The 137,917-nt window shown below is 62.5% G+C and overlaps 3 protein-coding genes across 4 annotated transcripts; 2 read left to right on the forward strand and 1 right to left on the reverse strand.

Moving 5' to 3' along the window:
- Positions 1–4,358: 4,358 nt before the first annotated feature.
- Positions 4,359–62,172, forward strand: DNAH17 (dynein axonemal heavy chain 17). Of its 2 annotated transcripts, none has more exons than XM_040989842.1 (80): positions 4,359–4,888; positions 5,933–6,126; positions 6,465–6,657; positions 6,903–7,002; positions 7,086–7,171; positions 7,288–7,413; positions 8,029–8,181; positions 8,392–8,478; positions 9,634–9,801; positions 9,955–10,071; positions 12,632–12,897; positions 13,230–13,425; positions 14,581–14,727; positions 15,922–16,030; positions 16,730–16,833; positions 17,501–17,641; positions 19,902–20,045; positions 20,952–21,134; positions 22,712–22,966; positions 23,319–23,488; positions 23,602–23,824; positions 24,871–24,987; positions 25,121–25,207; positions 25,789–25,941; positions 27,993–28,241; positions 29,149–29,271; positions 30,451–30,798; positions 30,910–31,001; positions 31,451–31,577; positions 32,323–32,475; positions 32,992–33,117; positions 33,349–33,456; positions 33,656–33,787; positions 34,015–34,175; positions 34,690–34,846; positions 35,129–35,233; positions 35,756–35,913; positions 36,165–36,303; positions 36,404–36,631; positions 36,715–36,852; positions 37,375–37,507; positions 37,631–37,758; positions 38,229–38,377; positions 38,740–39,022; positions 39,111–39,284; positions 39,387–39,594; positions 39,782–39,947; positions 40,441–40,543; positions 40,993–41,140; positions 41,235–41,326; positions 41,856–42,017; positions 42,222–42,386; positions 42,710–42,901; positions 43,277–43,543; positions 44,997–45,158; positions 45,782–46,015; positions 46,179–46,343; positions 47,081–47,176; positions 47,265–47,482; positions 47,743–47,950; positions 48,094–48,209; positions 48,509–48,701; positions 48,790–49,025; positions 49,406–49,528; positions 50,314–50,518; positions 51,139–51,303; positions 51,390–51,530; positions 51,624–51,794; positions 52,331–52,453; positions 52,574–52,767; positions 55,322–55,470; positions 55,791–55,918; positions 56,017–56,244; positions 57,230–57,421; positions 58,940–59,119; positions 59,202–59,384; positions 60,081–60,263; positions 60,615–60,758; positions 61,199–61,424; positions 61,885–62,172. In XM_040989842.1, exons 1-80 carry the CDS (start codon positions 4,544–4,546, stop codon positions 62,130–62,132), a joined length of 13,389 nt encoding a protein of 4,462 aa, XP_040845776.1. In that variant the 5' UTR covers positions 4,359–4,543; the 3' UTR covers positions 62,133–62,172. The 2 variants fall into 2 exon arrangements, with proteins under 2 accessions (XP_040845776.1, XP_040845777.1); XM_040989843.1 differs by having other exon boundaries at positions 25,798–25,941; positions 33,370–33,456; positions 33,656–33,781; positions 55,791–55,925; positions 56,003–56,244.
- On the reverse strand, positions 61,429–100,223 carry PGS1 (phosphatidylglycerophosphate synthase 1). Its single transcript, XM_040989844.1, has 10 exons — positions 100,073–100,223; positions 89,876–90,065; positions 83,635–83,712; positions 81,664–81,763; positions 80,676–80,865; positions 80,154–80,332; positions 77,191–77,712; positions 69,353–69,501; positions 66,059–66,179; positions 61,429–61,977 (listed from the first exon to the last, which is right to left on the reverse strand). Exons 1-9 carry the CDS (start codon positions 100,204–100,206, stop codon positions 66,060–66,062), a joined length of 1,662 nt encoding a protein of 553 aa, XP_040845778.1. The 5' UTR covers positions 100,207–100,223; the 3' UTR covers positions 61,429–61,977; position 66,059.
- Positions 100,224–112,716: 12,493 nt separating this feature from the next.
- On the forward strand, positions 112,717–115,269 carry SOCS3 (suppressor of cytokine signaling 3). The gene is made up of 2 exons (XM_040989846.1): positions 112,717–112,791; positions 113,256–115,269. Exon 2 carries the CDS (start codon positions 113,344–113,346, stop codon positions 114,031–114,033), a length of 690 nt encoding a protein of 229 aa, XP_040845780.1. The 5' UTR covers positions 112,717–112,791; positions 113,256–113,343; the 3' UTR covers positions 114,034–115,269.
- The last annotated feature ends 22,648 nt before the right edge of the window (positions 115,270–137,917 follow it).

Genomic DNA, 137,917 nt, shown 5'->3' on the forward strand with positions numbered 1-137,917 from the left:
AGGTGCAGGGTCCCGTGGCTTTGGGTTGTCCTTGACTGCTTTCCGAGGCCACAGGCAAGGAGCTGGATGGGAAGTGGAACAGCCGGGGGTATGAACAGCACCCATACGGAATCCCGGCGTGAGGACTTTGGCTGCTAGACTACTGCGCCGGATCTTAAATCTTTTTAAAAAAAAAAAAAATCTAATAACAAGAAAGCAAATAGCCCAGTTTTACAAATGAGTACGAGAGAGAGAGAGAGAGAACAGCCAAATACCAAAGAAGAGACACAGATGGCAAAGCCATGAAAACAAGTGCAACGTGGCCAGTCATTAGGGAAATGCAAATTAAACTCACGTTGGGGCAGCTGCTGGAATGGTGCAAGTTAAAACGTGCCAAAGGTGAGGCCTGCACGCCCAGCACTGCCAGGCTGCCTCGGCATCCGCTCCTCCTTTGCCTGGGTGCTTGGTCAAGACCAGGGAAAGTGTGTTTGCACCAAGATCCCTGGCAAAAGTTTCATAAAAGCTTCATCCAGAACAACTCAACATGAGAAACAGCATAGATGTCTGTCAGCTGACAGTTGGGGTGCAACTGTTCTTCGTGGTGACAACAGACTGCCTGGGCAGACCCAGAGGCAGAGAGCTGGCCCTTAAGGAGTGCTCACCGGGCTGGGAGGGCCAGGCCTGGAGGCAGGGAGCCGTCCAGGAGAGGCCGGGAGCCATCCGGGCTGGGAGGGCCGGGCCTGGAGGCAGGGAGCCGTCCAGGGGAGGCCAGGAGCCATCCGGGCTGGGAGGGCCGGGCACGGAGGCCACCTCCCGTGTGATTTCATGTGAGAGCTTTTTGCTCATGAGAAAGTGATCAGACAGGAGGCCAAGGGGGCAGGGAGAGCGGGGGTCTGGGGTGATGAAGGTGCTTTGAGCCCGGACATCCCATCACACACAGCGACACCGGCTCCGTGCACCTCGCGGTGCACATGTGACAGGCAGCATTACACCTGCTGCCTGGTGGGTGAACGCAGTTTTCCAAACTCACCAAAGGGGGCAAGCCTTACTTCTGGGAATTCACCCCAAACCGCAGCCTTGATGGGGTCTCAGGGGAACTAGCCTTCCAGATCTCAGAGTGTCTCACCAACATCTCTTTCATATATATATAGCCAATTTTGAAAATACATTTAAGGTGTCCTGTACTCCTACAAGTTAGACTCTTTTTGAAAACTTGGTTAGGGCCCAGCACCGTACCCTAGCAGCTAAAATCCTTGCCTTGCATGGTCCAGGATCCCATATGGGCACCAGCTCTAATCCTGGCGGCCCTGCTTCCCATCCAGCTCCCTGCTTGCGGCCTGGGAGAACAGTTGAGGACGGCCCAAAGCCTGGGGATCCTGCACCTGCGTGGGAGACCCAGAAGACCTCCTGGCTCCTGGCTTCAGACCAGCAAAGCTCCAGCCATTGTGACCACTTGGGGAGTGAATCATCAGACAGAAGATCTTTCCCTCTGTCTCTCCTACGCTTTGTATATCTGACTTTCCAATAAAATGAATCTTAAAAATAAAATAAAAACTTGTTTATTTGGAAGGTAGAGTAACAGAGGAAGATCTTCTGTCTGCTGGCTCACTCCCCAGATGGCCGTGACAGCTGGAGTTGGGCCAGGCTGGAGACTGGGACCAATAAAGTAGGTATGGCCCACTGCCAGCTTTTATAAATAAAGTTTTATTGAAGCGCAGCCATGCCCATTGGTGTGATGCCTGTTAGTGTGTTGGTCAGTTGCCATGGAGACCATCAGGCCAGCAGAGCCCTTCGTAGGAAGTGTTCTGACCTCCACCACCTGGGAGTTGGTGTGAACCTCGGGGAAGAAGTGTTTCTAAAACAAACAAACAAAAAGCAAACAATGCCCCGGGAAGAGGCCCCGCCCAGCCCTGCTTGCTGGAAGCCACCCCCACCTAAGTCAGGGGGACTGGCCAGGTTACAGTCATGAAAATGCCAAGTGCTGGGAAGACCTCTATCCTAGGCAGGCGGGTGGCCCTGAGCTCGGGCTGCAAGGGCACGCAGGCTCAGCTGCAGCCCGGGAGGCTGCCTGCCTCCCTCCCGGCTGCAGGAGGCCAGCCCTGCCCAGGGGGGACCGTGGGATGGCACCACAGGGTTGAACGTCCCCTGACACCGTGGGGTGGGGGTGTGCCTCAGCCACTACTTCGCTTCAACCATAGTTTGAAGCCCTGGATTTTCTTTTTTTTAAGATTTATTTATTTTATGTTGAAAGTCAGAGTTATATAGAGAGAGATAGAGAGATATTCCATTCACTTCCCAAATGGTCACAATGGCCAGAGCTGGGACACTCTGAAACCAGGAGCCTCTTCCGGGTCTCCCACGTGGGTGCAGGGTCCCAAGGCTTTGGGCTGTCCTCCATTGCTTTCCCAGGCCAGAGGCAGGGAGCTGGAGGGGAAGTGGAGCTGTTGGGTCTCAAACTGGTGCCCATATGGGATGCCAGTATCACCCTACGAGTCTTTACCCTGCTCTTACGGGCGCCCCCGTACATGCATCTTACAAACACCGTGTCCTTGTTGTCAGCTGACATCTATCACTGCGCCATCCAGGTGCCCTAGCAGGTACAAGTTGGCAAGTGTTCCCTGCTGTTCTGTGCACGCCGTCTTTCCTCGGAAGCAGGCTCGAGGTCAAACGCGGCGTGGTCACTTGGCTGCGGGGTCCCACGTGCGTGACCACTGCCTTCTCCGGGGTGTGCTCTCCCCGCAGCTTCCCTTCATCAATTCTGCGTTGTTTGTGGCTGGAAGGAGGTCCTGATGCCAGTGTAGGAAGGACTCAGCTTCCCCTGGCAGCCCTGGCTAAAATTGGGTGCTGTGGGCACTGCAGCCCGTCCTGGAGTGCCTGGGATTCCTGGAGATGGCTTGGGTGCCTGGACTCCTGCCAGCCGCCTGGGAGCCCTGGTGGCCAGGCCCGGGAGAAGGACCGAGAGTGGCCGAGCCTCCTCCCCTGCCCTCATCGCAATCCCTCTTTAACAGTCCTAACTGAAGCAACGGCAGACTGGTGTGTGGTCACTCCGAGCTGCCCAGCCCTGGGTGCTGTCCCCTTGGTGTGTCCTGTCCCCTTGGTGTGTCCTGTCCCCTTGGCGTGTCCTGTCCCCATGGCGTGTCCTGTCCCCTGCTGCCCACTGCTTGGTCCTCACTTTGGGCAGGACAGCAGCAGGGACTGAGTCCATAGCTGGGCAAGCCAGCAGGTGCCCAGAGGCAGAGCCCAGGCCCCACCAGCTCGCTCACACCAGCCAGCTCATGACCCAAGGATGCACTGGCTGCCCGGCAGAGGCAGGGTGTGTAAAGGGGAATCAAAAGGCACTGCCATCCCACAGCCCTGCAGGCATCGCCGTGGCTGGCCGGTTCCTCACTGGCTGCAGCTCCCACCCCTGGGGACCGGAGCCCGGGGAGAAGATTCCGGCCGTCCCAGAGGCCCCAAGGAGCCTCCTGGGGTTCTGTGGCAGTTGGAGCCCCCACTAGGAAGGGAGCCATTTCCCCTCCTGCTCTAGGTCGGGCTGCCTTTCTTCTGGCCTACAGGGACACGAGTGGACATTTGCCTAAAACCGGTGAGCAGCTGGACCTGTGCCAGGCAGTGCAGGGGCTGAGCGGGGACCCACCCAGGGAAGGAGCAAGCCCACCTCGCAAATGCCTCTGCCCATTGCATGCAGCCCACTGGGGCTCTAGGGCCCACCCCAGGGCCGTCCTCCGAAGCAAAGCCACAACACCGGTGAACCTGAGGCTGTTCACTTATATGCCTATGGTGGCAGCTGCAGCCGCTGGGCAAGACAGATGGGCGGGGCTTTCCTCTCTTCAGGGTCCATGGTGGTCCCGGGCCCAGCTATGAATGAGGCTGTGATGCTTGTCTAAGGGAGCCCAGGCAAGGTGCGTCCGTTGGCCCCGGGTGCCTGCGTGTGTCCCCTCACGCAGCGGCGCTTGGCTGCGTTTGCGGTGCGCTCATGGGTCGGGGAGGGGTTAGGGGCTGCTGAACCGGCCACTAACAGCTCGCGGGACGCCTGTCAGTTTCTCAGAGGTTTCGACTACAAGCGGGCCCCAGACTGCCTGAGTGACACACAGGGTGCAGCTGCCCCCCAAAGGGCTGTCCTGTCCGCAGCGGCCTTGGTGAAACACGAAGACCTGCGGACCTGTGAGTGCCCCATCCCCGAGAAACACACAGCCACGCGGCTCGCAGCTCGGGGTTAAGAGCCGGGGTCAGCCCGGTCTACTCCTGGACAGGTGCGGGATAGTTCATAGCCTCCTGGGCCCTCTGTCCATCTTGTGCTATCACCATCCGAGGACCTGTTGAGCCTCCTCCCCTCTTGCTCACGCTCCACAGGCACACGCCTCCGTTCTCTCGGCGGCACCCCCACAGCTGACCCGGGTCTGGTATTCATCCAGAACATGTGAAAGTGACCTTGGCCCCCAACACACCCTGCACTCGCCCATCGCACGAGGCCAGCTGCTCTCCGGGGCCTTCCTTAGGCTGGGGAGCCATCTGGCACCTGGGTCTCCGTCCATCTCAGCAGGTGGCTGCGGTGTGATTGGTCAGGATGACAGTGGCGCCGGACGTCAGGATGGAGTACCTGGAGGAGGTGGCCAGCATGGTGCTGAGGTTTAAGCCGGACAAGTGGAGCAAGCTGGTGGGCGCGGAGGAGAACATGGCCCTGTTCACAGAGTTCCTGGAGAAGGCCGACGTGCGGGTCCTTGTGCTCACCCTCAACCCGGCCGGCTTCATTGTGCCCTGTCTGGGCTTCCCCGAATCCCTCAAGTCCAAGGGCGTCTACTTCATCAAGACAGAGCCCGAGAGCGTCACCAAGACCAACTACAAGACGCACCTGCTGTACGGGGACCTCAGCCCCACGCCCGTGGAGCAGCTGATGGCCATCGTGGAGGAGGTGGGCAGGGCGGCAGCCCCCGAGGGGTGCTTGGAACCCAGAGGCTGGCAGGCCCTGGCCCGGCCTTGCACCCATGTAGACAGTCCCTGCCCGTGCCCCCGGACGGTGTGGACCACCTTGGGACCAGCGATAAGCTTCCCCAACTAGGAGGAAAGAGTGGGCGCCCCAGCCCCAGACCCCCTCAGTGGCATGGGACCATCCTGGGCACAGCAGAGGGTCCTCAGCCTTTGTCGTCATGCTGCTTGTCTGAGACGGGTCCTGGTCCCCGTGCATGTACCACAGGAAGCACGTGGCCCGAGGTCCACTCTTAGGGACACAGGTGGCTTGCGGAGAGGAGGGCGCCTGCTGTGGCAGAGGCGCGGCTCTGGCTGCCTCAGCCCTGGTGGCCTGCAGATCGTGTCCCCCTGGGGTGTCCTCTGTGTGTGGAGCCCAGGTCCTAGCTTTCCTACAAGGAATCCGTGCAGCAGGACCTCAGGTTTTTAAAAATGTCATTCACTTATTTAAAAGGCAAAGAGACAAAAATCTTGCATCTGCTGGCTCACTTGCCTGAGTCTGTGCGAAGGTGGGAGAGCCAGGAGCTTCTTCCAGATGCGGACTGTCCTCTGCTGCCTTCCCGGGGCATTAATAGTGAGCTGGACTGGAAGCAGAGCAGCCGGGACTTGAACCAGCACCCGTATGGGATGCCGGCACTGCAGCTGGTGGTCTCACCTGCTACGAGGGCCTCACTTGAATGTGCTTATCTCCTTGGTCCTGTTCCCAAAGACAGTGCATTCTGTGGGAGGGGGAGGCAGGCTAAGGCCTCCTCATGGAGGTCTGGGAGGGACACCTGTCAGCCGGCCGTTGCCATTCTCCCGCATGGTGCCCGGCATCTGCTCACAGCAAGGACTGTGGCGGGCTGGCCCCAGGTGGGGCCTCCCTCAGTGCAGGGGGCAGTGCCACCACAAGGAAAGGACTGGGCTCAGCACCCTGCGGGCTTCCTGCTTCTGGGTGGGGTAATGAGCGCTTGGAGGTGACACAGGCCAAGCTCGGGCCTTCCCCTTCCAGGTCCTCTACTCCCTGCTGAACCAGCGTGAGAACATGGACGGGTGGCCCCAGGTGGTCACGGAGGACATAGTGAAACAAGCACACAAGCTCAAGAATGAGATGTTTGTAATGGGGGGCAAGATCAAAGGCAGGACACTGCTGCCCATCCCGGAGCACCTGGGCAGCCTGGACGGCACGCTGGAGTCCATGGAGAGGTGGGCGGCCCCGCCTCCTGCCCACCCCATCCCAGCCACCTGCGGGGTGGAACAGAGCCCTCAGCGGATGGCACAGGGCTGGAAGAGGAGGCTGCCGAGCCGAAGGCTTCCAGGCCGTAGCTGGGCTCCAGGCTCTCCTCACGCACACCCTGGGTTAGAAGTGCAGTGCAGCGGGAAGGGTCTGCACAGAGGCTGTGGCATCCCAGAGCTGTCCTGTGGCGCCTGCAGCTGCCCTGCTGTGTGAGCCGGGGAAGGGTTATTCCTGCGGCTCATACTGGAGGGGGCCTGCTCCCGGGGTGCCCCGCCGGGCAAGGCTCAGGATTCCCTTGGTCCAGCAGGATCCCTGCCTCTCTGGACAACTCACTGTTACACGCCATTGAGACCATCATCATCGACTGGTCCCACCAGATCCGGGACGTGTTGAGCAAAGACTCAGCCCAAGCCCTGCTGGACGGGCTGCACCCACTACCCCGGGTGGAGTTCGAGTTCTGGGAGGCCCGGCTGATGAACCTCAAATGCATCGATGAGCAGGTGAGCCTGCCCTGCCCCGGTCAGCGGCCTCGAGTCCTGCGAATGAGCCTGCCCAGCACCAGTCCGCGGCCTCAGGTCCCTCCACGTCGGGCTCCAGGGGAGACCACCCTGCCCCGGTCGGCGGCCACAGGTCCCTCCATGTGTGAGCCTGTCTGACCCATGTCAATGGCCTCAGATCCCTCCACGTGGGGCTCAAGGCAAGGCCACCGTCTCCTACCCGCCCCCCCTTCCCCTCTCCTCCTCAGCTGAACCGGCCCAAAGTGAACAAGATGGTTGAGGTTCTGGAGAAAGCCAAGAGCTGCTACTGGCCAGCCCTGCAGAATGTCTACAGGAACGTGAGCGAGGGTGAGCGCCTTGGGAAGGGGGCAGCGGGCCGCAGGGACCCCACAGCCGCACCCTCGGGACTGAACAGGGCCCGTCCTCCCCAGGCCTGAAGGAAGCCGATGACATAGTCCTGCACCTGCGGCCCCTGCAGATCCTGCTGGAGGAGATGGAACAGGCTGACTTCACGGCTGTACGGCGTGGGGCGCGCCGGGGACATGCAGCGCCAGGGAGACTCTCTCCTGGCTGGGCCTGGGGGTGTTGGGGTGCCACAGCCTGGTTACACCCCCTCCCATCCCCACCTGCCAGCTGCCAACCTTCATCGCCAAGGTGCTGGACACAATCGCCTTCGTCTGGGCTACGTCCAAGCACTACAACACGCCCTCTCGAATCATCGTCATCCTGCAGGAGTTCAGTAACCAGCTCATCGAGATGGTAACTCCACCTGTGCCCCTGGCCCTGGCAGGCCAAGACTTGGTGGTGACCATTTGGCAGCACCCTTGTCTTCTGCCAGGGGCCCGGGCAGTGCCCTGTCCAGCTGGTTCCCCAGCAGGAGGGAGGAGAACAGGAAGACAGAAGGAGGGACTTGGCAACCAGGCCTCGGCCCGATGCTTTCGGGGGTCATGGGCCCCTTCTGGCTCCCTGGACGGAGCCCTCCTTCTCTCCCTCCTTCCTCACCTGAGGTCATTTGGCTATCCAGCGGCCCACCTGCAATTGTGCAAACAGTGCCAGCAGCCCTGATGTGGGACAGGAGGGGACCGTGCATCCTGTACCCTGGAGGGCCCACATCACCATACACAAAATCCAGCCTGGGGTGAGGGCCGAGCAAGGGGGACCCTGGCGTCCCCATCCCCTAACAGCACAGCTGCTGATGGGCAGGTGGGACACTGGCCTGAGTGATCAAGAAAGCCAGGGGACAGCGTGCCTGGAGGCCAGGGACAGCGCCTGGAAGCCAGGGGACAGCGCGCCTGGAGGCCAGGGACAGCGCCTGGTGGGGCCTCGGGCGGCTGGATGGGCTTCAGCTCTGACCGCCCTCTCTCCCTGGCTCAGACGCGGAGCTACCTGGGCCCGGAGGAGGTGCTGAAGGGCTTGCAGGGGGAAATCGAAGAGGTATTGAACGGCATCTCGCTGTCGGTGAATGTGCTGCGGGAGCTGTACCGCGCCTACGACTTCTGCTGCAACAACATGCAGCGTTTCTTCAAGGTGCGCGGGCCGCGGTCCCCTGCGCGGAGTGGCCAGGAGGCAGGGGGCGTCCCGCGGTCCCCTGCGCGGAGTGGCCGGGAGGCAGGGGGCGTCCCGCGGTCCCCTGCGCGGAGTGGCCGGGAGGCAGGGGGCGTCCCGCGGTCCCCTGCGCGGAGTGGCCGGGAGGCAGGGGGCGTCCACCGCACACGCGCCCGCCTCCCCCTCCTCCAGGACAGGCAGCCTGTGCTCTGGGAGTTCCCCTCCTCTCTGGCGTTTTCCAGGATGAACGCCTTCTTCCGCCGCATCCAGACCATTGAGGTGAGGACGGGACCTCGGGCCATGTACCCTCCACAGCGTGGCCTGCCCCTGGCCTTGTGTGGGGCCTGTGGCACAGTGGGGCACAGTGTCCTCCAAGCCTGGTACTGTCAACTGAGAGTGCAGACGAACCTCCACCCCTCACCCCCCCACCCCCGGCTGGGTGTGCAAGCAGGTTGCCGCTGGAAGCTGGGCGCCTAAGCCGAGGGAGCTAGTGGGGCCACACTGTCCCCAGTGAGCACCTGGCCCCAGGGTGGCCGCTCGGAGGGACAGGGAGCAGATGAAAGCCAAGAAGGCTCAAGGTGGCCCTCACTGGAGGGAAGAGGCGAGGGGAGGCAGCGAGAGGTGGCCACAAAGCTGGGGTTTTTTGTTTCGAAGGAGTTAACAGAGGAGAGAGGAGGGGGGCCTTCCGTCCACTGCTGGACTCCCCACATGGCACAGTTGGGCAGCGCTGGGCCAGGCAAAGTCCAGCAGCTTCGTTGGGGTCACCCATGGGTGGCAGTGGCCCAAGCACTCAGGCATCTCCCACTGCTTCAGCGGGCACAGGGTCGGAAGCAGAGCCGCTGGGACACAAATCGGTGCCCGCCTGGGACGCAGTGTCACAGGCAATGCCTTGACCCGCTGAGTTGTAACACAGACTCTGAAACGCCATGTAGAAAAAGGCAAGGGGTCACCGTGAGCGTCAGTAGGGCGCGTTCTGGGAGAGGCCCCACGGGCCCGCACCGCATCCTCTAAGGACAGGGAGGCCCTCGGGGGGCCTCTGCAGGACGCTGTGTTTGTCCTGTAGCAGTCCCCGGGGGGAAGAGCAGGTCTTGGAGGTGAGGACGTGGTGCTGGCTGCACGCCTGCTACGCATCATGGCTTGCTGAGGTGGTCCCAGTCGCAACCTGGGCCCGGAATGTGTGCTGGTGGGGACAGGAGGGGGTGTGGGGGTTCACTGGGGGAAATGAGCCCCCTACACTCACACATAGGAGCTGCTCACGGAGCAGGGGGTGGCAGAAGTGGCTGCAGGAAGGGAAGGCAGCAGGAGAAGCCGCTGAGCCGCTTTCCTTGGGCCCAGAGCCCTTCCAGCCCCGTGCCCTCTGCCTCCGGCACGCTGGCCACCTGAAGGAGCCCGGGCTGAGTGGGACCTGTGGGCTTTCCTCCCATCTGGCACCAGGACCTTTACAAGACGGCCATCGAGTTCCTCAAGCTGGAGAAGATCGAGCTGGGAGGCGTGCGGGGCAACACCCTGGGGAACCTGGTGGCCCAGATCTATGAGGAGGTGTTTGAGTTGGTGCGGGTGTTTGCTGACTGCAAGTACGATCCGCTGGACCCGGGGGACGCGGTGAGTGCCGGGGCCACACGCAGGGGCCCGGGGGATTGTGGGCGAGGGACACCCACGCTGTGCGCTCAGTGGGCACTGCCGTGGGCCAGGAGGCGGGTGGCGCCACCCCACCGCACACACAGGTTCCAACGTCGTGGGTCCACACCCTCCTAGAGTTTTGACAACGATTACGCCGACTTTGAGACCAAGATTCAGGATCTGGACCGCAGACTGGCGACCATCTTCTGCCAGGCGCTGGGCGACTGCAATTGCATGGAGACCTCCGCAAAGGCAAGCGCCAGGCAGGAGCTCACGGCTGCTGGGTAGGCCGGCTGCCACCTAGGCGTCCCCCGGGGCCCCTGGGGCAGTGCCTGGTGCTGCTTCTGGGCCTGCAGGCGGGGAGGAGGGGGCCAGGCACGAGGCGGCAGGCACTGAGCCACAACACACCTGTCCTGTGATACGGTTTTGCTGACTTCTTGAAGGGGGTGGGCTCTCCCGGAGTGGTCTGGCTGCTGGGAAAGCTACTGCCCGGGCCCGGCGTGTGCTGGTGGGCTCGAGGCAAATGTTTCATTTCTCACCGTTCCTCTTCTCTTTGATGAAGATTTCCCACACAAGTGGTGGGGGTCCGGGCAGTCGGGGCCGTCCTTGGCTGCCTTCCCACATGTGTTAGCAGGGAACTGGACTGGAAGTAGAGCAGCCGGGACTCAAACGCAGGCGCTCTGGATGGAGTAGCCCACTTGAACACGCACCAGTGGGCTCTCTGAGCCTGCAGCCTGCTCTGGTCCTCTGTGTGAGCTGGGGTCTTGGGGTCTGGGTGACTCAGGACGTAGAGGCAGGCGCTGGGTCTAGACTCACCCCGAACAGCCTAGCTCGTGGCAGCCGAGAGATTTGGGGACCCGCTCGGCTGTGGGGGTACCACATCAGAGGCCCGTGCTGGAATGCCAGCATCAACACTGTCACATCTCTAGACTGGCAGGGGACGAGGAAATGGGAGACCTGGCTCCCCAGCCCTGTCTGTGTGTACGCAGCTCTCAGCTCCCACACATGACAACCCTGTTCCCTGCCCCACAATGAGGACATGCCCCTGGGCTCCCCACGCCCGGGCCCCTCCTGTGCCCAGGCTGCCAGGCGCCAGCCCACACAGCCGGCAGTTTACACGCAGCCAAGGAAGTGCTAGGGCGGCTTTCCACACGACTGCCTCCTGGCAGAAGGCAAAGTGTGCGAATATCAGAAGTAGGGCAGGGGGCGTCGGCAAGGTCATAAGCTTGTAGCAAGAGGATTTTCTTGCCTTTCCAGTGCCCGCCCTGCTGCCCTGCAGGTGGTGGGACAGAGGTGTGTCCAGCCGGGGTGTCCTCACCGCTCTCCTCTGAGCCACAGGCTGTCCCCTTCTGGGGACATGGAAAGCACTGTGTGATTCTGTACAGTCATGCTGTGGTCTCCTCTGAAGACCATTTCCTGGGTCAAGGGTCGCAGTGTTCATACCCGAATCTCGAGCAGATGCAGCTGGGCCAGGCACTGGTGGGCTCCCCACCAGCCCAGTGAGTTCAGACACTGGGGGGTCCCAAGTGTGTCCCTGAGGGGGCTGGTGCTTGACCTACAGGGAGTAATTACTGCCGAAACAATCGTTCTTTATTCAGGGCAGTGTTGTGGCGCGAAGGTCAAGACCCGTATCCAAGCACTTGCCGGTTTGCATCCCAGCTGACCCGCCTCCGGCCCAGTTCCTGGATGGCCTGGGAAGCAGCAGAGAATGGTCCTGGTGCTTGGGCCCTGCGCCCACGTAGGAGACTTGGGTGAAATTTTTGTCTTCAGCCTGGCTCAGCCTGGGCTATCGCAGCCGGCTGGGAAATCAACCAACGAGCTGTGTGTGTGTAATTCTGAGATATAGCCTCACCTCTGAGACCACTGCACCCGTCTCGGAGCACCCGGGTCCCCCTCTGCAGGTCCCACAGATGCAGACCTGGGAGGCAGCACGCTGGTGGCTCAAGTGAGTTGGGTCCCTGCCGCCCGGCCGTGAGGTGTGGACTGGCTTTCCTCCCCTGCCTGGGCACATAGAGCCTGAAGCAGCAGCTAGGGGAGCTTTCCAACTGTTTCGAAGTTCTCCGTCTGGCCTCTGGGCCACGGCACTGGCAGGGCTGCCCCGGCAGCGAGAGGCCGGCCCTGTGCCGTGACAGTTTGGGCCCTCTGCCTGTTTTCTACAGAGCTGCTCGCTCAGCCCCAGGTCCCACTGGCCACTGCTAAGGCAGCCAAGTGCTCCGGGAATCACACAGCCCAGTGCTACTCAGGACAAAGGTTCTAATGAGATTTGCAAAATGTTTATTTTCATCTACTGAAGAGAGAGGGAGAGAGCACACTTTATCTTGTGATTCACTCCCTAAATGCCTGTGACGGCCAGGGCTGGCGCCCAGCACCCCTGCACATTTCCCCATGTGAGGCACCCAGCACCCCTGCGTGTCTCCCCCATGAGGCACCCAGCACCCCTGCGCGTCTCCCCGTGTGAGGCACCCAGCACCCCTGCGCGTCTCCCCATGTGAGGCAGAGGCCTAAGCACTCAACCTGTCATCCACTGCCTCCCAGGTGTGCACACGTCGGCAGCCAGATCGGACTCTGAGGAGCCAGGACTCCAGCCAGGCACCCCTGGGGTACAGCACCGCAGGCAGCCAGGACTCCAGCCAGGCACCCCTGGGGTACAGCGCCGCAGGCAGCAGCTTGACCTGCTGGCCACAACCCTGCAGCCTGGCATGCACCGTGTTTCTGTCTTGATGTTCCACCCATCTTGTCCACAGCTGCTGTCCGGGATTCCCAATGATCCCTGTCCGTGACGCCTCCTCCCCGTGTCCCCTCGCCCACACAGCTCCTGTACATGTGCGGGAGCCTCCTGGAGCGGCCGCTGATCCTGGCCCAAGTGGTGCCTCGATACTCGGTGATGCTACAGCTGCTGGACACCGAGCTGGACAATGCCAAGCTCCTGTACGACGCCCAGATGGCGGCCTCCGCAGACGGCAGCATCCCCCCGATCCACAAGAACCTGCCGCCCGTGGCTGGACAGCTCAAGTGGAGCCTGGAGCTGCAGGAGCGGCTGGAGGCATCCATGAAATACATCAAGCACATTGAGCACCCGTGAGTCCCTTAGCCTGAAGGAGCTGCACCTCCCTGCCCTGCCCAGCTCCTCCCTGCCCTGCCCCGCCCCTGCCCTGGGGAGACCGAGGAGTGTCCATCTGCCCTTCTCGGGGTCCTAAGCAGGAAGGGAAGGAAGAATGGAGCCTCAGCTGGGCCAGGCCAGGCGCCTGGGCTCCCAGGCCAGCTGCTGCCAGCGGTGGTCAGGGTTTGGTTTTGACGTAGGGTATCTGCCCGTTGCCTCCAAGGAGAGTACTAAAGCCATTAGGGGTGCAGGGAGCAGGGTGGGGTACTGCCTGCGATGTGAGTGAGGAGCCGGGGGATTCTGGCTCCAGGGTCACGTCCAGCGAAGAGGCCCAGCTCACCTACCGCAAGTACGACGAGATGGTGGAGTTGCTCAGGGGCTGCCGACACAAGGTCTACCAGCAGTGGGTGGGCACCGTGGACCAGGACTGCCACTTCAACCTGCGGCAGCCGCTGATCCAGCGCGACCCTGACACCGGCCTCATCCAGGTCAACTTCAGCAAAGCGGTGAGTGCTGGGCCGGTGGGCCGGGGACACCGAGCACCAGAGCCGGGCCGGTGGGCCAGGGACACCAAGCACCAGAGCCGGGCTGGTGGGCCAGGCCTCTGCGAGCACCAGAGCCGGGCCGGTGGGCCAGGGGCACCAAGCACCAGAGCCGGGCTGGTGGGCCAGGCCTCTGCGAGCACCAGAGCCGGGCTGGTGGGCCAGGGGCACCGAGCACCAGAGCCGGGCCGGTGGGCCGGGGACACCAAGCACCAGAGCCGGGCCGGTGGGCCGGGGACACCAAGCACCAGAGCCGGGCTGGTGGGCCAGGCCTCCGCGGGCACCAGAGCCTGGCTGGTGGGCCAGGGACACTGACCACCAGAGCCGGGCCGGTGGGCCAGGGACACCAAGCACCAGAGCCGGGCTGGTGGGCCAGGCCTCCACGGGCACCAGAGCCGGGCTGGTGGACCAGGCCTCTGCAGAGGGAGGCTGAGCTCCCTGGGCTGCACCCTTCTGTGCCCACGCATGCTATTGCCTGTCAGGAGCTGGGCAGCCCGGGAGAGAGAGGGCAGCTAGTAAGCCATGCAGCCAGAGCCCAGGTGCAGGGGGCCGGTGGGCGGGATGACTGGGAGAAGGAGCAGGGAGGGAAGGTGGTCCAGAGGGCTTGGGCATCACGGTGTGCAGGTATGGTTAACTCTGGCAGGGTTCTGGCCAGAGGGACGCCTTGGGGTGGTGTGTCTGAAGGCCCTGTGCTGAGATCCAGGCCGTGGGTCCAGCAGCCGCCCCCCGCCCCGTGGAGGAGGCTCCAATGCCGGCCCCTTGGGGCGTGGGGGTCATGCCCCATCCGAACCAAGTGGTCCTGGAGGAGCACCTGGCTCTGCCCAGGAGTGCTGGACTGACCATGTGAGAGGGCCAGTGTGGTGTCCCAGCAGCCCTGCGAGTGCCAGTGGCTGGCTGCTGGGAGGGGACCGTCCGCCTGGCCCGGTTGGACACCCAGAGGAGACCCAGCCACCTGGAGGGTGGTGGGAGAGGGAGGGGCCAGACATGAGACGAGATGACGTCACCCAGTGCAGTGCTGTCAGTGGGGCAGATAGGATGGGGTCACCTGCCTACAATGAGGCGGGCACCCCACGCACCTGGTGCCAAGGTGTGCCCTACCTGACCTTGGTTCCCGCCCAGCTGGTGGCCGTCCTGAGAGAGGTGAAGTATCTAAACTTCCAGCAGCAGAAGGCAATTCCAAGCAACGCCGAGAGCCTCTTCTCCGAAAACGAGACCTTCCGCAAGTTTGTGGGCAACCTGGAGCTCATCGTGGGCTGGTACAACGAGGTGGGCGGCACCTGCTCTGCCAGGCTTCCAGCTTTGTGCCAGGGCGCGGGGTGTGGGCAGGTTCCCGCATCCATGGCGACTCTGGCCTCTCCTGGCAGTTACTGCCCTAGAAGACACTGGGCACTCCAGAGCTGGCAACCCTCCAATGCACGGGGGCACACGCCCTGCAGCTCCTCCCTACCAGTGGGGATGGGGGACCTTACAGGGGGACAGACGGGCTCCTTGTCCGTGGGGAAGCCTAGAGTGAGGTATCTGTAGGCGTGGGGGTGAGGGCCGCGGGTCGGTTCCTTGGCCCCTAACCCCACAGCCATTGATGTTCTGACTCCTGACGCCCGCAAACCAGAGGCCTAGGGGAGGGTGGGCCAGCCTTGGGGACGGTCCCTGTCGGCTCAGAGCTAGTTGGCTCGGCCCGCGAGGCAGGGCTGCGAGAGAAGGGGGTTGGGGATGGCACACTGAAGCAAGTCCTCCATCTACTGGCTAACTCTCCAGCTAGCCACAATGACCAGGGCTAGGCCAGGCTGAAGGCAGGAGCCAGGAGTGTCAACCACACGTATAGGCCAACCCATAGCTTTTACAGGCCACCAGCAGCAGGGAGCAGCCAGATGACAAACTGGCAGCCTGTTGGCAGCAGCCTCACAGAGGCTTCACCCACTCACCATGCCACAACACCAGCCCTTTTACATAGATTCTTCGTGATAAAAGTCTTGGAAGTTTGGGTCTGGTGCTGTGCATAGTGGCTAAGCTTGTCACACTGGCACACCACATGAGCACTGGTTCAAGTCCCGGCTGCTGTGGTTCCAATCCAGCTCCCTGCTGATGTGCCCGGGAAAGCACATCAGAGGATGGCCCAGGTCCCTTGGCTCCCACACTCAGTGTGGCAGACGTGGAGGAAGTTCCTGGCTTCATGTTGACCCAGCTGTGGTCATGGCAGCCGTCTGGGGAGTGAGCCAGCGGAAGGAAGATCCCTGTGTCTCCTCGCCTTCTGTTCCCCTCTGTTCCTCTGCCACTCAAATCAAATCTTAAAAAAAGGAAAAAAAAAAAAAAACACCTCCAAAGTAAGACTTACACATAATTCTGGCACTAACAAGTGGCACTGGTTTGCTTGGCATGGAGTGGTTAAAGATCTTCAGACAGAACACCTTGCGACCCGGTGGGATCTGGGAAGGCGGGGACATGGCAGCCCGTGTTTCGTAGATCAAGACGACCATGATGGAGGTGGAGTTTCCACTGATAAAGGCAGAGCTGGAAGCGATAGATGTGAAGTTGCTGAGTGCTGAGACAACGCTGTTTTGGAATAGCACAGGTACCAGGCCCCCGTCGCCACCGCCTGGGGTGCACGCCGCGTCCGGTCCCGAGCGGTCACCGTCCCCAGCTGGCAGTGGGATCGTGCTGAAGGCCCCGGGGGGATTCCACCTGCTGACCCCACCCCAGAGGAGCCCTCGTGTGTCCCTTACCAGTGGCTTCCTTGGGGGGGACCAAGGGAGACCCCAGAGTATCCAAACTGGGCTTGCTGGGGACCTGGCATTCAGGGCATGAGAGCCAGCACCCAACTCTACTGACCCAGGCCAGCAGGCGTGGGGCACGTGGCCAGGAGCCCCAGCTCTCCTCCTGGCCCCACCCTGCTGCCCTGCACCCCCCCAGTCAGTGGGAGGGGGACTGCATGTCACCGTGCATGTCCCTGAAGCTGCGGTCTGCCCTGAGAGGGTCCTCCTGTCTCTGCATCTGTCTCTCTTGCAGCTGCCCCTCCCCGCTGTGTTGTAGGCTGTACCGTGCTCCTGGGGGGCTGGGCCCTGCAGCTCCTCAGGGGAACAAGGGGGCCACGCACTTGGGAGCCTGTCTCTGGCCCAAGGGACATCACCCTTTGGTGTTGCAGCCTCCCCTTCCCCCGCAGCCGCTGGGAAACTCAGGTGGAATTCTCCAATTCCTCACCTTAGCGGGTAAGGCCCACGCAAGAAGTGTCTTCCCGGGCAGGTGCGGTCCCTCAGCCACCTGCTCTTTGCAGACGTATTCCAGTATATTCAGGAGATGCGGGAAATCCTGTGCAACCTGCAGAACCGCATCCAGAAAGCCAAGCAGAACGTGGAGGGCATCAGCCAGGTCATGAAGGTATGCGGGTCGGGGGGCCGGGGGGCCAGGGGGCCGGGGGGCCGGGGAGACCAAGGGACAGGGCTGGGAGGCTGGGAGGCTGGGGGGCTGGAGGGCTGGGGCTGGGAAGATCAAAGGACAGGGCTGGGAGGCTGGGAGGCTGGGGAGACCAAGGGACAGGGCTGGGGAGCTGGGGGGCTGGGGAGACCAAGGGACAGGGCTGGGGGGCTGGGTAGCTGGGGAGACCAAGGAACAGGGCTGGGGGGCTAGGGGGCTAGGAGGCTGGGGAGACCAAAGGACAGGGCTGAGGGGCTGGAGCTGGGGGGCTGGGGTTGGGGGGCTGGGGTTGGGGGGCTGGGGAGACCAAAGGACAGGGCTGGGAGGCTGGGGGGCTGGAGTTGGGGGGCTGGGGAGACCAAGGGACAGGACTGGGGGGCTGGGAGGCTGGGGCTGGGGGGCTGGGGGCTAGGGGGCTGGGGAGACCAAGGGACAGGACTGGGGGGCTGGGAGGCTGGGGCTGGGGGGCTGGGGGCTAGGGGGCTGGGGAGACCAAGGGACAGGGCTGGGGGGCTGGGTGCCAGGGACAGGGAGCTTGCCATTGGCTTACAGTCACTTGGACACAGGAGACCCTGGCCAGGGAGGGCTCCTGGCAATGTGCTCCCCACTTACCCCAGCATTTTCCGTCCAGGACTGGTCGTCCAACCCCCTATTTGAGAGAAAGGATGGCAAGAAGGAGGCCCTGCTGGACCTGGATGGGAGGATGGCCGACCTCAACAAGCGCTACACGGCCGTCAAGGAGGCCGGCGTCAAGGTCCAGGGCATGCTGGCGGTAAGGGCAGAGGAAGGGGGAGGTGGGCCGGCCAGGATGCCAGTCCCAGCATCCCTCCCTCCGAAGGCTCCAGAAGAGGCGTGTCTCAGAGCGGCAGCCAGCCTCACTGCTGCCTCCGAGCCCGGGTCTCTCCTGCCTAGAATGGTCCAGCCAGTTGGCAGTCATACGTGCGCCCAAGCCGAGCAGTGGCACCAGCCTGTGCAGGCCACCATCATGGGTGCCCCACTTCACGGGTGCCCATCAGCAGCCCAGGGCAGGTGTGCAGGTGGCACATCCTTGCCTGCCTGCAGGTGCCTATGCTGGGGTGAGGCTGCCCCCAGGGTAGGTGCTCACCTTTGTTGGGGGGGTCGCCATGGGACCCCTAGGCTCTGGGGGAAGATGTGGGCATCCTTGGGGGTCCGACCCCAACGCCTGATCCTGTAGGGGCTTCCGACCCGCCTCCCCTGGAGCTTCCTCATATGGCTTGTGTTCCAGTTTATTCTGAGCAGAATATAAGCAACAGAACCGGGCAGGAATTCTTCCTTGGTCTTGGGACGTCCTGCAGGGGGACTTGGCTGGGGTTTCCCCAGGCAGGTGCAGAGGGAGGGTGGGGAACTAAGGCCAGATCTCAGCCCTGGTCGGGGAGGTGGGAGATCTGTGGTCAACTGGCCTGCGGTGGCGTCATCGCTTTGGTGGCGTCACCCTAAGGGGCGAGTGGCGGCCGCACGGCATGTCTGCCTCCTCTGCCACGGGCCCCGCAGGCCCCGCAAGATACAACACTGAGGTGCAGACACGTGGGTGCACTGACCTGTCCACTTGTGAGCGTGACAGGCAGCACAGGCCTGGCTCACAGTCAGGAAAGCTTCCGGGCACTCAGGCCCAGCGAGGGGGCCGGGGAGGAGCCGCAATGAGCAGGACCCCCCAGAGGGAGGAGAGCAGCATCCTGCAACAGCCAGGCCAGGACCAGGCTAAAGCACCACCCACCCCAGCACTGCTTTCTTATCCTCATTTAAAAATATATATATATATATGTTGAAAAAAGTGACAGAGGAAGAGGCGGAGAGAGGGCAGTGTTCCGGGTGTGGCCGCAGCAGCCCCAGGGCTCAGTCCATCTGAAACCAGGAGCCAGGAGCTTCTTCCAGGTCTCCTCTGTGAGTGCAGGAGCCCAAGCATTTGGGCCATCCTCCATTGCCTGCCCCAATGCATCAGCAAGGAGCAGGATGGGAAGTGGAGCAGCCAGGACTTGAATCAGTGCCCGTAAGGGATGGTGGTGTCTCCAAGAGTGGCCCTGCCAGCATGGTTGGCTGTGCAGGGTTCTGTTACCACGCACACCTGCTCTCCCTGCCATCCCGGGAACCTCCTCATTCTGTCTACAGCCGGCGGCTCCTCGTCTCTGTTAGCACAGGACTGCCTACAGGCACAGTGGGTCGCAATCACCCTGGAGTGCTATGTAATGTCTTGTTGACTCACTCACTCACCCATCGGCACACCCAGCCACCCTCTGCTCGTCCTCCCACCCCTCCCTCCCTCCATCCAGGTCTGTGCATCCGTCTGACCTCCCCGCTATCCGCCTGCTCATCATCTGGACCAGGCGTGGGCTGCGGCTTCCTTGGTGCAGGGCAAGGGCTCCGGGCCCGGAGGGGGATACAGACTGTTGAGTCACTCAGCGGGTACCTGTCACCAACGGGGACCCACCCTGGGATGACAGAGCCTGGGGCTTTGGAGAAGCCACCCCGGGCAGGAGTGGGAGGCAACAGGCTGAGCAGACACCAGAGCCGGGCACACTCGGGACACAGAGGCAGGCCTGCATTTCTGGAGCCACCTCGGGGCCACCACGGGGCCACCATGGGGCCACCATAGGGCCACCACCAGGCCACCACGGGGCCACCATGGAGCTACCACAGGGCCACCACAGGTTGGTGGAATAAATAGTGAACACGTGGAGGCCAGTGTCATGGGAGCTTAGTGTCACTGCCATCTGTGACACCGACATTCCGTGCGTGTCCTGCTGCCTGTCTCAGCGGCTCCACTTCCCATCCAGCTCCCTGCTAATATGCCTGGGCAAGCAGCCAGGATGGCCCAAGGGCTCAGGCCTCTGCACCCACGTGGGAAACCTGGATGAGGCTCCAGCTTCCGCCCAGTCCTGGCTGCCGCAGGGAGCCAGTGCTGAAGGGAGCCAGTGGAGGGAGGAGCCGTCTCTCGCTCTGTGGGTCTAAGTGGAGAACAGCACACAGCAGAGCCAGTGAGCGGGCAGCGGCCAAGGCTGGGCTTGTGCCGGCAGGAGAACGCGGAGCTGTTCAAGGCGGACGTGACCAGCCTGCCCTGGAAGGATTACATCAGCTACGTCGACAACCTGGTATTGGACGAGTTCAAAACCTTCATCCGCAAGTCCCTGACCTACCTGACAGACAACATGGTGATGGACGTGAGTCAGACAGCAGGGTGCTCGTGGCGCCACAGCCCAGGCTGGCACCTCACAGATGTGCCCTCGGGCCAGGCCAGCTGGTCGCTGCAAACCTGCTGAGATTGCCGGGAGTGGGGGGCAGGCACCGCCGACCCCTGTTCAGGCTTAGTGGGGGGGCTGGGAGGTGCCGTCCTGTCGGCAACAACACCCTGAGACCACGGGACCCTCCGTGACCGGGCCTCCAGGGGCTTGCCTTGTTCTCGGGGAGTGACCCTCGCCACCTGATGCTTTGTTTGGGCAAGGCTTCCCAGGAAGGCGGGCAGAGGTGAGCCTCATCCAAGCCGTGTGATGGCTGGCTGGGTGGGTTAGTGCGGCCAGCACAGAATGCCGCGGGTGGCCAGCAGGGGCAGCTTCTTGGCCCTAGACAGCTGCTTCCGGAGACGCGCAGACAGCTCCCCTGGCGCTCACGGGCTCCGGGGGCAGTTGAAGTTGGGGTAGCAATGAGGCCCATGCCGTGGACCCCACGCTGAGAGCCTCCCATGTGATGGGAAGGGCTCCAGGGTGGCCTCAATCCCAGAGCCTCACGTGGGGCCAGCGTGGGCCACCTCACAGCCCCATGCAGGCTGCGGTCACGCGTGTGCTGGTCCTTGTCTGCAATGCTCTGATGGTTCACCACAGCCCAGAGACCACGAGTGTTCATCCCTCAGTGAAGCTTTTGGGGGACACGGGGGGCACAGGATTCGCCCAAGACTGGTGGGTGGCAGCTTCAAGCTTCGAGGCCCAGGCAGCAGGTCCCACGACCTGTGTACCTGCCTTGGCCCACTTCTACATGGCCAGCCTGGGGGAGGGCCAGGGAAGGCCAAAGTCCCTCAGAAGCCACAGGGCCAGCGGGAGCCAGCGGCCTTGACCACGTGCTGCCCTGTGCAGGAGAACGTGGCGCCCCTGCTGGAGATCCGCATGGAGCTGGAGGACGCAGGGCTGACCTTCAACCCGTCCCTGGAGATGGGCGCCGAGCACGGCTTCCTGGCACTCATTGAAGGGCTCGTCAATGACATCTACAACGTGGCCAGGCTCATCCCCCGGCTGGCCAAGGGCAAACTCAACTACAAGGTCAGTCACTCGTCCCCGCCTGCTGCTGGACACAGCCAGTGACTGTTCCCGGGGAGCTGTCGGCTGTCGCTTGGCTGCGGGGCCACCACATCCTGTTCCCTGCCTCCTTGTCCCTTCCGGGCCCCAGAGTGGCTGCTCCTTGTCGGCCTGTCTGGACTGACCTCCCCAGTGTCCTTCAGTCCCCACCACCTGCCCGGGACCCCGTGTGGCCCGGTCTGAGGGCCGACTGCGCTCCGTGATTGTACCACGACCATCTCTGTGCATTGACACATGCCGAGCCGGGTCACAGATTGGGTTAAGCGGCAGAACGGGGGGTGGGTGTGTGTGGAGCGTGGAGGCAGGGAAAGGGCAGCAGGCTCTTTGTCTCCAATGTTTGTGAGTCATCGCGATCTCGTCAAAGGGCAGCTGTGATTGGGGGGTAAATGTGGGGCAGACTGTGTGCACGTGTGGGTCTACACGTAGGTGTGTGGGTTTCTGTCCAGGTGTGCACGTTTGAATTTGTGTGAACATGTGCATTGGGGCATGTGAGCATGCGTGCAGGTCTGCCCGTGTGTGTGTCTGCCGGGGGAGGTGGAGGGTGGGTTAGCAGGGGAGCAGCTCCCTGCCTGGAACGGTCAAGGCTGGCCTCTGAGCGGAGCCGACATGGGCGCTGCTGACCCACACAGGACAGCGGAGTGTTCAGGCTGTGAGGGGCAGAAGCAGTGACTCGGAGCCACCTGAAGCCGATAGGCTGGGCCGGCACCCACAGCCGCGCGCGGCGAGGGCCCCTGTGGTGCAGACTGCCAGCTAGGCTCCTGCCCACGGCCTCCACCCCCGCCACGTCCCCACAGCAGGCTGAGCTCAGGCACTAACAGGCACCTGATCTGGCTCTCCCAGCACACACTGGCTGGGGACCCTCATGGTGGAAGCTCTGCAGCCTGTCCGAGCCCACAGTAGGCAGAGGGCTGGGCAGGCCCATGGAGGGTACCGCGAAGGAGGAGGCTCAGTGGCAAGCCCTGCCTACCTCACATGGGGTCGGGCCCAAGCCAGGGACTCCATTTAGGGTCCCCATGTGGGTGGCAGGGACCAAATGGCTTGAACCATCCCCACTGCCCTGTGCCCAGGGGTCTGCCTTTGAGGGAGCTGGGTACTCAGTCCAAGGGCTATGGCACAGGCTGGGGCCGTCCTGGGCGGCAGCCGATGCTGAGCCCGACACCCACACCACACCAGGCACCTGCCTAAGCCATGATGGAGCTTCAGACTTCCCGCCCAGGCAGCTGCACTGGGCAAGGTCTGGGTGACACGCAGGATGGGAGCTGTCCCCACCCGCTTCCAGTCCCAGCCCCGTCTGTCACCTTCCAGGTGATCCCAGCCCTGGGGTCTGCTCACCTGGAATGTAAGCCCTGTGCGGCCCTGTGGTGTCTGCCCACCACGGCAGGCGAGTCCAGAGAGGACAGCTCAACCTTGAGTCTAGAGCCACACTCGGCGTGGGAGCCAGCGCGTCCCCAGCTCCCCGCTGCGGCGGCTCTGCCTGGCGGGGCTGGGCTTGGAGAGCAGCCAGCGCCTCCTCAGCCTGCCCGTGCCCGCTCCCCTTGCAGACAGACCTGGAGGATATCACGGACCTCATCGAGATGAGGGAGGAGCTGTCCACGTTGGTCATCAACGCCATGAAGGAGGCCGAGGAGTACCAGGAGTCCATCGAAAGGTTCTCCTACCTCTGGACCGACGACCCCCAGGAGTTCATGCGCAACTTCCTCTTCTTCGGCCACGTGCCCACCCAGGAGGAGCTGGACACGCGCACGGACGACATGGTGCCCAAGGCCCAGCCCACCCTCGCTCAGTTCCAGCAGCAGGTGCGTCCGGCCCTGCGTCCCTCGGGACAGAGCCCGTCTGCCCGTTGTTGCTGTTACAGCTCCCCAGTGGATGGGCTAGAGATGTGCCCAGCACGCAGGGGGCAGTGGGCTTAGAACCCCAAGGAGCCAGCAGGGTCTGCTACCCAGGGCTGGGAGTGAGCAGACTGGAGGGTCTGACCCCCGGGGAGATTACAGCAGCCGGGGTGAGTGGGCGATGGCCAGAGGGAAGCCGCCGGTGGGTGGTGAAGGGGTATTCCCCTATTCCCTGTCGGGACCCCAGTACCGGGAACCTGGGGTGTCAGCCAGCGGGTGGGGACGGGCGGTGACAGCAGCTGGCGGCCGCGCCTCCCAGATCGACTCCTATGAGAAGCTCTACGAGGAGGTGGCCAAGTGCGAGAACAGCAGGGTGTTCCACGGCTGGCTGCAGTGCGACTGCCGGCCCTTCAAGCAGGCCCTGCTCAACACCATCAAGCGCTGGAGCCTCATGTTCAAGAGGCACCTGAGCAACCATGTGGTCAACAGGTGGGCGCTGGGCCAGCCCGCAGCCCGCCCGGGGCGGAGCCACCAGCAGCCTGGCGGCCTTTGGCGGGGGAGAGAGCAGACAGGCCCCTCACGGTGGCACCCTTGTCCCGCAGCCTCGCCGACCTGGAGGCCTTCATGAAGGTGGCCAGGACGGGCTTGACGAAGCCGCTCAAGGAGGGAGACTACGACGGGCTCGTGGAGGTGATGGGTCACTTGATGAAGGTCAAGGAGAGGCAGGTGGCCACCGACAACCTGTTTGAGCCCCTGAAGCAGACGATCGAGCTGCTCAAGAGCTACGGGGAGGAGCTGCCGGAGGAGATCCACCTCAAGCTGCAGGTGCCGGGGGCGGGCTGCGGTGTGGCGGGGCGGTGTGGCGGGGCGGTGTGGCGGGACGGGCTGGGGCGGAGCACCTTGTGGGAGGAGCAGGAGGGTGCGGGGTGCTGGAGGGCGCTTGAGTGACTCAGCCCTTCTCCCTAGCCCCTCCCCTCCCCCATAGTCCTTCCCCTCCCTGCAGCCCTTCCCCTCCCCTGCAGCCCCTCCCCTCTCCTGCAGCTCCTCCCCTCCCTGCAGCCCCTCCCCTCCCTGCAGCCCCTCTGCTGCAGCCCCTCCCCTCCCTGCAGCCCTTCCCCTCTCCTGCAGCCCCTCCCCTCCCCTGCAGCCCTTCCCCTCTCCTGCAGCCCCTCCCCTCCCTGCAGCCCCTCTCCTGCAGCCCCTCCCCTCCCTGCAGCCCCTCCCCTCTCCTGCAGCCCCTCCCCTCCCCTGCAGCCCCTCCCCTCCCTGCAGCCCCTCCCCTCCCTGCAGCCCCTCTGCTGCAGCCCCTCCCCTCCCTGCAGCTCCTCTTCGCACTCCCTTCTGCTTCTGCTCTGTGGGTCCAGTCACCCCAGAACCCAGCCCACTGCCCATACATGCAGGTCTCAGGCCTCAGCCAGGCCAGGGGAGCTTGCAGGCCCCCAGCCCCCCAGTGGGGGTGCCATGCTGCACAGGGCCATGCCTGCCCTGCGCCAAGCTCACAGTGGCAGCTGGTGGCACTGCTGGCATAAATCACTGCCTGGACTGAAAGTGCATGGAGTTGTGGACACACGCACCTGCTCACACAGGGCACTGAAGTCCGCACACCCCACTTGTCCCCAACTTGGCTCACTGTGCACTATGCGTGTAGTTGACAGGGGACCCCATTGCCTTCCTGGTTCCTCGTTGAGAAGAGAGGCTGGGGGTGGCACTACGGTTCTGCTGATTTCCCTGGTGCCTTAGCAGGGAGCTGGAGGGGAAGCAGAGTAGCCGGAACCCTGCTGTGCACTGTTGGCCTTGCCTCGGGGTCAGCCAGCTGCAAGGTTATTCCAAAGAGAAGTCCAGGAGCCCCAACTGGCTTCCGTCTCCCGCAGGAGCTGCCCGAGCAGTGGACCAACACCAAGAAGCTGGCCATACAGGTGAAGCAGAACGTGGCACCCTTGCAGGCCAACGAGGTCAGCATCCTGCGACGCAGGTGCCAGCAATTCGAGGTATGGAGAAGGACCCCCCCAAGTGGGGTGGTGACAGGAGGTGGGGACGGAGCTGCAGAGCCGGGCTGGGTGGCCTCCTTGGGCCACCTCCGCAGCTGACCAGCCCACGGGGCTCTGCCACTGCCCCTCGCAGCTCAAGCAGCACGAGTTCAGGGAGAAGTTCCGGCGAGAGGCCCCATTCTCCTTCAGCGACCCTGAGCCCTACAAGTCCCTGAATAAGGTAGGTTTGCATGAGGGTGAGTGCTGCTGGGACCCTGCACACCCCCGTAGCGGCCATGGCCTGGCTCAACACACCCAGTGTGGAAGTGTGAGTGTCTACACGAGTGTCTCATGAACGTGCCAGCTCTGCTCCAGACCCACCTGGGCATCTGGTGACGGACAGACCTGCCCTGCCCCTCACCCCTGGCTCCACCCTATTTGTCTCCAGTTTGGCTCACAGTCCCCAATTCCTGCCCCGGGATATTAACCCTCAGCCACCCTCTCTGAGTCCTTCCTCTCCCCACGCACCATATCTGACTGACAGCCAAGCTTGCTGTAGATCACCACTCTGTCCCCACTGCCCGAATCATGTCCAGCATCCACTGAGCAGCCCCACCAGCCCTGGGCCTGTGGGTCCACACTGCAGCCTGCGCCCCAGGGACTCTCGTAGGCTGGGAACAGGGCAGTGATGAGGCAGCCAGGAGCCGGGGGCGTGGGAGGCGTAAGGGTGGCTGCAGGGCTCCGGGGCTGAGTGCCAGCCAAGCTGTGAGTGGTTGAGGAGGTGCATCCCACTGACATTCCCGGTGTCCCCGTCACCCACAGCAACAGAAGAGCATCGCGGCCATGGAGGCCCTCATGGAGTCACTGTGCAAGTCGGGCAGCCTGTTTGAGGTGACCGTCCCCGATTACAAGCAACTCAAGGCGTGCCACCGGGAGGTGCGGCTGCTAAAGGAACTCTGGGACATGATCTTCACGGTGAGGACACTGGGGGCGGGTGCCAGGGCCCCTGCATGGCTGGCCAGCCTTGGGAGGCGGCTCTGCACGCAGCTGTCCCCCACCTGTCACAAGCCCTGCTCTAGCTCCTCCTGCCCCCTCCTCTCCCACATCTCACTGCTCAGGCATTGGTTTAAAGCCGGGAATGTGGCTTGTCTTGGTTGAGTGGGGCGTCACTTGCTGAGTGCTTGGAGGACAAGAGTCATTTCCTTCCCTGGTTTCTGGACCGCCAGGCCAAGGCTGAGGCCAACTGGGAGGTCATGACTGTCACTTGCCGACACCCCCCTGCTAGATGCGCTCATGCGGTGACGACGGGTCTTCCAGGCTCTCTTTGAAAAGGGCGCTACCCCACTCAAGATAGCCCTGTCCCTGCTCCCTGGCTGAAGACCCCTGGTCCCTACACCAGGGCTCCTTGGGGATACGCTCCTGCTCGCCCCCGGCCACACTAGGAGGCACACCCAACTTTAGCAGGTGCAGAGCTCAGCTGCACACGTGGGTCTCACTGGCCGTGGTGTGGCTTAGCCTCCACACTCGCTTCTTACCCGGCGGGGTGGGGCCATGCAGGGAGTCACTGTCCCTCCCTGACCAGCTCCCCTGCCCCGTGTGGCTACACGCAGCACACCTCTGGCTTCCCTGGGTTGCTCTAAGTGCGAAGTAGAGCAGCTGAGTCTTGAACCAGTGCCCTTATGGGATGGTACTCCCTGATTCCCACAGTGACTAGCCTTTGGGGTCACAGTCGTTCTTCACGCTGGGTTGTTTGTACGATTTGTTTCCTGTTAACATGAAGGGGCTTTTTCAGTCATCATGAGCAGGGTTACAGCTCAGCAGCAAAAGCCCAGCTCAGCTCTGAGTGGGAAACTCCCCGGTGTTCACACAAGGCCATGCGCAGGCCTGCCCCACGCTGCAGCTATGTGGGTGGCTGTCCACCAGGGGGCACATCCAGGCCGCTGTACCAACAGCTGTCCACCAGGGGGCGTGTCCAGGCCGCTGTACCAACAGCTGTCCACCAGGGGGCGTGTCCTGGACGCTGTACCAACAACTGTCCACCAGGGGGCTTGTCCAGGGCGCTGTACAGATAGCTGTCCACCAGAGGGCGTGTCCAGGCCGCTGTATGGACAGCTGTCCACCAGGGGGCACATGCAGGCCGCTGTACCAACAGCTGTCCACCAGAGGGCGTGTCCTGGACGCTGTACCAACAGCTGTCCACCAGGGGGCTTGTCCAGGGCGCTGTACAGACAGCTGTCCACCAGGGGGCTTGTCCAAGGCACTGTACAGACAGCTGTCCACCAGGGGGCTCGTCCAGGGCGCTGTACTGACAGCTGTTCACCAGGGGGCGTGTCCTCACTGCTGTACCAACAGCTGTCCACCAGGGGGCTCGTCCAGGGCGCTGTACAGACAGCTGTCCACCAGGGAGCGTGTCCTAGACGCTGTACCAACAGCTGGCCAGCAGGGGGGCGTGTCGAGGCTGCTGTACCAACAGCTGTCCACCAGGGGGCGTGTCCTGGACGCTGTACAGACAGCTGGCCAGCAGGGGGGCGTGTCCTGCATGCTGTACAGACAGCTGTCCACCAGGGGGCGTGTCCTGGACACCAAGGCCAGGTCAACAGTCATGTCAGAAAGTAAGAACTGGACCCTGCTTTGACTCAAAATATCTTTTTAAAACTTATTGATTTATTTGAAAGTCCAAGGGCCTTCTGTCTGTTGGTTGACCTGTCCTTCCCAGGCTCCCACATGGTCCAGGGGCCCAAGCACTGGGTCATCTTCTGCTGCGTTCTCAGGTGCTTCAGCAGGGAGCTGGGTGGGAAGTGCAGCAGCTGGTACATAAACGTGGTGCCCACAGGGGATGTCTACATCTCAGGCAGAGGATTAGCTCGCTGTGCCACTCATTTCCGCCTTCCTCAAGCTTTCTGACTGACTTTGATCCTTGTGCAACAGCTGGCTTTCCTGGAATTAGAGCACTGTAGGGACCTCGAGGGATTCTGGGGTGGGGGTCCCCATGGCAAGGGGTGCTGAGTGGGACTGTGCGGCCTCAGGTGAACACCAGCATCGACGACTGGAAGACCACCAAATGGAAGGACATCAACGTGGAGCAGATGGACATCGACTGCAAGAAGTTCGCCAAGGACGTGCGGTCCCTGGACAAGGAGATGAAGACCTGGGACGCCTTCGTGGGGCTGGACAACACGGTCAAGAACACCATCACCTCGCTGCGAGCCGTGAGCGAACTCCAGAACCCCGCCATCCGCGACCGCCACTGGCAGCAGCTCATGCAGGCCACGCAGGTGCCCGGGAAGCACCGCGGGCGGTGGGGCTCCAAGCTCAGCGTGCCCAGGCTGTCACCCCACTGTCACCATCACGAAACCCGGCAGTTTCCGAGCAGGGCTGAGGAGGGGAGGGTCGCGGGCTGCGGTTCTGCACTGGGCGCTGCCAGGGCGAGCACCAGCCCTGCGGTCGACCACTCGCTGGGCTCGACACCCCACCGTCTGGCCAAGGTGGCCGCGCCCGCACACCCGGGGTGTCCTCAAGGGCTCGGCACTGTCTCTGTGCTCCCGGGCCCAGCAGCTTTTCAGCTGAGGCCCCACGTGGAAGCCAGGCTGCACAGAGGCAGCGGCTCCCAAGCTCGTGGCTCCCAATTTCATGAGGAATTTAAATACTCGAAGAAGCCATGTTTGTGTGAGCCACGCACGGCCTTCTCTTCCTCCAGAGAACATGGTCTCCGTGCAGACACCCCACAATTTCATCCAGGGGCCCTGCAGATCCCAGGGGACAAAATGCACATGGTGGCATGGGGGAGCAGACAGGGGTCTTGCCACCTACTCCCCCCCAGGGCTCCTGCAGCTCAGGCTGACCCGAGTCAGGGTACAGGGTGTCAGGGTCACAGGGTACAGGGTCACAGGGTCATAGGGTACAGGGTCACAGGGTCACAGATTGGGGCCTAGAACCGACAGGGATGCTTAGAGCTCAGGCTTGTGTCTCTCCCATGCCGCCCCCATCCCGAGGGAGGAGACAGCCGCTGTGCCTGTAGGGTGGCAGGTACGGGAAAGTGAGTGGATGGCAGAGGCAGGCAAGCCTCAGCCAGGTGTGTGCCAGGCCCAGGAGAGCAGAGGTGAACTCCCACCTGTGCCCGCTTCTCGGGGATGTGCCTGGCAGTGCCCAGCGAGCTCAGAGACTGCCCGTGTCCCTCCCCAGGTGAAGTTTGAAATGTCGGACAAGACCACGCTGGCCGACCTGCTGCAGCTGAACCTGCACAAATACGAGGACGAGGTTCGCAACATCGTGGACAAGGCCGTGAAGGAGTCGGGGACGGAGAAGGTGTGCCCGCCGGCCCAGCGCACAGGCTCCCGACCCGCTCGGGCTCTGGGTCACCTCTCGCCGGGCGGCTGCGACAGCTGTATTTAATAGTAACCTGAGCTCTGGCCTCCTGGCTGGCCAGCCCGTGCCTGGGGCTGCGGGGCGCGGGCGGGGAGGGGCACTGGGCCAGGCCCCCTCTCTGCTCAGGCTCCCGCCTCGCCTGCTTTGACACTTGGGTCCCACGTTGGCCTCTGTTGTTGTTGAGATGCGTTTACTTAGTTGAAAGGTGGAGTTACACAGACATCTGGTTCACTCCCCAAACAGCCTCAATGCCAGAGCTGGGCCAGTCCAGAGCCAGGAGCCAGGAGCCTCCTCCAGGTCTCCCACACGGGCGCGGGGGCCCAAGGACTTGGGCCGTCCTCCACTGGTTTCCCAGGCCACAGGCAGGGAGCTGGATGGGAAGTGGAGCCACCGGGATTAGAACCGGCGCCCATGTGGGATCCTGTCATGACTGCCGTGCCACAGCGCCAGTCCCGGCCATCCTTTCAATTTAGTCTTGTTTTGGGACGATCTCCCTGAGATCCAGCTCACACACTGCACCATTCAGCCTTTCTAACATACACGATCGGTGGCATCTGGTGTGCCCTTGTAATCATGGTATTTAGGGTTACTCCATGCTGCAGCTGTGCCCGCCCCTGGCCTCTCCAACCCCCTCCCTGGCTCGAAGCAGCGCTCACCAGCCGGCTGTCCCCATCAGCCGGCTGTCCCTGGGGTGTGTTTTCTCTGCTGGTTTGAGAATCGAGCAGACGGGCAGCTCGGCAGGGAGGCAGCGTGCCAAGTGTGCAAGTGGTGAGGAGAAGCCTCTGGGTCCAGGCCCCTCATCCCCGCTGCCCACCGGGGCTTCAGGTGCTGTAGTCTCCGCCCCTTCGCACACAGCACCTAGCATCCGAGCAGCCCCTCTCACGGGTGCCAGAGTGGGATCACGGCCTCCTTGCTGTGTGTGGCTTGTCCAGGGTGTCGGTCCTGCCTCCACACCCCCACCAGGCATGGGTGGACATCCCCGCGCCTCTGCCTTGGGCAGCGTGCGTAGTGCAGGTGTGAACACCCCGGCTGTGTGCCGGCCTTTTCCTGGTGCCCCCCTGTGCCCCACATGCCAGACCCGTGATGGCCTGGTTCCCAGGGGTCCCCCCGCCCCGGCAGGTCCTGAAGACCCTGGACAGCACCTGGACCACCATGGAGTTCGAGCACGAACCGCACCCCCGCACGGGCACCGTGATGCTCAAGGCGGACGAGGCGCTGGTGGAGACGCTGGAGGACAACCAGGTGCAGCTGCAGAACCTCATGATGTCCAAGTACCTGTCACACTTCCTGAAGGAGGTGACGAGCTGGCAGCAGAAGCTCTCCACGGCCGACTCGGTCATCTCCATCTGGTTCGAGGTCCAGAGGACCTGGAGCCACCTGGAGAGCATCTTCATCGGCTCCGAGGACATCCGCAAGCAGCTGCCCGAGGACTCGCGGCGTTTTGACGACATTGACCTCGAGTTCAAGGTGTGCCCACGGCTCCCGCGCTGGCGGGCCGGCAGATGGGTGGGTGTCCCACTGGCCTCCCCGGGGAGCACCCCGCACCCCGGCGTCCTGGCAGCCCGTTCCCCACCTCAGGCGCTGATGGCAGACGCCGTGAAAACGCCCAACGTGGTGGAAGCCACCAACAAGCCAGGCCTCTACGACAAACTCGAGGTCCTGAAGAAGAGGTGGGTGCCACGCCCATCCGTGTGTGCCCGTTGGCCGGAGGCTGTCACACACGGGCCGCAGGGGCCTTCGCCCCGCCCTGCAGGGTCAGAGTGCCGGGTTCAAGCCCCAGCTCCACTCACGACTCCAGCTCTGGCAAGAGCACCTCCCGGGAGGCAGCAGTGACTGGTCCCTTGGGTCCCTGCCCGCCAGGGGGAGCCCCGGGTGGAGGTCGTGCGGCCACGCCGGTGTGGTCCAGCCTGGGCTGTTAAAATTGGGAAGTGAACAGGTGGGTGGGGGCACGTCTCCCCCCTCTCACTCCCCCTTCCAAATAAAAAGAAATGTTCCTCAAATAAAGAACAGGTGGGCCAGTGGACACGGACTGGCCACTTCCAGGCCGGCGGTCCAGCAGGCTGGGAGGGTGGCAGGGGGCCCGTGGGGGCACCACGCTCACAGTCCCCCACCCCCTCAGCCTGGCCATGTGCGAGAAGGCGCTGGCGGAATACCTGGAGACGAAAAGGCTGGCCTTCCCAAGATTCTATTTCGTGTCCTCGGCCGACCTGCTGGACATCCTGTCCAATGGCAATGACCCCGTGGAGGTAGGGGGTCCCTGGCGTCCCGAAGGACGGGCTGACCCTGCACCCCACACTCGGGGCTCACACCCCACGTGACTGGACAGCCCCGGGCGGGGAAGCCGTGTCGGCCGCTGTCCTGGCGTCACCTCCAGCAGGTCCCTCGGGCCAGCAACCGCCCAGGGGTCACGGGCCACAGTGACACCCCCCTCCCCTCCCCAGCAAGTCCCAGGCCCCACGCTGCACGCACTCAGCTTCCCTTGCTGGGCCTCCTCCTGGCCTGCTCGGTGAGTCACCCTGACTAAAGGCACGGCTGCCCGCTGTCCTCTTCTTGTCCTCGTCGGTCACGGGGCCCCGGCACAGGGACAGGCACCGCGGCTGCCTGAGAGTGGACATCAGCGAGGGGGCCGCGTGATCGGATGGCAACTGTGAAGTCCCAGGGCCATGCAGGGTGACGGGGGCATGGCATAGTGGGTGAAGCCACCACCTGCAGTGCCGGCATCTCATGTGGCGCTGGTTTGAGTCCTGGTGGCTCCACTTCCAGTCCCGCTCCCTGCTAACAGCCTGGGATTTCAGCGGAGGACGCCTAGGCGCTCAGGATTCCAAAGTCACACGGAAGAACCGGGAGATGCTGCTGACCTCAGCCTAACTCAGCCCTGGTCACCGCGGCCATCCGGGGCGTGAACCGGGCGGGGGGGGAAGACCTCTCCCTCGCGCTGCTTCTGCTCCTCATGACCGTTTCCTTCAAGCCCACCCGTCTGTACCCCTGCAGGTGAGCCGCCACCTGTCCAAGCTCTTTGATAGCCTGTGCAAGCTCAAGTTCCAGCTGGACGCCAACGAGAAGCCGCTCAAGGTCGGCCTGGGCATGTACAGCAAGGAGGACGAGTACGTGGACTTCGACCAGGACTGCGACCTCTCGGGGCAGGTGAGCCCGGCATGGCTGCCCGCTGGGCCGCGCTCAGCCCCCGGCACGGCTGCCCGCTGGGCCGCGCCTGGCTGTCCTGGCTGCTGAGCCGGGCCCTGTCCCTCACGGAAGCCAGCCATGGGGGTCGCGGGGCTGGCCTCTGCTGCACCTGCCCTTCTGGAGTCTTCTCTGGCCCCCTTCCTGTCTCTGACGTGGAATCTTGGCGGGTGTCCCTCTGTGCCTAGCGGGTGTGGGAACATTTATCCTGCCAGAGGTTGGTGACGATCCACTTCAACATGAGCCCGCGTGGACGTTGTCCACCGTGGCAGGCCCAGGCCTTGCGGGCTGTGCGCTACAGGCTGCGTGTTCCCCAGCCCTGAGGCACTGGCGTTGCCCAGGTGGGGCGGCTGTGGTCTTCAGGCAGGTCCTTCTCTGGCCCTACAACACCTGGACACTCCTGCCGCGGGCCCAGGAAGGCGAGTCCTGCACGGGCAGACACGCCGAGGCCCCACGAGGTCAGAGCGGCTCCGTCCCCAGGTGGAAGTCTGGCTGAACCGCGTGCTGGACCGCATGTGCGCCACGCTGCGCCACGAGATCCCGGAGGCCGTGGTGACCTACGAGGAGAAGCCCAGGGAACAGTGGATCTTCGATTACCCAGCGCAGGTGTGGGGTCACACGTGGCCGCGGGAGGGGGCGCGGCTCCTGGCTCCTGCTCCTGGCTCCTGGCTGCCCGGCTCCGGGTGCCCCCTGCTGCTGTGGGGCTGCCTGGCTCCGGGCGCCCCCTGCTGCTGTGGGGCTGCCTGGCTCCGGGCGCCCCCTGCTGCTGTGGGGCTGCCTGGCTCGGGTGCCCCCCTGCTGGTGTGGACAGCAGCCGACCCGGTCCCCCGTTGGCAGGTGGCACTGACATGCACTCAGATCTGGTGGACCACCGAGGTGGGCATGGCGTTCGCGCGGCTGGAGGAAGGTTACGAGAACGCCATCAAGGACTACAACAAGAAGCAGGTGTGTGGATGACGCATGGGCGGGGCGCCTTCCCGGCTCCTCGGCTCGAGCTCGGTCGCTGCCATCAGCCGTGTCTCTCCGTCTCCATGGGCTAGAGGGGCTGCAGCGCGGCGCAGTCCACCCGAGCGGGGGCTCCCCGGAAGACCCCCGCAGCCCAGGCTCCCGTGGCGGGCCTCAGCGCAGGCGCCTGTCCCCACAGATCAGTCAGCTGAACGCGCTCATCACGCTGCTCATCGGGAACCTCAGCCCTGGCGACCGGATGAAGATCATGACCATCTGCACCATCGACGTGCACGCCCGGGACGTGGTGGCCAAGATGATAACCGCCAAGGCATGTCGGGGTGCACGGCGGTGGGGGGCCGGGGGAGCAGCTCCAGCCCTTCCAGCCACCCCCACTGCCCACCCCCAGACCCTCACAGACGCCCACCCGGGGAAACAGCGGCCGAAAGGAGCTGCTGCCGATTCCCGAGTGGTAGATGTGGAAGCCGGAGCCGGAGGCCAGGGCTGGGCGGGCCAGCTGGTCTCCCCGGGCCGCACGCTCAGGCTCTGGCTGTGCAGGTGGAGAGCTCTCAGGCCTTCACCTGGCAGTCCCAGCTGCGGCACCGCTGGGACGACGAGAAGCAGCACTGCTTTGCCAACATCTGCGACGCCCAAATCCAGTACTCGTATGAGTACCTGGGCAACACTCCGCGGCTGGTCATCACCCCACTCACGGACAGGTGGGAGCTGCGGCAGGCCTGGGGGCTCCCCTCACACACACACACCAGCCACAGGCCCTGGGGGACCCCCCTCAAACACACACACACACACACACACACACACACACACACACACACACACACACACACACACACACACACACACACACACACACACACACACACTCACACACACCCACACACACACACACACACCCACACCCACACACACACACACACACACACACACCAGCCATAGGCCCCACACACAAACACATGTACTGTGGGATGCCCCCCCAACACACACACACTTAACCGCGGGCCCTCAGGGGATCCCCCAACACACACACACCTCCCACTTGGGACCCGGCCCACAGCGGCCGAGGAACTAAAGAACTCAGCACGGGGTGAGTCGGGACCACATCCACGTGCAGCGAGCTGGCCTGGGGCCTCCCTGGAGCCCCTCCTCCGAGGCCCAGCAGGTGTGGTCGGCACACAGCTGCCCAGCCCCGCCGTGACCCAAGTCCCCTTGCAGGTGCTACATCACGCTGACCCAGTCCCTCCACCTGATCATGGGGGGCGCTCCTGCGGGCCCCGCGGGCACGGGCAAGACGGAGACAACCAAGGACCTGGGCCGGGCACTGGGCACCATGGTGTATGTCTTCAACTGCTCAGAGCAAATGGACTACAAGGTGGGCACTAAGGCCTGGACACGGACAGCCGTCCCGTCCCCTGCACCTGCTGACAGGACACGGGGGGCGGAGTCCCTGCCCAGCCCTTTGGGGCCTCGGAGGCAATGGAGGGACCACGGGGTGAGTCGGGACCCTGGCCCGCGCGCGTGGGTCTCTCCCTCCTGTCGCAGAACCCCACTCTGCCCTGAGGCGAGGACCGGCCACCTGGGGTCCCCTCTGCCTGGCCTGCCCGTCGCCCACTCCTCCCTCTGACACGCTCCCCTCGGCTCCCACCCGTCCTAGTCCTGCGGGAACATCTACAAGGGCTTGGCCCAGACCGGCGCCTGGGGCTGCTTCGACGAGTTCAACCGCATCTCTGTGGAAGTCCTGTCTGTGATCGCTGTACAGGTGTGTCATGCTGTCGGCCCCACCCATCCCTGTGTGGCCCCATGAAGTGCAGGGCACATCAGCAGAGTTCCCTCCACACCCCAGAGTCAAAGGAAGAGCCACAGGTGAACCCCAAGATCCCATCCGTGGTCTTGGGCGCCCTCCGGAGGTGATCCGGAGATTTGCAGTGCCTTGTGCAGGTCAGACAAGGTCCTTGGAGGTGGCAGGCGGCCTCAGGGACCATGGGCCTTTGAGCCAGGACAGGCACCCACACCCTCCAGGACCACTGTGTGAGGACGCTCGGGGGCATGGGGGAGAGATACACACACCACACCCCCCCCCAAGCGGGGCAGCACGTCCCTGGGGTGCGGGAGAGGCTGGACGGAGCCAACGCCAGGTGCCATCAAGTCACGCTGTGGTCATACGCGGTGTTGTGGGAAGGCGGGCTGGAGGTCACACGGGATCCATCCTGGGTGGGAGTTCTGGGCCACGCGCCTGGGCACGGACGTCGCTGGCGCTGATGTCTGTGCGACGGCCGCTCAGGTGAAGTGCGTGCAGGACGCCATCCGGGCCAGGAAGAAGACGTTCAACTTCCTGGGGGAGGTGATCAGCCTCATCCCCACCGTCGGCATCTTCATCACCATGAACCCCGGCTACGCCGGCCGCACCGAGCTGCCCGAGAACTTGAAGGCCTTGTTCAGGTGCGTGGCCCGGGCCCAGGAGTGGGGAGAGGCCCCTGCTGACCGGGTTCCCGAGATGTGCGGGTGGCGGGCGGGCGGGCAGGCGAGTGCCTCTCCCCAAAGCTCCCAGGAGGCAGGAGGCCCGTCTGCCCAGTGCATGCACCCCAAGTGGAGGCGGGGAGGCTGGGGCAGGACCCCGGCTCCCTAGCCCTGGGGTAGCAGGTGCGGTGGCGAGGGGCAGCGGGAGGAGGCTGAGGCTGCCCTCCGCCCAGGCCCTGCGCCATGGTCGTTCCTGACTTCGAGCTGATTTGTGAAATCATGCTGGTGGCCGAGGGCTTCCTGGAAGCTCGGCTGCTGGCCCGGAAGTTCATCACGCTCTACACCCTGTGCAAGGAGCTGCTCTCGAAGCAGGTGCGTCTGGCAGGGAGGGGCGGGCAGGGGCAGGAAGGGGCGGCCGATCTCGGGGAGGAGGCACCCTGACCCCGCACCCGTGCCCCTGCCCTGGCCCCAGGACCACTACGACTGGGGCCTGCGCGCCATCAAGTCGGTGCTGGTGGTCGCCGGCTCCCTGAAGAGAGGCGACCCAACCCGCGCCGAGGACCAGGTGCTCATGCGGGCACTGAGAGACTTCAACATCCCCAAGATTGTGACCGACGACCTGCCCGTGTTCATGGGGCTCATCGGGGACCTCTTCCCGGCCCTAGACGTGCCCCGGAAGCGGGACCCCAACTTTGAGAAGGTAGCGCTGGCCCTCCCGCCCAGGGCTCCTCCTCGAGGCCCCCAGCCCCGGGGTCACGGCAGGCCGCGTGTGCGCCCGGCCAGGTCATCAAGCAGAGCATCCTGGAGCTGCGGCTGCAGGCCGAGGACAGCTTCGTGCTCAAGGTGGTGCAGCTGGAGGAACTGCTGCAGGTGCGACATTCCGTATTTGTCATCGGCAACGCGGGCAGTGGCAAGTCCCAGGTAGGCGGGCTCGGGCTGGGGAGGGGGCGTGAAGGGTCACCCAGCCCCTGCAGGTCCCGGTCCTCGCCCTTTTCCACCTGCCAGCCCCTGTGCCTCGCCCTGCTCTCGCCAGAGGCCAGTTCCCGGGTCTAGGACATCAGGTGCCCCCAGCAAGCTGTCCTCTCAGACAGACAGTCCAGGGTGCTAGCAGCGAGCACACGTGAGGTTCTCAGAGAGTTCCAGGGAAGGTGGGATGAAAGATAAGTTCGTCTCACAGAGCCCACGAGGGTGTGTCTTCCGTGGACACACGCTGAGGCCCCCCAGGGTCCTCATCCTGGCCCTTCCCCGGGAGGGCGCCAGGACTCGGGGTACCACCCTGCCTGCCCTCCCCTGCTCTCCTAGGAGCTAGGTGACCTGCCGAGTGAGGGAGCACCGAGGGTCAGCGGGGCCCTCCTGACCTTGGCCTGGCCCTGGCGGGTGGCCCAGGGCGTGGGCGCAGGGCCAGGGGAGGGGGAGCCACACCGGTGCCCACTCCCATGCCAGGTCCTCAGGTCCCTCAACAAGACCTACCAGAACCTGAAGCGGAAGCCAGTGGCCATAGACCTGGACCCCAAGGCCGTCACCTGTGACGAGCTCTTCGGGATCATCAACCCGGCCACCCGGGAGTGGAAGGACGGTAAAAACCGGGGCTCCGCGCTGGCGGTGGGGTCACAGCGTCACACCTGCCAGGCACCGGCTCTGTGTGTGGGCATGGTGGACACTGGGCCGGGGCCGGAGGTGACGCACCTGCCCCTTCCAGGCCTGTTCTCCACCATCATGCGAGACCTGGCCAATATCACACACGACGGCCCCAAGTGGATCGTGCTGGACGGAGACATAGACCCCATGTGGATCGAGTCGCTCAATACCGTCATGGACGACAACAAGGTTTGAGGGCGCCCCCTGGAGGGCTCTTCCTGAAAGGGCAGGGGGAAGGAGAGCCGCTTATTTCCCGCCCGGACAGACCCGCTGCGGCCAGGGCCAAGCCAGGGCCAAGCCAGGGCCAAGCCAGGAACAAGCCAGGGCCAAGCCAAGGCCAAGCCAGGGCCAAGCCAGGAACAAGCCAGGGCCAAGCCAGGGCCAAGCCAGGGCCAAGCCAGGAGCTCCTCTGGATCTCCCACGTGGGCAGTGGGGTCCCAAGCACTCGAGCCCTCACCTGCCACTGCCCAGGGAGCTGGGAAGCGGGGAAGCCAGGACCCCACCCGCTGTGGGATGCTGGTGTCCCCGGAGCATCAGCTATCTTAGAGGCAGCACCAGAAGCCTGCCCCTTCCAAGGTCCTGGTGAGGGGCAGCCACCTTCTCCAGGGCCTCTGGGAGTTCCCGTGGCCGACAGTCACCACTCTGCCCGCGCCCGCCAGGTCCTCACCCTGGCCAGCAACGAGCGAATCCCCTTGAACCGCACGATGAGGCTGGTGTTTGAGATCAGTCACCTGAGGACCGCCACCCCGGCCACCGTGTCCAGGGCCGGCATCCTCTACATCAACCCAGCCGACCTGGGCTGGAACCCGTGCGTCCTGGGGCCGGGGCCCTGGGTGGCACAGGAGGCTCATCCATCCCCGTGGTGCACCTAGAGAGGCCTGGGCACCAGGACCGTGTGCTGTGGGCGTGGGGAGGGGGAGCTGAGGGCAGGCTGCACAGGCCAGGGCCAGCATCTACAGCGGGCACGGATGGACCCCATTCTCTTCCCCGCCCGTCCCGGGGTCTCTGGGACGCTGTGAGAGCGTCTCCCCTTGTGCAGCACTGGCTTCGTTTGGGGCGGTTGCCTCCCACCTCACAGCGAGGGGCGGCTCCCGGCTCCCCCTCGGAGGCAGGGCACAGCTCCTATAGACCCGGGCCCACGCGCAGTGCCCCCTCCTGCCCCGCTGCCAGGGTGGTGAGCAGCTGGATCGAACGGCGCAAGGTGCAGTCGGAAAAGGCCAACCTCATGATCCTCTTCGACAAGTACCTGCCCACGTGCCTGGACAAGCTGCGTTTCGGCTTCAAGAGGATCACGCCGGTGCCCGAGGTCACCATCATCCAGACCATCCTGTACCTGCTGGAGTGCCTGCTGACCGAGCGCACGGCGCCGCCCGACTCCCCCAAGGAGCTCTATGAACTGTACTTCGTGTTCGCCTGCCTCTGGGCCTTCGGCGGCGCCATGTTCCAGGACCAGGCAAGGAGCGCCAGGGCACGGCCGGGGCACCCCCGCACGCCACACGCAGCAAAGCCCCCAGTGCGCCCTTGACTCATGTCCCCCACAGCTGGTGGACTACCGCGTGGAGTTCAGCAGGTGGTGGGTCAATGAGTTCAAGACCATCAAGTTCCCCTCCCAGGGCACCATCTTCGACTACTACATCGACCCCGACACCAAGAAGTTCCTGCCCTGGACGGACAAAGTGCCCGCCTTCGAGCTGGACCCCGACGTGCCCCTGCAGGTGCACCCCCTGCCCCCACCCCATGGCGTGGCCGCAGCCGAGGTGGGGAGGGGAGGAGAGGAGGGGTGGACGCTGACCCGTCGTCTCGCTCCACCCCTGCAGGCCTCGCTGGTGCACACCATGGAGACGGCACGCATCCGCTACTTCATGGACCTGCTCATGGAGAAGTCGTGGCCCGTGATGCTGGTGGGCAACGCGGGCACAGGCAAGTCGGTGCTGATGAGCGACAAGCTGGACAGCCTGAGCACTGATGACTACCTGGTCCAAGCCGTGCCCTTCAACTTCTATACCACCTCGGCCATGCTGCAGGGTGCGCTGGTGGGCCCTTCCCACCGAGGGGGGCACCTGGGTGGTGGCCAGGACCCACCCCAGCACCCCCCCAGAGCCTGCCTCCCCAGCTAGGCAGGTGCCCTTGGTGCACCTGGACCTGTCCTGGGACAGCGGCGGGGCCCAGCTCACACACAGGAGCAGGCGGACTGTAACCCCGCCCTCCGCAGCGGTGCTGGAGAAGCCGCTGGAGAAGAAATCGGGGCGGAACTACGGGCCCCCAGGCACCAAGAAGCTCATCTACTTCATCGACGACATGAACATGCCCGAAGTGGACAAGTACGGCACGGTGGCCCCGCACACCCTCATCCGGCAGCACATGGACCATGGGCACTGGTGAGGCATGCTGTGGGGCGGAGCCTTGTGTGCAGGGGTGGGGCTTGTGAGTGCAGGGGAGGAGCCTGTGGGTGCAGGGGTAGGGCTCGTGGGTGTGGTGGGCAGAGCCTGTGGTGGCAGGGGCGGGGCCTGCGGGCTGTGGGGCGGAGCCTGTGGTGGCAGGGGCGGGGCCTGCGGGCTGTGGGGCGGAGCCTGTGGTGGCAGGGGCGGGGCCTGCAGCCTCCAGGGCGGAGCCTGTGGTGGCAGGGGCGGGGCCTGCAGGGTGCAGGGCGGGGCCTGTGGTGGCAGGGGCGGGGCCTGCAGGCTGTGGGGCAGAGCCTGTGGTGGCAGGGGCGGGGCCTGCAGGCTGTGGGGCGGAGCCTGTGGTGGCAGGGGCGGGGCCTGCAGGCTGTGGGCGGGGCCTGGGGCAGCACAGGTCATCAGCTGTGGCCGCCAGCTGGGGTTGTGTCAAGGGGTGCCACCTCAGCCCTGCTCCTGCCCCGCCCGCACACAGGTACGACAGGCAGAAGCTGACGCTGAAGGACGTTCACAACTGTCAGTACGTGGCCTGCATGAACCCCACCTCGGGGTCGTTCACCATCGACCCCAGGCTGCAGGTGAGCCGGACGCGCCCACACCCCACACCCCACAACCCTCCCAGCTGTTCAGACTCCTGTCCCCGCCCACCCGGCCTGCTTCCTGAACCCGTGCTAGCTTCTGTTGAGTTTTTTTTCTTGAAAGCTTGAAGTAAATGTGGCAGTTATCAGCACACAGGGGCTTCAGAAGGTTCTAGAAGGTGGAAATAAAATACTGGGGTGGTGGGGTGGGGAGCGTTGTGGCACTGTGGGCTAAGCTGTGGGAGTGCGGAATGCAAGGCCCGGGTAGTCGACACGTCCCGTTCAGCTCCCTGCTGTGCGCCCTTGGTTCATGTTATGCCTTTGTGTCGTCAGCATTCAATGCAGTTAGCTCTGTGAGTGCCTTGGCATTAACCACGCTCAAAGCACAGGGACCCCCTGGAGGCGGCGGCCGCTCCCCTGCAGCTGACCCGGCCGGGCTTGCCCCACAGCGACACTTCTGCGTGTTCGCTGTGAGCTTCCCCGGCCAGGAGGCCCTGACGGCCATCTACAGCACCATCCTGGCACAGCACCTCGCCTTCCGCTCCGTCCCCCTGGTGGTCCAGAGGATGGGCAACCAGCTAGTGGCAGCAGCGCTGGGTAAGCTCCTGGGACGCCCTGCGGTGAGCCCTTCCCTGGCTCGGCCTCCAGGGCACGGGCGCGTCATTGGCGGCGTGTCCGTCCGCTCTGATAGCCCTGCACCAGAAGGTCACGGCCACGTTCCTTCCCACCGCCATCAAGTTCCACTACGTCTTCAACCTCCGGGACCTCTCCAACATCTTCCAGGTGCAGCTCCTGGTGGGAGGGGGGGAGGGAGCCACGCGGCTGCGGCTGGAGGCGTGAATGTGCCGTTGGCCGGGGGTCGGGGGAGGGTGGTGATGGTACTAATCTTTCTCGCCGTCTGTGTTCCACCTAATCAGAGTGGGGTGTTGGGTCCGGCCGCTTACACTGCCATTTGTTGCTACAACACCCAAGCCTGGTGCCGTGGCTGGCCTGTCCTTCCCACGGGGGCCCTCGCAGGCCCAAGGTCAGAGCTCCGTTTATGTCACTGACAGTACATGGCCCGTGGTGGCCTGACCATGTCAGTCTGCTGGCCTGGTAGTGTCTTCCCACCAGTCTGTCTGTCTCCCGGAACGGGGCCAGGCCAACGGACCACAGCTTGCACCTGCTGAGCTGAGCCCGGCTCGTGCAGGCAGCCGGTGACCCAGTAGGCCCGCCACGGCACCCACGCTGGTGGTCTGCCCGCTGCCCACTCCCCACTGTCCAGCCCCGAGCCCCGTGCGGTGCAGTGATCGCCCCATCCTGGGCGGGGCAGGGCCTGCTGTTCTCCACAGCGGAAGTCCTCAAGATGCCGCTGGACCTCGTCCGCCTGTGGCTGCACGAGGCGGAGCGCGTCTATGGCGACAAGATGGTGGACGAGAAAGACCAGGACACGCTGCGCAGGGTCACCATGGCTTCCACGAAGAAGTTCTTTGATGTGAGCGGCTCTGCGGTGCTGTCCCCCGCCCCTCACCACCCCGCAGAGCCCAGGGAGGCTCCCGGAGGCCAGTGCGGACCCCAGCGGGAGCAGGCAGAGCCACATGGGCCTTATCCGTGGCTCGCGTGTGGAGCAGTGGCCCCAGGCCAGCCCCGTGCGGGCAGGGAGCGGGGGGATGACGGCTGTCTCTCGCCTTCCCTCCAGGAGCTGGGCGATGAACACCTCTTTGCCAAGCCCAACATTTTCTGCCACTTCGCCCAAGGGATCGGCGAGTCCAAGTACTTGCCCGTGACAGACGTGGTGTACCTGAACAAGCTGCTGGCGGACGTCCTGGACAGCTACAACGAGGTCAACGCCGTCATGAACCTGGTGAGGGGCAGCGGGGGCTGGGGGTCCGGCCCACAGGCACCGTGCGCCCCGAGACCCGAGTGGGGCCGAGGCCTGTATCTGTTACGTCATCTGCCACCCCCGAGGCAAAGCTGAACTCACCAATTAGGCACAGTGAGAATTAAAAAAGGAAAGAAAGAAAAAGAGGGAGGGAGGCGGGAAAGAAAAAGAAAGAGAGAAAGCTGTTTGTTTCTGGAAGGTTCCAAGGAGTGTTTTCAGACCCGGGTGGACCGTGGGGCGAGGGGGCGTCTCCCGCAGAGACCTCGGCAGGGCCGAGCTGCGCCAAGGCCCCGCTGCGCCCCCAGGTGCTGTTTGAGGACGCAGTGGCTCACATCTGCCGGATCAACCGCATCCTGGAGTCGCCCCGCGGGAACGCCCTGCTGGTGGGCGTGGGGGGCAGCGGCAAGCAGAGCCTGTCGCGCCTGGCGGCCTTCATCAGCGCCCTGGATGTATTCCAGATCACGCTCAAGAAGGGCTATGGGATCCCCGACCTCAAGGTGAGCCAGCTCTCCTCTTGCCCCCGGGGGCTGCGTCTGAGTGCAACCCACAGCCCCTGCCAGCTGCGGCCACGTGTGGCCTGCGGTAAAGCTGCTCACTCCCAGCCTTACGTCCAGGAGGTCCCGAGTTCGAGCAGCTGGGACTCTGGCCCCGGCCCGTGGACACCGAAAGGCTCGAAGCCCCGACCCAGCCCCCGGGGTTCCGGCGCCACCCCTGAACTGAGCAAAGGACCAGCAGGGAGGACAGGTCCCTGCCTCCTCCATCTGCCGTCTGGGCCAGACCAGAAAATCACAGCCCAGGAAGGGAGAGCTGCTGGCTCTGGCCACGCAGCACCGCTCAGTCCCTGCTGCTGAGCCGCACGCCCACGCACGCAGGTGGACCTGGCGGCCCAGTACATCAAGTCGGCCGTGAAAAACGTGCCCTCCGTGTTCCTGATGACCGACTCGCAGGTGTCGGAGGAGCAGTTCCTGGTGCTGATCAACGATCTGCTGGCCTCGGGCGAGATCCCGGGGCTCTTCACGGACGACGAGGTGGAGACCGTCATCTCCTCCATGCGGCCGCAGGTGAAGGCCCTGGGCATGGCCGACACCCGGGAGGCCTGCTGGAAGTTCTTCATCGAGAAAGTGCGCAGGCAGCTCAAGGTGGGCACACACACGCACACACACACACACACACACACACGCCACCCCAACACACACCTCAACCCACATACACACCTCACCCCACATACACACTACCCCACACGCCACCCCAACACACACACACCACCCAACACACACCGCCCCAACATACACCACCCCAACACACACCGCCCCAACACACACCTCACCCCACATACACACTACCCCACACGCCACGCCAACACACACACACACCACCCCAACACACACCGCCCCAACATACACCACCCAACACACACACACACCACCCCAACATACACACTACCCCCCACATACCACAACACACACACACACACCACCCCAACACACACCACCCCAGCACACACCTCACCCCACATACACACCTCACCCCACATACACACTACCCCACACGCCACCCTAACACACACCACCCCAACACACACCGCCCCAACACACACCTCACCCCACATACACACTACCCCACATGCCACCCCAACACACACACACACCACCCAACACACACCACCCCAACACACACCGCCCCAACACACACCGCCCCAACACACACCTCACCCCACATACACACTACCCCACACACCACCCCAACACACACACACACACCGCCCCAACACACACCTCACCCCACATACACACTACCCCACACACCACCCCAACACACACACACCACCCCAACATACACACTACCCCCCCACACCACAACACACACACACACCACCCCAACACACACCGCCCCAACACATACCCCACCCCACATGCATACTACCCCACACACCACCCCAACACACACCGCCCCAACACATACCACCTCAATAATACCACCCCAACACATACCACCCCAACATATGTGCCACCTTAACACACACACACTCTCACACACCCCACCTCCACGCACACACACCACCCCTACATGCATATACCACCCCTGTGGCCACTGCCACCAGCTCCCATCCCAGCACCAGACCAGGGTGCAAGTTGGCTGCGATCCCCTAGCACCACATGCAGACCTGTCGGGGTGAGGGCCCCAGGAAGCCTCTTTAGACACAGCCCCTCCCCATCATGAGCAGGGTGAGGTGAGCTGACAGACGCTGCTCATTGCCCAGGGACTGAGAGCAACCCTCCGGGTCCCGTCCAGCACCGGCACCCTCCTGAGCGTGTCCAGGGAATCTCTGCCCTGTCCTGGGCCTCAGCCGGCATCAGTCAGGGCCCCTGAAGGCTCTGTGCCTCCTGCTGGACTGGGAAGGGACGCTAGTCCTGCCCGCCTCCAGCCTCGGCTACCCGGCTCCTCCCTCTGCCCAGCCTCGTCTCTCAGAGGTGGGGGCTGGAGTAGGCCCCGCGTGGGTGTCGTTGGTGAGTGTTTTCCCACTGTGGCAAGGGGCAGGTTCCCCTCCGCATGTCACCCACATGCTGAGTGGTGACCCGTGGCCCCACCCAGGTGATCCTCTGCTTCTCCCCCGTGGGCTCTGTCCTGCGTGTGCGAGCAAGGAAGTTCCCCGCCGTGGTCAACTGCACAGCCATCGACTGGTTCCACGAGTGGCCCGAAGACGCCCTGGTGTCTGTCAGCGCCCGCTTCCTGGAGGAGACCCAGGGGATCCAGGTGGGCACCCAAGGGACAGACAGAACCCTTCTACCCGCTGGTTCATTCTCCAAGTGCCTGCACCAGCCAGGGCTGAGTCGGGCCGAAGCTAGGAGCCAGGAGCTCCCTCTGGGTCCTCCATAGGGGGCCTGAGCACTTGAGCTGTCCGCTGCTGCAACCCAGGGAGTGTCACCAGGAAGCTTGATCCCAAGTGGAACAGCCAGGGTTGGATGTCAGACATGAGCACCCCAAGTGGTAGCTTAATGTGCTGTGCCACAACACCCGCCCCCAGAACTAACACTGTGGGCTGTGTCACAACACCCGCCCCCAGAACTAACACTGTGGGCTGTGCCACAACACCTGCCCCCAGAACTAACACCACAGGCTGGGCCACGACACCTGCCCCCAGAACTAACACCGCGGGACTCGCTGGGCCACGACACCTGCCCCCAGAACTAACACCGCGGGACTCACCAAGAACCAGATGTAGAAAGTGCTGGCCAGGACAGCTGTTGCTCGAGGTCCCTGTCCCCATCCCGTGCACTGAAAGGAGCCTGTCACCCAGATCCACCTCATGCCCGCCCCAGAGCCCATCACCCTCGGAGTGTGAGGCCAGCAGTGACCAGCCCGGTCTGGCCTCGCAGCCCGAAGTGAAGGCGTCCATCAGCCAGTTCATGTCCTACGTGCACACCACGGTCAACGAGATGTCCAAGGTCTATCTGGCCACCGAGAGGCGCTACAACTACACCACCCCCAAGACCTTCCTGGAGCAGATCAAGCTGTACCAGAGCCTGCTGGCCAGGAAGAGGCGGGAGCTTGTGGCCAAGATCGAGCGGCTGGAGAACGGCCTCATGAAGCTGCAGAGCACCGCCTCACAGGTGCAGGGGCGGCCGGGGGAGCAGCCCCAGGGAAACTGAGCCCTGTGACCCTGTGTATGCAGCAGGGGCTCCATACGTGCTCGGTTCCTTCAGGACGAGCCCCGTCCCGGGCCAGGCGGCCGCTGCCCGAGCCCACCCTGCCCCTGCCCACACCCACCCGCAGGTGGACGACCTGAAGGCCAAGCTGGCCGTGCAGGAGACGGAGCTGAAGCAGAAGAACGAGAATGCCGACAAGCTGATCCAGGTGGTGGGCGTGGAGACGGAGAAGGTCAGCAAGGAGAAGGCCGTGGCCGACGAGGAGGAGGTCAAGGTCGAGGTCATCAACAAGGTCAGCGCCTCTGGAGACGGGGAGCAGCCTCGCTCAGGGGAGCAGCCTCGCTCAGGGGAGCAGCCTCGCTCAGGGGAGCAGCCCCACTCCAGGGGAGCAGCCCCACTCCAGGGGAGCAGCCCCACTCCAGGGACCCCCAGAGGAAGGAGGTCAGAGCCCACTCTTCGAAGAGGCCCTTGAGAAGAGCACCATAACTAAACTGGCTAGTCCTCTACCTGTAAGCCCTGGGATCCCATGTGGGCGCCGGTTCTAATCCCGGCAGCTCCACTTCCCTTCCAGCTCCCTGCCTGTGGCCTGGGAAAGCAGTCGAGGACGGCCCAAAGCTTTGGGACCCTGCACCCGCGTGGGAGACCTGGAAGAGGCTCCTGGCTTCGGATCTCCACTCCAGCTGTTGTGGCCACTTGGGGAGTGAATCAATGGATGGAAGATCTTTCTCTCTGTCCTTTTCTCCATAAATCTTCTTAAAATAAATAAATATTTTTTTAAAAAAAGAGCCCTCCCTCCCGAAACCACCCACCCACAGCCAAGCGCCTCTCCAACCCACACAAGGTCTGCTGAATAGCACCTGCATTTGAGGGGCTTTGGGGAAAGGGGACAGCCCTGGCTGAGAGTGTCCAGGCGAGCAGGGGAGAGAAAGCAGCTGTAAAGGTGGCTCGAAGCTGCCCGGGCCGCAGGCATGAGGCCGTGTGAGCAGGAGAGGGCCCCGCACCCACCGTGGCCACCTCGTTTTCCCCCAGAATGTCGCCGAGAAGCAGAAGGCCTGTGAGACGGACCTGGCCAAGGCCGAGCCGGCCCTGCTGGCAGCGCAGGAGGCCCTGGACACCCTGAACAAGGTGAGGGAGGGGGCGCAGCCCGCCAGCAGGTGGTCTGAGCGTGGGGGCCCGGCGAGACACGCCCCACAACTTCACCCGCCGCCTGCAGAACAACCTGACGGAGCTCAAGTCCTTTGGGTCCCCGCCTGACGCCGTGGTCAACGTCACGGCTGCCGTGATGATCCTGACGGCGCCCGGAGGCAAAATCCCCAAGGACAAGAGCTGGAAGGCGGCCAAGGTCATGATGGGCAAGGTGGACAGCTTCCTGGACTCGCTCAAGAAGTTCGACAAAGAACATATCCCGGAGGCCTGCCTCAAGGCCTTCAAGTGAGAGCGTGCCCACTGGAGCGGCCTGTGCCCACTGGAGCGGCCTGTGCCCACTGGAGCGGCAGCCCACACACGTGCATTTAGGAAAGACCCATGTGTGTGCTTGGGGGGTGGGGTCCTGCCTCGCCACGTCCCTCCACGCCCCCTCCAGTTCTGCTCCAGAGGCTGGGGTGCTCTGCCTCTCCCTCCCCCAGCAACCACCACGGGGTCCCAGCATCCTTTGCCCTGCAGGCTGAGCCCCGCCCTCCCGCCCCCGCCAGGCCCTACCAAGGCAACCCGACCTTCGACCCCGAGTTCATCCGCTCCAAGTCGACGGCCGCCGCAGGGCTGTGCTCCTGGTGCATCAACATCGTGCGCTTCTATGAGGTTTACTGCGACGTGGCCCCCAAGAGGCAGGCGCTGGGGGAGGCCAACGCGGAGCTGGCCGAGGCCCAGGAGAAGCTGTCACGCATCAAAAACAAGATTGCGGTGGGCGCTCGGCCTCAGGGCCCCCCACGTCACTCCACGCCCCGTGCTGCCGCCCTGGGGGACGCGGGCACACGAGGGCTTCTCCGCGCCAGCCCACGGCATCCGGCATCCTCATCCCCGCCCCCCCCCACTTGTCTTGCCAGGAACTCAACGCCAATCTCAACAACCTGACGTCGGCGTTTGAGAAAGCCACCGCCGAGAAGATCAAGTGCCAGCAGGAGGCAGACGCCACCAACAGGGTGATCTCGCTGGCCAACAGGTAGCCAGCTCTTCCCGGGGCCACCTCCCACGAGGGGACGTGGTGTCCACACAGCCCTGCAGCGGGGGCGGGCTGAGCCGGGCTGGGATGGCGATCCACTGGGCTGCTGGCCGGACACAATGAGCGTCATAAAGTGTTCTTCACATTCTACCACCACTGCTCAAGACCTGCACCCCAGGGTCCCTGTCCTGTAGGCTGCTGGGAGCTGGCGCCAAGCCCAGCACACACCTACAGCTCACTCACTCGCCTCCCAGCCCCGCTTTCCCGGCATGCCCATGCCCCTTGCCCTCCCGCTGCAGGCTGGTCGGGGGGCTGGCCTCAGAAAACGTGCGCTGGGCCGAGTCGGTGGAGAACTACAAGGGCCAGGGGGTGACCCTGTGCGGCGACGTCCTGCTCATCTCGGCCTTCGTCTCCTACGTGGGCTACTTCACCAAGAAGTACCGCAACGAGCTGATGGACAAGTTCTGGGTCCCTTACATCAACAGCCTAAAGGCAAGACGCACGGCTCGGGACGCCAGCTTGCCCGCTTGGCCGCCCGCACGGGTCCCCTGGGCAACGGGTCACCTTTGTCCCCGGGCAGGTCCCCATCCCCATCACCAAAGGCCTGGACCCCTTGAGCCTGCTGACCGACGATGCGGACGTGGCCACCTGGAACAACCAGGGCCTCCCGAGCGACCGCATGTCCACGGAGAACGCCACCATCCTGTGCAACACGGAGCGCTGGCCGCTCATCGTGGACGCCCAGCTCCAGGGCATCAAGTGGATCAAAAACAAGTACGGCAGCGAGCTGAAGGCCATCCGCCTGGGCCAGAAGAGGTGCGGCCGGCCCCGGGCCGGGGCAGGGCGGGCTGGCTGCAGACACGCTGTCCGCACAGCAGCAAAGCTGGCTGCCGTCCTCACTGGTTCCAGAAACAGGGCAGGCAGAAAGAGCTGAGCCCAGGGCTCCCCATCCCCCACTGCACCTGCTCTCCCTTGGGGACTGCTGAGGGTTGGGAGACCTCAGGCCAGGGCTGGTCACGCTGTCTTCCCACCTGAGAAACACTGCCACTGGGACAGGTGGAAGACAGCGTGCCTGCCTACCTGTTCCTGACACGGGACGGGGGGCTGGGCTGGGCACGTGTGGGCCCCCGCCGCTGGCTCGGCCAGCCCCGCCTGGCTGTGCTGTAATGCCAACAGCCCCCACGCCACGCCCGCAGCTACCTGGACATCATTGAGCAAGCCGTCTCGGAGGGTGACATCTTGCTCATCGAGAACATCGGCGAGACCGTGGACCCCGTACTGGACCCTCTGCTGGGCAGGAACACCATCAAGAAGGGGAAGTGAGTCTGCAGCTGCTGCCGTGGCTTCACCGCGGGGTGGGAGGGACGGCCATGTCCAGCCCGGCAGGCCAGGAAGCAGCCGCAGCAGCTTGGAGGGAGGGGCAGTTCTTACGTACAAACTTTGGGAGACTGGATTATTTTTTTAATGTGGGAACGAGGCTGTGAGCCAGCAGCGGCAGGGCCCCATGGTCAGCCATTCCACAGCCCTGCGACGCCCTCAGAGCACAGGCTATGGGCACCTGCCCCGGACCCCAACCACGCCTCACCTACTTCCCGTCTGCCCCCCCCACACACACGCACAGTGTCTGGCCGCCAAGCACCATCAGTGACCCCAGTCTTCCCCAAGACCAGATAGCACTGGCATGAACCCACCACATTTTGCCTGTCTGCTCCTACCTCGGGCTCACCTCTTTATGAACAGCGAGGTCGACTGGGCCGGTGGGCGTCCCTGCTTGCTGCAGGGGTGCAGCTGAGGTCAGGACAGAGGGGCCAGGCCTTGCAGAAGTAGCCACACCCAAGGAGTACAGCCGGGCAGGCAGTGAGCTCAGGAGGGGTCGCAGGCCCCCCGGCACCCCAGGGAGCCCCCAGAATGCCCTGCTAGCGAGATCTGGGGAGAGGCAAGGTGGGCTGGAGGGGCCTGCGGTGTGGGCAGACCAGACCCCAGGGGAGTCTTGCCGGGGGGCCCAACGCAGGCCAGGGGAGCCACGGGGCCTTGGGCAGCCATAGGGGCGGGAGCGGACTTGGGGACCAGCCCGGCCTGGGACCCTTCCTTGCGCTCACACCAGGTTCATCAAGATCGGCGACAAGGAAGTGGAGTATCACCCCAAGTTCCGCCTGATCCTGCACACCAAGTACTTCAACCCCCACTACAAGCCCGAGATGCAGGCCCAGTGCACGCTCATCAACTTCCTGGTCACCAGAGACGGCCTTGAGGACCAGCTCCTGGCTGCCGTGGTGGCCAAGGAGCGCCCGGACCTGGAGCAGCTCAAGGTAACAGGTCCTGGTGCTGTCACTGCCTGGCAGCTCCAGGCGGAAGGGGGTGGGCGGGGTGGGCATGGACACCGCACACAGCAAGTACGCTGTCAGCCAGGACACCTGAGTTCCATCTCCAAGTGCCTGGTTCTGCTCCGGATCCCTGCTGATGCACACGCATGCCCAGGGATGGCTCGAGTGCTGGGTTCCTGCGACCCAGGGGGGCTGAGGGGGAGACAAGGTTCCCAGCTCCTGCTAGCAGCCCAGCCCAGCCCAGCCCAGCCCTGGGAAGTGAACCGGAGGACAGAAGGCTGTGTCCCCCTGACAGAGTGGAGCCCTGCATCCTCCCCAGGCAAAACCAGCCACTCCTGCCAATGGCCTGCACCCCAGACCCCAAACTTGACAGTGGAGGGATGGCTTCATGTAGGGCAGGTGACAGCATGGACCCCAGCTGGCTCTGTGGCCACTTGCCTCGTCTGTCCGAGACAGGCACCTGGCCTCCCCCTGCCATGGGCTGCACCGACTGCTCATGTCCCCCAAGTCCCGCCCTGGCCCAGGGTGCTGCTTCGGAGGGTGGTGGAGGTGAGGCTGGGCCATGACTGACACGGCCTCCGGGGCCCTGCCCACCGCTCCTGCAGGCCAACCTCACCAAGTCTCAGAATGAGTTCAAGATTGTCCTCAAAGAGCTGGAGGACTCGCTCCTGGCACGGCTGTCTGCTGCGTCCGGGAACTTCCTGGGGGACACGGCCTTGGTGGAGAACTTGGAGACCACCAAGCACACGGCCAGCGAGATCGAGGAGAAGGTGCACGGCCCGCCCCGCCCCCTATCTGCCGTGAGGTCCCTGGGGGCACAAGGAGTGGCCCTAGCCTGTGGGTTTCACGTGTTAAGGTGCAAGAGGCTAAAATCACGGAAACCAAGATCAACGAGGCCAGAGAGAACTACAGGCCGGCGGCAGAGCGGGCTTCCCTGCTCTACTTCATCCTCAACGACCTCAACAAGATCAACCCCATATACCAGTTCTCGCTCAAGGTGGGCGGGGCCGGGGCTTTGCACCTGCTCCCCAGGCCGTGGGGCGCAGCCGCCGAGCCCAGCCCCAGCCCGGCTCTCTCGCGGCTGCCCCAGGCCTTCAACGTGGTGTTTGAGAAGGCCATCCAGAAGACGGCGCCGGCCGACGAGGTGCGCCAGCGGGTCAGCAACCTGACGGATGAGATCACGTACTCGGTGTTCATGTACACGGCCCGCGGCCTCTTCGAGCGGGACAAGCTCATCTTCCTGGCACAGGTCACGTTCCAGGTGCGGCCCCTGGGGAGGCCTTGGAAATGCAGCTTCTGAGGCCACCCCGCGCCCCCACGCCCAGACCTAGTGACTCCCGGGGTGCGGTCAGGGGTGGCAGTTTGTCACTTGCTGCAGTGCAGCACAACTGGGCCCAGCAGTGGGGCAGGCAGCAGGCGAGGGGCTCTGGCAGAGAAGGGACATTTGTGGTAGCTAAGTGGGAGGTCCCCGCGCCTGTCCCTGGGCAGGGTGAGGCCGGACAAGGGCCTGAGTGAGAATCGGCAGTCAGGTGTCAAGGGCCACGTGGAAACCTTGAGTTGCCCGAACCCTGCAGGAAGGGATCCAGGGGCAGGACACCCTCAGGAAAGTGGGGGGACATAGAGGCCTGCTCATGGTCAGTGACTGGGCTTCCTCTAGGGACAGAGAGAATGTTCTAGAACTAGGGTGCTAGTTGCCCATCCTCACACGTGCACTCAACACCACTGATTGCTGGAATAGGGCTCACGAGGTGAGAGGCCGCCAGGTGAGGGCAGTGTGGTGTCGTCCCGCCCCCGCAGGTCCTGTCCATGAAGAAGGAGCTGAACCCCATGGAGCTGGACTTCCTGCTCCGCTTCCCGTTCAAGGCCGGCGTCACCTCACCTGTGGACTTCCTGCAGCACCAGGGCTGGGGCGGGATCAAGGTGGGTGTCCTCCAGCACCGACACTGGGGCGTCACTGGATGGGACACAGCAGGGAGCTGCTGGGCCCGCCCGGCGGCCGTGGCACTGCTTGGGTCCTTGGGCCCCGTGTGTCCGCCCTAGGCCCTGGCGGAAATGGATGAGTTCAAGAACCTGGACAACGACATCGAGGGCTCCGCCAAGCGCTGGAAGAAGCTGGTGGAGTCAGAGGCCCCGGAGAAGGAGATCTTCCCCAAGGAGTGGAAGAACAAGACGGCACTGCAGAAGCTGTGCATGGTGCGCTGCATGCGGCCAGACCGCATGACCTACGCCGTCAAGTGAGCGCTGGCCTGTGCCCCCACTGCCCACCCGACCTGCCCACCCGACCTGCCCACCCCAACCTGCCCACCCCAACCTGCCCGCTCCAACCCTGACCTGCCCGCCCCGACCTGCCCACCCCGACCTGCCCACCCGGACCTGCCCACCCTGACCTGCCCGCTCCGACCCTGACCTGCCCACCCCGACCTGCCCACCCCAACCTGCCCGCTCCGACCCTGACCTGCCCACCCCGACCTGCCCACCCTGACCTGCCCGCCCCGACCCTGACCTGCCCACCCCGACCTGCCCACCCTGACCTGCCCGCCCCGACCCTGACCTGCCCACCCCAACCTGCCCGCTCCGACCCTGACCTGCCCACCCCGACCTGCCCGCTCCGACCCTGACCTGCCCACCCCGACCTGCCCGCTCCGACCTGCCCACTCCGACCCTGACCTGCCCACCCCGACCTGCCCACCCCAACCTGCCCGCCCCGACCTGCCCGCTCCGACCTGCCCACTCCGACCCTGACCTGCCCACCCCGACCTGCCCACCCCAACCTGCCCACTCCGACCTGGCCACTCCGACCCCAACCTGCCCACCCCGACCTGCCCACCCCGACCTGCCCACTCTGACCCTGACATGCCCACCCCCACCCTGACCTGCCCACCTCCCCCCAACCCAGCCTGCTGCCCATCAACCCTCGGGGTGTAATTAGTACAACCCCTTATCCTGACCTGTGGGCCCCGTGGGACATCTAGTCTTCCAGGGTGTCACTGCAGTGAGCTCAAAGGCATGTCCAAAATAATCCATTTGGGGACAGGGCCAGGCTCCGAGGGCAGGGGTGGGGTCCCCTGGAGGGAGTCAGGTGCCTCTCACCACCACCCCCCGTTCTCCCCCAGTTGCCCACACGCCCAACAAAGCAGGGGCATCGCAGTCACGTGCAAGCTCTTGCACTCTGGGGAAGAATTGGGAGTGATGGAGAGGGTGGGTTGGGGCGATCCTGTGGACTCGGGGCCACAGGCCGCCTGTGCCCCGGCTAACTCCCAGCCTCAGCACAACTCCATGCTGGCAAACTGGCTCTGAAGGCATGCTGATTCACAGCTGCCAGCCTCCAGGATGCCAACATTCCCACCTGGCCATGCCTCGCCCCCCAGGACACAAGGCAGGGGCATGAGGCCTGACTAGGACCAAGTCCTGGTTATTCGCTTTAGAAAGATCTGTATGCTTGAAAGAGTAAGAGCAAGAATCCCTAAGTGTATTCTGCAGGTGCTGGCAACAACCAGGGCTGGGCCACGCAGGACTCCCCATGGGTGCAGGGGCCTGGGCACCTGGTCTGCCCAGGACTCCCCGTGGGTGCAGGGACCCGGACACCGGGGCTGTGCAGGGCTCCCCCAGGGGCAGCAGGGCCCGGGCACCTGGTCTGCCCAGGACTCCCCCAGGCGCAGCAGGGGCCCAGGTGCCTGGGCTATCCTCCACTGCCTTCCCAGCACAGTAGCAGGAAGCCAGATGGGAAGCAGAGCAGCTGAGACCTTTAACCCATGTCCATGTGGAATGCCAGGGATTGCAGGTTGCAGCTTTACAAGCTATGTCACAGCATTGTCCCGTCCAGCAGGACAGTCAACAGGGGTCACAACCAACCTAGGAGAGATTGGGGGACAAGAGACACGAAGAATGGACAGCAAGACAGGATGTCTGATCAAGCTGTCAGTTTATTGATTTCTGAGGGTTTTTATATTGTTCAGTAACTAAGGCTCAGGGAGGAAAGGAGAAACTGGGACACAAGCCATGGTCTCCAGACCGACTGTTCTTGAGCAGCCACCATATCCACAATAGTAACCAGCATATCAGCAATAGTATAGGTAATCAATAACAAGATGTAGGCAGGTGCAGCATAAATCACATTCTAAAACAGTTGCTACAAACAATTGAAGCTAAGCATGTGATTAGTTTCATAACTTCTTTCCCAAGCATCTAGCCAGCCGAGGGTTTTCCACTGGCCCACAGTTCTATATTCAAAATGGCTTCATTGTGGCTACAGGACACAGCTCCTGGCAGCATCAGCCCTTACCTAATTCATTCACCCCAGAGAACACCGGGGTGTTCTGGCCCGATAAGGAACCCGTGGCTTAGTGCCAGCACTGCCCAGCACCTGGGTGGGCATCGGCTCTCAAGACAGCTGAGCAGAACCAGGCTAAGGGAGAGGCGGGAGTCCTTCCCATCCTGGCTTTACCCAGTGCTGCATCAGGAACCACAGAGGCTGGCGGGGACCAGGCCAGGATGCTCAAAGCAGTGGAGGCCGCTTGGGGAAAGCCCCGAAGGGCAGGGAGGCAGCCGCCTGCTGACCCCTCCCCAGGTCACAGGAAGGTCTTGGAGTGAGGCGGCAGCCCCCCAGGAGACCCAAGGCTGACTGGAGGGGGAACACTGAAGGTGGTGAGCTCTCAGCCAGGGACACAGGCCGGGACGTGGACCCTTCGAGTCCAGCTCACGTGCTGCCTGGGGCCAGGACTGGCAGCTAAGATCCTGGAGCAGGTAGGTCCACCCCAGCAAGGGGCTGACCGAGCACGTGGTGCCCAGGAACTTCGTGGAGGAGAAAATGGGCAGCAAGTTCGTCGAGGGCCGAAGCGTGGAGTTCTCCAAGTCCTATGAGGAGAGCAGCCCTTCCACCCCCATCTTCTTCATCCTCTCCCCGGGCGTCGACCCCCTCAAAGACGTGGAGGCCCTGGGTGAGTGCAGTGGTCACGCAGGGGACGCCACTCAGGACACGTGGGAGGACAGCCAGGAGGGGCGCCACGCAGACCACACAGACCACTGTGGTCATCACAGCTGCCCTGGGGCCTGTGACCTCGGGGACGCCCCTCTCGGAGGGACAGACACAGACGCAAGGATAGAGGCGGTTGGGGGTGACCGACTCAGGTAAGGGGTGGGGGGCACGGAGAACATTCTGGAACAGGGAGATGGCAGCAGCAAGCGGGGCGACAGGCTTTGCACTGGGGCCAGCGTGTGCAGCCACTGCAGTCCCCACTCTGTGCTCACGTCCCTTTAGGGAAGAAGCTGGGGTTTACCATCGACAACGGGAAGCTGCACAATGTGTCCCTGGGCCAGGGGCAGGAGGTGGTGGCCGAGAACGCCCTGGACGTGGCAGCTGAGAGTGGACACTGGGTCATCCTGCAGGTGCCTGGGCGGGGAGGGGCGCTCGGCAGGGAGGGCAAAGCCCTGCGGCCCCTCGGGGCTCTGCCGGGTCACAGGGCTGAGCCCGCTCCCGGCCGCAGAACATCCACCTGGTGGCCCGCTGGCTCAGCACGCTGGACAAGAAGGTGGAGCGTTACAGCACGGGCAGCCACGAGGACTACCGCGTGTTCATCAGCGCCGAGCCCGCGCCCAGCCCCGAGTCGCACATCATCCCCCAGGGCATCCTGGAGAACGCCATCAAGATCACCAACGAGCCGCCCACGGGCATGTACGCCAACCTGCACAAGGCCCTGGACCTCTTCACTCAGGTGGGCAGGCGGTACGCCCCAGGGGAGGCGCCCAGAGCACACCCTGCTCTCCCCGGGGTCTCCATTCCCAGTGACGGCAGGGAGGTGGGACAGCGGGCAGCTGGCAAAGGTCAGCAGGGTCTGGGCCAGGCGAGGGCCTGGTGCAGTGAAGCCAGCTCAGGCTGGTAGGGGCAGGGGGCACGCAGGCTTCTCCAAGTCTCAGCGGTGGCACAGTCACCACCCTGTGGTCAGTGGTTATCTCTGGGCAGAGGCCAAGGCTGGGGGACATGGGTGCTGGCAGGTCCTGGCTGCCAGTCACTTGTGGAGTGGGAGGCCGTGTGGAGAGCAGTGCCGCCACAAGTTCAGAGCAGTGGCCCTTCCGGGGCCTTGTATCCTGGGACTCATCTACGACCACACTGCCCAAGACCGCCCTTGTCCCCGGGGCCTCAGCCACACCGACCCTCCCAGCCCTGTCTCTGCCACTGGACACGGAGGGGCCCATGGGCTGGCCACCACCACCCCTCCTCCCTCTCTTCCTTGTCCATGACCTCAGGATGGGGGCGTCCACTCCGGCATTGACACGTCCATGCTCAGGGCCCCAGTGGAGTGCCTGGTCCCAGATGCCCAGCCTCAGGCCCCAGGGAGAGGGGTCCATGGGCGAGCCCAGCTGCTCCAGGAGCTACTCCCTTCGCGACTCGTGGGTCTGCTTCTCCGGGTGGCAGAAGGGCTTGCCTGGCTCCTCCCCTTCTGGACACCTGTGTGCTGCGTGCACAAAGCAGGGACACAGCTGGCACAGAGCGAGCCCTGGGAACAAACACTGGACTTGAGGTGTCGGGGGAGCACGGGCATTCCTCCTGCCTCCTGCCCCATGAGGTGCAAAGGGACGGGGCACTGCTGGTCCCGCGGCTGGCGAGCCGGGGCTCCACACGCCGTCCCCGTATGAGAGCTCCCACCACGCCCCAGCTCCCGGCGGTCCTGGCCCTGACAGAACCTGCGCCCCCTGCAGGACACCCTGGAGATGTGCACCAAGGAGATCGAGTTCAAGTGCATCCTCTTTGCGCTCTGTTACTTCCACGCCGTGGTGGCCGAGAGGCGCAAGTTTGGCGCCCAGGGGTGGAACCGCTCATACCCCTTCAATAACGGGGACCTCACCATCTCCATCAACGTACTCTACAACTACCTGGAGGCCAACGCCAAGGTGAGGTGTGCCTCGGTGTGCCACCCTGCCCGGGGCTGCTCCTGATCGCGTCTCAGAAAGCAGGCCTGGCACCGTGCCCAGCCCTCCACCCCAGCCCGTCGCAGTCCAGGGCCAGTTCATCCTGGAGTCTGACTCCCCCAGTAATGCCACCGGGTTGTGGGTGCCAGGGCGTCAGCACCTCCGACTGGGCCAGGCCTAAGGAGGGGGCCCCAAACAGCTCCTGGAAAGAAGGGGGTGCTGCTTTCCACAACACCAACTGCTAGGAGGAAGGAGGGGGACAGGTCACACACACACGTGGCTTGGGGCGACAGGCAAGCCCAGGGCAGGGACACAGGCGGCCCGGAGCCAGGTAGGCACAGGGCAGGGGACACGGGCGGCCCGGAGCCAGGTAGGCACAGGGCAGGGGACACGGGCGGCCCGGAGCCAGGTAGGCACGGGGCAGGGGACACGGGCGGCCCGGAGCCAGGTAGGCACGGGGCAGGGGACACGGGCAGCCCAGAGCCAGGTAGGCACGGGGCAGGGACACAGGCGGCCCGGAGCCAGGTAGGCACAGGGCAGGAACACAGGCGGCCCGGAGCCAGGTAGGCACGGGGCAGGGGACACGGGCGGCCCGGAGCCAGGTAGGCACAGGGCAGGAACACGGGCGGCCCGGAGCCAGGTAGGCACAGGGCAGGAACACGGGCGGCCCGGAGCCAGGTAGGCACAGGGCAGGAACACAGGCGGCCCAGAGCCAGGTAGGCACAGGGCAGGGGACACGGGCGGCCCGGAGCCAGGTAGGCACAGGGCAGGGGACACGGGCGGCCCGGAGCCAGGTAGGCACAGGGCAGGAACACGGGCGGCCCGGAGCCAGGTAGGCACAGGGCAGGAACACAGGCGGCCCAGAGCCAGGTAGGCACGGGGCAGGGGACACAGGCGGCCCGGAGCCAGGTAGGCACGGGGCAGGAACACAGGCGGCCCGGAGCCAGGTAGGCACGGGGCAGGAACACAGGCGGCCCGGAGCCAGGTAGGCACGGGGCAGGACACGGGCGGCCCGGAGCCAGGTAGGCATGGGGCAGGACACGGGCGGCCTAGAACATGAGGCTTACCCACTCACGGGGAACCTGCCAAGACAGCTAGTGTTTTGTGGAAGGTGACCCTGCAGCTGCTCAGCTTCAGCCCCGGGCTCAGCTGCTGCACATCTCACGGAGCTGCCGGAAGAGCCTCCACAGGAGCGCACATGTGGCCCTGCCCTCCCTGGGCTCTCCTGGGGCTGGCGTTGCCATGGCCTCTGAGCCAGGCTCTGAAGGATGAGGGGCTGGCACAGGGGTCTGGCCGACAGGCTCCAGACGCCAGGTGCGGTGGGGCACAGCCGAGTTGGGTCACAGGTGGCGGCCTCCACATGTTAGCGGGCCCTCGGGACCCGGAGCCCAGCTTGTCAGCAGGTACCCACGAGACCTCACGGCCAAGAGCCCGTGCAGCCTGGCAGAAGCAGCAGTGTGGGGGCCGTGAGGCCCGCTGTGACCGGCCCGGCTGCCCCAGGTGCCGTGGGATGACCTCCGCTACCTGTTCGGCGAGATCATGTACGGCGGCCACATCACGGACGACTGGGACCGCCGGCTGTGCAGGACCTACCTGGCGGAGTACATCCGGGCCGAGATGCTGGAGGGCGAGGTCCTGCTGGCCCCCGGCTTCCAGATCCCCCCCAACCTGGACTACAAGGTGAGGGCGGTGGAGGCGAGGAGGGCAGGCTCCCGCGGGCAGTCGGGGACAAGCCGACCCTGAGCCGTGGGCCTCTCGGCAGGGCTACCACGAGTACATTGACGAGAACCTGCCCCCCGAGAGCCCCTACCTGTACGGCCTGCACCCCAACGCCGAGATCGGCTTCCTGACCGTCACCTCGGAGAAGCTGTTCCGAACCGTCCTGGAGATGCAGCCCAAAGAGAGTGACTCGGGAGCGGGCACGGGCGTGTCCCGCGAGGAAAAGGCAGGCGCCCTTCCCCCGTCCCCGGGCCGGAGGGCGTGCACGTGTGTGAGAGGGCACAGGGGTGTGTGACAGCGTGTGCACATGGGGGCGGGGGCAGGGCGGGGCCTGGTGTGTATGCGCAAGGCAGAGGACCCCTTGAGCTGGCACAGTGGCACACTCGCTTCCGGCACTGCTGGCAAGCCCCTGCCCTCTCCAGCCATTCGTAGCGCTGCAGCGCAGGTTGCAAAGGCAAAGGCAGAAAGGCCATTTCCATCTGCTTCACGCCCCAAACGCCAAAAGTAGACAGACGGGCCGGGCCAGGCCGGAGCCAGGAGCCTGGGACTCTCTCGGTCTCCTGCTGTTTTCCCAGGCGTGTGAGCAGGGAGCTGGGTCCCGAGAAACTGGGACTTGAGCTAACCCTGGAGCATGCACTGCAGGGGTGTGGTCGTGGCACCAGAGTTGGCTCAGCAACTTTTGTCACACACCAGCCGAGGACAGGGCTGCATGGGAGCAGACCAGAGATCTGATTCAAAGTGCCTGACGGACACAGGCCCCGTGGTCACTCCTCGCGGGGCGTGACCAGCGTGACCCCTGCACACAGCACCCAGGGGCAATGCCCCCCGAGCACCCATGGCTGGTGGAGGGAGGGAAGCCGGCGCGTGGGCTTGTCGGCTGGCAGCACCAGGCCCAGCTGTGCTCAGGTGTTTGGGCCCGCAGGTGAAGGCCGTGTTGGACGACATCCTAGAGAAGATTCCGGAGACATTCAACATGGCCGAGATCATGGCCAAGGCCGCCGAGAAGACCCCCTACGTGGTGGTGGCCTTCCAGGAGTGTGAGAGGATGAATATCCTGACCAATGAGATGCGGCGCTCACTCAAGGAGCTCAACCTGGGGCTGAAGGTAGCACCCCCACGGACCGTGCCCCTCCCCACGCGGCAGGCCAGGCCCCATGCCACGTCACCCCCAATGACTGTGGCATTGCCCAAGTCAGCAGCCCAGGCCCCACGCTGTGCTGATGGCTCACACCAGGCCCTGCGAGGACAGTGCCACTGGCCAAGCCAAAAGCCCAGGTCCCATGCCACGTCACCCCCACTGATGGTGCCACTGCCCACACAGGCAGGCAGGCCAGACTCCCATGCCACATTACCCCCAATGACTGTGGCACCGCCCAAGCCAGCAGCCCAGGCCCCATGCCAGCCCCATTCATTGATGGCTCACACCAGGCCTCCTGCACCTGGCTGTGTCCTCCAGGGAGAGCTGACCATCACGACTGACATGGAAGACCTGTCCACTGCACTGTTTTATGACACTGTACCTGACACCTGGGTGGCCCGCGCCTACCCCTCCATGATGGGCCTGGCGGCCTGGTATGCCGACCTGCTACTGCGCATCAGGGTAAGCGGCATCTTCAGGGCCTGAGTACCTTCCCGGACCCCCATGTGACCCCAGAAGCTTCTGGAAGCTTCCAGAAGTTGTTGCAGCTCTCAGAGCAAATAGCTCTTGATTCACAGCACAAGGACCAGGGCTGTTTGGGGCCCGAAAGACCCTAGAAGTCAGCCCCCGACCCGTCTCCCCCCTGCTGCACAGCCGGCTAGGCCGCCCCTTGGGGTGCCCATATCCTCCGCCTGAGTGCCTAGCTTCCGCTCCAGCTCCCTAAGTCAGGGAGACCCCAATGGGTGAGCCAGCAACTTCCCTGTCTCACTGCCTTTCAAACAAATCCTGTTCATTTAACAAAGTGGAGCTCAACACAGCAAGGTGCCATCCAGAAGGTGGTGGCTTTGCTGATGGCCACACGCCAGCTCGCAAGGCCCTCAGCAACCACCACTCCCGCCCAGGAGCTCGAGGCCTGGACCACAGACTTCGCACTGCCCACCACTGTGTGGCTGGCCGGCTTCTTCAACCCACAGTCCTTCCTCACGGCCATCATGCAGTCCATGGCCAGGAAGAACGAGTGGCCTCTGGACAAGATGTGTCTGTCGGTGGAAGTGACCAAGAAGACTCGCGAGGACATGACCGCGCCACCCCGCGAAGGCGCCTACGTGTACGGGCTCTTCATGGAAGGTGAGCCCCCAGACCACAGGGGGCCGAACTCTGCCCCCGCTCCGGGTAGCTGACCTGGGGCCAGCCCCCACCGGGTCATCCGTCCTCCTGCCCGCCTGACCAGGGAACAAGCCTGGCAGTAGCCATTCTCTGCGTTTATTTTGGAATTCCAGACAGGAAATGCAAACATCATTAAATAGGGTAGAAAGAGCAGTGGGGGCAGGGTGGCCCAGGCGCAGGGCTGCTCCCCGTCGGGCAAGACAGGGCGACACGAGGGCCCTGCGTGCTGCTGGCCTGGAGTGCTGGGGCTTGCTGGCAGGCAGGCCCGGGCTATCCCCGGTGTCGGGCAGGCCGCTGTGTCCTCGCCCAGCGCCAAGGAAGCAGTTCCTGTGCCCACGCAGCGCGCAGCCCTCATGGCCAGTGCTCCCCGGGCTGGTGGCCACCCAGGGCCGCCTGAGCCCCCACTGGGCTGTGTTCACAGGAGCTCGCTGGGACGTCCAGACGGGAGTGATTGCGGAAGCGCGACTGAAGGAGCTGACACCAGCCATGCCCGTCATCTTCATCAAGGCCATCCCTGTGGACCGCATGGAGACCAAGAACATGTACGAGTGCCCCGTGTACAAGACGCGCGTCCGCGGCCCCACCTACGTCTGGACCTTCAACCTCAAGACCAAGGAGAAGGCGGCCAAGTGGATCCTGGCGGCCGTGGCGCTGCTGCTGCAGGTGTAGTGGGACCCGCTCCTGGGTGCAGATTAAACAGCTGTGGTCCACCCTGTGCCCCTGCGCTTCTTGCCAGGCTCCCCTCAGGACCCAGACCTGACGGCGGGGCAGGCTGACACCCCCACTCCCCTGGCAGCGGGGACAGCAGCTGCTTGCCAGGCTGGCTCCCGTCCCCACCTCTGCATGCCCCAGCACACAGGGTCCTGATGGCCGCCTGGCAGCCACCCCAAGCATCCGTACCCAGGCCTGGGGTACTCCCATCTTCTCCCCTGCCCCCCACCCCACCATCCTCAGCTGGCAGGGCTGCCCCAGGGCCGAGGCCGCGCTCACTTCAAATGCTCTTGGAGGTGGATCTGTGCACGGAAACCCTAATCCATGTCGGTTTCCCCCGATGCACGCTTGCCACAAGCTTCCTAAAGAGTCCTCAACCAGGACTTTCCCGAGAGGTCCCAAGCGTGCACTCTGTGAGACGGGGTCCCGGGACCCGCAGCCGGGGCTGCTCTGTGTGGGGTTGGGGCCACTGAATGCCAAGCCTCCAGGCCTCTAGTGGCCACACTGTCCCTTGCGGGGTCAGGACAAAGGGTGGGCAGAGTCTACCACGCCCAAGTAAGACAGCTCTCAGTGGGAACCGTGACACTGTCCCCGTGTTTCAGGCTAAACAAGTCATGGCTGTGCTCTGGGCACAAAGCTCGACTGCTCCTGGGGTGGCCAAGGCTGCCAACAGGCCTGGGCCACGGGCCCCTCAGCACCAGGAATGCCCTCCCAGCCCCACTGCTGGCCAGGAGAGGGCGCTGCTGCCAAGCCAGCCACGGTCACCAGCTCTCTCAATCCTTGGTGATAATCGTTAATGTGTTCAGTTTGGGCTGCAGGAGCTGCAAGCCTGCCCCCCGTGTCCCAAAGGTGAGGGCCTGGGGAAGCTGCCCCAGACAGCCCTGAAGGCCACCAGACGCCACAGCGTCCTGCCCACATCACACACACAGGACAGCCTGACACCTGTTCTGAAGGCTCCCACCTCCAACCACCAGCCCCCTGGGCCCAGCCAGGCAGCAGGAGGCAGGCACGTACAGTGGAGCTGGCGTGGTCCTTTCAGGCGCAGGACTGCTGGGGGCTTTCTCAGGGGACACGACAGGTGTGGACAGGTGTGGACAGCGGTCTGGAAATGAGCTCCTGGCCAGGACTGTCTTAGGACTCCTGCCCACGTGGGCGCAGAGCAGGACATGGACCATCCTCTGCTGCTTTCCTGTCACATCAGCAGGGCGCTGGGTCAAAAATGAAATGACAGAGACTCAACCGGGGCCCAGGTGGGATGCTGGCACCACAGGCTTAAACTTGCATGTGGAGGCAAGCTGCCCAGCAGAAAGAACTGCCCAAGTTTTCAGAGAGCCTAGAAAGTAAGGTTCACTCTTGAAAAAGCAGATGGCGGGGCCCGGCGCGGTGGCGCAAGTGGTTAAGGTCCTCGCCTTGCACGCCCGGGATCCCATATGGGCGCCGGTTCTATCCCGGCAGCCCCGCTTCCCATCCAGCTCCCTGCCTGTGGCCCAGGAAAGCAGTCGAGGACGGGCCAAAGCTTTGGGACCCTGCACCCGCGAGGGAGACCCAGAAGAGGCTCCTGGCTTCGGATCGGCATAGCATCGGCCGTTGCGCTCACTTGGGGAGTGAATCATTGGATGGAAGATCTTCCTCTCTGTCTCTCCTCTCTGTATATCCGCCTTTCCAATAAAAATAATAAAATCTTGGAAGGAAGGAAGAAAGGAAGGAAAGGAAGGAAAGAAAGGAAGGGAAGGAAGGAAGGAAGGAAGGAAGGAAGGAAGAGAAAAAGCAGATGGCAAGGCACAGAAGCCGATGAAGCTTCCAGCCGGCCCGGGGGCAGCAGCTGCGGGCTCATCCTCGGGTCCCTGCTGGCCTGGGGGCGGCAGGCCTGGGCCGCCTCCCGTAAAACAGCTGAAGGAAGATCTCTGCCCTTCCAACTAAAGGTAAGACTCTACAGATGTGTGGATAAAACACGGACTGATATGGCAGTCACTGGGGCCGGCACTGGTGCGGCGGTCAGCTGGCCGCAGTCCGTGACACCTTCACCCCAGCTGAGCCCAGCCGTGCCCAGGCTGCTCCACTTCGGATCCAGCTCCCGCCAACGCCAGCTGGGAAAGCAGCCAGACACAGCCCACGTGCTAGGTTCCCGTCACCCAGAGGGAGACGCGGATGGAGCCCCTGGCTCCTCGCTTTGGCCTGACTTAGGACTGGTCGTACAGGAACCAGAGGACGGAAGCTCTCTCCACTCTACCTTCCGAATAAATACTTTGAAAATGTAAAGAATATTTTAAATGAGGCCAACGCTTTACCCACTGTGGCAAAGTGTGTGCAGCTTCACCTGCTGCACTGGCATCCCATACGGTGCTGGCGTCACTTCCAATCCAGCTCCCTACTACTGTGCGAGGCAAGCGGTGCAAGCTGATCCAAGGCCTCGGGCCCTCCACCCACGTGGGAGACCATAAGAAGCTCCTGGCTTCAGACCGGCCCAGCTGAGGCTTTCTGGAGAGTGAACCAGCAGACCAAAGATCTCTCTCTCTTTGAAATAAATAAATCTTAGGAAAAAGGGGAAAAAAAAAAAAAGACTGCCTTCTCGGTCTCGCCCACAGCAAGGAATCCCCAGCAATGTTTTCATCTGGCGTGGTGGGTCACGGCGTGGTCGTGGGTGTGGTAGGGGATAGCGTGGGTGGTAGTTGTCGGTGGGGCACAGCGTGGTGGGGGACAGCGTGGTGGGGGACAGCGGGTGGGGGACAGCGTGGTGGGGGACGGCGTGGTGGGGGACAGCGGGTGGGGGACGGCGGGTGGGGGACGGCGGGTGGGGGACGGCGGGGTGGGGGACGGCGTGGTGGGGGACGGCGTGGTGGAGGACAGCGTGGTGGGGGACAGCTTGGTGGGGGACAGTGTGGTAGTTGGTGTGGTGGGGGACAGCAGGTGGGGGACGGCGTGGTGGGGGACGGCGTGGTGGGGGACAGCGGGTGGGGGACAGCGTGGTGGGGGACAGTGTGGTAGTTGGTGTGGTGGGGGACAGCAGGTGGGGGATGGCGTGGTGGGGGACGGTGTGGTGACTCTATCATATGGACCTCCTGGTCTGACTCACCTTCTAACCTCCCAACCTCCTGAAACTCCACTAACATCTATTAAAATGACAGAAAGCTATGCAACAAAAATAGACTTTTCCCAAAGTGCTAGGATGAGAAAGCAGCAGGCAGAAGCAAGAGCCCTCACACTCTGGGCCAACTTGAAGTATGCACCAGTCAGATCCGTCCCTCCCCTCCAACATCCCAAAGAGCTGCTCAGTGGCCTCCAAGCCCGGGGGCTGTGCTGGAGAGACCACCGCAACATCCGTCCCGCCTGCCCCATCTAGGCATCTGTGTGGCCGAGGGGCTCCATGCAGAGTGATGGGGTGCAGGCACAGAGCACACGTCTCGCCGCTCTGGCAGCACCTCCAGCTCAGGAGCTGCAGCCAACCAGGGCAGGGAGGGCCAGGCCAGTGACAGGGAGGGCCAGGCCAGTGACAGGGCAGCGAGAGGCAGGCCAGTGGCAGGGAGGGCCAGGCCAGTGACAGGGAGGGCCAGGCCAGTGGCAGGGAGGGGAGCTAGGGCAGGGAGGGCCAAGCCAGCGCTCTGAGCAAGCAGCACTCCCCTCCACGGCTGCACATCCAGCGCCTGGTTTGGCTGCCGCACCGCAGTGCAGAACTTGCCTCTCTGCCCCTCAGCCCTAGAGAAACCTTCAGAAAGGGGAAAGTATAAAGGGACCACCACATTAGGGGGCCCTGAGATCACATCCTGCCAAGCCCACTGGGGGGCCCGGGACCACGTCCTGCCAAGCCCACCAGGCAGCCTACATTAGCATCTAGCCACCCATGCCCACCGCACAATGCATGCAAGCACTGTCCCTGCCCGTCCAACCTCAGAAGAAGTTCTTGATAAACGGCGTCACCATCTTCACCCAGAGCTTCACCTGCCGGCTGGGCTGCTGGAAGGTGGCTGCAGAGACCACACCCGACCTCAGGTAGAGCCGCTCCTGCTCCTGAGGGGAGAACACCCGGCCGTCAGACGGGCACACACCGGACCACGGCACGGCAGCCAGAGTGGAAGACATGCCTCAGGTGGGGGAGCGCTCACCACTCGTGGTGGACAGTTATAAATTACAGATAAATTTAAACCTCCTATAATTCTTTAAAGAAGTTATTTTTAGGCACTATTTTGTAATCCCTCCACTTTATAAAAGAGTTATTTATTTTTATAGGAAAGGCAGATTTACAGAGAAGGAGAGACAGATCTTCCGTCTGCTGCCTCAGTCCCCAAGTGGACACAGCAGCCGGAACTGAGTTGATCCAAAGCCAGGAACCAAGAGCCTCGTCCAGGTTTCCCACATGGGTGCAGAGTCCCACCGCTTTTCCAGGCATGTCAGCAGGCAGCTGGATGAGAAGCAGAGCAGCTGGGACGAGAACTAGTGCCCATACGGGATGCTGGCACCACAGGCAGGAGCAAGCCCCTGCCCTTCCCCAAGCCCACTTCTGACACAACTTTCTGTAACTGCGTGATCTGAAGGCAGCAGGGACAGCTCGAGCACTGAGCCCCGACACCCACGGGGAGCCCGACACCCACGGGGAGCCCCGACACCCAGGGGAGCCCGACACCCACGGGGAGCCCGACACCCAGGGGAGCCCCGACACCCACGGGGAGCCCGACACCCACGGGGAGCTCGAGGCTTCTGCCTGGCCCAGCTGTGAGCACTGTGGGCGTGTGGAGAGAGAGCCAACGGAGGCGAGATGTCTGCGTCTCCTTGTCCCGCCCTCCCGTGCAGCTGCGCACTCTCCCTCACATGCAGGCTCGTTCCACACACGTTTTCTAAGCTGGAGGTACAGAACACGGGTTAGGTCACCCACTGGGCACGTGGGGCGCCCACATCCCACTCTCCCTGAGGTCAGGCTCCTGGCTTCTGCAGACCTTGGCACACAGCAGGCACAGACCTGGATTCCTGCCCCCGCAGGGCAGATCCCTGGCATCCGGGGCAGTGCTCTGGCCTTGGTGGGCACCTGGCAAAGCAAACTGCATCTCCAGAGCTGGCACAATGGCACAGCAGGCTGTGGCATCCCATATGGGCACCAGTTCAGTCCTAGCTGCTCTGCCTCCCGTCCAGCTCGCTGCTCACAGTCTGGGAAAGCAGCAGTCTGGGGCCCCTCAGCCACACGGGAGACTCGGAGGAAGCACCTGGCTGCTGGCTTCAGCCTGGCGCAGACCTGGCCATCGCAGCACCTGGGGAGTGAACTAACGGGGAAGAGCTCGCTCCCTGCGTAACTCTGTTTTTCAAATAAATAATATTCAATTTTTTTCTGTGAAAAAATGTGTATTAAAAGGAAAGAAGAGGAGCAGGCAAAACGAGTGTGGGTCAGCCAGGGATGGAGCCCCACCCGCACGCCTGACAGGCACCAGCTAAGGGCCCCAAAGATTTGGACCCCTGCCACCCACATGAGAAGCCCAGAGGGAGCGCTGGGCTCTGGCTTCAGCCTGGTCCAGCCCCGACTATCGCAAGCATCTGAGGAGTACACCAGCAGATGGAAGATCTCGTTTCCTCTTTGCTTTTCAAATAAATAAATACAAATTTCTTTAATTAAAAAGAGGCAGGACCTGGTGCAGGAGCCTAGTGGTTAAAGTCTTTACCTTGCACACACCGGGAATCCCATATGGGACCCGCTCTAATCCCAGCAGCCCTGCTTCCCTTCCAGCTCCCTGCCTGTGGCCTGGGAAAGCAGTCGAGGACGGCCCAGATCCTTGGGACCCTGCACCCGCGTGGGAGACCCAGAAAGAAGTTCCTGGCTCCTGGCTTCGGATCGGCACAGCACCGGCTGTTGCCGCCACTTGAGGAGTGAACCATCGAATGGAAGATCTTCCCCTCTGTCTCTCCTCCTCTCTGTGTATCTGACTTTGTAATGAAAATAAATAAATCTAGGGCCTGGTGGCATGGCCTAGCGGCTAAAATCCTCGCCTTGAATGTGCCAGGATCCTATGTGGGCACCGGTTCTTATCCAGCAGCTCCGCTTCCCATCCAGCTCCCTGCCTGTGGCCTGGGAGGGCAGTCGAGGACGGCCCAAAGCCTTGGGACCCTGCACCCGCATGGGAGACCCAGAAGAGGCTCCTGGCTTCGGATCGGCATAGCATCAGCCGTTGCGCTCACTTGGGGAGTGAATCATCAGATGGAAGATCTTCCTCTCTGTCTCTCCTCCTCTCTGTATATCTGATTCTAATGAAAATAAAATAAATCTTAAAAAAAAGCGGCGTCACAGCAGCAGCAGGGACTTCTCCCCCCAACAGCCTAATGCCCTTGGGATTCAGATTAGGAAAGAGAAAGGAAACACTGAAGTATGTGGCTTGAGGCAGCAGCACAGGGCGCGGCCCACCTCAACACTGCCCAAGGCTCAGGGCGCGGGTGCGGCCCCTCCTTGGGACCAGGGCAGGGCGCTCAGAGCTACAGCCCCACGTGCAGGTCCGGGGCTCCCCTCCTCCAGAGCAGCACAGCTTCTGCCAGGCCTCCCCGGTCCAGGCCGCGGTCACCAGCTACCCTGACCCAAGACAGAGCACCCCTGGCAATGAAGCCGTCTCCACTGGCTGCCAAAGTCTGAACAACCCACTGTGGAAGGCTGCCTTCCCCAAGCCCGGCTGCGGGGCCGGCTGTCACCCAGGCCTGTGGGGACACCCAGGGGGGCCGGCTGTCACCCAGGCCTGTGGGGACTTCCTGAGTCACTTGCTATAAGCGCCCGCAGGAGGAAACCTACTGAATCAACCCCGTCAACCACCCCCGCTCTCCTGGGCCAGGCATCCACAACTTCCTCTCGGCTGGGAAGCCTTCCTGGCTCCACAGGTCCAAGAACAGGGCAGCTTTCGGCCCCTTCCCCATCGGCAAAGGCCCCCGCTGCCACAGCAGCCCGAGCCTTGCAGAGCGAGCCCCGCAGTGTGCGGGTCCCGACCAGAGGCGGCCCCACTTATCAGGAGGGGCTTACTAGTCTACAGACTCCCCAAAGCACTAAGGGATCTCGGCGACCTGCTGCTGCATCCCCGACTCCCTGCCAGGCCAGGCCCTGCAGCGGCCACGCCCGGCCTTCCTCCCTGGCGGTCCCCGTGTCTCCCACGGTCCCAGCAAGTGAGGGCAGGAGACGGGGCTTGGGGCTGCGTTTCCCCTCCCCCCCAAGACCCCCTCACCTGGTGGAGCTGCTGCTGCAGGGCACGGCTCTCGGTCACGATGGCAATCTGGGCCTCCAGGTCCCGGTGCACTGACCTGTACCCAAAATTAGGAGAGCCAATCAGCGTGAGGCAGGGCAGGCTGCTCCCCGCCAGGTACAGCCAGAGGCCTGCAGGGAAAACACACGTGCAAAGAGGCAGTGAGCACAGCTGGGAGGCCCTCGCACTCTCAACCCAAGAGCAAAGCGCCTGCCCCACCCCGGAGTGCTGAACCGGGACCCCTGGACGTCCTGGACACGAGGCCGTCCCGCCCTGGAGTGCCGAACCGGGACCCCTGGACGTCCTGGACACGAGGCCGCCCCGCCCAGGAGCCCGCCCCAGGGGCCACAGAGGGGCTGCAGGGCTGCCGCTGCTCCCAGCCCCCAGCCAGCACAGCTCGCTCCACCACTGGACTCTGATCGAGTGTCCAACCAAGACCCGAGGCCGGATCCTTCTCAGGGCCCTGGTGCTGCTTCCAGGGTCCTGCCTCTCTGCTGCCCACCCCGACGGCTGGGGAGCCTCTGAGGGGGAAATGGTTCATTCCTACCCAGGGCTGGGATCCACCAAAACCAGGGGAAAGCCCCAGGGGGCTCCAGGGCTGAGTCCACAGCTCTGGGACTTCTAGATGACGTTCCCTGCCCAAGGCCCATGAAAAAGGACCTGCTGGGCCTGGCCCCAGGCCTGCCCACCCAGAGTTGGCAGTCCCTCGAGAACCAGTCAGAACACACTGGGGACACCTGTGCCAGGACCGCCAGTGACACCTGCGCCAGGACCATGGGCAACACCACGTTCTGTACCCACATCCAGGCCCAACCACAGGACAAGGTCCACTCTGCTGCTTGGCCCCCATCAGAACTCCTCCCAAGACGGCCATCTGCTGCCCGAGATGGCCTCCCACAGGGGACCCAGACATGGCTCTCGGGGGCGTGGGAACAAGGGTCCCAGCCCCCCGAATCCCTGCTGGCCGCGGTCCCCTGCCCTCCTCCCAGCAGAGCCTCTCCACGGAGCCTCGTGGGCCAGTCAACATGTCACTCGTTCCACTTCTTGCTCCGGGAGAACACTCCCAAGGGCACCTTGGGCAGCAGCCAGAGGCCACCCCGCCTGTCCCTGCAGCGGGCTCACGCCCCACCCCAGGACAGTGCCACGCCCGGGCAGTCCTCCCCAGGGACTTCACGCGCACAGCCCCAGGCCCCACTCCACGCCGTTTCCCGTACTGTGAAGCCAGCAGAGATGCGGTCCAGCCTTCCCTGGACAAGATCCATGGAGCATGAGCGCACTCGGGCAGGCACTGCGGTGCAGCAGGACAGGCTGTGGCCTCCTACCCTGGAGTGCCTGGTTCAAGTTCCGTCTACTCCACGCTTCTGGTCCGCCTCCTGGCTCACGTACCCGGGAGGCAGCAGACAATGGCCAAAATGTCCCCCCATGCGTCCCGACACGAGAAGCCCAAATGGAGTTCCTGGTTGCTCGCTTCAAACGCCCAGCCCGGGCTGCTGCAGACACGTGCGGAGGGAACCAGAGAATGGAAGAGGGCTCTCTCCCTCTCTACTGCTTTAAAAAAAGACTACATGTATCTGGAAAGCAGAGTGAAGACAGCGGGAAGCCGGGCTCTCGCCCCTGCTGGCTCACTCCCCACGTGGCCAAACTGGCGGGGGCTGGGCCAGGCTGAAGCCAGGAGCTTCTTCCAGGTCACTCACACGGGGGCAGGGCTCGCCCTGGTCCATCCTTCACTGCTTCCCCAGGTCCATGAGCAGGGAGCCGGATGGGAAATGGAGCAGCCAGGATACAAACTGCCGCCAGGGCCCGGTGACGTGGCCGAGTGGCTAAGGTCCTCACCTTGAACACGCCGGGATCCCATATGGACGCTGGCTCTAATCCCAGCAGCTCCGCTTCCCATCCAGCTCCCTGCTTGTGGCCTGGGAAAGCAGTGGAGGACGGCTCAATGCTTTGGGACCCCTGCACCCACGTGGGAGACCCGGAAGAAGTTCCTGGTTCCTGGCTGCGGATCGGCATAGCATCGGCCGTTGCACTCACTTGGGGAGTGAGTCATGGGACGGAAGATCTTCCCCTCTGTCTCTCCTCTCTGTATATCTGACTTTGTAATAAAAATAAACAAAATCTTTAAAAAAGCGAAACAAACAAAAAAAACTGTCACCAGTATGGGATTCTGGTGGATGCAAGGCAAGGATTTAAGCACTAGGCTATTGCACTGGGCCCCAGATATTTTAATTTATTTATTTTTGTTTATTTGAAAGTATAACAAAGAGGAGAAAAGAGACAGCGAGATATCTCCTCTATTCTCTGTGGGGCCCAGCCAAGCCGATGCCAGGGGCCCGGGGCAGTCTCCTCCAGTGTGGCCCCGAGCACCACAGCGGTCACATGCTGCCTTGCAAGTCCATCAGCAGGCAGCTGCAGCAGGATCCCGGAGCCCAGGTGCCCCAGCGCGGACCTAGTGTCCTGGGGGCCGGCGGAGCCCCCCGCACCACAACACCTGCCCCCTCCCCCATGAGGATTTCAACCGCAAAACCCATCAATTCTCTGCTTCACCGGGAACCTGGGGCCAAGGTCACAGGGGTCAGTTCCACCAGCCCAACTGTGCAGCACAGCATCTCAGCCTGAGTCACCACAGCCTATGTGATACCAGCTGCCACCAGCAGCACCCGCACTGGACGCTGACCCAGCACTGCCTCTGACCCAGCACAGCTGCCACCAGCACCACTTGCACTGGACGCTGACCCAGCACAGCTGCCACCAGCACCACCTGCACTGGACACCCCCTGCCCCATCTGACCCAGCACACACCACATACATGAACCAGACACCCCCTCTGCCCCGTGTGACCCAGCACACACCATACAAGGACCCCCTCTGCCCGTGTCCATTTCCCAGCAAGGACTGCACATGCCCACATGGAGTCCATCCACTGGCCAGTGTCCCGCAGGTGAGTGGGACATGCCTACGGCGTAGGGACGTAGCTATACGCCTCCTTCACTGTGTGCGGCTGCTTCATTCCCAAGTTCCACGCAGGGCATCGTGCAGCCCACGTGCAGGGAAGGCCCAGGGCCAGGATCATGTCCCATCCCCTAGCCACAACCTCACATCGAGCTCCACGCGCCCCCAGGAACTCACCCTGGCCCTGGGCCTGAGCCTCCTGCTGCCCGCCCACCTCATCCCCAGATGGCCATGTGGTCCTCCTGAGACATGTGGCAAGCTACACCCTGTGTGTCTACACAAGAGGCTGGCTCCCCAGCACTCGCCTCCCCTTGCAGGAGGCCCAAGCCACCTCCACTCCTACCGTCCACAGCCCCAAACTGCGTGCTGGCCCGTGCCTATGGGGCCCAGGGCTTCACAGTGGCCCCTCCTGTGCCAGACCCCGGTCTGGGGATTCCCTGTCCCCGGCAGCCCCACCTCACAGACAGCTCCCATCAGCCAGGCCCCAGCACCAGCCCTGGCCTCCCTTCTCTCCTCTGCACGCTCCCACTGAGCAGATGGCCTGGGGTGGGGAGTGGTACCCAGACAGCGCTGGGCACCCTGCAGAGGAGAGGAACCCAGCAGATAAAGGTGTGAAGGCAGGGCCCTCCCGTGCGCTTCCCAGGACTACGGGCGTGGTGGCAGAAGGCAGGGTCCTCGCAGCACAGTGCGGCCCAGCAGGCCGAGGCCCATGCCTCCGGGCCCAGCAGACAGGGCGGGGCCGTGGCTCTGCCCGACGGGAGCACACCGTTGGGCACAAGGCCACGGGGCCAAGCGCAGAGGCCATCATTAGCAGATCCCGTCAGAGGACGTCCCCCCACCCCACACTGGGCTGCTGGTGCCAGGACACCGCACACTTCCGGGTCCTCCCTGAAACGCACATCGTGCGCGCCGTGGGAAAGGGCCAGAGTGGCAAGAAGGGAAACAGGGCAAGCACCAGCCCCAGGCCGGCAGAGCCGCAGGGACAGCTCACACCCGCCCCTCCTGTCCACTGTGCCTGGGCAATGCTGGCCAACAGAGTCCCTGGGCCTCGGCCCCAAGTCCTCCTCTGCACCAGCGTCGACCCCATCAGGGTCCCCAGCCACCACACACCAGTGCCTACATCCGTAGGGGTCTGGGTCTAGTTTGGCTCCTGGAACCACAGCTCCGGGCGAGGGACAAGAACAGGCCACAGGACGCCACCAAGCAGCTGCCTGGCAGGAAACAGGGACACCCATGCAGCCTGTGCCCCCAGTCCCTCCAGAAGGCAGAGACCCCAGGAGCAGCCCCTGGTTGCAGCTACGCTGCACGAGGGCAACACCACCGCACAGGGCCTGACTCATGCTGCCTGACTCATGCTGCCAGACCGCTCACCCCAGCAGAAACCGACTCAGACCTGTGGCCGGCAACACGGGTCAGGAAGCTCACTGTTGACCCCAGGCGGGGGCTGTGAGCACCTGCCGTGTCCCTGGAGGCTCAGCAGGCAGGAGCGTTCACACCCTGTCTGCTGGACTTGTCAGGATACAGCCAAGGTGAGGGAAGGAACGCTACACAGCGAACTGGCACCCCGCTGCCTGGCACAGCCCCCAGCCCGCACACAGCCTGGGTGGTTCCTGGGACCACCCTGCTGGGCAGGCCACGTGCATGCATTGCTAACAGTCCACTTTACAGGAATCGCGGAACCAGGGCCCTGGGCTGAGGCCAAAGGTAAAGGCAGCCCAGCCCACAGGGCCTGTCCTCCCCAGGGCCTCCGGCACCCTTCCTGAGCACCCTTTGCAAAACCAAGGCCAAAGAAACCATTGTGTGAGAGCAACAGCTTAACCTGCTCCAACAGGCCACACACTGTGTTGTAAGCAAAGCACACCCCTGCTCCGGCACGCACTGTCCCACAGGGATCCTAGCTACGGGGGCAGGACCACTGTCCCACAGGGATCCTGGCTACGGGGGCAGGACCACTGTCCTACGGGGATCCTGGCTACGGGGGCAGGACCACTGTCCTACGGGGATCCTGGCTACAGGGGGACCACTGTCCCACAGGGATCCTGGCTACAGGGGGACCACTGTCCCACAGGGATCCTGGCTACGGGGGCAAGACCACTGTCCTACGGGGATCCTGGCTACGGGGGCAGGACTGCTGTCCTACGGGGATCCTGGCTACAGGGGCAGGACCACTGTCCTACGGGGATCCTGGCTACGGGGGCAAGACCACTGTCCTACGGGGATCCTAGCTACGGGGGCAAGACCACTGTCCTACGGGGATCCTGGCTACAGGGGGACCACTGTCCCACAGGGATCCTAGCTACGGGGGCAAGACCACTGTCCTACGGGGATCCTGGCTACGGGGGCAGGACTGCTGTCCCACAGGGATCCTGGCTACGGGGGCAGGACCACTGTCCCACAGGGATCCTAGCTACAGGGACAAGACCACTGTCCTACGGGGATCCTGGCTACGGGGGCAGGACCGCTGTCCCACAGGGATCCTGGCTACGGGGGCAGGACCACTGTCCCACAGGGATCCTAGCTACAGGGACAAGACCACTGTCCTACGGGGATCCTGGCTACGGGGGCAGGACCGCTGTCCCACAGGGATCCTAGCTACGGGGGCAGGACCACTGTCCTACGGGGGCAGGACTGCTGTCCCATAGGGATCCTGGCCATGGGGGGCCCCGCTGTCCTGCCGGGATCCTGGCTACAGTGGGAGCAGGGAGCAGGCGCATCCTATTGGCACCGCTACCATACATCCAGCGCAGAGTGGCCTGTGAAGCCACTGGCACCTGAGTCCAGGCAATGCCATGCCCACGAGCAGCCCGCTCCAGGGGTGGGCACCGTTGCATCCTGTCTCTTGTGTGTTTCCAGGGGCCAGAGCTGCCCACACAGCTGGGACTTGCCCTGCAGGGGCTGGGGAAGGGAGGAATTGTCTAGTGCCCAAACAGACACACCCCAAGAGGCACATGGTTTGCACCCAGCACAGGCCCTGCACAGGAAATGCTCCATTGTACCACCCATCCAAACCCACAGCCAGCATTCAGTGCCCACTCACCCCTCACTCAATCCAGGCTGACTGAGGAAAGCTCACAGGGGCCACGGAAGGTGCTGACTTGACCTCAGGATGGAGGTCAGCGTTACAGCACAGTGCAGCAAGCCTCCACCTGGGACGCCAACATCCCACAAGAGCGCTGGTTCAAGTCCTAGCAGCTCCACTTCCAGTCCACCTCTCTGCTAATACACGTGACAGACACAATGAGACCTGGACGGATGTCACACTCCTCCGCCTGGCCTGGCCTGGCCCTGGGGCACGGGCTGTCCCAGAGGGGGCCTTTGCTCCCAAGAGCCCCCACCACGCACCTACCTCCTTCAACCCTCTCACACCCGTGTGTCCCAGGGCCAGCCACGGGCCCTCCCCCACCCTCTCACCAGGCTCCGGGACAGAGGTCCTGGTGAGAGCAGGGCGGGAGGCAGGGAGGGGCAGGGCACAGCAGTCCGGGAAAAGGTGAGACACACCAGAAAAGCCAGCTGGGTGTTTCTGTTTCAGTGGTAACTGGGGAGTCGCCCACAATTATCAGCACAGCTTCAGGGAAATGACCTATAGCGCAGTCAGAGCCACATGGCACTTCCCAGGCTGCACACGGGGCTGGGGCCGAAGCCAGGGCCCTCCCAGGCCCGGCCGAGCAGCGGGCAGAGCAGCTGTCCAGCTGTGCCGTGTGGGCTCCAGTCCGCCATGCTGCTACACCCAGAAGTAACAATGCCAATCTGAAAAGCCTTCACCCACACCCCTGCCCCTGGCTGGCCTGGAGAGGCTGGCAGGCGACCAGTTCAGCCCAGGACATGCCAGGACAATACCTACAACACAATGGGACTCAGCACACATTAAACATGGATGCTGCGCCCTCACCCCGCCCCCCCCCAGACACCCACGCAGCAATATACCATGGGGTGCAGGGGCTGGGTTCCCAAAACTCCAGGGCTGACTCAGCCCCCCCAAGAACTAGACGCAGTGAACCAGGCCAACCTGCTGCTGGCAGGGGGAACAGAGGAGCACAAGCTGGGCACCGACGACCTCAAAAGGCACGTTGGCACAGCTGGAGACAGCCATGAGGAACACCCGTGGGCCACAAAGGAGTGCCTGCTTCCAACCCAGCTACCCGCTGACAAGCCTGGGGCGCTTGGGCCTCCGCCCAGCAGGCCTGGACGGAGCTCCGTGCTGGAGCTTGGACCAGCCTGGCTACTGCGGTCAACTGGGCAGCAGACCAGCACACACCAGACCCTGCAGTGTCATGTCTGAGAACACACGCGTGCTGGGCCACTCTGACCCTTCCCTGCCTGGGAAGGTAGGCCGTGACTTCAGCATCCACACGCCCCAAGACTGGCACCCTGGCACAGCCAGCAGCTAGCTACAAGGCTGCTGGCAGAGGCACCCATAGCCACACATCCCACGGGGCTAGTCCGCACACATGGGCCAATCACAGCAAACACGCAGGGCAGGGCTGTACGCCGACCGCCAGGGAGACAGCTCCCTGTGCTCGGGGACAGACACAGCGTGAGGAGAGGGTGTGGACCCAGGAGGCGCCTCGGAGTCCTGCCTGCTCCCCAATAGGCAGGAACCCTGTGACGGAGACGACACAGAACCACCACGCTTCCCTGCAGTGAACGGGCGGCAGCACCAGGAAGGCAGGTACGCGTCAGGTGTAAAAAGGAGATTTCACCGGAAGAGCTCAGCACTCAGACGGGGGAGAGCTGTAGGCCAGGACCATGGAAAGGCGCCCCACGGTGCCCACCGGGGGACAGCACCAGCCAGCAGGACACCCCCACTGCCCGAGATGGGAGCGCAGTGCCCCGCCCTGTGCCGGGCAGTCCTCTGGCCAGCGGTCACACACCTTTGGCATGGAACGTCCAGCCCCTGCGCCGGTACTCTTGCAGCCGGACCCGCGCCTGCTGCCCGAGGCTGCACACCTCGCTGTAGAACTGCCGCTCGATGTGCACGTAAGCCGCCGGGATGGCCCCCGCGACGCCCTTGGCTCCGAAGAAGCCATTCACCTCCGGGGAGGCCAGCAGGATCTGGTACTCGGCCCGTGTGCCCAGGACCAGGTCCATGTAGGCCTGCGTCAGGTTGAAGTAGCCCGTAGTGAGGTAAACGCGGGAGCCCCGTTCGGCCTCGGTCAGCAGCGTCTCCGTGACGGTCTCGTCGATCTGAATCCCAAACGGCTTCATCTGGACCAAAGGGTAGATCCAGGTGTCGGGGGCCGGGCAGCGGTCGCCAGCGGCTGCCGTGTCCTGCCGGGGCGACAGCGGGTCGCGGTGGAAGGTCTGTGCGTGCAGCTGCTGCTGGCGGGCCCGGGCAGAGTGCAGCACGCTCATGACCCGCTGGTTGGCCGCCTTGCAGTACGCAGCCCGGTCACCTACAGGGAAGACAGGGACACCGTGAGCCACGGCACGCCCGTCCGCCGGAGGCCCTGTCCACAGGAGCCCACGCACAAGCAGAGGAGGCATGACACAAAGCTCAAAACAAGGGTGGACACGGTGGCTCAACTGGCTAACCCTCCACCTCCAAGCACCAGTATCCCATATGGACACTAGCTCAAATCCCGGCTGCTCCACTTCCCACCCAGCTCTCTGCTTACGGCCCGAGAAGGCAGCAGAGGACGGCCCAAAGCCTCCAGCATGAGATCTGGAAGAAGCTCCTGGCTCCTGGCTTGGATAGGCTCCGCTCCTGTCACTGAGGCCACTGGGGAGCGAACCAGCGAATGGATGCTATGCCTCTCTTCTCTGTAATATATGCCTTTCCAACAAAAACAAATTTTTTTCAAAGATTTATTTATTTTTATTGAAAAGGCAGATATCCAGAGAGGAGGAGAGACAAAGAGGAAGATCTTCCATCCGAATGATTCACTCCCCAAGTGAACGCAACTGCCAGTGCTGCGCCAACCCGAAGCCAGGAGCCAGGAACTTCCTTCGGGTCTCCCACATGAGTGCAGGGTCTCAAGGATTTGGGCTGTCCTCCACTGCTTTCCCAGGGCACAAGCAGGGAGCTGGATGGGAGGCAAGGCCACCGGGATTAGGACCCGCACTCATATGGGGTCCCAATATATACAAGGTGAGGATTTTAGCCGCTAAGCCATTGCGCCGGGCCCCAAAATTTTTTTAAAAACTCAAAAGTAGGTACCCAGCACAGCAGCCTAGATGAGAAGGAAAAACCATGACTATTCAGGAACTTATGTGATAAGAAGCAAAAAAAGAGTCCCACCCATCCTTTACTGATGAGATTAAACTGCACCCAGTCCTTGCCTTGCATGAGCCAGGATCCCATGTGGGCGCTGGTTCTATTCCCAGCAGCCCCGCTTCCCATTCAACTCCCCACCTGTGGCCTGGGAAGGCAGCTGATGTTGGTCCAGTTTTGGGACCCTGCACCCGCACCTGGGCTCTTAGCTTTGGACTGGCACAGCACCAGCCGTTGTAGCCGCTTGGGGAGTACATCAATGGATGGAGGATCTTCCTCTCTGTCTCTCCACCTCTGTCTATCTGTCTTTCTAATAAAAATAAAATAAGTATTTAGTTTTAAAAAAAGGCTCCAAAGCAGGCACCATGGTGTTACAGGACCATACACACTCTGCGGTCAGCTGGAGCTGCCGTACGGCCAGGACGGTGTGAAGGGCTATGTTAAACCTCAAGGAGCAGCGTTCTTCAAACACAGACATGTGTGACACCAACAGTGAGTGAGGGGTCAGCAGGGCACGTGCCAGCTGCAAGCCCCTCGGAGCTGGCTGCACCACCTCTACTCCCGCTGCCTGCTAGCAGCCCAGGGCAGAGCCAAAGACAGCCCAAGTGCTTGAGCCCCACACTTCCAGTGGGGGACCCAGAAAACACTCCTGGCTCCTGAGCTCAGTCTTATCCAGCCTGGGCAGCTGGGGCCATCTGGGAGTGAACCAGCGCATGGAAAACTTCTCTCTGCCTTTCAACTAAATGAATAATGCTTAATTTAAAACAGAGAGATCAAGCATATAGCACAATATCACAGCCAAAGGAGGGGCTCAGCCACAGCTGGAGGGGCAGGGCAAGGCCGGGAGAGGGACCACAGAGAGGCCATTCAGATTTACTCCAAGGAATGACACCGTGCAGCAGACTGCACATTCAAGGGCTGACCATTTTATTTAATTCAAGGGGCAACAGCAGGTCTCTGTCCAGGCTGGCTGCCAGTGACAGCAAGGAGGGAGCAGCAGCAGAGGCAGGTGGCCTGGCCCCACATGGCAGCCCCCAAGAAGCTCTCAGTACCACGTCCTCCCTCGGCCCTATGTGGAAGCCCCCAAAAGCCCTGGGCACCTGCCGCCCCACCCCTGGCCTGAGCATGGTCCACTGCTCTGTTCATGCTGCCCACTGACCGAGCCCACAATCACGTTCTTGGCGGGCCAGATGCTTCCTATTTCACTTTAGTCTTTATGAATAAAAAGGAAAAACTGTGACTATGCAAGTACTTATGTAAGAAGCAAAAAAAAAAAAAGAGTTCCACCCCCATCATTTCCCGATGAAAGCAGACGCCGCCAGCACTAACTGCTCATGCTGGCAGCACACAGCAAGCTGCACCAGGGCCTCCGGCTGACACTGCAGCCTCAGCAGCCCTCAGGGACCACAGCTGGCCAGGACAGAGGACACAGGACACACAGCACCCATGAGGGTGAGGCCCGCTTCTTCCGCACGAGCAGAGCTCGGAGTGCACCAAGCCCATTCCCCTGGGCGCCCCAGGAGGCTGCTTCCCATCAGGGCCACACACCCCATGCCAGCCTTCTCCCACCGGCCCTGCCCCCCACCTGTCCTGGGCCTGGCCCGCCCACTGCGAGGGCCCTACCTTTGTAGGGGTGCACCATGCCATCCACCACCTGCACCGTGTTGTCCCCCTGCAGCTGCAGGGACACGTCCCCCACAGCGTCCACCAGCTCCGTGAAGAAGTCGGCGATCTCCGCACAGTCCTGCAGGAGCACGTAGCGGTCCTGGCGGTTGGTGAAGTAGGAGTCGCTCAGGTTTGCACTACAGGAAGAAGCAGGTGCGGACTCAGGCCAGGGCATGCAGGGCCGCAGCCTGGCGACCGGGCTCTCGGGGCAACTGGCCAGGAGATAACCAGCTCAGAACGCCACGAGAGCTGCCAGCAGCAATGGCCGAGGGGAGGAGACGGGGCAGAAAGGGTACTAGGGTGGCACAGAACACTGAGCCACGAGTCCCTCCCTTCAGCCTGGGCACATCCTAGGGGCAGCAGGACCCGGACCTCCCTCGGCTCCCGCATGGGATGTCCTGTGCTGTGTCCTCACCCCCCACGGCACGGCCTCCCTGCTGGGGGCCGAGGGCATGGCCGCTGGCGCCAGGGGCCGCTCACCCGCTCAGGATGACGCTATTGTCGAACAGGTAGACCTTGATGTGCTGCAGGCCAATGGTCTCGTTGAAGCGCTCGGGCATAAAGAGCCGCAGCAGACCACGGAGGTTTGGTGTGTGGAAGAGGGAGACGCGGACCTGTTCTGGAAACTTCTGCAAGAGTGGGAGCAGCATCGTGCGAGAGTTCTTCCTGCCTGGAAGCGTAGGAAGAGAGGACACGGGGAGCGGTTCGCACCGGGACAGACGCTTGCTCGCAGCAGGGGATCGTCTGAATGGGCACTGTCCGTCCGTCAGACACACCACCCGGCGGCGTCCAGCCAGGGTCCCCGGGCACCTCTGCATCTCGGAGCAGCCAGAGAGCTCTGGGGGGTAGGCAGCTGCTCCTGTCGCCACACCACAGTGCCCGGCCCTGCTGCCCGCGGCCCTCACTGCCTCCTGGCTCTCGGCTTGGCCGTGGGCCCCACAGGCCGTTCGGGAGCTGTGGCCTGACTCTCAGGGAAGAGAGGTTCTCTCCCAAAGGCCAAGGGGCCATGGGGACACGGCCACAGCCGCCAGGCCGGGGAAAAGAAGGGCCTCAGGGGGCAGGCCAGGACCCTGACCCAGCCTGCCCAGGCCGTCGGTCCGAGGGGGCAACCGTTCTCTTTCGGCCTCCTCCTATGCAAACCCAGCCCGTAACTCCACCCCTGTTCTCTGCCACAGGCTCCATGTGCAGGCAAGCCAGCAGTTCGCCACCTGGGCAAAGTCATGCCCTTCAATAAACCCAGTGTGGCTGGGGAACAGAGAACTGTTTCTGTGAGCTGGTCAGGCCACCTGCCACAGCAGCAGCCCCGGTGGGCACGCCCAGCACTTGGAGGCCAGCCTAAGGGGTCTTCACACGTCTTGGCCTCAGGCAGAGGCCCAGGCCCGGGCCGGGCAGAGGCGGGGAGCCAACTGCACCTCACACCCCTTCACGGAGGCCCTGAGAGGAAGAGGGGCAGGTGGCAGAGACCCACCTCTCGAGCCACGCGTGAAGTCCAGAAGGATGGAGACCTTGAGATCCGAAGGAGACTTGGTCTGGAGAGATTCTTCCAAGGTGCCCTCCAAGCAATCCACCTGACAAGGAGGAACCCACACACCGAGTGAGACCCCGGCAAAGCCTGCGGGCCTGCAGACACACGCCAACACGGCCCATGTGAGACCCTGGCAAAGCCTGCGGGCCTGCAGACACACGCCAACACGGGCCCATGTGAGACCCCGGCAAAGCCTGTGGGCCTGCAGACACACGCCAACACGGGCCCATGTGAGACCCCGGCAAAGCCTGCGGGCCTGCAGACACACGCCAACACGGGCCCATGTGAGACCCCGGCAAAGCCTGTGGGCCTGCAGACACACGCCAACACGGGCCCAGGCGTGCTCTCTGAACCCACATACATGCACAGTGCCTGGAAGCCAGTCCTGCCAACCTCCCCACTGGGCACTATCCAGCCCAGCCTCTGGGCTAAAGGGGACCCCAGTGCCCACCTTACTCGTCTGCTCAAATCCGTCACTCTATGCTCACAGTGCTGCACAGAACACGCCCACACCACTCAGAGGCAGGAGGTGGGGGACAGAGCAGTGACCCACACTGCCACACACTCCCAACACCCACAGGGCTGCCCAGCTCCTCACAGCGACCCTGGATAGGAACAACACTTACTGGTGCCCGAGTCCTCCCCCAGGCCAGGGTGAGCAGCCAGGAGGCCCTGCTCTGCACACTCAGCCCAGCCGAGCGTCAAGGTCTCCATGCACCCACAGGGCAGGCCCAGCACCATGGCACCTCCCCCCGACTGCCCTGCTGGAAGTGGCAAGTGTGGCAGTGACACAGCCAGTCTAGGTCAAGCAGAAACAGTGTGGGCCTGGCCTCTGTCACCAACCCTGGCAAACCCAGCTGGTGCCCATCTGCACGCCAGCACTTGTCTAGCACAAGATCAGTAAACCGTGGCCGGGAAGGGCCGATCGGTGAGCCTGTGGGCTCTGGCAGCCAGATGGCCTGTCCCAACTACTCACTCAGCTCTAACGTGCAAGCAGCCATGGCACAGACACACTGATGAATGAACATGGCTACGTTCCAATAAAACTTTATTTATGGACACAGAAATCTGAACTTCCCATACTTTACACAAACCACAAAATGTTCTTTTGTTTTTTTCCAATCACTTGAAAATATGAAAGCCATTCTTACTTAGCTTGCAAGCCATCCACAACCTGGCAGCAGGCCACACCTGGCCTGTGGCCACTTGACCAAACCCTGGCAGATAGAGCAGTCCAGAGGCCCAGCACCAGGGGAGGAAGCCCCCAGCTCTCACCGTGCCTGTGCCTCCACGCCCCACCTCCGGGGTGCCCAGGCCTCCACGCCCCACCTCCGGGGTGCCTGTGCCTCCATGCCCCACCTCTGGGGTGCCCAGGCCTCCACGCCCCACCTCCGGGGTGCCTGTGCCTCCATGCCCCACCTCTGGGGTGCCCAGGCCTCCACACCCTATCTCCAGGGTGCCCAGGCCTCTACGCCCCACCTCCGGGGTGCCCGGGCCTCCACGCCCCACCTCCGAGGCGCCCGGGCCTCCACGCCCCACCTCCGGGGCACCCGGGCCTCCACGCCCCACCTCCAGGGTGCCTGGGCCTCCACGCCCCACCTCTGGGGTGCCCAGGCCTCCACACCCTATCTCCAGGGTGCCCAGGCCTCTACGCCCCACCTCCGGGGTGCCCAGGCCTCCACGCCCCACCTCTGGGGTGCCCAGGCCTCCACGCCCCACCTCCGAGGCGCCCGGGCCTCCACGCCCCACCTCCGGGGCACCCGGGCCTCCACGCCCCCCACCTCCTGGGCAAGGACCACACAAGCAGGCTGTGAGGCCGAGGCCAGGAAGGCAGGCCCAGCCCGCCTGACACCCAGCAGGAGGGATGCTGCGAGGCTGGCTCTCTACCGCACTCATGATCACCCGGGATCTTACCAGCTCCTGCTCCAAGGGGCCTGTCCCCAGGTAGAGGGACGCCATCACGACCCGTCTCCTCGCAGCCTTTATCTGCCCCTGGGAGGAGAAACAACACAGAACTCACACTCCCCTTCTGACAGCTCCCCAAGAAACTACAATCCTGCACCCCACCCCACACGCTGACACCCCATGTCGTCACCAATCACTACAGGCTCCCTTGGGAGAGGGGAGAGCGGGCTTCAGTGACAGACAGCATGTGTCACGGCAGAGGAAGCCACCTTTCTTAGGTAAGCACCAGTTCAAGCCCGGCTGCTACACTTCCAACCCAACTCCTTGCTAACACTCCTGCGAAGGCACAAGTGGAAGGCCCCAGTGCCCAAGTCCCTGCCAACCACACAGGAGACTACAAGGAGGACCCGGCTCCAGCCTCAGCCAGCCTCGGCCAGCCTTAATTCCAGCTCCAACGCTGGCCAGCCCCAACCCCAGCTCCCCCAGCCCCAGCTCCCCCAGCCTCGGCCAGCCCCAGCTCCCCCAGCCTCGGCCAGCCCCAGCTCCCCCAGCCTCGGCCAGCCCCAGCTCCCCCAGCCTCGGCCAGCCTCAGCCAGTCCCAGCTCCAGCCTCAACCCCAGCCCTATCCTTGGCCAACCCCAGCCCCAGCTTCGACCAGCCCCCGCTCCCAGCCCAGCCACTGTGGCCATGTGAGGAGTGAACCAGCACGGGAAGATCTCTCTTGTAAAGCATCTTGAAAGACAGGCGTCACTTGCAGCGCCCACAGCTGTGTCCAAGTGCTAAGCTCTGAGTGCCAGCGCTGCTTTTTCTTTAAGACCTGTTTATTTACATGAAACACAGAGCCACAGAGAGATCCCACCCACTGGCTCTCTAAGTGGCATCACAGCCAGGGCGGGCCAGGCTGCCGTCTGGGTCTCCCATGTCCGTCTCCCACTGCCCGCCTAGGCACACGAGCAGGGAGCAGCCAGGGCGGGCCAGGCTGCCGTCTGGGTCTCCCATGTCCGTCTCCCACTGCCCGCCTAGGCACACGAGCAGGGAGCAGGGCTGGACGTGCGGCAGCCCAAGCAGCAGGTCAGTCCTGTGTGCCACAGTTACCACCCCATCTGTACTTCTTCTTCTTTTTTTGGAATGGCAGATTTACAAAGAGAGACAGAGAAAGAGCTTCCATCTGCTGGTCCACTCATGTGGCCACAACAACTGGAGCTGAGCCTATCTGAAGCCAGGAGCCAGGAGCCTCTTCTGGGTCTCCCACATGGATGCAGGGTCCCAAGGCTTTGGGCCGTCCTCCACTGCTTTCCCAGGCCACAGGCAGGAAGCTGGATGGGAAGTGGAACAATCAGGACATGAATACACACCCATATGGGATCCCAACTCCTGTAGGTGGAGGCTAGCCTGCTGAGCCACTGTGCCCCAGGGCCTAGCAAGTTGATTTTTAAGCTGATAACTGCGTGTGGTCTGTGTGAATTATATTATAAGCATTCAAAAGGCTCCTGGCAGAAAAAAATACTTCTCACCCCTGAAGTAAACATTCATAATCCTTTCTTTCTTTCTTTCTTTTATAGATACTCATTTATTTTGAAAGAGACAGAGAAATCTCCACCTGCTGGTTTCCTTTCCAAGTGGTCACCAGAGCCAGCGCTGCCCAGGACAAAACCAGGGACTTCTGGGTCTCCCACATGGTGGCAACCCTCTACTGCGGCCCCAGCTACTGGCAGAGCTATACTACAAGAGCAGAACAGGCACCACAGCGGTGCTTGGTGTCCGACAGCAGCTTTCCCGGCCACCACTTAGAGCCCGGATTTAAAAGACTCAGCTTGCCTGCAGGGTTGCTGCGTCCAACTGCTGCCTGTGCGAAGTGGAAACCACGCTCACAACTCAGTGTGCGTGGACGCCTGCAGGAACACTGCCCAGGCGCGTCCAGCAGCACAGCTCCTCCCCACCAAGCACCCAGGGCCACCCGTGACAGGTGGCTCCTCACAGCTGTGCCCCGCCCCCTTTTAAAATTATACTTTTGACGATCTTTACAGTTAATTGGGGTAAAAAGGTTCAAGGGCTGCAGGAAAGTGGGTAAGACTATTATTTCCATGTTGTCTCCTTCATGTTTAAAGGGGGGCATTAAGGGAGAAGCCCCACCCAATTTCCCACCCTCCCCAGGTCCCACATGTAGGGTATGCTCCGAGGTTCTTGTTCAAGTGGTTTTGATAGTTCACCAGTTATAAATTGCTGCCAATCTTGCCACTCCAAGCACTATGAGGTCTTTGAAGAATCCACTGATTGACATAGTCCATCATAGAGTCTCCGTTTGCTCTGTATTTCGCTGCCAACATATAGCTGAGATGGTTGATTGACCTGTTCTGTCTTCTCTCTTTTCTTGGTTAGGGTTCTGAGTCCAGCATTTTGATTGGCAAGATCTCCAAAAAAACTTTGTCTGAGGTGTTCTCCGACCAGATTCTTGAATGTACTAGCAGGTACAGGGCCCAGCTCAGTCTATTGCCCCATCAGCTGGTGGCTGCGATCGCTAGGTTGGTTCTGTTTTCAGCCCCGACTTCCACTGGAACCAATGGGTGTTGCAGTCCAGCCTGGTGCTGCCCAGCACATTCTTGGCCCTCGCTTAAAGAAGAAGGAGCTGCAGCCTAGTTGGAGCGACCCACAATAACCCCCACCAGGGCCGCCCCCTACCCTGGTTTGCCAGTATGTGTAGCAGTAATCCAGTCTGTCCCACACTCCATTCCACCCCTGCCCCTGTCCTGGCTTTCGTGCCCTCCGGTAGAAGTGGTAACCCAAGAGGGATGAGCCCACTATTTCTTCCCCGGCCTCTCCCACTCCCGGATTATGCGCTCTCCAGGTAGTTCTGTGGTTTGACTTGCACTAGCCCCCAGTACCACCCACTTCAATTTTGTTTGCACCAGTAGGAATAATCAGCTCAGCCCGGCTTTTCCCTGATCTAGTCCACATGAGGCTACAGGTGTTGTAGCCCTGCTTAGTCTGGACTGCCCCCATCCCAGCTCATGCTCTCCAGCAGGAGTAGCTGTCCAGCAAAGGAACCACCCCTTATCCCCCTGCGGCTCCGCCCCCTCCCTTCCAGGTTCTTACACATGCTGGTTGGGTGCTGCGGTCACTTCTGGCACAGGCAACCTCACCTTGGCACTCTGTATTGTGCACTAGTTTTTGTTGTGACCGAACTCGGCTTGACCCACGCTGTTCTGGTGCCTGGATTTGCCAGTGGATGATGTGAACAGATTCAGCCTGGTCTGCCCCCAACCGATGCCAATTGTATGCCAGTAGGTAACTTTCCATGGCCTGTTTTGGGCTGTTTCCTATCATGTTTCTTGCGCTTACCTGCCGGGTCTGTGTCCTGCCAGAGCAGTTGCCCAGGCTCCTCCATCAGAACCTCTCCCAATGCCAGGTTTCACGCTTACCAGTGGGTCCATGAGCCAGCCCTACTCAGTTCACCTGCTGTCTTAGCAGGAACAGTAACTTTTCCTGACTGGCCTTCAACCCAAATTGGTCCTGGCTGTTGGATGTTTCAGCCCAGCCATGGCTCGTCCATACCCACATATGGCTCACACATGGCTCAGTAGGGGTTGAGACCTTGCCTAGTCCATCCCACATCTGCCCTGGTCACCTTGCCTAGTCCATCCCACATCTGCCCTGGTCCTCCAGAACACCAGAGGGTGTTGGAGTCTGGTCCGGCTCAGTGTATCCAGTCCCAGTCCACATTTGTGCCAAGGGAGACTACAACCGTTTCCCGTTCAGAACGCATCCCCCGTTCCAGCCCACACGCTCCTTGGTGGGAACCTCAACCCAGCTAGGGTTGTCCCCTTAGCTCCCCAACCGGGCCTGTTCCCAGCCATAGATCACATGCATGCCAGTGGTTGCTCTGGCTCAGCTTGGCTCAGCCCCTCACCTGTCCCGACCTCTGCCTTAGACAGTGTGGCTTAGTGTCCCTGACTCACGCAGACCAATAGGTACAAGAGCCTAGCTCGGCATGACCTGTGCTCCCTCCTGGTCTCTAGCTATGCTTGTGGGCTAAGGTTTGCTCAGTCCTGCCCGGACCACCCTGTTCCATTACCAACTGACACATTAGCCAGCTGTTGGAGCTACTTTGCCCAGCTTGTCCGACCCCCAGGTCTGGACCACATGTTCACCAGTGGGAGCTATTACTTGCCAGGGGAGTTTCCCAAGTTCCTCCACTTGATCCACTCCCATCTACAGTTCTCATACATGCCACTGGGTTTGGGCCAGTGCCCGGCGCAGTCTGGCCTTCCATTTGGCCTTGTATGAGCTGGTGAACGTTGCAGCCTGGCCCACCCCACACCCTATTCAGGATGCACATTTGGGTGCTGCTGCCCTGACCAGTCCAGACTGTTGGTTACCTGTGATTGATGGCAGGCTCCTTGGTCACACCTAGCTTAATCCATCACCACCCCATCTCTTGAGCTAACCAGTGGGGCTAGAATTTGCACAGGGTTTGGCCCACACATCCCTCACAGAATCTGCACCCGGTTATGGTTCTTGAGTGCTAGTTAATCTACTGGCCCTGCTTAATGTGACCCTTCTCCTGATCCATCATCATGTCAGGTAACAGGATATGATTCTGCAGGACAAGCCCCAAGCCATAGCTTCTGCATGGACTGGTATTTGGTGGTTAGCACTGTTCAGTGATTACAAGTTTTCAAAGAAAGAGTTACTGTCGTTCGGTATCTTTACGATTCCTTCACGTCCTAGAAGCACAGTGGGTTCAACCTGGATCTACCTAAGCAGCGATTCAAAGAACCAAAACCCTAGAGCTCCCTTTGGCCAGCAGTGCACCAAATGGGCACTGGCCGCCCGGGGACAGCTCACCACGTGCACATGGTGGCTGTCATCTGGGATCCAGGCACGAGACGCACCGTCCTGAGACCCACCAGCAGCCAGGAGGCTGCTGGAAGTTTTAGCTCCCCACATCTGTAAACTGCCGCTGTGCACAACAGGGTGACAGGTGGCTCCTCACAGCTGTACCTCACCCCGTGCACAGCAGGGTGACAGGTGGCACCTCCCACCCACACCTCCCACTCCTGTGCACAGAAACACTGCATCCGAGGAGCACATGGCACCCTGTGCACAGCCAGGACCTCCCCGCCTCAGCCCCAGCCCCAGCCCAAAGCTCCCAGCATCCCAGAAGCAGCCAGCAGAGAATACAGCGTTGCCAAGGTCAGCCCCAGAGGACACACGCCCCAGGAGTAGGGGACACAAGTCATGCCTACTGCCCTATTGTGAGGGGACCCCAGCCCAGCCCACGCGATCCACATGGCAAGATGGGCCTCTTGCCTTGACCAACGTCCAAACACACAAGCGGCAAGGAATTAGGCCCAAGGGGCAACCCCAACCACTCCCCCAGGCTGGCACCCCCGTGGGGAAACGAGGAGAAGGAGCACAGACGAGGTGTGAGGCCACCGAGTCCAAGCACCCGGGCTTTGACACAGGAAGGAACCGCCATGGAAGAGCAAGTGGGCGTACTGGCACAGGCCGGGCAAGGGGAGGACAAGGGGCACGGGCACAAGCCTGTAACGAACCAGACAGAAAGCAGGCCAAGTGCAGCTCCACAGATGAGAGCACCAAGGAGCGCCAATGGGCCGCACACCGAGCAAAGAACGCTCCTCCCCCAGGACGGCCCTCCAGCCCACTCTGCGGCCCAGCCTCGGCCTCTGCCCCTCCCCACTGTGCCTGGGAACTCCGGCTTTATGCTCTTACACATTACTTCACTCCAACCAGCAGCTTAGCTGCCAACTAGACGTAGCAAGCCAACCTGTTAACATGCGGGAAGCTGAGTCCCTAGAAGGACCGGCTGACGGCACCCAGAGCAGGAACGCATGCTTCAGACAGAGCCCATGAGCGACCCACCTCCCCAGGCCTCCAACACCCCTTCACACCCTGCCAGAGGGGCCCACCGCCTTCTCCTGTGCCTACTAGCCTCCAAGGGGCACGAGCTGTGGAGCCAGGGTCGGCGAAGAGGCGTGAGGGCCTCCTTCCTCGCCCATCCTGTGCAAGCCAAGGTTTCGCATACAACAGCAGCTCCCCCACACACCCAAGCATCTAAGGCCGGGCCACATGCTCACGGCTCCTGCCCTCAGCCCCGCTCCCGGAGCCCCCTCACGCCCGAGACACTGAGGTCTGACAGGTGGGCCAGAAGACCACACCAAGCCGAGGGGCCGGGGCCCTACCAGCCTGACCCCCCACTCTGCCTCCAGCTCCCTCACGCTCCACTTGCCTTCATGAGTTCGAAGAACTCGGCAGGGGAAGACAGCACCCGGACGTGGGAGCTGGAGACGCCGAACTCTGGGACCAGGTTCCGGATCCACTGGAACCGGTGCACGCCGTCTGGACACAGGCAGCAAGGTGGGGAGCTGACATGCGGGACCGCCGGGGACAGCAAGGGCGCTAGTAAGAGCCATGGCGACCTAGGCGAGAGCAGAGCAGAGCAGAGGGTTAGGCTCGGCAGCTCCTGCAGAGGCGTCTCCGGTGACGCGAGCGGCTGCTGCAGCTGCCGGCGGTTCCGAGGACGCGCAGAGCCCAGGCCTGCCGGGCCCCGGACAATCACTGAAGGCTTTAGCACTCAAAGGCCTCCGGCTCGGACAACCTGCCCGCTACCTGCCCGGCTGAACCCAGGCTGCAAGCTAACTCCAAACACAGGAACCACTGTCAGAACCAGCACAAGTCGGCTCACAGAAGCCACCGCCGACTCACCATGCTGGTGTGGGGCCATACGCAGGGAGCTGGAGGGACACGTGGGAACTGGCCCCCACTTGGGACGCGGGCCCTTGCAGGCAGAGGATTAGCCAGTGGAGCCATCGTGCTGCTCCCAAGCTGTTACACTGCTTTCTTTTTTTTCTTCACATGGAGATCATTTTACTGTCCTCTTTTCCCCGAAATACACTAAACAGACCCGTAAATAACTTGGTGGCAATATATTCACATTTAATAATTCAATATTGTACAGGCTCTCCTGTGTCTGATTTTCCAGCCAAACAAAGTTCACCAAGGCAGCCGGCCGGGGGGTGTCACAGCCTGGGAAGGGAGTGGGTGACCTTCATGGTGGCTGACACCCAGTTCCCCTTCTTGCCCTTCCCGTTCTTGCCCAGGGCGATGAACATGCCAGGGTAGAAACAGGTGGAGCACCACAGGCGCCGGGCGCTACCAGGGCTGCACAGAACGGAGGGCGGAGCGAGGCACGGCCGGGTGGGGACCCTGCGCAGCGGTGCGTGCGCGGGCGTTAAACTGTTCCTCTCCTAACCCAGCTTCCTGCTAACACACTTGGGAAAGCCCAAGGACCCAGGCCCCTGCCAGTCACACACGTCAGCATGAAGTTCTGGCTCTTTGCTTCAGCTTGGCCCAGCCTTGGCTGCTGTGGCCATTCGGGAAGTGAACTAGCAAAGAGACGCGCTCTCCCCGGCCTTTGGAATAAACAGGGGCCAGCATGTGTCACAACACACTAAACTACCGCCTGCAATGCCACATCCCTTATCGGAGCACCACTTGAAGTCCCCCTGCTAAAGTACCTAGGATGATGGCAGAAGTTGGCCCAAGTGCTTGGGCCCCACGTGGGGGACCTGGAAGAAGCGCCTGGCTCCACATCAGCCCGGCTCTGACCATCATGACCATTTGGGGACAGAGCAGCTGGATGGAAGATCTCTCTGTCTCTCCTTCTCTCTCTGTAACCCTTTCAAATAAAAATAAATCTTAATTCTTTTTTTAAGATTTATTTATTTGTTTATTGGAAAATCAGATATACAGAGAAGAGGAGAGACAGAGAGGAAGATCTTCTGTCCGATGATTCACTCCCCAAGTGAGCGCAACGGCTGATGCTATGCTGATCCAAAGCCAGGAACCAGGAACCTCTTCCGGGTCTCCCACGTGGGTGCAGGGTCCCAAGGCTTTGGGCCGTCCTCCACTGCTTTCCCAGGCCACAAGCAGGGAGCTGGATGGGAAGTGGAGCTGCTGGGATTAGAACCAGCGCCCATATGAGATCCCGGCGTGTTCAAGGTGAGGATTTTAGCCGCTAGGCCACGCCGCCGGGCCCTAAATCTTAATTCTTTTTTAAAAATGAGTAAATATGCATGGCAAGTAATGAAGCTGCTATATGATGAAACTTACAAAGAATTAAAGCAGCCCTGCCTGCAGAAAGGCCAAGAGAGCCCGCAGGAACCAGGCGAGTCTGGTAGAAGCCACCCAGGACCCGCAGGGCCTCCGTCCAAGGAAGAACCCAGAAAAACATGATCTCTTTAAAACTGAGATCGGGAGAGAAAAGCGAAAGAGGTCAGAGAACGGAGACCACGCCAGGAGGTGCCCAGAGGATTCCTCCGCCATCAGACATTTCCCCTTGGCAGAGGGTCACCAGGCCATAATGCCTGCAGGGCCCGGGCTGGGAGGGCCACCCTCCCCTGGCCTGCACACAGTCCACCCACTGCGCCCTGCAGCACTGCAGGCAGCAGCAGGACAAGTCCTCCCGCAGGACCCCCATCGGGACCCCTTGTGTTCACAGAAACCGTGTTCCAGGAAGATGACTTCACTTGCGTGCCTGGTCCTCCCAGGGCTCCGAGGCGTCCACACAGACGCCAGATGGCTCCAGCTGCACTTCCCAGAAAGCCTGCCCATGTGTCACAGCCGACTCAGCGCCAAGGAGACCAGAATCAACAGTGCAGGTGCCGGCCTTCGGGAGCTGGGAAGCAGGACTGGGCTCCGCCTGTGCCCTGGCAGTGACCGCACTCAGGGCCAGCGCTGGCCATTTAACAGATGACTGCTGCCTCGACCTCCCAAACTGTGGGCAGCTCCACTCCTGCCACGCCCCACAAACACCAGCTCAAAACCACACCAGCCCCCAAGGGTCTCCAGACCAGTAATATTCATGAATGAAACCAGCCTTGTGGCAGGAAGCCTTCAGGAGCATCTGCCCCCTCCCGCTTCAGACCATACAGGAAGGGGGGGGCACAGGGCCAGTGCCAGCCTCAGGTCAGGCCTTGGAGCATCTACGCCACAGGGGAGGCCTCAGACAGACACACCTGCAGGCCACCGAGAGCACCCCAAGCAGACATGCACATTAACTGACGACCCAGCCTCCCCGGAAGGCTCCGCCAGGGGCTCAGTCCCTGCTGCCTTCCTGTGTCGTCACAGAGGGGCTGTTCTCAGCAACTCACTTGTTGTGGAACCAACCCAATCTCGGACTGGCAGTGTGGCGTCCCGGAAAAGGGAGGTACACAGACAAGCAGCCCCCCGGGGACACCCCAATCTAACAGCCAGGGCCTGCAGGTGTCCCACCACAAGGCACATCGGCACCCTGGGGGTTACTCCCCAGCTCTTTGAGAGAGCTCCCGGGAATCTTCCCAGAAAAGGCTTGCCTCCGCCCCCCCGCCATTAGGGGCCCCTCCACACAGCAACCCCCAGCCCCCAGGGAGCAGCCACCTGCACAAGCAGCCGCCCTTGCTCAGGCAGGCACGCTAAGAACGGCATTCCGGGCAGAAAGCTGGCCCGCAGGGTCACGTGACCAACCACACAGCGCTGCACCTGCCACGCTCACCACTCAGGGAACCCAACACGCATTTCCACACCAAGACGCGCCCCAGAATCATGGCTTTCTAATCTCGTGCTAGGTAACACCTAGCTCCCACTTCTGGTCCCCGGGGAGGGAGGCGGGGCGGGGGGACCTCCAGGAGTGCCTGCTCTTTCCTCTGGAATGCCGGGAAGTGCTGAAATCAGAGCTGGCATGGAGCAGGTGGCTTCCCACTGTACCAGGGGCGAGGATGCTGAGCTGCGCAAAGCGGACATCAATGCCCGCAGCCTCTCACCCCCAGGACACCTGATTCTGGCTAGTCAATCCTACAAGTGAAGGCTTGCCTTGGAAGTTGAGCCACCTGCAGGCCTCCGCCCTGAGGGCTTGCCCCAGGGGAGGGCTGTTCCTGTCTCCTAGAATGGTGGGCACAGTGGGCATGGCCAAGGGGACATGGTTGCTGTCCTGACCACAGAGCAAGGACACAGTCTCTGTCCTGAGACCCTGTACTAGGTGGCGAGGAAGCAGATAGCAGAAGCCCACCAGCTGCCTGTTCAGGCAGGACAACCCCCCCGCCCCCCGCAGGCCCCCATGAGACAGGGGAGTCTCAACGGATACAACTCCCCAAGAACCAGCCACCATGCCTACTACAGCAGAGGTCGCATCCCTGTCCTGTGAGGAGACCGAGTGTGCCATCTCACCACACACCCAGGGAGGGCTCCCAGTGGAGACCCCTTAGCCTTCGTCACCTCAGACACCCCCTCCACGCTGCTACCCTGAGGTCCCGGCACCCACCTCGCTCACGCCCAACAGGATCCAGGCTGCAGGCTCCCAGCACACAGGGACAGTGGGCCGGGAACAGGGGAGGTAGGGCTGGAGCCTGTCCTTGGGTGCCACCCTGCGTCCACCACATGGGGCTCTGCACACAGCACCCGTGGCCCCAGCTCTGTGGCTGGGAGCCAGTCCTAATCCATACAAAACAAGAACAGAACCACTAGAAGGGCAGCTGAGCCCACTGGGCTGCCCCCCGGGGTCAGAAACTACTTCTTTTAATTAAGATTTATTTATTGTTATTGGAAGTCAAATATACAAAGAGGAAGAGAGAGAGGAAGATTTTCTACCTGTTGATTCACACTCCAAGCGGCCACGACGGCTGGAGCCGTGCCAATCCGAAGCCAGGAGCCTCTTCCAGGTCTCCCACGCGGGTGCAGGGTCCCAAGGCTTTGGGCCGTCCTCCACTGCTTTCCCAGGCCACAGGCAGGGAGCTGGATGGGAAGCGGGGGCTGCCGGGATTAGAACCAGCGCCCACATGGGATCCTGGTGTTTGCAAGGCGAGGATTTAAGCAGCTAAGCTACCACACCAGGCCCCAGAAACTACTTTTCAAGAACCCCCCACCAGATCCCTGTAAGTCACACTCAGGGAAGCCAGCGGCCCCCTGCTGAGAACTCACAGTCATAGCACTTCCTGACTAACGCAACACCTGACCCCAAGAAGGGAAATGAGTGTGGATTCCCGGCGGTTACAAAAGACCCGGCCTCTCAACTCCCACGGCCCAGGCCAGGCTGCCGCTGCTGGACTCTCCTCCCAGCCTGAGGAAACCACGCACACCCACGCCTGCAGGTCAGCTCTCACAGCCACACTCGGAACCGTCACCATGCCTGCTAAGACTGAGTCCCCCGTGCTGCTCCCCGCGGCTCCGCAGCAACTGCTGTGCAACACCCCGCCACCCCTTTTACAAGGTTTCACACGGGGCTCACACACGGCTGACCCACCCAAATCACCACAGCCCCAGGCTGCTCTGCGGTCCCTGCACCACGCACAGCTCCGAACACGCCCTCCCACTGTAAAAACCAACTGGAAGTACTTGGGAAAACGACGCTGTAGAGCTAAAACCCCCGTTCCATTCATTTGAATGTCGCAAATACGCCGCAAGATGGCTGTCCTAAACCCTGGGGAGCAAGGAAAACCAGACCCACCAGAGGTCAAAGAGGAGACCTGCTGAGGCCTCGCTGCCTTTCCAATGAAAGAAAACCCGACAGAAAGAACAGGCAGTGTTCCCACACACACACAGAATGGTAACAAGCACATATGGTTCAAACTGAACATAGTCCATTTCACTGACATCTGACCCCTACAAAGACCTAAACCCTCCCCCAAAATTAAAATTAAAATAAATTAATTAATTAAAGACCTAAACCGAAGGGCCACTGGGATGAATCAACTGGTCAGCCTTCCGCCTTCAAACGCTGGCATCCCATATGGGCGTCAGTTCATGTCCCAGCTGCCCGACTTCCATCCAGCTCCCTGCTTGTAGTCTGGGAAAACAGCAGAGGACGGGCCAAAGCCTTGGGACCCTGCACCTGCGTGGGAGACCCAGAGGAAACTCCTGGCTCCTGGCTTCGGATCAGCTCTGGCCACTGAGATCATTCAGAGAATGAAGCAGTTTTGGAAGGCACTTCTCTGCATAAATCTGTTTATGCAATAAAACCAGAGTCTTAAAGACTTTAAGCAATCAACACAGCATTGATGGGAACTCTGAAGTAAGCACTGAATCATTACAAGATCTGCAGAATTAAAAACTTAGGATTCCATGGCTTACAAACCAAAAGAGGCCACAGGAAGAAAGTTGGCTTGTACGGCAGACAAGTTCCAAATCAGGAACTAGCGTCCGCCCCACGCCCCTCCAGGTCTCGCTCCCTGCAAGGCAGCTATCCACTCTGTGCAGCCCCCATCCTGACACTCAACTCCACTGCACGCCCCTGGTGCTAGGGTGCCCATAGCCCCTTTCCCAGCTAACTCAGGGGCACAGCCCAGCCCTCAGCACCCCTCCACTCTCCTCCTGGTCCCCACTGCCCTGACTGTGTGGAAGCCCACCAGGACACAGCTGGACTGCACCCTGGGCTGCAGTGCTTTCCTGGGTCCCTGGGCCGGAACCCTGACTTACTCCTAGCTCCCCTCTCTCAGCCAGCCTCCCTCCTGCCCGCAGCCAGCTCCTGCCCAACCGTTGGCTCCCCTTGTCACATGGCAATAAACAGCACGACCAGGCGCCCCCTTGGGTGCTGCCATAGCCCCCCCAGTCGGAGCACCTGGAGGGCAGAGCTTTCTCCTCCGTGCTGCCGCAGCTCCCAGCACAGCCCCTGGCCACGGGGCCCCTGAAGCGGCCCACACGCCCTGGGAGACGCCTACTTAAGCTCCAGTTTCAACAAACGGTATTTCCAGATCGCTAACTTGAAGTCACTTTCAGTGGAGCTCTCTGCCTGAAAGGACATCGCAGCAGCACAAAGCCACCCCCACTGCCAGCCACAGGATCCGTCAGACCCTCCAACTGAGTCACCCCAGCAGGCGCAAACTTACAATAAATGTAAGCTATGACTACACCGAACCATTAACTCATGAATCACTGACAGAATCGCAAGAAAGCACACCATCTGGGGAAGGAGGGACTGGGAAGTGCAACCCAACCACGGCCCCGTGGCCGTGAGTAACTGCCACACAAGGCCACCCAGAGGCAGAAAACATCTGCAAGGAAATAAGGCAAGGCAAGGATCCGAAACCTGCAGTGTCACTGGGGACTGGCCGGCAGCGAGCCTGCCACTACACCGACAGGATTTCTAAGAATTATAAAACGAGAATGTCTGACCTCACGCTCAGGAAACAGTTATGCCTGAACTGCTGACCCAGAGGAGCAGCTCTGAGCACAGGCCAGGAATCCGGGAACAGGGTGACGCAAGAGGCTGAGGCGAGGCTTGGGGCGCCCGGGAGGCAGCTCCTAGCCCTAAACCTGGTGGGCGGGGCAGCCGGGCAGGGGCGGGGCTAAGCCCCTCAGGGCCAGCATCCCACGTGGGTGCTGCTTCGCTGCTCCACCTCTGATCCAGCTCCCCGCTAATGACCTGGGCCAAGCCCTTGGGCCCCTGCACTCACATGGGAGACCCAACAGAAGCTCCAGGCTTCGGCCTGGCCCCGGACTGCCTGTTGTAGCCATCTGGGAGTGAATCATCAGATGGGAGGCCTCTCTGTGCCTCACTTCTCTGTAACCGACTCCTAAAGAAGTAAATCAATGTGTAAGAGAGAGACAGAGCCAGCGCCCCTTCCTATCACACTTCTCAAACAGATCAAGGTGCTGTCAGCAGAAAGGCAAGTATGTGGCCAGCAGTGAAGACAGCTACACCGCAGCACCCTGCTCAGCTCTCGTCCCTGGCTCCTGACTCCAGCTCTCCCCACGCAGATCCTGGGAGACAGCCCAGCCAGGGGAGGAGCCCCCGGCTTTGGACACCTGGGGAGTCAGACAGTGGATACAATGTGTCTCTAAGTAAGAAACTAAAGTTTTAGACAATGAAAAGGGGCCTGTGCTGTGGTGCATCAATGCCAGGATCCCGTAAGTGCAACTTCAGGTTCCAGCTGCTCACCCAGCTTCTTGCTCACAGCTGGCAAGGCAGTGGAGGGCCCGAGCGTTTCCCTGACATCCACTGGACGGAGTTCCAGGCGCCAGGCTTCCGCCTGGCCCAGCCCAGGTGTCTGCAATCACTTGGGAAATGAACCAGCAGAGAGGAACTCTTGGTCTCTCTTCCTCCCTGTCATTCTGCCTTTCAAACCAATCAACCTTTAATGTAAAACACACACACACACTCAAGGGATACCCCTTTCGTGGGGACTGCCCCCAAATCAGTAATCAACCAGATGCTAAACATGCGTTCATAATGGAGTCTTTCTCACTTTAAACACAGAGAGGAAATCACAAATTCACCTGAACACCTTGTCTTCAGTGACAGAACATTCTGTGAGACTTTAAGCAAACCTCTCCCTGGTCTACTGCTCGACGTGGAATCCCTGTGCTGGCGTCCTCCTCCTGGGGGCTCCAACTATGGGCAAAGGCCAGGCCAGGTTGCCTGCTGCCCACGCCACGGCCACCAGCATCGCTGGACCCGCCTCCTGCCCACGCCACAGCCATCAGCCTCACTGGACCCGCCTCCTGCCCATGCCACGGCCACCAGCCTCAATGGTCCCTGCCTCCTGCCCACGCCACAGCCATCAGCCTCACTGGACCCGCCTGCTGCCCACGTCACGGCCACCAGCCTTGCTGGACCCGCCTCCTGCCCACGCCACGGCCACCAGCCTTGATGACGCAGCTTTCACGTCTGTCCTGTCAGGATGAGAAGCCTGGCGAGGACGGTCAGAAGTCTCCACCGCCAGCCGGCAGGAACGGGCACCTCTCCAGACAAGACTGAACCCAGACCTCACACTAAAACCTGGGGAAATTAGCCGGGACAAGCAGCTCAAGAGTTCTTGCAACAATCTGTTTGTTGAGGCGCAGAGTGACAGCGGGAGGCAGATCTTCCATCCTCTGGTTCAGTCCCCAAATGGACACAATACCCAGCAGCCCAGAACTGCATCAGCCCCCACGTGGGTGCAGGGGCTACTTCCCAGGCACATCAGCAGGTAGCTGGATGGGAAGTAGGGCTCCAACTGGCCCTGGGATGTGGGAGTCGCAGCCCACTGTACCACAACATTCACCCCTTTAAGACTTGTTTTAAAAGCTCAAATCTAACAAGAAAAGGTCCTGAAGCTGTCCCTTTGCCTAACCAGTGATAAGGCCAGGCTGGGCCCGCTGGGAAGCGGGCAGAAATGGCCCTGTCCACTCACTCGCCCTCCAAGAGCTCGGACGGTAGTGGCTTGTCCCTAGCCCCAAAAGCCCTGGGCCCTGGGTGACTCCTGCAAGCACCACCCCCACCCCACAGCAGACGGGCCCAGGCTGGTCTCAGAGCCAACGCCACCCAATGCCATGCAGCGAGAGCCACATAACCAGGAGCGCCATGCATCAACCAGGGCACCTGCACGCAGCGACCACCCCTCCAGCACCTTCTCAGAACTGCCCCCATTCTCACTGTCACTGTCCCAGAAGATCACAACCCTTCCCTTATAAACAGAACACTGCCGCCCTGCCAGCCCCTCAAGTCAGCAGCAGTGTTTGGGGACCCCCGCCCCAACAGACTCCATTCCAAGCCTGTTCTTGCCCAGTTGCACAACCCACTGGATTACTTTTCCAGAACTCAAGTTCTCTGAAATGTATTTTTAAAAAAAAATTAGTTTGGAGTGGTTCCTCCTCCATGCCTGAGTGCCACTGACTCAGGATTGCTCCACAGCCAGGTGGAGCAGGATGTGAAAGGTCTCAACGCTGTGTACACACCGGGCCAGCCCGCACCTCCCAGGTCCACACCGACACGGGGGCGCACGGAGCCCGCGGGGGTCCAGCCGGGCGCCCTTCCCCACGGCCGGGGGCGCACGGAGCCCTCGGGGGTCCAGCCGGGCGCCCTTCCCCACGGCCGGGGCCGGACACGGGGGCGCACGGAGCCCGCGGGGGTCCAGCCGGGCGCCCTTCCCCACGGCCGGGGCCGGACACGGGGGCGCACGGAGCCCACGGGGGTCCAGCCGGGCGCCCTTCCCCACGGCCGGGGGCGCACGGAGCCCGCGGGGGTCCAGCAGGGCGTCCTTCCCCACGGCCGGGGCCGGACACGGGGGCGCACGGAGCCCGCGGGGGTCCAGCAGGGCGCCCTTCCCCACGGCCGGGGCCGGACACGGGGGCGCACGGAGCCCGCGGGGGTCCAGCCGGGCGCCCTTCCCCACGGCCGGGGCCGGACACGGGGGCGCACGGAGCCCGCGGGGGTCCAGCCAGGCGCCCTTCCCCACGGCCGGGGCCGGACACGGGGGTCGGGGGACACCGGCCAGCTCCGCGCGCGCACAGGGAGAGGCGAAGGGCCGCCCCGAGCGCGCAGGAGGCCCCGACTGGACGCGGCCGACGACCGGACACATGTCGCCCGCCCTCCCCGCTCCTCTCGGGAAGCCGGGCGCCCGGGCGCAAGGTGAGGGGTGTCGCGGACACGAGGACCCAGGGGCGCCGGGAGGGCAGGGCCCACCGCCGCTCTCACCTCCTGCGCCGCCGGTCCCGGCTCCTGCTGAGGCGGTCGGACAGGCGCCCGAGGAGCGCGGTCAGCCCAGGGCGCCCAGGCAGGAGGCCCAGCAGCCGCCTCCACAGCACCGGGCCCGCCGTCGCGGCCGCCATGGAGACTCGCCGCTTCCGTTTCCGGCGCGCGCGACCGTGGCGAGCGCGGACGAGGCGGCAGTGCGCAGGCGCGGGAGGGCCAGGCGGCCGGAACCCCGACCCTCGCCGCGCACCCCGGCCCCCGACCCTCGCCGCGCACCCCGACCCCGACCCTCGCCGCGCACCCCGACCCCCGACCCTCGCCGCGCACCCCGACCCCCGACCCCCGGCCCTCGCGCACCCCGACCCCGGCCCCCGCCGCGCACCCCGACCCCCGACCCTCGCGCACCCCGGCCCCCGCCGCGCACCCCGACCCCCGACCCTCGCCGCGCACCCCGACCCCCGACCCCCGGCCCTCGCGCACCCCGACCCCCGACCCTCGCCGCGCACCCCGGCCCTCGCCGCGCACCCCGGCTCCCGCGCTGGCAGTGGGCACGTGCAGCCGTGGCGGGTGCTGCCCAGCCATCAGACCTGCGGAGATGTGCACAGATGTCCCAGGCGGCCCAGACAGCCTGTGTCTTGAGCAAGTGCAGGAAGCCGCGGCCATCCGTCATCGGCTAGCTTGGCCAGGGGGTCAAAATAGGTGGGATTGGGCCTGGTGCGGTGGCATAACAGCTAAGTCCTCGCCTTGCACGCTCCGGGATCCCGTGTGGACATGGTTCTCATCCCATCCAGCTCCCTGCTTATGGCCTGGGAGAGCCTTAGGACCCTGCACCCATGTGGGAGACCCAGAAGAGGTTCCTGGAGCCTGGCTTCAAATCAGCTTAGCTCCAGCCGTTGTGGCCACTTGGGGAGTGAACCATCAGACGGAAGATCTTCCTCTCTGTTTCTCTCTCTCCTTCTCTCTGTATATCTAACTTTCCAATAAAAATCTTTAAAATAAATAAATAATTCTTTCTTAAAAAAAAAAAGGAGGGGAGGAGCCAGAGCTGGCATTGTGGCACCATGAGTTAAGCCTCTGCCTACAGTGCCAGCTTCCCATGTGAGTGGTCGTTCAAGTCCCAGCCATTCCTCTTCTGATCCAGCCCCCTGCTGGAAGGCAGCAGAGGATGGACCAAGTCTTTTGTCCCGCTGAGCCTACAGGGAACACCCAGGTGGAGTCTGACCTGGCCCAGCCCTCACCCGACGCATGGGGCCAGGGCTCAGGCTGGGGAGTTGCCCAACCCATTCTGTGCTCCGTTTTCTCACATGGCAATCAGTGTCCTCTGCGGGCTTAAGTGAGCTGGCCTTGTCCCCTGTGCAGCTGGACGCGCCATCCACAGCGTCATTCATCAGAGGCCCAGTCCTAATACATGCATTCCAAGATCGGCTCACAAATCCTGTGATCTTTCCCGGGCCGGGGTTTGAGTCCAGTGGTCCAGTAGGGAAGGTCCTTCCCCAAGAAACCTCACCCTGGATGACCCCAGACCTGACTCACCTGCGTGTGCCAGCCAGTGCAGGGTCTGGGTCAGTCTGTCACCCACACTGCTCTATGCACACACTGGTAATTGTGGTTGCCTGGTCAGTTCAATCCCCAGCCCCATGTCCTATGCAAATGGACAGGTGCTGCAACCCAGCCCAATCCAGCCTGCCACAGACCTGGCTCTTACACACACCAAGAACCCGGGAATCCCACCAGGCCCAAGCCCGTGCCTGGTCTCCATGCATGCAGGTATGCACAGCAGACTAGTCTGGCCCGTACCACATCCCAGTCGGACTCTTGCATACACCTATGGGTGCTGCAGCTCATCCCACCGTACTGCATGAATGTGTATCTCAGGGTTTAGCAAACAGTATCCTTCAACCACAAGAAACACCAGAGACAAGCTGCTGAGGAATGTCCATTGATTCAGCCCAAGTTCCAGGTTTTTCAAGGACTAAGAAGGGAGGGTAAGAGGACGTGTTCAGATAGCCCCTTTCCCCAGTGCTGACACTGTGGTCAGATAAAAGGCATACATAACCCAATCGTATCAGAGAGCACATTCTACATACAGAGTTGGAAATCCCAGGCCAGGGCAGACAAGCTCTAGGTCATGCCCAGGAGCGGGCAGAGACTGGGCAATGATGTCCTGCACGTGCCACCTTGTCCAGCCTGTCCCGCCCCCAGCCCTGACTCGCGTGTTCACCAGCAGGAGCTACAGCCCGCAGGGGAGTTCCCCCAAGTTCCACCAGACCCAACCCCAGACCCAGATCCCTTGTGGTCCAGCAAGTGCTAGGCTCCTCTCTGGCACAGTCTGCCCCCCAATCTCAGCCACTGTGGGTGCTGACGGATGTCTGGCCCGTCCCATCGCCCACACACAATCCTTGAGTGTACCTGCAGGTGCTGCAGCGTGAGCCAACCCACTCCATTCTGCACCCCAGGTCCCATGAGGGTCTTGGAGTTCCATGGTCGTGCCTAGCTCGGCCTTCACCACCAACCTTTAGGCATACCAATGGGTGTTCCAAGCCCACAGCGATGAGTCCACAAACGCCCCCGCAGAATCTGCCCACAGACCCGGTTCTCTCAAGTGCCAGTTACTGGCATGGCCCAACTTAGCATGGCCCTTCCCCCTCCCCGACACGCAACAGTGGGTACTTTGGACTAGCCCTGCCAGGTAGGCCCCCACTCATGGCTTTCCTGTGTGCCAGTGGGCTGTGGTTGATGCCAACTAGCCAAGTTCAAGTCTCTGGTGTCTCTCCTCCAAACCTCCCAGTCTCAGCCCCTTGTTTACTTGTAATCGCAGTGGCCTGGCCGGTGGAAGTCCCCCCCAAGTTCTTCCTCATCTGTAGCACACCCCTTCGGCAGCCCTCCCTGCTACACAGCCCCAAACACCCTTCCCTGGGCAATCCACAGCCCCATGCCTCAAGTGCGTGAGTTCGCTGCCCCGTCCGCTGCCACTGGCCTTTTTTAAAGGCGGAATTACAGAGACAGAAGTGGCCACAAGAGTTAGGCTGATCCAACGAGTCAAGATCCCCATGTGGGTCCCCACGTGGGTGCAGGGGCCCAAGCACTCGGGCCATCCTCCGCTGTTCTCCCAGGGTGTTAGCAAGGAGCTGGATTAGCAGTGGAGTAGTCAGGACTGGAACCCACACCGAATGCAATGGCAGCACCACAGGCTGTGCAACGGCACCAACCCCCAAATCAACCTTTCTAACGGTGGGGGAGCAACACCTTGCCAGACTCTGGGAGGCACTGGGGTGCAGGCTCCCACCTGGAACGTGGGGCTCCTTGACTGGCTCATGTCACTGAAAGGTAAGAATCAGAACTACCACGGGGCAGGTCACAGCCTATACACCCCACGGTCACGCCAAACACGGCCTCACTCCAAATCCTGCTGTCCCGAAGGAACCCAAGGAAGTGAGTCACCCACTGCAACGTCGCTCAGGGACTCGGCAGAGTGGAAGCAGTCGGCCGTGGCGCAGCTGTGCCAGCCAACAACGGCACCTCAGGATCTCATCCGAGGAGGAAATGTAACAAACGAAAGTCAGCGGGAGCTGGCACTGTGAGGGTCATTTATGACACCAGCATCCCGTGGAGGAGCTCTGCCAGCTCAAGGCCCCGCTGCTCAGCTTCCTATCCGGCACCGGAAGGAAGGCGGCCCAGGTGCTGGGGTCCTGTCACCCACATGGGCTCTACCAGCAGCCTGCCCCACCCTAGCCGTCACAGATATTTGGAAAGTGAGCCAATTGACAGAGTTCTCTCTCTCTCTCTCCCTCCCCAATTCAACCTTTCAAATACATTCATAAATTGTTTCTTTTATATTATTATTATTAATTAATCAAGAGGGATTGGTGCTGCGGCCTGGCAAGTAAAACTACCATATGCCAGCGCTAGTTAAAGCCCAGTGGCTCCATTTCCAGTCCGACTCTGATAACGCACCTGGGAAAGCCAGCAGCGGCTGGCCGAGCGCTGGGCACTGCACCCTGCGGTGGACCTGGACGCAGCTCCTTGCCCCTTTTCAGCCATCTGGGGAGTGAACCAGCACATGGAAAATCTCTTTTTCACTGTAACTCTGCCTTTCAAATAAATAAATAAATCTTTTTTTTACTCGCCAAAGAATAGTAAAGAGATGATGTCATTTTATGAAAAGGACGAGGAAGACAGAGGGAGCAAGCAAACACATCAAAACGCTCATGGTTTTTGGTGTTAAGAATCTCCAAGTTGTTTACCACAATGAATACTTTCGACTGATTTAAGTTTCTTTGTAAGCTTGGATAGTTTTACAAATACTAGCTGGAATTTGATTCAACCCTTCCGTGTTTGAAATGCTGGTGTCAACAAAATTCCCAACTTCCAGTAACTAGAATGAGGCCATCCGTGGCATGGCTCCACTTTCGCGCAGAGCCCGTCCTGTGGTGGCTGCAGCGTGAGTGTGCTGTACCCCCGCACCCGTAGGGAGCCCCACGCGGGCTTGGGGGACACCCTGCCAAGAATTCAAGGCCTCCTGTTCACACAGGGCTCAGCAGCCGGGGTGGAGTGGGGAGATAACTCCCTGGGAATTTCCGACCGAATCCACTGCAGCGGCAGATGGCAAGGCCGATAGCTGGCGTAGTGAGTTCAACCAGTGTTTACGCTAAGGATGAGCAGCTGGGAAGCGCGCTCAGCCTCGGGCCTTCATAGCTGCTTTGAGGCCGACAGGGCCAGAGGGCGCCACACCTAAGTTACGGGTGCCTGAAGTGATGGTTTCTGGGAGATTGGCTAAGCCTTGGACTCCTCACGGGACAGACACATTCTTGTACCTTGGGAGGTCTCGTCTAAGACCAAGAAGAAGCGATAAGACCCTCCCTGGAGATAAGGCAGGACAGGTGCACAGCCCAGCTGCTCCACCTGAGGCCCCGGGGGGGAAGGCGCTCGGAAGCCCTCCTCCTGCCCTCCGACCATCCCTTCCGGAACAGGAGATGCCAGAGGGCCACTGCCAGGGCCGATAGGCCCGACAACAGATAGAGTATCTTCCCAGACGGAAAAGGAAACCCATTCTTCGGAGGCTGACGTCAGGAGGGGTGAGGTCGAGGCCCCGCGATTAGGCGGCCCTCCTGAGCAGGACGTCAGGAAATCCTGACCCCCGGGGTCTGTGATTCACTCTCGGCCCTAGCCAGGGGATGTCCCCTCCCCCACACACCCCGCAGCTGCTTTGGTGAGGGTGGGCAGGAGTGGCTTGTGGCGCACACATGCTCCTAGGTGGCTGGGCACCAGGGAAGCCTAACGCCAGCCAAGGGGGCGCGGTGCGTGCCACCCATGGGTCATGGGGCCCAGCCTCACCAGCGAGGTCCTCTTGTGACCCCTCAAACTCCTGACTCTCTTTACATCCCCAACCTCACCGCGCTGTGCAAACCTCACCTGGAACTGTTGAGTGAAACAGCTGGATTCGAACCAGATCCCACAAGGGATGCTGGTGTCACAAGGCGGTGGTCCCGGGAGGAGGGGAGGCGCTGGTCTGCGCTCTCCAGCACAGACGGGAGCCGCAGTGGCTGGGTCTGGGACTGCGGACTTTTCTATCCGTTGTTTTCCGGTTCCTCTGCCAGCCTCACAACCCAGACCCACTCTGGAAACTGGCGTGCCTGACCTGCCAGTCCCTGCCTGACTCCTCAGCCCCCCACCCTTCCCTGCTAGGTGGCCACGCTGGCCTGCTCCAATCCCTGACCAAATCCCCACCAAAACTCAGGCCTGGGCTCAGCACGATTGCCTGGCGGCTAGAGTCCTCACCTTGAACGCACCAGGATCCCATATGGGTGCTGGTTCTAATCCCAGCAGCCCTGCTTCCCCTCCAGCTCCCTATCTGTGGCCTGGGAAAGCAGTGAAGGACGGTCCAAAGCCTTGGGACCCTGCACCGCGTGGGAGACTCAGAGGAAGTTCCTGGCTCCTGGCTTCAGATCACAGTTGCTTGGAGAGTGAATCAAAGGACGGAAGATCTTCCTCTCTGTCTCTTCTTTTCTGTATATCTCATTTTCCAATAAAATAAAATAAATCTTTTTTTGTTTGTTGTTTTTTTATAAAATAAATCTTTAAAAAAAAAAAACCCTCAGGCCTGCGGCTGGCACCAAGATACAGCACATGAAGCCGCTGCTTGCAACACTGGCATCCCATATAGGCGCTGGTTCTCACCCTGGCCCCACTTCCCGTCCAGCTCCCTGCTCACAGCCTAAGGAAGCGGTCAAGGATGGCCCAGGTACTTGGACCCCTGTACCCATATGCACCCATATGGGAGACTCAGAAGAAGCTCCTGGCTCCTGGCTTCAGACTGGCTCAGCTCCAGCTGTTGTGGCTATTTGGAAGTGAACCAGTGGATGGAGGATCTTTCTGTCGCTCCTTCTTTCTATAAGTCTGATCTACATGCCAATAAAAATGAAATTAACGTTTTTTAAAAAATTGTTTTATCTTCATTGCAAAGTCAGACATACAAAGAAGAGCAAAGAGGAAGATCTTCCGTCCGATGATTCATTCCGACTGCAACGGCTGGTGTTGCACTGATCTGAAGCCAGGAGCCAGGAACCTCTTCTGGGTCTCCCACAAGGGTGCAGGGTCCCAAGGCTTTGGGCCGTCCTTGACTGCCTTCCCAGGGCGCAAGCAGGGAGCTGGATGGGAAGCAGGGCTGCTGGAATTAGAACTGGTGCCCAAATGTGATCTTGGAGTGTTCAAGGCGAGGACTTTAGCCACTGAGCCACTGCACCAGACCTGAAATGAATCTTTAAAAAAAAAAAAAAAGTTGCAATGGCCAGGGCTGGGCCAGAGCGTAGCCAGGCATCAGTAATGGCATCCAGGGACCAAGATGCGCTGAGCACCATCTCAATGGAAGTTACAGGGAGCTGGAGCAGAAGTGCAGCAGCCAGGACTCAAACTGGCACATCAGGCAGAGGCTTCACCTGTGATGCCGAGGCTCTGCTCCTCCCCTCCCCAGCAGCCCCCCGACTGCCAGTCTTGGGGGATAGATAAGCATGAGTTCATACGGAAGTAGCTGTGGACACATGAACCTGACTGCATGTCAGCTGGCCCCGGGGCGTGGTAGGTCTCCCCACAGCTGACAATCTGGGACGAGGTCTTCTAGAAGCAGGGTTGGGGGTGTCCCAGAGGAGCCGAGGCTGCGAAGGACAACTCTGCCGAGTGGCCAAATGCCCCTGCTGGGTGGGGTAGGGGTCAGGGTGAGACTCGCCCCGGCCTCCACGCCTTTTTTGGCTGTGGCGGACTTGCTGCCTGCACGGTGTCTGCCGCTCAGTGGCTCCCCTGGCACTGAGAAGCTCAGGACTTCTCTGGCATCTGGTCAGCAAGAAGCCAGAGCCCAGATTTCTGGAAGTGCTGGCTGGGCAGAGCAGGCCTAAGTGCTGCTCTGGGTTTCAGGGGAATCTTGGCCTCTTGTGGTGTGGCAGGCCGCCAGCGCCACCCCAGCGAGGAGCTACAGGCCTGGCGACAGCGTGGGGGAACATGACGGTCCACAGCCAGTCGGGGCCCAGAGGGTTCCAGGGCAGGTGACCGGCCAGGGAGAGTGGGCCCCTGGCTGATGCCCAGCAGGCCACCCCTACCCTGGCGCCCTGTGCCTGGTCCCTGGAAGGGGACTGCTTCCAACTCTTGCTAGGGTCAGGTCTGGCACAAACAGGCTGGACCAGACCAGGCCCACACAGGTGGGTAAGAACACCCGGGCTTGATGCCTGGCCCAGGCTGGATATAGCCCCAGGCTTCTGAAACCAACCGGGGCGGGGAGGGGGGTAGACCCAAGTGTAATCCAGCAAAGCTCCTCGCCCTTCTGGCTGCGATCCAGCTTAGGGCTGGGGAGGAGGCAGAGCTGGGGCAGGGCAGGGAGGAGCAGCTGGACAGGTGCTGGACCAACCGGGACCCAGCAGAGTGGAGGCCCAAGCTACCAGAGCTCCGAAGCCGCGCCCCCCCCCCCCCCCCCCAGAATCCCAGATCAATTCTAGGTAGAAATCTCCCAGGCAATATTCTTTAACACTGTGATTCTTTTTCTTTATTTTCATGAAGATTTATTTATTTGAAAGGAAGTTACAGAGAGAACGAAATCTGCCATCCACTGGTTCAACACTCCTCCACCTACAGGAAAACCAGCAGAGAGGAACCCAGTCCTCGTGTCCCACATTGGGTGCAGGGGCCCCAGCCCTTGCCGCAGCCTCCGCTGCTTTCCCAGGTGCACAAGCAGGGAGCAGGGTAGGAAGTGGAGCAGCTGGGGCTAGAACCAGTGCTTGTTTCGGTGGAGCCTGGCCATGCCGTGCCACCACGCGGGCCTCTCTCGGGGCATCCTGAAGCTACAGTGCAGTCACCGCGGCACACCTTCCAGGTGGGGACAAAAATGTCATGGGAACCGCAGCCAGACAGGAGGGTAGATCCTGCTGAGCGACCCGGCCCGTTGGAATGCTGACCCAGGAGTCCGAAGGGCTTTTTCTCCGTTCGCCCCCCTCCCCGCCACTCTGCCCTTCAAAGTAATGAATTCATCTTGACATCCGTGGTGACTGGAAGGGATCCACGGTGGCCGTGCAAGGTGAAGCCACAGCCAGCAGCACCAGCACCCTCTCCATCCTCTCCCGCTGGGGACCCCAGCCTCTCACCCCCTCCGGGCTTCCCGGAGGAAGGGGCCGGCACCAAGGCCAGCGCAAGGCTTGGCGGAGTCGGGGTGAGGGGCTGGGAATCTGAGAGGCGGGTGGGTGGTAACGGGTCAGCTTTCTGGGAAATGCCAGAGGCCACCAGGCCTGGAATGCTGGGCTTGAAAGAACTCCTCAGCCACCGCCTCCTCAGAGCTGTCCGATCTGAGCCACAAACCTTTTCATTAGCTCCGGGCCCCTCCCGCCAGGAACAAAGGCCACGAGCTGGAATGCCGTTTCCCGGCTGCAGGCCATTGTCCCCGGGCCCGCCCCTTGGGACTGTGGCAGCAGGAAGGAGAGCGCCCAGGGGCAGCCTGGCAGGCGACCCCGACCTCTCTGTCCATGCAGGAAAGGTCACCCCAGCCCAGGCCTTCAGCGGGAGGGGCTGAGGTGCGTGCAGCCGGGTGGTCCCCAAGAAGGCATGCGTGCAGCCTGGACAGTTGACCTCTGACCTCGGCCTGGACGCCCCTCGCCACATCCAGACACCAGGGACGGAGCAGCCGAGGAGCGGCAGAGGGCTCAGTCAATGTCGGGCTGCAGGGCAGCCCAATCCAGACCACCCCGACGGCAGCAGACGGTCCAGCCAGGTTGGAAGGTGAGGGTGGCCGCTGGGATGTGGCAGCCCTGACTGGCAGTCCTCTGGGTGCCCAGCAGCCAGGGACCACGAGGAACCTTTGTGTCCACCTGTGGGACTGGCAAGGGCAGGAGCTTGGGTCCTCAGCCACACCGTGGCTCCTGTGTGACCACCACAAGGCACCTAGGTTCCTTCCCATCGATGAGGCTTGGGGACAAACTCAGCCAGTGCCACATGTGCGCACACACACACACACACACACACACACACACACACACAGTGAGTAAGAGGAGCCCGGCCGTGGACTTCCCCTCCACCGGGCAGCAATCTCTATTATCTTTATGACCAACTGCCTCTGCCTGGAAATGGGATTCTGACTTCACAGAAAGTCGGCAGAGATTAGGGAAGAGGCAGGAGGTTCCTAAATCCCTCATCCGGGAAGACAGCTAGGCGGGGCGGAGGGCCTGGCCTGGGAAGCCGCGGGCCCAGGGTCTGCCTCGGCCAGAAGGCTGCCCCCTCCAGTCGACCCCGAGGTGGCCTGGAGTTGGCCTGCTCTTCCTCCTTGGTCTCCTGGTGAGCAGGCATCAGGATCCCCAGCAAGCCACCCAGGCGGCTGCCCCATCCACACCTGAGCCCGTGGGAGGAAGGCAAAGCGGAAGTGGAAGAAAGCAGCCTGCAGTGTCCCTCCCAAAGCGTGGGCCAGACGCCTCCTCAAGACACGCTCTGGGCAATGGTGCAAAGACGTGGGGAGCAGTCCAGCGCCAGGCCGGCCACGAGGAGACCAGAGGGCCGGCCCCGGGACGGCCAGCAGACCATTCCCGCTGACGCACAAGGGGCTGTCCTGGCAGCTTCTCTTTCCTTTCTGCTTTGCTTCTTTTCTTTTTAAGGGCAGAATGTCCGGGAGAGAGGGATAGCGATTCGGGCGTACCCTCCACTGCCCCTGGCCCAGACCACAGGCAGGAGATGGACATTCCACCCAGGTCTCGCGTGGCAGCAGCAGGGCCCTAAGGACTTGGCCCTCCAGAGGCCCTCGCTGGGTGGCATGGAGCGCTAAGCCGCAGTGTTGTCTCCCAGCACGTGCTGAGTCCGAAGGCAGAAGCAGAGGGCAGCCCAAAGGCAGGCAGGCAGTTCGGGGCCCTGGCACGCCGCCACGTGAGGCCCCAGGCCAGGGGAACGTGGCCCCTCGTCAGGCAAGCAGTGAGTGATGACCAAGCCAGGAGGAATGCGATGGGGGCTGGAAGCAGCAGCTTGGGGGCAGCTGGACACTCCCCTGCCACGCCAGGCCACCGCCTGACTAACCACAGACTCCTCAGCAGGTGTCGGCTGCCCCCCACCTGCAAGGCCCTGACCACAGAGGTCACCCCAGCTCGCTCAGCTCCTGCAGTAGCAAGCAAGTCCGCTGACTCAGCACCCAGGAAGCTCCCCCCTCCTCCAGGCTGGCAGCCCTGCTCTGAGCCCCCCACCTGCCCCACTCGGGCAGGGGCAGGCTCTGCTGGCCAGGCCATGACCCTGCTCCCTGGGGCCCCGTAAGACCCGTTTCCTACTCTGCTTCCCTCCTTCAGGCACAGTGCGTTCCCTGGGGAATGGGTGGGCGCCGGCTTCCACCTGGGCTGGGATTTCTGGAATTCCAGAGAAGTTTCTTCCTCCTTCTATCTCCCCCACCCCAACGCCCCCTAACTAGGTCACCCACTCCCCAAGGCACTCTGGACGCTGAGCCCCAATCCCAACCAGCTGCCCAGGCAGGCCCTCAATGGAGTCCCTGAGAGGGATGAATGAGGCACCGTGTCATTCACAAAACACTCCCATCCATTAACTCCGCAAGCTGCCGGCAGGAGCAGCACAGTGCCCTGGCAGGTCAGGGGCCACAGACCCCGGCCCTCCCTCAGCAGGACCGGGGTGGGGGACAGGGGCTGGGACCCCTCCCGCTCCGTGTTCATGACCTGCGTCACAGATGAGACGGGCAAAGGTTCTGTCTCCCAACCACATGGTCCTCAGCCCCTGCAGGCACAGGTGGGGCACAGGGTACCAAATGGAGCAGGCAGAGGGGCTACTGGAACATTCTAGAACTCCATCCTTCACCTCGGTCAGCAGCTCACCCTTCTGAAGACTCTGCCAGGGGATAATCTGGGAAAAGGACAGAGCCTGAAGCCCACAGCCTGAGTGTCCCACAGGGGAGAGGGGGCAGTCTGCCCACCCTCAACAAAGCCTCGGGTGTGTTTCTAGCACCCTGAGTCCACTGTGGGGGACAGGCTGCATAGCCTGCCCTCCTATCCTGAGGCTGGTCCTGGCCCTCCAAGCCATGGCCACTTCCACCACTGTGCCAAGGCGCAAATCCGATCAATTCTTCACCATGTCCAAGTTACCACTGAGGGGTGGCGGGGCCAGGTGCTGTCTGGGGAGTTCAGGACCCGCTCCCGCAAGGACCCCAGGCGTGACCCCAAACTCCACGGCGCCCTCTAGCGGAGGCGCGGCGTGGGGGGCCCGGGCGCCCCTAGAGGCTTCGGGGAGCACCTGGCCGGGCACGCGCAGGCTGGAGACCCAGGCGCGCGCGCGTGCGTGAGTGCACTTTTTTGGGGGAGGGGTGGACAGCGGGGAACAGATGAGGGTCCGGAACCCTTGCAGGCGGCGGAGGGGCCGCAGCCCCGAGGGGTAGGTGCCCCGTTGCCACCCCTCCGGGGGGCTTCCGCGCAGGTAATAGGCGCGCGCGGGACCCCCCACCCCCCGCCAGCGACCACCTCGGGTCCGCCCCTGGCAGCCCCCAGCCGGGCGCCGGACTCGGTGTCTCGCCCCGGTTCCTCTCTGGCTTGGCCAGGGGCCGCCATCGGGACTTTGAGGGAGGGGGCGGAGAGGAGGAAGGGGGTGCCCTCTGCGGGGTCCGGGAAAAAGGAGGCGACGGGGCTTCTCGGGGAGCCTCTCCCGGCCGGCCTCCTAGAAGGGGCCGCGCACGGCAGCGGCGCGCCCGCCCCGCCCGAAGCCGGCCTTCTTAGAAGGGAGCGGGCGGGGACGCGTGGCCGGGCGGCCGGGGGCGGCCGGGGGAGGGGCCGCTGCCAGGAACGCGCCGGGCAGCAGCGCCGGGCAGCAGCGCCGGCCGCTTTGTCTGCGCGCGCCTGGCCGCGCACCCGCCCGCCGGCCGCCCCTCCCGCGCGGGCGCAGCCTCCGGCGCTGCGAGTAGTGACTAAACATTACAAGAAGGCCGGCCGCGCAGTTCCAGGAACCGGGGGGCGGGGCGCGGGCCGCCTATATACCGGCGCGCGCGGCCCCGGCCGCGGCTCCCGCCCCGCGTCCCGCGCCCCGCGCCCCGCGCCGCCGCCCGCTCCCGCCCGGCCCGCCCGCCTCGAGCCCCCGGCCCGACCCGGCCTCCGCCACGCGCGCCCCGGGGCCCCTCGGCCGACTTGGCGGCCGCCAGCAGCCGGGCGCCGCCGCCTCGCCTCGCCCGGGAGGGGCTGCCCGAGCCGCGGCCCCGAGGCCGGAGACTTCGCCGCGGGACGGAGGTGAGGCGGGAGGAGCGCGGCGTGGGGAGGCCCGCGGGGGGGAGGGCTCGCCCCGTCCCGGGAGCCGTGCCCGGCTTCCCCTCCCCTTCCCGGGCTGTTCCCGGCAGGGAGGGGACGGGCGGGCGAGGGGGCCGAGCGGATGGAAGCCGGAGCGCCCGGGTTCCCGGAATCCTGGGGGCGCCCGGGGTTTCTCCAGCGGACTGCGCGGCGCCCGCCGGCGTCCCGCGAGCCCCGGTGCCCGGTGCCCGGCCTCGGGGGCCGCGCTCCCGGAGAGCCAAGTTGGGCTCGCGACTGTGCCTGGGGAAGGGGCTGGGCGGCGGGGCTGGGCGGGCGGGCTCGGGTCGCGGCGGAGGCCGGGGGTGCCCCGAATGGGCGGGCGCTCGGTGGAGGAGCCGGGGGCGGGCCGGGCGCGCGGCGCCGGAGGGTTCCGGGCACTCACGCGGCGTGCGCCCTCCTCCCCGCAGCCCCCCGGGATGCGGTAGCGGCCGCCGGGCCGAGGCCGTGAAGCAGCCGCCGCCGCCGCCGCTCAGCTCCGCGCTGGCTCCGTGCGCCATGGTCACCCACAGCAAGTTTCCCGCCGCCGGGATGAGCCGCCCGCTGGACGCCAGTCTGCGCCTCAAGACCTTCAGCTCCAAGAGCGAGTACCAGCTGGTGGTGAACGCGGTGCGCAAGCTGCAGCAGAGCGGCTTCTACTGGAGCGCCGTGACCGGCGGCGAGGCGAACCTGCTGCTGAGCGCCGAGCCGGCCGGCACCTTCCTCATCCGAGACAGCTCGGACCAGCGCCACTTCTTCACGCTCAGCGTCAAGACCCAGTCCGGGACCAAGAACCTGCGCATCCAGTGCGAAGGGGGCAGCTTCTCGCTGCAGAGCGACCCCCGCAGCACGCAGCCCGTGCCCCGCTTCGACTGCGTGCTCAAGCTGGTGCGCCACTATATGCCGCCGCCGCCGCCGCCGCCTTCGGACTCAGCGGCCGGCCCCGAACCCCCGGGCTCCGAGGCCTCCGAGGAGCCGGAGCAGCCGCAGCCGCCGCCTCCCGGGAGCCCACCCAGAAGAGCCTATTACATCTACTCGGGGGGTGAGAAGATCCCCTTGGTGCTGAGCCGGCCGCTGTCCTCCACCGTGGCCACACTGCAGCATCTCTGTCGCAAGACGGTCAACGGCCACCTGGACTCCTACGAGAAAGTCACCCAGCTGCCTGGGCCCATCCGGGAGTTCCTGGACCAGTATGACGCCCCGCTCTAGGGGACCGTGGGGGGCTGGGGGCTGGGAGAGGGACCTGGCTCCCCTCTCCTCTTGGCACAAGCACAAGAATCCATCCTGGCGCAGGGCAGTCTGGACGTGGAGTGGCTCTGAGGGAAGGGGGCACCCACCACCTGGCCCCCAACAGGCGGCCGGCCGCAGCGGCCACCGTGGCTTCTCCCTCCATCCCTCCGCCGGCCCCCAGCTGCCCACAGGAGTGTGGAACTGCCGAGGAATTTCCAAACTTTCCGAAGGAACTTGTTTGCTCTTTGATTTGGTTTAAAAAAACAAAAAGCCGAGCGGGGGAGGGGCGGGGGGGCGCCTGGGAATGACTGGCAGAGAGGCACCTGAGGAGGTGCTGCCCGTGCCAAGGGCAGAGCACGACCTGCAGGGCACACCTGGCACCCCTTGCCCTCTCCCTTGGGACAGGCCCCAAAGTCCACCTGCTGCCCAGGAGCCCTGTTCCTCCCCGGCCCCCGTTTTAAGGGGGAAATGGCTTTTGGGGGAAGGACAACTGGTCGCCCCTTCACCCTCCTGGCACTGGGGTGGGCTGGGGGGCTGTGAGCCATCTGGAACACTGCCCCGACCCACCCCGCCAGGCCCTGTCAGGCTGGGCCAACGACCCTCTGCCCCCATTTCACCAGGAGGGGCCTGGCACACCAGAAAGTCACACCAGGTCCAGGGCTTCTGCCCCCCGGGGCCCCCAGCCAGCCACTGCCAACCCAGGTGGGGGGTGCGGACCGTGCCTTCCAGGGGAGCCCTGGGAGGGTGTGAGCCACCTGGCCCTGCACAGCTCCCCCTCCTTGCCAGCTGGGCTGGGGAGAGTCCGGGCCCCTGGCACCTGCAGCTCTGCTGCTGAGCAGTGTGACAAATTAACAGAATGTATCCGCTGACTGTTCTCTGGGGGAGATGGGGGGAGCCAGGCCCCTCAGGCCTTCTGGGTCAGGTCTGGGGCTGCCTTGGGGCAGCTGGTGTTGGGGTCCCCCCCACCCTCTGTTTTTGGTTTCTTGTTTGTAATAATGTTTACAATCTGCCTCAATCACTCTTTTTTGTAAAAGATCCCACCTCCGGCCCTCCCCCTCCCCCACTGAGGCCATCTAGGCTGACCGGAAATGCTTGAAGAATTCAACCCAGTCCCAAACTCCCGTCAAACTTTGCACATATTTATATTTATATTCAGAAAGGAAACATTTCAGTAATTTATAATAAAGAGCACTATTTTTTAAGGAAAAAAAAAAAGCCTGGAACATTCGTTCTTTGTCCCTGCTCCCTCCTCCCTCCTCTGCCCTGCTTGCGCATCTGCACCACCTCGCATCGGGTGGGGGTGGGAGGCCTGTACCCCCTTGATGCCCAGGCCACCTTCAGGTCACTGCACCTGTGTGCATGTGTTACCCACCAGTAAGGCGTCACCCTGAGGATTATTCCTGCCAGCTGACCATGATATGCCATGTATCTGCTTCAGAGGGCCCGTGGGGAGCAGCAAGCTGAACCCAGCACCCGGCTCCTGGGGTGCTTTGGCCAGCAGGGGTTCCTTTGCACGTGGGTTACCTGTCCTGTCTCCCAGGCCTCCGCGCAGCCAGCCCTCAGGGCCCATGAGCCAGGTTCCCCCTCACGGAGAGCCTCAGGAGTGACCTGGGTCACCTGGCCGAACCCCCTCAGCCATGCTGCCAGGCAGGCACCCTCCCATTCAGCTGCCCGCTCCCCAGAAGGGACCTGGTGCCTTGGCAGGTGCTCCCAGCAGAACCTGGGCTCAGGAAGGCAATTGTCCAGGGACACACAGCAGGTGGGAATGGGCAGGACGCATTCCTCCCAAAGGGGAGGGATAAGGGCCAGCCAGCCATGCCCCCCTCTGGGCGTTCGCTTTCCAGGTGCGCACTGTGCCGCTGGAGGCTGGCCCAGGAGTGGAGCCGTGGGTGGGGACTCACCCAGCCATCAACTACCAACTCCCAGGGTACACGTGGGCACCCGCAGGCCTTAGATTTCCCCCAGCTGGGACCTCTACCACCAAGGGAGCCCCCGGTCGGCCCTACTCTGCCCGACCCAGCTCTCCCCTGTGTTTCTATAAGTCCCAGGACAGCTGGGCCCCAGACAAACGCCAGAGCCTTCCTCCCGGTCCCTAGCACCTGATAAGCAGTGTCCAGAGGAAAGGGAGGCACCAGCTACACCCTCCCGCTTCCCCGTTTCCCGGACCTGCGGTGAAAATTTCCCAGAGCGAGAAGGGGCTTGAGCCGACTGATGCACAGCGTGAGCGGCCGTGGTGGCGACTACGCAGGAATCCGGGCAGGTAGGGTCACCTGCCCAGAGACCGGGCGCAGGTGGGGCTTAGCCCCCGCGGGCCTACCAGGTGTCAGGGCCCCACCGCTCTCGTTAGGGCCACCCCAGACGGGCATGGCCTTCTCTGAGCCCAGGGGCCCGTGGCACTGCCTCCCGTCCCTGCATCCCACGGCAGCACGCGTGCGTCCCAAGAAGGGATGGGGCGGAGCAGCGAGCGCTCCCCTTCGGCACGGCTGGCTAGGGAGGGGGTCCCGGCAGCTGGAGGCTGGCTGTGCACCCCGAGAGAGGCCAGGCCTCCCTGGATTCTGGAGCCCGGGATGGACAGTCTGGGGGCACCCCACCGCACCCCGCTCTCCCGCGGACGCCGAGCGGGCGGGCGCGTTGCTGCGAGGCCGCCCTCTGCCAGGAAGAGTCACTTCCCGGCCACGGCGGGAGCCCCGGCGCAGCTATGCGAGGAATGTCCGCGCGCGCGAGGGCCGGGCTGCTGGCCGCGCTGGCCACGCCCTCGCCACGCCTCGCCCGCCGCGCCGTCGCCCCGGCAACGGGATTACAGGCGCAAGGGCGCTGTTTATTCTCAGCGCGGTGCCAGGAAATTGGGCCGGGAGGCGGCCGGGCGCCCCTCCCCGAGCTGGGGGTGGGGAGGAGCGAGGAAGGGGCTGGAGGCTTCTGGTCCAGAGAACCCAGGGCTCTCTGCCACCCGGCAACTCAACGCAGGAGTTTATCCTGGGCGCTCCACCGCCCCCTCCCCTCCTAGTGCCTCATTCATTCCGTCACCCAGCCCTCCTTGCTGTCCTCAGGGCGCGAGGCTCCAGGTAGTAAGCATGTGAGTTAAGTAAACACGAGCTGTGTCTCCACTACAGGGCGCAGTCAGGATCCTGCCCGATCCCTGGCAGGGCGTCCAGCTCGTCCCGAGGGGCCCGGAACACCTGGCAAGCCAGATGGAGATGGAGGCCTTTGGAGCCCAGGCTGCTTTGGGCTAAGTCCTGTTGGCTGTCCGCAACTGACCCCATGGCCTCAAGGGCTCCTGAAGGCACAGGGACCCGCTGTTGGCCTGGCCTCCCCTGACCATGGGATGACATTGCTGATCCCAGCATTCCCGGCCCAATCTTGGGAACCTGAGACGTGAGCCTGAACTGGGAGCCTGCCCAGCACTTCCAGGTGATTCCAAGAACAAGAGGGAATTTCCTCCTTGGATCCAGCCAAAGCCAGAGCTGCGAAGGAGGCAAGGAGGGAGGCCGGCCCCCCAGCTCCCACCCGGCCACTGACTGGCACGGCTGGTGCTGTGGCAAGCCTGGACAGGTGTGGCCCTTCCCTGTCCCTGCGCTCCAGCGGAAGGAGGAGAAGGCCCTGGAGGAGCAGCAGTCTGGAGGATGGGGCTGCTTCCTCCTCGGTCTGAGCCCTCCCAGCTGTGCTGGGAACAGGCCAGGCGTTTGTGAAATCCTCCGTGAGCCGGCCCCACTGTCAGGAGGCCTGGCCTGTGGGAGCGGGGCCGGGAGGGGGATGGGGGGCTGTTCCCAGAAGCAGGGAGAACTCTGGACTTCCCACTCCGGAGCGCACGGGATTGCAGCACAGCCTTAAGCAAGAGCACAGTCAGAGGCCCCGGGCCCAGACTCACCGGGTGGGGGCAGGCCCCCCAAACGCATCCTAGTCCTTCTGAAAACCCAAGCTTTGCAACAGTTGCAAGGACAATGCAAGCAGAATCCATGACCCTTGTTTATAGCAACCCCCCAGAAGGCCTCCCTTCTCACACATCCCCCCTCCAAATCTCAGATCTCAGAATGGTGTCAGTGGGTTAACCTCTGCCGCCTGACACACCAGCATCCTATATGGGTGGTGGTTCAAATCCCAGCTGCTCCGTTTTCCATCCAGCAACCTGCTAACGTGTCGGAAAAGCAGCAGCAGATGGCCCAGGTGCTTAGGCACCTGCCACCTACATGGGAGACTTCCAGAAGCTTCCGGCCTCGGCCAGTCCCAGCCCTGGCCATCTGGAGAATAAAGCAATGGGTGGAACACAACATGTCAAGGGTGTAGACATGGACAAAAAGAAGCCCCAGTCTTGCAGAAGGCCCTGTGCTGAACACCTCCAGGGCGCGCTGCTCACAGCAGGCTCCTTGTGGATGGTGTCCGCTGAGGCCCGACTTCAGGGGCACCAGCAGCAATGCTGCAGGAGATGACCAGGAGAGACTGTGGGCTTTCAGAGGCTCGCTGTCGGAAAGGGGAACCAGACGCCAAAACCAAGAAGTATCCCAAAACGGAACGGGGGTGTAAAACGGGGTCCAGCTGGGGGGTGTCCGGGAGGAAGTGACCTCTGCTGGCTTCCCAGAAGGGCTGACTCGCCAGGGAAGGCGGAAGGCAGCAGGTGCTCCCTGTGGCTCCCGGGATGGGGCATTCTGGACTCCCAGGACCGGGAAACCCCAGGCACCTCCGAGAAATGTGAGGCACCCCCCCAGCAGGGCGTACAGCCGTGCCCCACTCATCTAAAAATACCACCTTCGCCACGTCCAACAAGAAGCCACTTTCACTGAGTCGGTGCCCCACATCCTTCTGGGTGGCCTGGGTGGAAATCTGCCCTTCCTCTGGTCACCCGCCCCCTGTCGCCCCCTTCCCCTCCAACACTGAGAGACACGCTTCCCCTCACAGCCAGCTCCCCCAGACCCCGGGGAGGCCTCGCCTCCACCACCCCAGCCTGCCTCCTCCGTGGAGGCTGGCCTGAGGAGACTGACCAGGCACCTGCCCTCGTGCTTTGCTTCCCTCTGTGCAAGGCCAGCAGATGGGACAACATCTCCTAGAAGCCCGCCTCACACACTTGATCTTGAAGCAGGGGGATTTTGGAGGTCGTTAAAATACCCTTGTGTTCATTTACAACTTTTTTTTTTTTTTTTGCTTCCAGACAGGAACGGGCCCTTCTCACTTCCCGTGCGACGCGTTTGCATAAATGGTGCTTCTGCGGTCTCCTCAGCATTCCTTCCGGTAGATTCTCTGCCCCTCCCCCCTCCACTGCTTGCTTCAGCCGTGAGCTACGTGGGGAAAGAGGAGGAGTCTCCACATTTTCCCAGAGGAAGGGACCCCACGTGCACGGGATGTGGGCGTGAATCAAATTACACAGGTGGGAGGGACCAATCACCTGTCACTTGCCCCCCATGGCTGCGTACACCTGCCTGTAACGCCCCCCCTCGACAGCACACCCCCCTGGAGTGAGGCTTAGCTCAGCTCACCAACACACACACACACACACACACACCCTGCAGCGAGGGCCTAGCACCCTCACACATACTCTGGAGTGGGGCTTGGCAGCTCCCATGAACATGTCCCCAGGCATTGCCTGGTCCTGGTCATTCCAGGTTGGCCACTGGGGGAGGCCAGGCCTGTGCTACCAAACTGTCCATCTAGACCCTGGATGACCTCCGGGAGGGACGTCGAGGCCACCCCCTTGCTCTGCAGGCATGGGCTTCAGAGCTTCATGGCTGGCACTCCCAACGAGACCCTGGGTAAGACCTCCAGCCAACCCAGCAAGTTTGGGGGCTCCTACCCTGTTAACTGTCGCTTCTGGGACCAGAGGAGATAGCCTCTGTCCTTGCGGCCCCAGGATCAAGGCTGGAGAGGGAGGAACCAACACGGAGAGACACAGGCTGGCTTCCAGGGGCACCCCACTCTCTTCCGGGGGGTGGGTGGCAGTGCTGCCTTTGTTACTGTCCCTTGGCATCTGGTGCCAGGGGGTCTGCCCAGAAGGCATTCCAAGTGCAGCCTGCCCTGGCTTTGCCCCTGGGGAGGGAGGGAATCCGGCTTGCATGCTGGGGCTTCCCCGTTGGCCTCTGCTGCCGTCCCAGGGCCAGGGTTTGGCTGAGAACCCAGCAGGGGCCCTGAGCAGGCTGGAGCCCTGGAGCTCAGGCTGGCCTCCCTCGGGCTCCCAGCCAGGGCCCTCCAGCCCAAGAGAAGGAACCCAGAAGGTCAGCCAAGGGACCCGCTGCAGCAAGGCCTTCGTGCCCACAGGGGAGGGGGACAGAGGCGCAGGGAGAGGCCCCGCCCAGGCTCCAGGACGAGGGTGCCTAGGGGTCTGCCCAGAAGAGTCAGGTGCTAGAGGGCAGTGGGGAGGCTGGAGGGCAGTGGGGAGGCTGGAGGGCAGTGGGGAGGCTGGAGGGCAGTAGGGAGGTTGCAGGCCCCTCCAGAAAGATGGGGAAGTGGCTAGAGGTGACTAGAGAAGTTCCCGGATGTGCACGGGGTGTCCATGCTGCCGCTTGCCCAGCCAGTCAGCACATTTGGAGTTCCCTGGCTGCCTGCTGTCAGATCTACCCAAGTCCCACTGCCAGCAAGACAGCTCCTGGGCAGGGGCCAGCGGGGACTCAGGGTGGACGCCAGGGCAGGGGTCTGGCTCCACCCTCCCCCCAGGGGGCAGGATGGCCAGGAGGCCTTGGCGCTAGAGGGCGATTCCGCATGCTCAAGATGCCGCCGCCGTCTGGAGGGGCCCTGGGGAGGTAGGGCAGTACCACCGGAGGAGGCTGCTGGCCCCAGGCTCCCCCTGGCCTGGGCAGTGAGCCCAAGGCGGGTCACTGGGCCACAGCCCCTCCTGGTCCCCCATCCTGGGTAAGAGGCCCGGTGCAGCAGGTTTTTTTTTTTTTTTTAATTGTAAGGTTGCTGCCATGACAACACTTCCCAAGCACCCAGCCATGCTCCAAGTCCTTGAAAAGCTGAGTGACAGATATGGGGAGAAAGAGACCTTCCTCCGACTGGTTCACTCCCTAAGTGCTTGCTGTGGCCCAGGGTGGGCCATGTTGGAGCCAGGAGCCAGGAACTTCATTCGGGTCTGCCACGGGGGTGTCAGGGCAGCATTTTGGGGTCTTCCTCCACTGCTTTCCCAGATGCCTTAGAAGCAAGCTGGCTGGGGAGTGGAGCAGCCAGGACTGGAACCCAGGACTCTGAGACGGGATGCCAGCATTGCCGCCAACAGTGGTCTAACCTTCTGTGCCACAGCACTTCTTCCGGCCCTCAACTTACAAGCCCTGGGTTGGTGCAGGACAAGTAGCAAGGGCGGAGCACGAGCTGTGGCTCAGGAAGGCTGGACAGGTCCCAGCTTGTGGCCCGTGACCGTGCACAGGCACCTTATGCCCCCCCCCATACTCAACCATACAAGGGAAGGCCAGTAACACCTGCTTCAAACCACAGGCTCTGTGGCATAGTGGGTTAAACCACCATCTCCAGTGCCAGTACCCCATGTGGGCACTGGCTCGAGTCCCAGCTGCTGCACTTCCCATCCAGTGGAGGGACCCCTGCACCCACGTGGGAGACCTGGCTGGAGCTCCTGGCTCCTGCTTTGAGCTTATCCCAGCTGACACCTGTGCAACTGAACCAGCAGATGGTGAATATCTGTTTCTCCTCTCTATAGCTCTGCCTTTCAAGTAAAAATAAAATATATATATTTAAAATGTTTAAATAAAAATGTATTTATTTAATAGGCAGCATTACAGAGACAGATCTTACATTCACTGGTTCACTCCAGAACTGGCCCAGGCTGGAGCGAGGAGCCTCGGACTCCAGCCAGGTCTCCCACTTGCAAGCAGGGACACTTGTGCCGGGTCGTCTTGCGCATGAGCAGGAAGCTGGCTGGGAAGGGGACTTAGGCTGTTTCACACTGTGTCTCCCAGCCGTCTCACATCCTGCTCCAGGCCTCCTTCTAAGAGGAAAGCGGTTCCTTCTAGTTGGGCTGGGTCTCTGGCTCCAGGGTTTCCTGCATGGGGTGGGCGGAGGAGGCTGGGAAGCGACTCTTCAGTTCCCATTGGCCCCCCTCTGTCACACTTGGGTTCGGCCAGCTTCCTGGGGCCACGAGAACCCACCACCACAGGTTAAAGGCAACAGCGAGAGCTGCTTTCCTGAGGTGTGTGTTGGGGGTTGGTGTCTAGGTGTCTAAAATCCTCAGGGTGGTAAGGTGATGCCCCCAGCCTCTGCCCTCCTGGGAGGCAACTAGGGCTTGATCTGGCCTGGGCCGCTTGCAGCGTTCAGAGCTGCCTGCCTTCTGTCTGGCAGCCCTCGGCCTTCCTTGGCTCTGGACCCATCCCTCTGGTCTTTCTGTCTGACCTCACGCGGGCTGCTTCGGCCCACACCTTCCTTTTCACAAGGACACCAGCCCTTGGGTTGGGTCTGGATGACAAGTGCCCAAGACCTTGGGGCGTCCAGCTGGTCGTGTATTGAGTGGGACGAAAGAGCCGGTCCTCGCTCTCAGGCCACCTTTCGGATTTGCTATGGATGCCTGGGACCAGGAGGATGGGCTGCAGAGGTGCCCAGGGTTGGGCCAGCCAGCGGCAGGGCTGCGAGGTGGACATGCGGCCGTGACTGTCCCTCCATGGCTGGCTGGCATGGGCTGGTTGGCATGGACATTGTCTCACTTAGCTGCAGGGGAGCTTCCTGCCCTGCTAGGCGACCGTACCACTCCGGCCTCAGCCACCTCGGATGACCCTGTCCGCCGGGAAACCTCATTCAGAGAGAGAGAGGGAGGGGTGGAGCTCCGGAGCGGAGTCCAGCTTGGGAAACCCGGACAATGTCACAGCTCCTTGGTCATGTCACCTAGGGGGAAAGTCAGGGAAGCCCTGGAGTGGCTGGCAGCGGGGGAGGGGGGACCCCTGGCTGGAGAGCAGGGGAGGGGTGCACCTGTATCCTGCATCCTTAGGGAGCTCAGAGAGGCAGGTGTGGCAGGAAGGCCCCCACTGCCCTCCTCCCCAGGGCCTGCAGTCCCGTCTGCTCCCTTGGTCCTGCACGCACCTGCAGCTCAGCGCTTGGCCCTGAGGTTCTCAGGTCCCCAGGCCTTGCAGAGCCTGGGAAGGTTGACAACAGCACGGGGTTCTACCAGTCACCTGAACCACAGGAAGGGGAGCGCCCTGCCCCGGCGCACCCACAGGCAGCCACTTTTCTAGGGACAGGAAGTCAGCTGAGCGCCAGGCAAGCAGCATGCAGGTGCCGGGCAGGTGTGGGGGGGCAGGTACCTGGGCCACTGGCTCCCGACCCCCAGGCAGGGAGTTAGGAGCCGGGGTCTTCATCCCGTTAGCCCCCTCACTGCTGTGAGAGCCAGGCAGGACTCCACGTCTGCTCCTTATCCACAGAGCAGGATGGAGTTGTACCGCTCCTTACCTGCACCCACAGCATGGAGCATGGGGTACTGTGACGCCTTTGGCAAGGGCAGCCTGGCCTGTGCGGGCAGCAGCCACCCCGCGGCCAGCCCCTAGGCAGCCAGTGTGCCCTTGCCCCGCAGTCCGCATCCCCAGCCATCGCTGTGCCAGGCCAGCTCTCCCCGCTCCTCCCCACACCAGGGGCCTCTCTGGCTGGCCTGCCCAACCACAGGGCATGCAGTCTGTGGGCCAGGGACTTACAGTAAGTCAGGCCTGCCCTTCCCCACGCGGGATGCCGCTGCTCCTTTCACTGGAGGCTGCGGTTCCTGCAGAGAAGGGGGTGGGGATAGAGCCACACCCCAGCCTGGTGCTCCAGGGGCCCCCACACCTCCCCAGCCTGGCTCCTGCACAGGCTGAGCTGCCCAAGGAGCCCCCTCCCCATCTAGCTGCCCCAGGACCTGAGCTGCTGTGCAGGCAACACTTGAAAGGAGGAGCTGACTGTGTGTGCGCACGCGTGCATGGCAGCCAGCCTAGGGCTTCCCGTCCTGTACCCTGAGACGCCTGCAGATTCCAACTAGCTGGAGCCCCCTCTTGTAGGAGTGGAGTTCAAGGTCATCCCCAGGGGAAGGCTCTGCAATGAGGGCTGCAGGGTTGGTATGGACAGCAACAGACATAACTCGCCCCTCGCATGGTGGAGGGCAGGATGGGGGAGGTGAACCCCAAGTGAGACCCCCTGCAGACACTGGGGGTGCCTGCGGTGTGGCAGCGACTCAGGGCTGGGTAACAGCTGGGGAGACCCAGGCAGGTAGCCATTAGAGGGCTTAGCGTGGGGTGGGGGGGTGAGGTGGATGGATGGGCACCCAGGAGACCCTGGCTCAGCACCTTCCCGTCCTGCCCGACCCCCGCCCACACACACTTCCACTCAGGAATGGGCCTCTGTAAAATCGTCCACCTGTTGAGGGCCTGAGGGCGCCCAGAGGTCCCAGCACCGAGTTGGAATGAGGGAGACAGGGAGGGAGAGGGCGGCTGGGGGTCAGCAGGGCCAGGGGGCCACAGGGAGCAGGGGTCTGTGTGCCCTTCTGCTCACCTGGGATTCCCCCAACACCAGCCTGGGCTAAGTAAGCGCGGGACCCAGGGCAGTCCAGCCCAGGGCAGCCCAGGCGGGCTGGAGTCCCGGCCTGTGTCCGTGGCCATGGCAACCACTGCGCTGTTGCTCCCAGGCCCGGCAGCGTTTGCAGGGACCTGGAGCTCACGCAGCGGTCGCGCGGCCAGCTGCAAATTCCTCAGACCTTCCATCAGCCCCGCCGGGCTTCCTCGCGGGCCGTGAGGTCAGCGCGCACCCCACCCGCCTCGGGATTGGCCCGGCGCCCGGGATCCCGGACACACCCCGCGCCCCCCAGCCTCGCTCCGCCTCCCCGCTGGACCCCAGTCCTGCCGCCCTGTCCCCGTTCCTTCACCCGCGGGTCTCCATCCCCGCCTGCCTCGTCCCCCACCCCGACCCCTCCGCTCGCGTCTTCGTCTCCTCCAGGGGTCCCCGGTACCGCGCTGGGGACCCAAGCTGCTGCGTGCGTCCGGGAGCGGGGCGGCCCCTGGCACCGCCCGCCTGCTCAGCCCTATTTCGGGCGCTGGCGCAGCGGGTCGGGGTAACCCTGCCGGGAAGCAAGGCTATTCCGGGCCGCGCCGCCGAGCAGCTGCGACCCTAGGACTTCCCGGCAGGGAGTGCGCCGGGGACAGAGGGCGCGCTGGGGCAGGACTCCCCACCCCACCTCGGCGCCCCACCTTCTTCCCCGCCCCACTCCGTGACCTTCCTGGGGAGCGTGGGCGGGAACCTCCCCCTCTCTGGGTGGTCTTCCACACCGGCCTGGTCCCTGCTGTGCCTTGGACGGCCTTTGAGCCTGGCCTTGGAATCCCAGGGCCCCCAGATAGCCATCACGAGGGGGACAGCAAACTCCAGCCCCTGGGGGTCTTTCCGTTCAGCGACTCTTGTGCTCACTAACGCGAGTGGTCAGAGACAGCTGCGCGGGGGACTGCGCGGCATCAGGGCCAGGGTGAGCGTTCTCTCCGGGAACTGGACACTGCCCTGTCACAGCACAAACCCAGTCAGGGTAGGCAGAGGTCCCAGAGACTGTGTGAGCGCCCCGGGGTGGGGGGAGGACAGGGAGCCTGGGGGGAGGGGAGGCGGGGAGCAGCTGACACCCGCTGCAGTCCAGCCTTCTGCCCGGGAGCCCAGGCTTCTGACTAAACTTGGCTGTCGGCAGCACCTGTCGGGGGCTTCCTTTACTTCCCTAGCTTACTTTCCTTATTATTGTTTTTTTCCCCTCTGATCACACTGACATGCTTGAGCTGAAAAACGTGTTTGCTCCAGGCAATGCAACCTTTCCGTCAATGGAAAGGACAAGCATGGCTGCCTCTGCTGTGCTGTGGTACAGGGGGTCAAACTGCCGCCTGTCGTGCCAGCGTCCTACATGGGCGCCGGTTCGAGTCCCAGCTGCTCCACTTCTGATCCGGCAATCTCCCCGTCCCCACCCTAGGTACCCCCAACCTGTCCTCAAAGAAGACTCCTAAAGCCAGTTTTCTTTAATGATGGCATTGGAGTCTGGGTGAAGTCGGGGTGGGGTGCGGGCAGCGTGAGGAGGGCCAGGAGAGAGAAGGCTGGGAAGTCTCACCCACTCTCACTTCTGCTTTGCGGGCTGTGGTCCAGGAGCGACACTCAGCCCTCCCTGCTCATGACTTCCTCCCTGGAGCCCCTGGGCCATTTGCATACATCTCATCCACATTCCGGGACTGGAGAGGGTCGCCCCCTTCTCCCCACACCCCGGGGACTGGTTGGGGGGCAGGGGGTGGGACCAGCAGTGTCTGGGTGACTCATCCCATTTCACACGTAGGCCCTCTTCCTAGAATATTGCGACAGGGGCAGGAGGGCTTTTCCAGAGGCTTCCGTTCCGTATGAGGCAGCCCCCCGAGACCTTCCCGTGAAACTCAGCGTGACCCCCCACCATGTCTAGGGCTGGGCATCTGCCCTCCTCCTCGGTGCCCCCCTGGAGCTCACGATCCTGGGGCCTCCTAGTGTGTCCTAACCAGGCATGAGGCAGGCTGCCGCCACCTCGTGTCTTTCTTGAAATATCTTGGTTGAATGGATGGAACGCCTGCAAGTTACATGTCCACATGCCAAACACACTGGTCCAGGCCCTAAACGCTGCTGTTCCCATCCAGCTCCCTGCCTTAGCACCAGGAGAAGCACCTGCCTTGGGCCCCTGCATCTGCGTGGGAGACTGGAAGAAGCTTCTGGCCCAGCCCTGGCTGCTGAGGTGTTCTGGAGAGCGAGCCGGTGGATGGAAGATCCCTCTGCCTCTCCCCAGTGTCTGTAACTTTGACATTGAAAAGGAAAGAAGGGAGAAAGGAGGGAAGCAAACAAACAAAAAGCTATCCTGAGCTTTACTTAGGTTTCGGGAAAACCAAGTCTATGAGAATTGGCTGCCAAAGGCAGAGGGTGACATGACACCTTGGAACAAGTGGGCAGGGTGGGTGTGGTGGTGCAGTGGGCTAAACTCCTGCCTGGGACACCCCAATCCCATGCCTGGGATCAAATCCCACCACTGCTTCCAATCCAGCTTCCTGGTAAAGTGCACACCCTCCCCTGGGAGGCACAGGCCACCACTCACATGTCCGAGCATCCACCACTCATGTGGGAAACCCAGAAGGAACAACTGGCTCCTGACTCCAGCTGGCTCCTAGTTTCAGACTGGCTCCTGCTTTAGCCTGGCTCCTGGCTCCGGTCTGGCTCCTGATCCCAGCCTGGCTCCTGGCTCCAGCCTGGCTCCTGGCTCCAGCTGGTTCCTGGCTCCTGGTTTAGCCTGGCTCCTGCTTTAGCCTGGCTCCTGGCTCCTGGCTCCAGCCTGTCTCCTGGCTCCAGCTGGTTCCTGGCTCCAGCCTGGCTCCTGCTTTAGCCTGGCTCCTGGCTCCAGTCTGGCTCCTGATCCCAGCCTGGCTCCTGGCTCCTGGCTCCAGCCTGGCTCCTGGCTCCATCCTGGCTCCTGGTTTAGCCTGGCCCCTGGCTCCAGCTGGCTCTAGCCTGGCTCCTGGCTCCAGCCTGGCTTCTGGCTCCATCCTGGCTCCTGATCCCAGCCTGGCTCCTGGCTCCAGCTGGTTCCTGGCTCCAGCTGGTTCCTGGCTCCAGCCTGGCTCCTGGTTTAGCCTGGCTCCTGATCCCAGCCTGGCTCCTGGCTCCTGGCTCCAGCCTGGCTCCTGGCTCCAGCTGGTTCCTGGCTCCTGCTTTAGCCTGGCTCCTGGCTCCAGTCTGGCTCCTGATCCCAGCCTGGCTCCTGGCTCCTGGCTCCAGCCTGGCTCCTGACTCCATCCTGGCTCCTGGTTTAGCCTGGCCCCTGGCTCCAGCTGGCTCCAGCCTGGCTCCTGGCTCCAGCCTGGCTCCTGGCTCCAGCCTGGCTCCTGATCCCAGCCTGGCTCCTGGCTCCAGCTGGTTCCTGGCTCCAGCCTGGCTCCTGCTTTAGCCTGACTCCTGGCTCCAGCTGGTTCCTGGCTCCTGGTTTAGCCTGGCTCCTGGCTCCAGTCTGGCTCCTGATCCCAGCCTGGCTCCTGGCTCCTGGCTCCAGCCTGGCTCCTGGCTCCAGCCTGGCTTGGTCCTGCCTTTTGAGGACCTTTGAAGGGTGAACCAGCAGATACAAGTTCTCTCTTCATTGTTCCCTCCCTCCTTCCCACTAAGTACATCTTTTAGAAAAGAGTTGGACAAATCCAAGTTGTTCCCGAGTGCCATTCACTGGGGATGTGCAGGCAGAGGTGTGTCTAAGGATGCTGCCAGGCAGAGGGCAGGAGGGAAACCGAGGGTTGTGCACTGCGGTGTCTGTCCCCAGGTCCCTGGCCTGTCCCTGGCTCCATGGCACAATGGGCACTGGACTTGCAGTCAGTGAGAGCATTTCTCAGATCGTCCTTTAGGATGACGCCCAAGGTCACCTGAAGAGCAAAATGAGCACAAATCTGATGGCCCTTCCTCTTTACACACCCAAGTTTTAAGCTTTATTTTGAGAAGTGGAGAGGCAAGGTGTTACAGACAGAGGGGAAATCAGAGAGAGCGAGAGAGAAATCTTGCATTTGCTGTCTCACTCCCTGGCCAGGACTGAGCCAAGCTAAAGCCAAGAGCCGGGAATGCTATCTGGTCTCCCAAGGCCTGGGGCCATCTTCCCACTGTCTTCCCAGGTCCATTAGCAGGACGCTGGCTGGACAGCCAGGCAGCTGGGCAGGGAGGCAGTGCTCCCCATGGGTGCTGGCGTGTGCCTGGGCGCGCTGCCCTGGTGTCGGCTGCCATCTCTGCTTAGGGGACCTCTCCAGGGAACAGCTGGCACAGTCAGAACTACAACACAAAACCCCTACAGACCCTAAGAATGAAAACGGATCCAGGAAGGATGGTAAACGGGGTGGGGAGGGGGATCCCCAGTTCAGAGGATCCAGTCACAAAATGCTGCTACAAGAAAGAAGGCTGGTGGGCGGGTCTATGAAGAAGGTTTGGGTACCCTCAGGGACTGGGCCCCTATAGGGAAACGGGGAGGGGAGGGGAGGGGAGACAAGGACGGGGTGCCACTAGACTGCACTCCCCACACAGTCTCTCAGGGAGGCTGTGGTCAGGGCTGCAAGGGGAGCGAGGCTGGAAGAGGTGTGTGGACGCCTGGGTGGGGAGACCCAGCCAGTATGTGGGTGCGGAGGTCTAATGGGTCTGCAGGACCAAGAGGACGGCCCTCCCTGAGCGTCGGCTGTCTACCTGCTTGCTGGCCTCCCAAGCTGCACTGCCCACAGGGAGCTGGCCCTGCCTGTGGCCTAACCCCCAGCATGGTACCTACCCACGGCCCCAGGGCCCCCAAGGCCCTGCAGCCCTCCTCCATTTTCTGGCTGCTTTTCTGTGTAACTCAGATGGAAAGCAGCACCAATGAGACTGCAGGAAGAAACCCAGAAGCGGCCTGGACAGGGCTCATCTACGGGCAGGCACCCAGGGCCTGGGCGTCCCTGGACTGGAGGCGGGGCGGGAATGTGGGCACTAGGTCCCTACATGGGGGACGGGGGCAGCTGCACCCCAGGAACACAGAAAAGCAACCTGCAGCGTGCTGCTCATGGAGCGGTAAACAAACTCACTGCTCACACCCTCAGCCCATAGGAGCTCGCGGGCAGCCGGGGGGACAGCTGCTGGACCATCTTCTAACTTCCCAGGTGCCTTAGCAGGGAGCTGGATTGGAAAGCGGTTCAAGCCAGTGCTTAGATGGCAGTGCCAGCGCCACAGGCAATGCTAGTCCGTCACCCCGGCTCTTGTTGCGTGTCTTGGGGTTCTGTTGTTGGGGTGCCTCCATCCGGGTTATGGAATATTACACATCAGGGGAAAGCTCATGTGGGGACATTGCCCCTTCACACAGGCACATATTCACAGGTGTGAGTGGGTGAAGAAAGTGAACAGCAGTGTTTAGGTTTGATGTCATTTTATGAATTTCCAGTAATGTCATTTTAGGTGTTTTTAGACATTTGTAGGAATATGGACTAAAGGGCCCAGCGCAACGGCTCAGTGGCTAAATCCTCACCTTGCACCCGCCAGAATCCCATATAGGCACCAGTTCATACCCCGCACTGCTCCACTTCCCTTCCAGCTCCCTGCCTGTGGCCTGGGAAAGCAGTCGAGGACGGCCCAAGGCCTGGGACCCTGCACCCGCGTGGGAGACCAGGAAGAAGCTCCTGGTTCCGGATCAGCTCAGTTCCAGCCATTGCGGCCACTTGTGGAGTGAATCAGCAGTTAGAAGATCTTCCTCTCTGTCTCTTCTGAAAATCTGGCTTTGCAATAAAAATAAATGAAGCTGTTTATAAAAAGAAATATGGACTCAGATGTTTCCTATGTCAGGGGATTTAGGGAGCCCTGTGTTATCTGTGCCTTAGAATTGTAACTGAGCCTCCATCAGAGTGCAGCGGGCCCTTGTTTCAAGGATCTGACAGTTAGGCACCGTTAGCAGTGCAGCTGCTCTCGGCTCGACAGGACTGTCAAGGCACAGACGCACTGCGGTACGGGACCTGGTTCCATCCATGCACCTGACTTCCTGGCACAGCCTGGCACAGCCTTGGATCAGATGGAAAGCAGCGCAGGGCGGGGCGGGTTGTTAAGGAGGACATCCCACTCGGGAGTCCCCGGGCCCAACCCCTGCCCCAGCTCCCTGCCCACGCACACCGGGAGGCAGTGGGAGCTGGGCCTGTGGCACCACCGGGGACCTGGACGAGCTCCTGGTTCAGGCCCTGGGCCTTGCAGACGTGGGAGCGGAGCAGTTCTCTCTCTCGCTTTCTGGACGTTCCCCTGTTTCTGTCTATGCAGCTCAAAAATTTATTTTTTCTTAAAAATATAGGAACCAGTGCCACTGGGTTGTAGCCAGTGAGATCCAGGGACACCAGACACACAGCGGTGGAGGTGGTGGGTGAGCCATGCTCTTCTGGGGCGGGGCTCCTCTGGGTGCTGGGCTGGGAGCGGTGGGGGTGGGGTGCAGGTGGGAGCTGGTCACCAGTGCCAGGGACACAGGAAAACTCCCGTATTCCTCATGTCCCCCCACCACCAGGGGGAGGGGAAGGCAGGCTGCAGCCTGTGTGGGCAGTGGTTAGGGGGCACGGCTAAGCAGCAGCTGTGGGAACCCAGGTGGGGAGGGGGTCCTGGTGGTCTCCTGGGCTGCTCAGCTCCGTGCACATCTAAGAGCAGAGTGGGGGAGATCGGCAGCCAGCAGAGGCCAGCACCACACAATGAAGGCTCTGATCCAGCGCCCCGAGAACCCACCCTGTTGCTCACTGGGATGTGACCATTGGGATTCCCGCTGGGGACACAGGGTCCTATCCCTGCTCCCCCAAGCTCCAGGCAAATCCTGGACACAGAGCAGGTGGAGAAGGACCACCAGCAGGCAGCTGGGCTCCCCAGCAGGGGGCAGGCAGAGAGGACCCTATGGGGTGATGGTGGGGGGAGCTGGGGAGAGGAGGAAGAGGAGGAACAAGGGAGGGACGTGTGAGGGGGAAACTGAGCAGACCTGGGGAGCAGAGAGGTGTGCCTCGGTGTGTGTGTGTGTGTGTGTGTGTGTGTGTGTGTGTGTGTGTGTGTGTGTGAGAGAGAGGCAGCCTCTCCTGCAGAGGTGGGTCCTGTGCCCACACTCAGTGGGTTTCTCTGGGATGTCCAGGCTGCCACCCTCGCAATCACTATCCAGCATGGCGAGTGCCCACAAAGGATTAACCTGCATGCATGGCATAACAGGAGCTGGCATGGGGGCCAGGCTGACTGGGGTCAGGAAGGCCCAAGTTCACACCCCAAGGGTTCCTGGATGGGCCAATCTCAATCTCAATTTCTCTCTCCCTCCCACAAGGACTGGGCTGGGCCAGACCGAGCCAGGAGCCCCTCCCTGAGCCTCCCTGGGTGGCAAGGACTACTACCTCCCCAGGGCATTAGGGGGCTGGGTGGCAGCCCGGAGCAGCCAGGATCCAATCTGTGTCACACCTGGCAGCTCACCCAGCTGGCTGCCCCCCACGCCAGCCCCTGCTGCCCAGCTGGCGGTTGGGAGGAGGAAGGACGGAGAGGGCGGGACCTTGGAAGAGCGAGGCTGTGCTTGGAGCTGGAGACTTGCTGCTGCTGCTGTGACTAAACACGTGTTCAACACGGGGAGGGACCTGGACCTGGAACCTCAACTGGGGGGGGGGGGCAGCCAGGGGACGGAGGAGGCAGCCCCGCCCCCAGCTCAAGATGTCCAGCAGGGGCAGCCAGGAGGCCTGGGGGGAGGAGGCACCTGTGGTGGAGGCAGGGCAGAGCAGCTCTCTGGCTCTGTGGGGTAGGGGGCCGGCCCTGGCCGGGACCTCAGCTGCTCTCCTGGCCTCTGGCAGGGAGGGTGCCCTGCCACTGTGAGTCATGGTCCCCACTTCCTGCCACATGGAACTTGGGGCTGAGTCACAGACCGCCCCCCAAAGGGAAAGCGTGGCCATGAGGCTGGAAAGCGGGAGCATGCTGGTGGCAGCAGGCGGCCTGGCACTGTGGTGCCCGGCTCAGCTCCTGGTCTGGGACCCTGCTGCAGAGCCCAGCCCTCACCAGCGGCACTGGTACCCCTGCCCTGCCCACAGCACAGCAGCCTCGACCTGCAGAATCAAGCGCGCCCCTCCCCAGCTGTGCACCGCCATGATTTCCAGCTTACAGAAAGTTGCAAAAAAGATTGCAAAGAATTCCCGGACGAGCCCTCTCCTAGATTCCGCAGCCGTGACCACATGACCACACTGTGGTGCCCCTTCCCTCACCCTCCCCGGCCTCTGTTGCTAGCGTCCCCGTACTCTTTTTCCCCCAGATATTTCAGGGTGGGTGCCCGGAAAGCAGGGGCACTTTCTCACAGAAGCACCCAGCAGTGGGCAGCTGCAGCCTGAGACAGGGCCGGTCTCCCTGCAGCTGGGGCCAGCCCTGCAGAGCTGCGCCTAGCCAGGGACCCAGAGCACCGCTCTCCCGCCTGCCCATGGCTGCAAAGCCAGCCGCACACGCTGAGTGTCCCTTGCAGTACCAGCGGGGTGGGGGGTGTTAACGCGCCGGCCAGTGGGACAGCCCTCTGGTTAGCACTCCCCCCACCACCTGGCCTCCGATCCAGCTCAGCCAAGCTCTTGGAAGACCTCCCAGGTGATGGCCGGAAGTCACAGCAGACATCAGCTCAGATTCCCACGCTCAGGAGGTGCCATGCTCTTGCAGGTGAACTTTCTGTCCCAGCTCCTGTACTTCCCGACCCCTGTGGGTCCTCACACTGGACCCATTTACTTGCCTGGGAGTCTGAGGCAAGCAGGTTCGACACGGCACAGAGAGCAGTTCCTGTTCCCTCACTGTCTTGCTGGTCCCAGGCATCCCTTCTGGTACATGACACAGAATCACCCCCACCTGCCACAGTCCCTGGACACCTGGGGCTCAGGACCCTGTGGGAAGGGGAACAGAGCTTCCGGGAAGCCCCCAGGCCTGCTCAGGAGCCCACTGAATAACCCCAGTAGTTATGTGTTCCTGGGGCGTGTATGCCAGGCAGGCCCCAGAGCACTTGGTCCACAGCGTCCCTTCCAGCAGGGGCCGGTGTCTGGTCCCCCATTTTTCAGAGGATGTCACTGTGTCTCCAACAGATGCACCCACCCGGGAGTGAGCAAAGCCGGACTCCTGTTCCTGAGCTGTGACCCCAGTGTGCCCCTGCCTGGGTCTGTGAGGGCTGTGGAACAGGGCAGCGTGGCTCCTCTGAACCAATGGGAGACTCTGGGCATGGGAAGGGACGCAGGGCCTGCACCCGCTGGGGTGTCGGGGCAGGGAAGCACACCCCTGCGGCAGTGAGGCAGGCTCTCGCCATGGCTGGGCCCTGTGGGTCTGGGTCAGTCTTGTGTTGTTTCCATGGCCAAGGGCGCCGGCCAGCCCCAAGATGGCAGGGCTGAGTCACTGAGTCCCTGTCCCTGACTCCTGCCCTACATCTGCGATCATTCCGGTCATCGCCGTGGGCTGGCTCCCGGCAGAGCTCCGCTACCTGCTTAGCCTGCCCCACCCTCTTCCCTGAAGTGAGCTGGCAGGAAAGGGCACTTCGCCCAACTCTAGCTGGCAAACTGGGGTTCTGGGGGTGGTGGGTGAACTGGGGTGGGACCTCCTTTCTGCCACCAAGTTCTCATGTGGCCACAAAGCTAATGACGCTCTCCAAGTGTGTCCATTGCCCCGGCTGCCCGGGGAGATGTCACCCATTGACAATCAGTCCTCAAGGAACGGGGGAGGAATGGAGCCCCAGAGACGCTAAGGAACTTGTCTGAGGCAGCCCAGCCTTCCACTCACAGCCAAGCCCTGACAGGCTGGACGCTCCGACTGGACGTGAGGCCTCAGGGGAGCAGTGAGTGCTGTTGGCCTTGAGCCCAGGGCTCCCTGTTCCAGGGCTGCAGACTCCGGCTCTGGGGCCAACCCCGGGGAGGAAGACCACCCCCTCCAGACAGACAAAGCTCTCGCTTCCCAAGCCCGCCCCGGCAAGCCACACCAAGTGTTTATAGAGACAGATGTTTGGGACGGAAAAAGAGCTGGCCCCCTGCGTCCCCATGGAGACAGAGGAAGTTTGTGACTCCAGCGGTGGAGACTGGAATTGAAAAAGGAGACGGAAAGGAGGGAGGGAAGAAGCCGCGGGTGCCTAACAAAGGGGTGTTGCCATGGCAATGGTCCGTGGGCGGGCCGTGGGGCTGCCAATCCCTGGGAGATGGAAGATGGCCAGGGGGCCAGCAAATGCACGTGGGAGGGCAAGAACCACCTCCCAGGAGCCAACAGACTAGATGGGGCTTCCCTGGCCGGGCTCTCCCTCCCTGCCCGGGGACCCACGCCAAGTCTGGGGGCTGCTTCCTCAAGTGTCCAACTCGGCCGCGGCCTCCAGCCAGGAAACCCTGCCCCCTTGGTCCTGAGGGGTCAGTCCAGCCTGACTCCCCTCTGTCACTGTCTGGTCAGCGCCCTGGGCAGTTCCCAAGAGCAAGCAGGAGCAGCATCGTGGCTCTCTGGCCTAGAGGACGCAGGCTGCCGTGCTCCACTGTCGCTGTAGCAGGGTGCCCCTGGCTGAGCCGCGTCTGACTTGGATTCCCTGGTCTCCGAGACGGAGACATAGCTGTGCCTAACTTAGCACCTATGAGGACCAGACAGGTGAGCACGGACCCGGGGCTGGCAGGTCCTGCGCACACCCCGCACCCAAGTGCTGCGGTAGGCCGCCTCTAAGGGGACGTCATGAAGGGCCTGGGTCCAGGGTGGGGTCAGTGACCCATCCACTCTCCTGGCCAGCTGGTGGTAGGCAGTGCCCCTTGGTGAGCACCCATCCCGGGGCAGCTCCAGCTCATTTACCTGTGACTGCTCTCCGCCAACAAAGGACGGCTTTGCTTATCTTCAGGAGCTGAGAAAAGACTATCTCATGATACAAATACAGGACAGGAAACAGGTATTTCTTTTTTCCTAAGATTTATTTATTCTCATCAGAAAGTCAGACATACAGAGAGAAGGAGAGACAGAGAGGAAGATCTTCCATCCAATGCTTCACTCCCCAAGTGGCCACAACAATCAGAGCTGAGCCGACCTAAAGCCAGGAGCCTCTTCCGGGTCTCCCATGTGGGTGCAGGGTCCCAAGGCTTTGGGCCGACCTCCACTGCTTTCCCAGGCCACAAGCAGGGAGCTGGGGCAGCTGGGACATAAACTGGCAGCTGGGATCCCGGGTGTGCAAGGTGAGAACCGTAGCTGTTGGGCAACCATGCCAAGCCCAAGGAAATGGGTTTTTCTGTGTCCATGATGATGACAGGGATTGTTGCTGTTGTTAAAAGTTTATTTATTTGAAAGTTGGGCCCGGCGCCGTGGCCTAGCATCTAAAGTCCTCACCTTGATCGCACCAGGATCCCATATGGACCCTGGTTCTAATCCCTGCAGCTCCGCTTACCATCCAGCTCCCTGATTGTGACCAGAGAGGGCAGTCAAGAACGGCCCAAAGCTTTGGGACCCTGCACTCGTGTGGGAGACCCTGAAGAGGCTCCTGGCTCCTGGCTCTGGATTGGTGCAGCACCGGCCATTGTTTTCACCTGGGGAGTGAATCATCGGACGGAAGATATTTCTCTCTTTATCTCCTCTTCTCTCTATATATATCTGACTGCAATAAAAATAAATAAATCTTTTTTAAAAAAATTATTTATTTGAAAGTCAAGAGTTACAGAGAGGGCCTGATACAATGGCCCAGCAGCTAAATTCCTCACCTTGCATGCACTGGGATACCATATGGGTGCCAGTCCATGTCCTGGCAGCCCCACTTCCCATCCAGCTCCCTGCCTGTGGCCTGGGAAAGCAGTCGAGGACGGCCCAGAGCCTTGGGACCCTGCATCCATGTGGAAGACCCAGAGGAGGCTCCTGGCTTCAGACCAGCTCAGCTCCGGCCATTGCGGCCACTTGGGGAGTGAACCAGCGGACAGAAGATCTTTCTCTGGGTCTCCTTCTGTCTGTAGATCTGCCTCTCCGAGAAAAATAAATAAATCTTAAAAAAAAAAAGCTACAGAGAGAGATCTTGTATCTGCTGGCCACTCTGCAAGTAGCCACAAGCACCAGGGCAGGTAGAAGCCAGGGGACTCCTCCGGGTCTCCCATGTGGGCACAGGTGCCAGGCGCTGGGGCCATCTGCTGCTCCCAGCCATTAGCAGGGAGCTGGACAGTTTTCTTGAAACACACCTGTCTATGTGCCAGCCGAGTCAGCAAGTTCGTCTTAGGGGACAGCCGGGCACTGGTGGAAGTGGCCACAGCAGACAGCAAGGCGGGTGCTGGCACAGCACCTGCCGTGTCCCTGGTCCACACAGGACAGAGTGGAGGGTTGGTGTCACCAGCCAGGGGTCACCAGGCCAGAGGGAGGCAAGGAAGGGACAAGGAGGACTCCAAAAACACGCTGCTGCTTTGCAAGGAGGTACAGGACTCTGCCCCCTCACGTGGGGCTCCCCCTGCAATTCCCCAGGGAGGCAGCCAAGGGGGGACCAGGGGCTGCTGCACCTGGTGAAAAGTGAACCCATGTCTGCCAGAGGAGTGTGGTGGTCACAGCTGGGGCCCACAAGGCCTTCTGGGAGGGAGGCTACATCCCCGTTAGGTGAGGGCAGGCAGAGGGGTCTCAGCAGGCTTGGGAAAGGAGAGGACACGGGCCATCCCAGCAGAGCGAGAGCGGAGACTGCTGCATGGTGGGGGCAGGGCTCCCAGGCGACTTTGTGGACGGACTCTGCTGTCCCGTCTTCCCCAGCTGTCCCGTCTTCCCCAGCTGTCCCGTCTTCCCCAGCTGTCCCGTCTTCCCCAGCTGTCCCTCACCTTGCCCGTAGCTGCACGTCCAGCACTGGGGCGGGTTTGTACCTTCAGTTCTCAGGTCCCTCCCATCCCGCCCGGGGGGAAGCAGCTTGAGCACTGGCCCCAAGGTCACTCCTGGGGCTCCTGGGGCCCAGTCAGGGTGACCCCAGACAAGGAGGCAGCAGGGGACGGGAGGGTGGACCACAGGGAAGAGGCGCCAGGTGGGGTCTCCGTGCCCACCCTCTTTCACGACTGCTGTCAGCGCTGCAGACATGCGGATAGAGGCTGCGGAAAGTCAGCAATCCCAGAGGGTGCACCATGCCCTCCCACCTGCTTACTGCTGCCCAGGGACAGGCAACCCAGCCGCCCCCTCCCAGGCTCTGGCCCTCCCCGGCAGGTGCAGCCAGCTCTGGACTCATTCCCCCACCTGGCTCTTCCCCAGGCGCCCCACCTCCTGGCCTGCCTGGCTGGGCTGGGTCTCTGGCCAAGGCCCCCACCCTCGCCCTTGCTCAGGGCTCCCTCCCCCAGAACGTCCAAGAGCCACACCCTTCTTGCTTGCAAGTCCTCTGGCCAACTCCACGCCCACATCTCCACCCTTCCTCTCCCAGCTCTGCAGAACCCAGCTGTACCCCCTGGCCCTCGCTACCATGGCAAAGCCCCCCACTCCCACTGCACCTCTCAGCAGCTGTGTCCCCGCAGGTATGCAC

The sequence above is a fragment of the Ochotona curzoniae genome, unplaced genomic scaffold, assembly GCF_017591425.1.
Source record: "Ochotona curzoniae isolate NIBS_2020 unplaced genomic scaffold, NIBS_Ocur_1.0 contig_523, whole genome shotgun sequence".
Taxonomy (NCBI): domain Eukaryota; kingdom Metazoa; phylum Chordata; class Mammalia; order Lagomorpha; family Ochotonidae; genus Ochotona; species Ochotona curzoniae.

Bases quoted from the DNA above. Each gene is read 5' to 3' on its own strand.
- DNAH17 (XM_040989842.1), top strand. From the start codon at position 4,544: ATGACAGTGGCGCCGGACGTCAGGATGGAGTACCTGGAGGAGGTGGCC. The intron at 4,889-5,932 runs GTGGGCAGGGCG...TTCCCCTTCCAG, and splicing joins TGATGGCCATCGTGGAGGAG to GTCCTCTACTCCCTGCTGAA. The intron at 42,018-42,221 runs GTGAGCGGCTCT...CCTTCCCTCCAG, and splicing joins CCACGAAGAAGTTCTTTGAT to GAGCTGGGCGATGAACACCT.
- PGS1 (XM_040989844.1), bottom strand. From the start codon at position 100,206: ATGGCGGCCGCGACGGCGGGCCCGGTGCTGTGGAGGCGGCTGCTGGGC. The intron at 80,866-81,663 runs GTGGGTCTCTGC...CTACGCTTCCAG, and splicing joins CTTCACGCGTGGCTCGAGAG to GCAGGAAGAACTCTCGCACG. The intron at 69,502-77,190 runs GTGTGTGACCGC...TTTTCCCTGCAG, and splicing joins CTGGACGTTCCATGCCAAAG to GCCTCTGGCTGTACCTGGCG.
- SOCS3 (XM_040989846.1), top strand. From the start codon at position 113,344: ATGGTCACCCACAGCAAGTTTCCCGCCGCCGGGATGAGCCGCCCGCTG.